This window comes from Oryx dammah, unplaced genomic scaffold (genome assembly GCF_014754425.2).
Source record: "Oryx dammah isolate SB20612 unplaced genomic scaffold, SCBI_Odam_1.1 HiC_scaffold_27, whole genome shotgun sequence".
In the NCBI taxonomy this organism is placed as follows: domain Eukaryota; kingdom Metazoa; phylum Chordata; class Mammalia; order Artiodactyla; family Bovidae; genus Oryx; species Oryx dammah.
This window is the reverse complement of record NW_024070211.1, coordinates 3,720,693-3,862,684: the sequence shown is the minus strand read 5'-3', so window position 1 is coordinate 3,862,684 and position 141,992 is coordinate 3,720,693. Positions and strand designations below refer to the sequence as shown.

At 51.9% G+C, this 141,992-nt stretch overlaps 1 protein-coding gene across 1 annotated transcript; it reads right to left on the bottom strand.

The window, feature by feature from the left end:
- Positions 1-69,202: 69,202 nt before the first annotated feature.
- Positions 69,203-119,228, bottom strand: VWA5B1 (von Willebrand factor A domain containing 5B1). Its single transcript, XM_040229465.1, has 21 exons — positions 119,090-119,228; positions 116,755-116,929; positions 115,258-115,506; positions 111,083-111,228; positions 110,069-110,200; positions 109,380-109,504; positions 104,973-105,149; positions 100,089-100,199; positions 97,758-97,960; positions 96,709-96,823; positions 95,084-95,269; positions 92,678-92,861; positions 91,501-91,691; positions 86,858-87,059; positions 86,111-86,425; positions 83,643-83,780; positions 78,424-78,552; positions 76,250-76,318; positions 75,355-75,424; positions 74,359-74,476; positions 69,203-72,845 (listed from the first exon to the last, which is right to left on the bottom strand). Exons 1-21 carry the CDS (start codon positions 119,226-119,228, stop codon positions 72,351-72,353), a joined length of 3,669 nt encoding a protein of 1,222 aa, XP_040085399.1. The 3' UTR covers positions 69,203-72,350.
- Between the last annotated feature and the right edge of the window lie 22,764 nt (positions 119,229-141,992).

The window sequence follows — 141,992 nt, the reverse complement described above, 5'->3', positions numbered from 1 at the left end:
GGGATTGGGGAGGGGAATGGTTCCGGGTGGGGAGGCCAGATGGAGGGAGTGGAGGGAGTCAGTGAGGGCTGGGGCGGGATTGGGGCGCGTGTCCTTCCTTGCGATGGTGTGGGGGTCTTCTGCCTAGGCCCCTCCTCAGCCTCCATCTCTGATGGGGGAGGGGATAGGAGGGGCAGAGAGGGAAGGAGGTCCTTTTCTGCCTTACTTGGGGGAGGCCTTTGGCAGCTTCATCCCAGAAGACAGACGGATGACCCAGTCTGGAGGGAGAGAAGCTTTCAGTGATTCTCTGGGGGCAGGGCAGTCCTTCTGAGGCCCCCAGGGTCAGGGCTGAGCCCGAGGGCAGAAACCCAAAGAGGCGGCTAGCCGAGGGCGCCCTGGACAGGGAGAAGGCGCGACCCTGGAGCCAAGGACAAAATGCCCAGTGGGTCTCCTCTGGCTCTTTCTACCGCCTTCCTCTGCTCCAACCCTCGCCCTTCTCCCTGCCCCCTTCTCCCCGCCCCTTTCCCCAATCCCCCTCCTCCTCCCTCGCACCGCCCCTCCTCCCCTCCCCCCCACCCCTCCTCCCCTTCCCCCACCCCTCCTCCCCTTTTTGTCTCTCCCTAGAGACGCTCTTTCCTGCCACCACTAGAGGGCGCCGAGGCGCCACGGTCGCCCCCGGTCCATGAGCCTTAGGACTGGTTGGGGGGCGCCTTGATGGGGTGGGTGGCGGGGGCAGGGGTCGGAGGCCCCGCAGCAACTGGGTTCTCAGTAGAACTGGGCTGATTCTGGCTTGTTAGCATCCTGGGGCAGGTCTGGGCTGGCCCTCCAGGGCAAAGGATGTTACAAAAGCCAATCCCCTAATAGCTGTTAAAGGAAGGGGTTTGGAGGGGAAGCCATGCGCCCTTGGCACATGGAAGGAAGGCGCCTGGGTTTCCCTCCCCGCCCTCTCCGCTCTTGGCCTGCGGTGTGAGCTGGGCAAGTCTCATCATCTCTCCGAGTTCTGGGAAATGGGGGCACCCAGCCCACTTCAGTCGGGGAGTGGATAGAACACACAGGAGCAGAGGCGTGGCAGGCCATCGAGTGGGAGCTCAGAGTGAAGTGACTTTCCCGAGATCATGTAAGTACGGAAGATCAGATCCAGAACTAGACGCCAAATCTGTCTGAATCCAAACCTGTCCTCCTAACTGTTAATGATGCCTGTGGACCTGCTACCACTTTTCCTAGTTGTTGTTGAAGTAATGGTTTCCCAGCGGTCATGTATGGATGTGAGAGTTGGACCATAAAGAAAGCTGAGTGCTGAAGAATTGATGCCTGTGAACTGCGGTGTTGGAGAAGATCCTAGAGAGTCCCTTGGACTGCAAGGAGGTCCAACCAGTCCATCTTAAAGCAGATCAGTCCTGAGTGTTCATTGGAAGGACTGATGCTGAAGCTGAAATTCCAATCCTTTGGCCACCTGATGTGAAGAGCTGACTCATTTGAAAAGATCGTGACGCTGGGAAGGATTGAAGGCGGGAAGAGAAGGGGACGACAGAGGATGAGATGGTTGGAAGACATCACCGACTCAATGGGCGTGAGTTTGCGTAAAATCCAAGAATCGGCGATGGACAGGGAGGCCTGGCGTGCTGCAGTCCATGGGGTCACAAAGAGTTGGACACGACTGAGCAATTGAACTGAGCTGAATTGAAGTAATAACTGGGCAGCAGCTGAGTAGCATGTGACAAGAGGAGAGGGAAACGGATTCTCTGTCTCCTTTAAAACAGAAACATTGTGAGAAGTGGGTGCCTATCAGTCACTCACTCTTTAGTGAAAATTAGTAGCATCTTTCCTGGCCGTGAGCCTGAGTTAAGAGGAGACAGTGAGGAGGGTGCGTGTATGGCAGCAGCAGGAGGGCATCGGCTCCGCCAGCGGCTTAGAGAACTGGCGCTGCCACCGACCCGCTGAGCGACCTCAGCCAGCCCCCTTCTCTCTGAGGGTGTTGGCTCCCACTTGTGCAGTAAGGATACCGGACTGAATGTACCACGGTCTCTTCCAGATGAGAGAGCTGATGTAGACTTCTTTCTCCTGGGGGTCTGGTGTGGGGCAGCAGTTCTTTAGTCACTCAGCTGTGTCCAGCTCCTTGTGGCCCCATGGACTGCGGCACACCAGGCTTCCCTGTCCTTCACTATCTCCCAGAGTTTGCTCAAACTTGTGTCCATTGAGTCAATGATGCCCTCAAACCACCTCATCTTCTGTCGTCCCCTTCTCCTCCTGTCCTCAATCCTTCCCAGCATCAGGGTCTTTTCCAGTGAGTCAGCTCTTTGCATCAGGTGGCCAAAGTCTTGGAGCTTCAGCTCCAGCATCAGTCCTTCCAGTGAATATTCAGGACTGACTTCCTTTAGGATTAACTGGTTTGATCTTCTTACTGTCCAAGGGACTCTCAAGAGTCTTCCCCAGCACCACAGCAGGAAAGCATCAATTTTTCAGCGCCAGTCTTCTTTATGGTCCAACTCTCACACCCGAACATGACTTTGGGGAAAAACCATAACTTTGACTAGATGGACCTTTGTTGGCAAAGTGTGTCTCTGCTGTCTAGGTTTGTCATAACTTTTTCCCAAGGGGACTTCCCAGGTGGTGCTACTATTCTGAACATTTGTGTGCAGGTTTCTGTGTGGACATATGTTTTCATTTCTTTGGGTATACTCTACCTAGGAGTGAAATTACTGGGTGGGGTCCCGGGTGGTGTTAGTGGTAAAGAGCCTGTCTGAAAATGCAGGAGATATAAGAGGCGTGGGTTCTATCCTTGGCTTAGGAAGATCGCCTGGAGGAGGGTATGGTAACCCACTCCAGTATTCTCTGGAGAAGGGAATGGCTACCCACTCCAGTATTCTTGCTTGGAGAATTCCATGGACAGAAGAGCCTGGTGGGCTACAGTCCATGGGGTCGCAAAGAGCTGGACACAGCTGAGCGATTTTCGGGGTGACTTTATGAGGCTTCCCTTCTAGCTCATTCAGTAAAGAATCGCCTACAATGCAGGAGGCCTAGGTTTGTAACCTGTGTCAGGAAGATCTCCTGGAGAAGGGAATGGCAACCTGCTCCAGTGTTCTTGCCCGGGAGATGCCATGGACAGAGGAGCCTGGTGGGCTACAGTCCACGGTGTTGCAACAGTCAGACACGACTTGGTGAATAAACCACCACCAGGGTAACTTCATGTTTAGGCTTTTGAGGAAATGCAAGACCTTTTCCGTAGCAGGGTGTGCCATTTTACATTCCCACTGGCAGTGTATAAGGTTTCCAGTTTTCTCATATCTTTGTCAGTGTTTATTATATTCTGACGCTTTGATTACAGCCATTCTAGTGGGTTTTGTCACATCGTAGTTTCATTTTGTGTTTCCATGATTGCTAATTAAGTTGATTATATTTTGTGTGTTTTTGGATATTCGTGTGTCTTCTTGGGAGAAATGTCTATTCAGATCCTTTGGTAGTGAAAGTGAAAGTTGCTCAGTCGTGTCCAACTCTTTGGGACTCCATGGACTGTATAATCCCTGGAATTCTCCAGACCAGAATACTGGATTGGGTAGCCTTTCCCTTCTCCAGGGGATCTTCCCAGCCCAGGGATTGAACCCAGGTCTCCCCCATTGCAGGCAGATTCTTTACCAGCTGAGCCACAAGGAAAGCCCAAGAATACTGGAGTGGGTAGCCTATCCCTTCTCCAGGGGATCTTCCCAACCCAGGAATCAAACCAGGGTCTCCTGCATTGCAGGCGGGTTCTTTACCAGCTGAGCTATGAGGGAAGCTTACTCCCTTTAATTTGGATTATTTAGTCTTTTATCATTGAGTTGTAGTGGGAGACCTGGGTTCGATCCCTGGATTGGGAAGATCTCCTGGAGAGGGGAAAGGCTACCCAATCCAGAAGTGTTCTTAAATATTCTAGATATAAGTCCCTTATCAGACATGTAGTTTACAAAGATTTTCTCCCAAGGAAGTGAAGGGTTTTTTCACTTCCTTGATAGTGTCCTTTGAACACAAAAGGTTTTGATTTAGAGGAAGTCCAACTTAGTTGTTCTTTTTCTTGTTGTTGTTGCTTTTGGTGTCTCATATAAGAATCTATTGCCAAATTCAGGTCATGAAGATTTACCCCAATATTTTTTTCTAAGAGTTATATAATTTTGGGTCTTACATTTAGATCTTTGATCCACTTGGAGTGAACTTCTTTGTGTGTATGTTGTGAGGTGTGAGTCAAACTTCATTCTTTTCCTTGTGGCTATCCAGTTGTTCCAGCATCATTTGTTGATGAGACAATTCTTTCCGCACTGAATGGTCCTAGTATTCTTGTCAAAAATCAGTTGACCATATGGGACTTCTCTGATGGTCCAGTGGTTAGGACTTTGCACTTCCACGGCAGGGGGCCTGGGTTTGATCCCTGATAGGGAACTCAGGTCCCACATGCTGTGCAGTGTGGCCAAAAAGGAAAGAAAGAAAGATCAGTTGACCATAGTTGTATGGGTTTTTTCCTGGACTCTCAATGCCATTCCACTGGCATATATGTCTATCCTCTATCAATATCACACTGTTTTGATTTCTGTAGCTTTGAAGTAAGTTTTGAAATTGGAAGCTGTAATTCCTCCAACAAAGATCAGAACTTTGTTCTTCTTTTTTCAAGATGGTGTACAGTGCCTGGTGGTCTTGTGGTTAGGATTCGGTATTCTCTCTCAAGATAGTTTGCCTCTTTGAGGTCTTTTGCAAATCCTCATGAATTTTTGGATTGGATTTTCCATTTCTGCCATTTCAAGAAATGCCTTTGAAATTCTGAGTTCAGAGATCAGTTTGGGTAGTAATGCCATCTTACTAATATTTAATTTTATGGTCCATGAACGTATGACATCTCGAGATTTATGTAGGTCTCCTCTATTTTCAAACAATGCTTTATGGTTTTCAGATGGTAAATTTTGCCTTTATTTTGTTAAATTTATTCCTAAGTATTCTATTCTTTTAGATGCTAATGAACATGGAACTGTGTCTTAATTGTATTTTTGGACTTTTCACTGCAATTGTATAAAGATACAGATGATTTTGGGTGGTCATCTTGTATCCTGCAGCTGTGCTGAACTTCTTAGTTCTTTCAGTTTTTAGCAGGTTCCTTAGGCTTTTCTTTATACATGATTGTGTCATCTGTGAATAGACGTGTTTTACTCCTGCCTTCGTCCCTCCCTTCCCCCCTTCCTTCCTTCTTCCTTTCTCTCCTTCCTTCCTTCCTTTCTCTTGCCTTTTCCTGGGCTAATTATCTGGTTAGATTCTCTGGTACAATGTTGAATAGAAGTGGTGAGAGTGGATAGTCCTGTCTTGTTCCTGATATTAAGGGAAAAACATCCAGTATTTCACCATTAAGTATTATGTTAACTGTGGATTTCTCACAGATATCCTTCAGCAGGTTGAAGAAGTTCCCTTCTATTCCCAGTTTTTTGAAAATTTTTTTTGTCATAAAAGGATGTTGGATTTTGTTAAGTGCCTTTTCTGTGTTTATTGAAATGATCATGTAATTTTTTTTGCATCTTCAACATCATTGCTTTTTAAATTTGAAGCATAATTGATGTAAATATTATATAATTTACAGGTGTACAGTGCAGTGATTCACAGTTCTTAAAGGTTATACACCCTTTATGGTTATTATATATTGACTGTATTCCCTGTGTTGTACAATATGTCCTTGTAGCTTATTTTATGCATAATAGTTTGTACCTCTTAATCCCTGTGCCTTTATCACCCCTTGCCCTTCCCTTTCCCCTCTGGTAAGGGTTAGCTTATATCTGTGAGTCTGTTTCTTTTTTGGTATGTTTGCTACATTTTTTTTTAGATTATACATATCAGTGATATCATACAATATTTGTCTTTCTCTGTCTGACTTATTTCACATAGCATAATACCCTCCAAGTCCAGATAATCATGTGATTTTAAAATATTTTTATTGATATGATGTATTACATTAATTGATTTTTCAGATGTTATACCAACCTTGCATTCCCCAAATAAATTTTACTTGGTCATGGTGTATACTACTTTTTACACACTGTTGGATTTAGTTTGTTAGCATTTTATTGAGGATTTTGAATCTATGCATAAGAGATATTGGTCTGTAGTTTTCCTTTTTGTGATGTCTTTGGTTTTGGGTATCAGAGTAACATCGGGGATATCTTTCTTTTTCCTCCCTTTTTAAAAGGTAGTTTTTCTGGGTATGGGGTATGAATTTCTTGGTTGGCAGTTGTTTTTTTTTTTTTAAAGCTCATTGAATACATTATCCCAATGTCTTCTGATCCCCATTGTGTCTGATGAGAATTCACCTGTTAATCTTATTGGATTCCATTGTAGTAATGGTTAGTTTTTCTCTTGCTGTTTTGCAGATTTTCTCAATATATTTGGCTTTCAGTATTTTTGCTACTTTGCATTTGTCCAACTTAGAGTTTTTTGAGCTTCTTAAATCTGTAGATAAGGTTTTTCATCAAATTTAGGAAGTTTTCAGCCATTATTTCTTTCTACTTATTTATTCCCTTTCCTTCTGATACTCCCACTGTGGATATGTTGCACTTAATAGTGTTCCCAACATCTCTGAAATGCTTCGTTTTCATTCATTCCTTTTTCTGTTTGTTCTTCAGATTGCTTGATCCATATCAACCTGTCATCAAGTTTGCTAATTATACCTTCTGCCAGTTCATATCTACTATTGAGCTCATCTAGTGAATTTTTCAGTTTAGTTATACTTTTCACTTCCAACATTTTCATTAAAGACGTTTCTGTTTATCTTCTCTATTCAACAAGGCATTGCTGTAAACCTCTCTTTACTTCTTTAAGAATGGTTTTTAGCTCTTTGATAACATTTATAATAGCTACTTTGAGTTCTTTGTTAAATCTGACATCTGGTCATTCCGAAGCAAGTTTCTGTTGCTGGCTTTTTTTCCACGTGTGGATCAAACTTTCTAGTTTCTGTGCACGTCTTTGTTATTTGTTTTTTTGTTTTTGGAAATTGCATTTTTAAAATAGTGTAGTGATTTTGGCCTTCTTTTGGGTATAGTTTTTTAGATCATTACTTGATATTTGTTCTGACCAGGAGGACTTTTCTCATCCATCTTCCTCCTAATTCTTCCTGGTAAACTAGTCAGTTACTGGTTTAGTTTGTGTTTGAAGTGAACATACTGCTGCCCTCTTAGTTGTGTAAGGCCTCCAAGCCAGGGCTATGGAACTGGGGATGGGGACAATGGCACCTTTCCTTCATCCCTGCTTCAGCAGCTGAGCATTTGGTGGAGGGGGTGTGGCTGTAGCCTTTGGTCTTCTCAGCTTGCCTTTCCCCACAAGGAACATCTGCTTTATGAATAAGCCAGAATGAAGGTGATTGTGGTCTCAGTACTTCTCAGCATCCCACTACCAAGGTAGCTCCTCCATCCCACTGGTGAGTCTGGGGGAAAGAAGGGAGCTCTCATCTCTCAGCTGTGCTCACCCAGAACATAGCCTTTGCAACAGTAATCTGGGAAAGAAGAGAAATACTGACATCCTGCCCTTTCTGGGAAGATATTGCAGGCCTCCATTGGGAGCAAAGAGGAGAGAGTCCTGTGCTAACTGCCGAACTCATCTAGAGTGGAGTTTCCATGATGCTGAGCTGGGAGGGGAGAGGGAGGGAGAAGATCACAGTTCAAATGCCACAGGCTCTTACTGTTCTTATGAGGTTTCGTTAGGTTTTCTTGAATAAATGTTTCTTCATTTGCTGTAAGCCCTTAGGACCATTTCCAGAGACTTTAATGGTTCCAGAGACTTTAAATAGTCTTCAGCAGTTTCACTGGGGAACATGTCTGCAGAACTCACACTGCTATGCCAGAAGTATACCTCGAGCTATTTGACTTTATGCTAAGGAAGATGAGGGTTCAGCATTCTTTGCTCTCTTCCCCATCCTTACCTTACTCTTCCCACTCCCCTCTTCTCCCAATAATTCTATGAATCTTTCCTTTTCTGAGCAACTTTTTTGTTTTCCTTAACTGCATTTTTTAAAAGTGTCTTTGCTTGTCTGTAGTTATACAAAGGAAAACCTCCAACTCTTGTTAAGAGTGTGACTCTCCTCTTAAGATGTTTGGATGCATCAAGTTTCCCATCCATTTCATCTTCTTGGAGGAGGCTTCCAGGGCCTTCCACTCTGCTTCCAGTTGGATGAGTTGCTTTTCACCCCTGGCACAGACGTCACCCTGGACCCATCGCTGTCAGCCTGGAGGAGATCCCTGTCTCTCTCAGCTTCCTGGATCTCACGTCTTCCTCTCTCTTGACCTATTCCTTTGTTTCGGTGGAGCACATCCTCCAGTCATCACTGAGAAAAGATATGTGGGATGGATTTCTTGAGACTTTGCACATCTGAAAATGTCTCATCCTTGATTGGCTTATTAGTCTAGGTATAGAATTCCAGGTTGGAAATTATTTTCCTCCAGAAACTTTGAGCGTTTTTTTCTATTGTCTTCTGGCTTCCAGAATTGCTGTGAAGAGAAGGAAGCTGTTCTCATTTCTTATCCTTTCAAACTGGAAGCTGAGAGAATCTTCTTTTAGTTCTCAGAGTAGTGACATTTCTTGACAATGTGCCTTGGCAGGAGTCTATTTTTATTTATTGTGCTGGACCCTCTGTGAGTCCTGGAAATCTAGAAAGCTTTTCTTCACATCTGTGATATTTTCTAAAAGTATCCTATTGATGATCTCTTACACCCTCACATTTTCTTTTCTTTCTGGGACTATAATTACTTGAAAATGGAACTCTTAGACAAGTCCTCTGGTTTTTCTTTCTTCTTCTCTCCTATTGTCCCTATCTGTCACTTTGGAAGAATAAACGTTATCTTCCAAGTTTGCTTTTTAATTTCTGCTATTATATTTTTAGTTTTTAAAAGCTTTTTTACTTTGTGCTGAGTCTTTTTTTTAATGAGAATCCTATTTTAATTTCACCTGTGCATGCCTTGTGTTATCTTCTTGATGATATTAAGACAGTTTTTTTTTTTCTCTCTATTCTCTGTTATCTTCAAGTTGGTCCTTTTTGTTTGGTTTATTTTTATCTTTCAGGTTTGAAGCATTCTTCTGATGTGTGGTAAACCTCAGCTATCTGTGCATATTTAGAAATAGCCAAGTAGGAGCAGAGTGGATGCTCTGACTACATGGATGCGTCTTGTAGGCTGTGGGCTTCTTTGCATGGGGATCTAGCCAGGCTGTTTAGTTGGAAAATCTCGTGTTGATGTCTCTAGGATTTTTTATTTGTTCCATCATGTTCCTCAGAGAAAACTCTTCCAGTTGTCTCCCCAGAGGGTATAAGCCTGGCTGCTGGTGTCCTGAGAGCAGAGTGGTGCGAGATGATTGGGGTCTTGACATCCAGCTTACTCACACTCCCTGAATCTCCCTGTCATCAGCAGAGCACCATCCCAAGTATCAACACTATGCCTGGAGTCCCCCATCTATGAATGTCTAATCTGTGATAACCAGTTCTAGAAACTGCCTCTCAAATAATCTTCTTTGTTTGAGTTGCCCTTTACCTCAACTTCCAGAGGTACCTGATGCTGCCAATTCCTGAATCTTTCGGGATTTTTTTTTTCCCTCAATTCATTTTTCTCAATTGTCCATTTATTTTCCAACTCCCGAATTTTTCTTCCTGTGGTTTCATCTCCCATTCTCCCCATCCTTCTAGGCTCCTACCTTCAAACAGTTAAGAAATCCCTTCGCTGTTGTTTTAACATTCAAGAGGCGGGGAGAAGCAAAGTGGTCTTGCGTGTCCAACCTGTCACCTTCACATAGATGTCTTCTCTTGTGTTTCCTTTCCCATCTAAGTAAAATGGAGACTCCATGCTCTCAGTTGCCAATGCCCAAACTTCGGAGCCGTTCTTGACTCTTTCTCTTATGCGCCATAGCCAATCTCTCAGTAACTGTCTGAACTTTACCTTTGAAATTTATCCAGGGACTTCCCTGGTGGTCCAAGTGTTTAGGAGTCCATCTGCCAATGTAGGGGACATGGGTTTGATCCCTGGTTCGGGAAGATTCCACATGCCATGGAACTAAGCCCATGTGCCACAACTACTACTGAGCCTGTGCTCTGCAACAAGAGAAGCCCCCGCAATGGGAAGCCTGGACACTACCGCTAGAGAGTAGCCCCCACCACTGCAATTAGAGAAAGCCCATGCACAGCAACGAAGACCCAACACAACCAATTATATACTATATAAACCAGAATTTACCACCTGAACTGCTACTGCCCAGGGCCAAGTCACATTTCCCCTCACCTGGGCATGGCAGGAATCGCCATGCTGGCCCCTCTTTTTGTCTGTCTTTGCATCCCCTACAGTCTGCTCTCTGTACAGCAACTTTTTTATCTGTCATATCCATCACTCCTCTTTCTAAAGCTCTCCTGTGGCTCCCATTTCACTCTGAAATAAGAGCGCAAATCCCACAAGGCCAACAGGAGCCTACACGATCAAGCCCCACACACCTTCCCAATCATACCGGCCACTTGGCCGTTTCACAACATGCAAGAAGGCTGCTTCCTGCCTCTTGCTTCTGCCTGGGTCTTTCTCTAGGTATGTTCCTCCAGATTTCTGCAGGGCTCACTCCCCCACTTTCTTCAGGCCACCTGTGACTTTCCTTGACCTTTCTATTTAAAAATCAGTCCCTCTTCCTCTCTGGGCCCTCTCCATCTTTGTTATCCCATTTTATCTTTCTCTATTCACACTTCCCTGGTGGCTCAGCTGGTAAAGAATCTGCCCGCAATGCGGGAGACCTGGGCTCGATCACTGCTGGGTTGGGAAAATCCCCTGGAGAAGGGAAAGGCTACCCACTCCCTGGCCTAGAGAATTCCATGGACTGTATAGTCCATGGGGGTCTCAAAGAGTCGGACACGACTGAGAGACGTTCACTTTCATAGCGACTCTTGAGATTGCATATACTTATATTTCCTTGTTTAGTTATTTATAGTTACCTTCCCGTCTCTAGAATGGATGGTCTCTCGAAGGCAGGGATTTTGGCTAATTTTGTTCACTGCTATATCCTCACTACCTACAACAGTGCCAGGCCTGTACTATGCTAAACAAATCCGTGTTACATATGTGAATGAATGCTTGACCCCAGCCCTGACTCGGGACTGACCTTATACTAGGCAGGAGATTTGAGGAGCTCTGGGTCTATAGTCCTTCCTGTCATTCATTTATTCATTAATCCGCTGATCTATCCATGCATTATTATTGCTGTTGTATTAATATCTAACATGAGAGTTCCCTAGTGGCTCAGTGGTACAGAATCCGCCTGCCAATGCAGGAGATGCAAGTTCCATCCCTGAGTCAGTAAGGTCACCTGGAGAGGGATATGGCAAACCACTCCAGTATCCTTGCCTGGGAAATCGCATGGGCAGAAGGAGCCTGGAGGTCTAGAGTCCATGGGCTTGCAGAAGAGTTGGACATGACTTAGTGACTAAACAACAACAACAATTAATATTTAAGAGCTATAAAGTGGCAGAAGGGGAATGTGGCCCCAGCCTGTCTGACTTCAAAGCCTTGGCTCCCGAGAATGCTGCTGAGGCAGGCCCTCCACAAGGTTGAGGGAATGATTAAGACCCAGTTCCTCATCTTTGGGGAAGAAGTTAGAACAGAGCCTGGTTCCAGGCTGTCTGTGCTCATGAGCATCTCCCTGCTAGGTGGACAATCCCTTGAGAGAGGCCGGCAAGGTCCAGCTCCAACGATGCTGTCTCTCGGAAGCCCCCCAGCACTGCCCGAGGTGGATCAGCTGCCCCTGGACTGCTTCATCAGGGCTGCCATTCTCTGCCTACCCTCAACTGTGAGCTCTTCTGAGACAGAGGCTGGGTCTTGTTCAACTCAGTGTCCCAAAAGCCCAGAGTGAGGCCTGCAGCCGGGAAGGCACTAAAGGAGCAACTGGTGAATGGCAAACGATGCCGAACAGGGACGTGGTTGAAATGGGGGCCCGAGTTCAATGTCAAGCTCTACCACTCACTAACTGTGAGTGTGATCTGGGGAACTTCCTCAATGCCCTGGGCCTCAATTCCTTATGTATATGGGGGAAAAATAGTCCCCCATTCCATGAGGATTCAGAGTTAATGGATGAAATTGCTTTGCACAGTGCCTGGCTTGGAATAGGCCCGTGATTAGAAATCACTGCTCTTGGGAACCAGGCCTCTCTGGCTGCAGTCCACTGGCTCTGCACACCCCTTCTCCCACAGCAGGTGCCCCCACCTGACTTCTTTCTGGTGCCCAGGGCAGCTGCTGGGTTCTTGGTCCACTGGCTTGGCGCTCTGCCGTTGAGGGATTGGCCTTTCTGCACTTGGTGGTTGGCCTCCAAACAGCCTGGGACTGACGCATCAGGTCCTTGTTTGCTGGCCAAACTGGAGCTAGTCATACATGGAGCACCTGAGGCCACCCTTGGTGTAGCGACAGGGCAGCCGGGCACTGGGTGAGGAGCGGCGCCTGGACACCCGGGACCAGGGCTGCAGGAAGTGCAGAGGCAGGCAGGGGTGGGGGCAGGGGTGGAAGGGATGGCGGATAGGTTGATGGCAGGGCGGGGACTGCCTTGAGGGTTTAGGCAAGGCTCTATTTGTTCTGTCTTTATAAAAAGGCCAAAAAGAGTCTGATTAACTGAGGCACGCGGTTTTCTTTGGCAAATCATCAACTCCCACTGAAGTCAGGGTCCTTAAACTTTTGGGGAGGAGACCCTGTGATTCCTTCTTTGAAGCCTTGAGCTCTGGGGCTAGGGGCCCAAAGTGGGCTTTCTGAGTCCTAATAGACGTTCCGAGTAGTGCTCCTCTGTGTTGTTATTAATTGTTAAATTCCTGAACTCCCTCCAGAAACACACCAGGGTCAAGTCTATTGTACTCCGTGTCCCTTTGGTGTCTAGCGCAATGCTTGCCACGTAAGCATCATTGCTACAGCCTATCTTTTTCTCTCATTTTTGTGGAGAAATAATTGACATACCCCACTGTATATATTTAAGGCATCCAGTGTCAGGGTTTGATTTACATTTAGTTATTTTAAGAAGCACTTACCCCAATCCTGAAGTGGGTGCTCCTTTCTTCCTCATTTGGGGATGGGAAAATAAGGTTCAGAGAGGTTGAGAGGCCCAGCTAAGATCGCGTGGCTGGAGGTGGCCCAGCTGGGATCTGACCCCTCTGAGGGCTGTCTTATGAACTGTGTCAGCCTCCTGCTGTCATACTGAGCAAGTGTTTGTTGAATGACTGGCAGGGTTGACATGCGGTGATGGGTGGATGCGTTTGAACAGCTGGCCTGTGCCAGCTACAGCTGTTTATCAGGGACCCGAAGAGAGAAGGTAATCCCATCTGGGGGTTAGGGTCAGGCGTGGAGCTCTACCAGAGATTTAGATGTTCTGGTGGGGTCCAGAGCCACCCAGGGGTGTTTGCAGCCTTCAAATGACACGGCAGAATCTGGTTTCCAAGGCAGAGGGTTCTCCGAAGCCTTACCGTGATGGGAAGTACCTTTTTCAGGGATACCTGGCAAGATTATGCAGCTGACAAGTCCTCGTCTCAGTAACCTGCTTCAAGAGCCCATGTCTTAATCACTGTTCAGTGTGTCTCCCTGTCTAAGCGCTCTTACTGGCCACCTGATTCCTGCAATGCCTCTTCTTGTTGCCCCTCGGGCCTCATCTATTCCCCCACACCCCTTGGTCTCTCTGCTCCATCCAGCCGCACTAGCCTCCTTGCAGCTCCTTGAGCATGCCGAGTGCACTCCCACCCCAGGACCTCTGCATATGCTTCTCCAGTGTTCAGAATGCTCTGTGTCACCCAGGTGGTTTGCCTGACTTGCCTCCCTTCCTTCAGGCCTTTGCTGAAGGGTTGTCTTCTCAAGGAGGCTTTCCCAGATCATCTTTTTAAAAATTCAAACCCCACTTCTCAGCAGTCTGTAGCCACCCCCGTACTTAATTTTTCCATAGCACTTACCAGCATCTGTCATTCTCTTTATTTTACTTATTTATTGGTTGATTATCTGTCTCCCTCGTCTAGAATATAAATCCCATGAGGACAAGAGGTTTTGGCCTCTCTTGTTCATGGCTGTGTCTCTACGCCTAGAACAGTGCCTGGCACAGAGTTAGTGTTTTGTAAACATCTGTGTATGGATTCCCTCAAGCTTGCTTGAATCCAGGATCTCTCCATCATCGTATCTTTGATGAGCAGGTCCAAAGACAGATCCCGTGGTACACCATGAGACCTCCTGCAGGCTGACATTGATTCATTTATCAACATCCCTCAAATTGGGTCACTTGACAGATTTTGAATCTAGTTAACCATCCAGTCCCTCAGCCCTGACTCATAAGCTCCCAGAGGAAAGACGGTGGGTCCAATTTGTTTGATTTTATGAGCAAAATACATTTAATACTCTGCTTTGTACACTGTAATGTTTAATACATATTTGCTGGAAAAAAAAAAAACCAAAAACAAACATCAAAAAGAGCAGCAGGGAAAAGGTCTCCTCCAAACTCATCTACAAACTATCGATATCTTGTTTCCTTACGATGCTTGTCAATTCCCATGGGCCCCTTCCCACCCTAAGCCCCATACCACAGTCTTGGTGGGGGAATAGCATCTGTTTACATACCGATAGGATGCGACTGAGCGACTAATGCACTTTCTTAGGGGCCTGACGGCTCTGAAAGGAATGAACAGAGAGAAATCAGCTGATACTCTTTAGGGGAATCAGGGAAAATATTACGCAGTTTAATGTATTTAAACACAAATTGTTTGCTCTGACAAGAGGCCCTGGGGAAACAGGAGAGAGCCTGGCGGGTTGAGTGTGGAGAAAAACAGAGAGATTCCACCCTCTCGCTTCGTGGAGGTCACGTGGAAAAACTGGAGCTCCAAGCACCTTTAAACATGTTATTTCTTTGGTGCCCACGAAGCACACGTACTTTATACCAAAATATCTCATTGCGTCCTCATGACAGTCACTTCCGTCCCAGCAGGAGAAACAGAGGCACACAGCAGGCCGGGGACTTGCCCAGGGCTGCAGAGGGCTCTGGGGAAGGGCGGGAGGAAGCCCCAGGCTCACTGGTCCCCACAGCAGCCCAGTCCTAACCTTCACCTAAGCTGCCCAGTTCTGGGTTTGGGGTTTGCCCTTTCCTTTGTGGGGAGGCAGTCAAGCCCTGAGGCAGTGGGATGGACTTGATGACCTCCCAAACACCTGCTTCATGTCCTTCCTTCCCCAGAGTCCCTTCCGGATGCTTGGTTCCTGGGCCAGGTGGCCCACAATTCCCGCGTCGCTGTATGAGCTGTGACCCCAAGTCAGTGGGGCTACGCCAGCCATGGAAGCTGCGGGTTGGGGGAGGGAGGAGGGGGGCGGGGGGAGGGGAGAAAAGCAGGGAGAGACCCGGGCTCGCTCTGCAGTGTCAGCCTGGGCTCTGGAAATGAAATGCCTTTTAATTTCATCGTCCGCTTTTCTTTTCTCCTCTCCATCACGCTGTCTGCTGCCAGGAGGCCCTTGGCCACAGGATGCGTGTTTAACAAATCCAATAAAGCCTTTATTTGGCTGGCTGGTGCTCCCTGGAGCTGGGCTGGCCTGGGAGACATTGCTTCCCTCAGGCTTCAGTGCCCAGGATGGGGTGGGGTGGGGTCGGGGAGAGATGATGCCTGGGACACAGTCCTGAGACCCGAGTGCTGGTCCCAGCTCTGCCACCCACTCTCGTTTTGACTTCAGGCAACTCCTGGAAACGTCAGCTCTTCTGTGCAGTGTCAGGATTAGACGAGATCAGTGGCTTCATAGTTTTTAAGCAGTGAAACCCGGTTTCCCCAAGTGGGAGGCACTACGGAAGTCTCCCCATGGAAGGATCTGGCCCTTGGTTGCTCCGCCCCTGAACTCTGTGTGTGTGTGTTTGAAAGACGGCGGGCTTGTTTCTGCCTTGGGTTTTCCTTTCACATGACTAGACTACCCTTCCTCTGGCATGATCTGGGTGGCACGGCCGGCCCTTCTCCTGTCATGCATTCAGGAGTTAGCTGGGATGCTACTCCCTTAGAAAGAAGCTTCTCTAACCAGCTAATGATATCCCACACCCCAGCCACTCTGCACCTGGTTTCCATTTTACCGTGTCCTCAAGGCTCCTTGGTACTTCCTTGCGTCTTTATCTGTTAAAATGTTTATGGGCTCTTTCCCCTACTAGCTTACAAGTTCCGTGAGGGTAACTTGGTCTCTTCACTGCTCCCTTCACAGTGAAGGTGCTCGGTCTTTCCCTGATGAATGAGTAGATGAATGACGCTCTAAGACGGGTGAAGGTGACGTTGATCTGGGTGTGGAGGGCTGTGTAACCCCACTGGTTGGGCCATCCCCTCACAATCTCCATCCTCCGGCTTTGAGGTCCCCCTGCCCCCCGTTGGGGGCTTCTCTTGTGGCTCAGCTGGTAAAGAATCCACCTGCAATGCAGGAGACCTGGGTTCCATCCCTGGGTTGGGAAGATCCCCTGGAGAAGGGAAAGGCTACCCACTCCAGTGTTCTGGCCTAGAGAATTCCATGGAACTGTGTAGTTCATGGGGTCGCAAAGAGTCGGACATGATGGAGCAACTTTCAATTTCATTTGTCTCCTATTGGGGTGCCACAAAGCCCAGTTTGAAAACCATTTGGACTTCTCCTAGCAGCTCTGACAATCCATGCTGCTGCTGCTGCTGCTAAGTCGCTTCAGTTGTGTCCGACTCTGTGCAACCCCATAGACGGCAGCCCAGCAGGCTCCCCCGTCCCTGGGATTCTCCAGGCAAGAACACTGGAGTGGGTTGCCGTTGCCTTCTCCAATGCACGAAAGTGAAAAGTGAAAAGTGAAAAGTGAAAGTGAAATCGCTCAGTCGTGTTCTACTCTTCCCGACCCCGTGGACTGCAGCCTACCAGGCTCATCCGTCCATGGGATTTTCCAGGCAAGAGTACTGGAGTGGGTTGCCATTGCCTTCTCCCTGACAATCCATAGCCAACTCTAAAAATGTGGTACAGCCAGGAAACGCTGGGGCTTCAGAGAAGGGCAAGGTGAGGACTGCTTTCCTCTCCAAGAAGGTGGCCCTTAACTTGGTTTGGAAATTTAGAGCTGGTGGAGAGAGCCTTTGAGGAGGAAGAGAAGCAGGCCTGGGAGTGGGGAGGCAGCGGGCATGTGGGCCTTCTTCAGACAACTGGGAGCCAGCCGGGTTGGCAGGAGGCAGGGAGACTATGGGAAATGTGGACGTGGCCAGCTACCGGAGGGTCTTGAATGCTAAGGTGGGAGGCTTGTGCCGGATGTGTGATGTGTGGGGGGCGGCCCTGAGGTTCTGAGCAGGGTGGTGGAATCATCAGGGCCTTGCCTGTGGGCTGTTGAAAAGGGAGAGGGGGAAAATGGAGGCAGGAAGAGTGGGGAGGAGGCTGAAAGATGAGCTCTGGGGCTGGGATGGAACAGGAGTGGGGTTCAGGAGAGAACGGGAATGAAGACGGGAGCTGATTGGGCAGAGAGCTTATTATGGAGGGAAAGGAAGAGGAAAGAGGCTAAGATCGTCTGCAGTTCCCCATCAGCTTATGATGCTCCGGTTCAGAAATCGCCCAGGAGGACTCTGTTGGCAGGGATGGTGGGGGAGAGGCCAGGCTGGTGCATCCCAAGCCTAGAGGGGGGCAGTTGCTAAGGCTTACTGCCCAGCGGCTCCCACTGGCCCCCCTCCCCCACCCCTCACCTTGAGCTGCCTGGGCAAAGAGAAGCCTCTGGGGCAGCCCTCGGCTTTGGCTCCCTCCCTGCACCCTCAGGATTAGGTCACCCACGGACCTCAGGAGTGGGTGAGGATGACTCAGTGTCGACTCGCCCCCACCACAGAGGACAGGGCACACCAAGGAACACGCCAGGAGTGCCAGCCGGGGGTGGTGGTGGGGGATCTCCTTTGGCTGATGAGGGCTGCAATGTCACGGCATGTCTGCAGAGGTCTGCATTTCCCAAGCGACAAGGACAAGGTCACCTTCGCTATCCCGTGGGCCATCCCCTGAAGCCCCTTCTCCAACATGAGCCCTGAGCACCCCATAGTCCTTGCTGTTCAGACAGAAAAGGGACCAGAATTCAAGGGCACGTTCTACTCAGGGGCCCATGTTGGAGTCTCGGGGAGCTTCCTGGAGCGCGTGCCCTGACCGCCAGAAATGGGGGCTACTCTTTGATGTTGACTCAGTTCTGGATCTTGGGGAAAACTTACTCTAGAATTGGAAGACAGGATTCTAGGCTCGTTCCAAACCTCTGGGCTCTGTTTCAGAATTCTTGGGAATGCTTTGGAAGCCTGGGTGTATTCTGGAATTCTGGAATGTATTTCTGAACTCTGGGGACCTGCTAGAGTCCTGGGCTGGCTCCTCGACATTCTCCTTGCACTTGTCTTATCTGCTGTGATCTGCCTGTACAGTTGGTTACAGAGAGGCAGTTGCCATGGCAACAGTAACCGTGGGGTGTATCAACTCCTAGCATTTACTCTGAGTCTGTGACATTTTAGCTGGTGGAAAACCACAGAGAGCTCCCGAGAGCCTGATGAGCAGGGATTCCTGCTAAACCTGTCTTTGAGCTTCCCTTCCCCCCCAACCTCAAATAACCTCCCTCTGGGCCCTGGATCTGGCCGCCCCGACACTCCCTTGGGCAAATGAATATTCAAAAGCTGCCAAAAGTGTATTCAAATCTCATAAACTTCCGCCTGCCTTGCTCCATTTAAATGCAACAACATCTTCTGTTTTGCCCCATTTATCTGCCAGGAAAGGGAAGGGTAATTCCAGGAGCTGAGAATAAGTGTTTTTCCCAAGTTGCTTTAACCTCCTAAGTGGGCTAACAGAGGGGTGGGGCTGGGCTTCTGGTGCTATGGACTGGGCGAGGCAAGTCTCCCAGAATCCTAAGATGTTGGACCGCATCTGCTGAGACTGTGGTCCAGGGAGGGGGAGTGACAGCAGATGAGCAGCAGAGGCTGAAAACCAGGTTTCCAGACCCTCAGGTTAGGCAATCCCCCACGGTGGCTGTGTTCCTAACCAGTAGGCCCCCTGTTGTCAACTTCTTCCCTCCCCTCTCCCCTCCTGGGGGCACTACCCAGGTCAGCCTTCTTGCCTGAGCCTCTGCTTCTATCTACAAGATCATAGACTGTCACATGTGGAAGACCCTTGAGAATCATCTGGGTTCTGTGGACGGAGAAACTGAGGCCCAGTTCAGTTCAGTTCAGTCGCTCAGTTGTGTCTGACTCTTTGCGACGCCATGGACACATGGCCTGGCCCTTCAGGCCTCCCTGTCCCTCACCAACTCCCGGAGCTTGCTCAAACTCATGTCCATCAACCATCTCATCCTCTGCTATCCCTTTTTCCTCCTGCCTTCAATCTTCCCCAGCATCAGGGTCTTTTCTAAGGAGTCAGTACTTTGCATCGGGTGGCCAAAGTATTGCGGTTTTCAGATTCAGCATCAGTTCTTCCAATGAATATTCAGGACTGATTTCCTTCAGGATTGACTGGTTTCATCTCCTTGCTGTCCAAGGGACTCTCAAGAGTCTTCTCCAACACCACAGTTCAAAATCATCAATTCTTTGGTGCTTAGCTTTCTTTATGGTCCAGCTCTCACATCCATACATGACCACTGGAAAAACCATAGCTTTGACTAGACAGACCTTTGTTGGCAAAGTAATGTCTCTGCTTTTTAATATGCTGTTTAGGTTGGTCATAGCTTTTCTTCCAAGGAGCAAGCATCCTTTAATTTCATGGCTGCAGTCACCATCTGCAGTGATTTTGGAGCCCAGAAAATTAAGTCTGTCACTGTCTCCATTGTTTCCCCATCTATTTGCCATGAGGCCCAGAGACATCTTCAGATGGTTGATCAGTGGCAAACCAGGGACCTTCTGAATTTCAGGCTCTCAGATCCCAGCCCAGAGCCCTCGCAGTCACACTTACCTCTCCCATATTACTAGTTATTACTTCATTATTAGTATTACTTCATATTATTAGTTCAGCGTTTGCCTCTCCATCATCCATGCATCATCTATCCATCCATGCACCCATAGTCCACCCATCCATCCATCCATCATTCATCTGTCATCCATCCATCCATTCAGAAAGATTCTAGGTGCCTGCTGAATGTCCTGTACAGCCTTGGGCCTGAACAGTACAGGAAGCTCATGGCTGTCTCACCTATGTCTCTCAAGATTGGAGCCATCCAGTCTATCTCACCTCACTCTTTGCTTCTGCCAAAAAGAAATTCTCCCATTGAGACCAGCAAGTGCCCACCCCTGCCCCTGCCCCCACTGCCAACACACCAAGCTCCTTCTAGTCTCTGCCCTCTGCCTGGTGATGTCCTTCCTGCCTGGGGCCGCCGTGTATGTGTGTGTTTTCAGCGACTCAGTCATGTCTGACTCTTTGCAGTCCCCTGGACTGTAGCCTTCCAGGCTCTTCTATCCATGGGATTCTCCAGGCAAGAATACTGGAGTGGGTTACTTTGCCCTCCTCCAGAGGATCTTCCTGACCCAGGGATCAAACCCACGTCTCCTGCATTGTAGGCAGATTCTTTACCAGTAGCGCCACCTGGGAAGCCCCTCACCCTCCACAAAGTATTTCTTCACCTTCCTGAGCCACCTGAGCTTGTCTCTCTCTTACAACCCTTGGACAATGAACCCCTATTTCCTGCCATTTGGTTTTGTCCCAGTTCACTCTTTGAGATCCGGCCCCATCCTATTTTGCAACTAATGTTGCTGTTGGTATATTACATTTGGGCAATGCTGTGATGTAAAGAATGTGCCAGGAGATGAGGAATCAGACAAGGGATCAAATCTTAACATTATGGATGAAATACTGGGAGACCTTGAGCAGGTGGCTGGACCTCTCTGAACTGTGGAGGCCTGCAGTGTGGGTTCCTGAAAGGATGCCTGTGAGAATGCTGGAGTGCTGAGTGAACAGGAGGAGCCTGCCTCAGTTCAGGGTCTGTCGTCCTGTGTGCTGCCTGGTCTGAGGGTCTGGAATGACTCCTGACAGCTTAGGGCACAGGCATTCTTCCCTATTCCTCATCTCCTTTGGGGAGCAGAGCTTCAGGGCCGTTTCCCTAGAGAGGTCTTGCTAAGCAGCCTTTTCTTTCTAGTCTCTTCTCTCCAGGTGAGATCCAAGGCAGTGGAAGGGGAGTGGGAGGGATATCTCTTTTCTCCCAAGAAGACTCATTTCCTCTATTGGTCGAAGGTGAACGGAGTCCGGCCTTTGAGAGTTTCTGAGGGGCTGTGGCTTCCTCGGGGATACCTCCTGTCTGGGGAAACAGGAAAGCGCTTGGCGGCGCCTTGATTCCCACCCCGTGGGTTCCCGACTTTAATCTTCATCATGTTTTTCTTTCCTGAAGTGTGGCTTTAACGCTCTCTGGGGGCCTGTGGGAGGAGGTTTGTGCCTTAAGCTCCTTTTTACCCCCTCTCTCTAGTGATTGATCTGTGCTTTCCAGAGCTGAGATGTCTTCCGTCACTGTGGTGCCAGGAGATAAAGCAGCCCGTTCCTTCCCCACTGCAACATCGATCAAAACAGGTCTAAGTGCCATGTGTTGGCCTCAGCCATGCATGCACGTGTGCCCACGGCATGTGCAGGCCCAGGTGTGCACACAGGAAGGCATGTGTTCACGCGGGGATGGGCGTGCCCAGGCTGGTACCTGTGCTCACCTCCCTACAGGCACACAGGAAATGTTCGTGCCCCAAGCCTGTGGGCTTTAGCTGCATCTCCCTTTCCCACTCAGGGGGTGTCCACTCGACTGGGTAGATTCACACATGTGGGCCTTCTCCATGTGCACGGGCTTGCACACCCACAGGCCCCTACCTGTGTAAAAATGCAGACTCGTGTGCCCCTACGTGCCACAGAGGTAATCACGGTAGCTGATGGTCACACACACCTTTGCGCCAGGCACTGTGAACTCAAGAGTATGAACAGTTGAGCCCTTGCAGTGACACTATGAACCGTATACATGTGGCTGTGTTATTAGCCCCATTTCCCTGGAAGTGGAAACTGAGGCTCAGGTTACCTAACTTGCCCAGGTTCCCACAGCTAGGGCGTGGGAGGGCTGGGGTTTGAACCCAGGCAAACGGTTGCACAGTCCACACTCATAACCGCTCTGCAGACAGGCACTGCCAGGATTAAGCCAGGCCCTGGCCTGGTCCTTCCCTCTCACAGGAGGGGAAGCTCGGGGGAGTATGTGCAGGGTGTAAGTGTCGGCACGTGGTGGGAAGCCGCCCTCTTGGGAACCACTGGGAGCATTTCAGCTTTCTCAGGGGGCCAGTGCCACGAGGCTCCTGAGCTAGCCTCTCTAAAACTTTACGTGCATTTTCTTTTCTCAAATCATGTGCCCCAAGGCCCAGCTGAGCCCCGTCAGGCAGGAAGTGGAGAACCAGACCTCGCCCCCCAGTACTGGGTCTTTGCCAGCAGTCTGGCAGCTCTTAGGGCCCCTGGCCCGTCTTGTTCCCGTCCCCCGGCTCATCTCCTCCCGTTGAGATCACCTTTAGGGGCCCCTTTCTCCCACGTTGTAGGGTGCAGCTGAGGATCTCCCTTGGGTCCTACTTCCGGCTCTGCTGCGTTTCAGCTGTGTGACCTTGGGCAAGCTTCTTAACCTCTCTGAGCCTCAGCTTTCTCATCTGTAACATGAAGATTGCATCGACACCTTCCCCAAGAGGTGACGGGAAGATTACAGGGGTTAATCTGTGGAAAGGGCTTAGAACTGCCCCAAGCACGCAGCCACTCTCATCACGGTCCCGGTTGATCTAGCTCTCACTGTGCTTGTGCTGGGTGATCGTCAGCCTTCCCTGGCAGGTGGTGTGCTCCAGAAGGGCAAGACCACGGCTTCTGTCTCCTGTCCCAGGGCCTGGCTGGGTCCCTGGGCCATTGGTTCTGCTTGTCGTTGATTACACGTCTGAATGAGAAAGCCTGTTCTTCTCCCCGGTGGGACCAGTTCTCTCCATGAGTGAGATAAAGCCCATCTCTCTGTCTTAGGGGGTGGGGTGAGGCTGCCGGCTCTATGCTAGGGATGCAAAGTAGGCCAGGCCTCCCCAGGGGGGTTGCCGTGGCAACAGGGAAAGTTGTGCTCAGAGACAGACACACACACACACACACACACACACACACATGCGGGTTGGGCTGGGAGGCATGGCAGTGTGGCCTGCCTGGAGTGGGGAGACAGGCTGTTGAAATGGCTTTGGAGCCTCAGTGACTCGTCTGTACCATCTGTAAAATGGGGACTAAGCTGCCAGCTCACGACTGGGGTCATGTTTAAGGGAGTCGTGGTGGGGAAGCCTGTTGAGAGCTGCAGCAGGCCGGGCTGGTCTGCTGTGGCTCTGTTCCCCACAGCACAGGTCACTCCGGGAGAAGGGACGCTGCTTTATTCACTGCTATCCCCTCAACGCCTAGAAATGTCGCTGACGCACCATCGCTGCTAATAGGTATTCACTAAATGAGGAATGAGCCAACTAAGTTTGGGGCATCTCAAGTTTCTGCCCCAACCTGACTTCTAGAATTCTCCCAGGCCATGATTCTAAGCTGTGGTCCACAGTGGAGACCCCTCGATACAAGCCCTGACCTACCTCGGATGCCGGTGGACCTCTGAGTACCAGCTCCCACCCTAAAGGAGGCCTCTGGGAGGGCAGGCAGGGGCCTGGGGCCCACCCAGCCTTAGGAAAATTGTCCTAGACTGGGATTCTTCGTCTTGGCTGATGATGGAAGCTTGGGGTGGGGGTGGGGAAGTGGTCCTGGTGGATTTAGTGAATTCTGATCCCCAGGCCCCTTCCCTGTACTATGAAATTAACTCTTTGGGGTGTGGCTCGGCATTTGGGGGTTGTACCACACTCCCAGGGGATTCTAGGGACTTCGGCTCGGGACACAGCCTCCTGCAGTTGTGGGGGTTTTCAGGGGTCTCCCTGACAAAACCAGGGTCTGGCACGTCTTGGACACCTGGGGAGACTGAGGTCCAGAGAGGGATACGACTTGGCCAGGAGCTAACTCCAGTGCTCCTTTGCCCTGTGGCTTGGGCAAGCTGCTTCCCCTTCAACCCGTGTGGGGTCCACCCAGCCTGGTTTCTCCTGTGGGCTGCCTGGTATAGCTCCCACCTGGGTATCATCCCTGAGTGACAGGGAAGGAGCAAGGCGGCCCTGAGTGTGCAGCCTAGGTCTTCTGTGGGGCATCTTGGGCAACTGCTTTAACCCTCTTGAGCATCTTCCTCTGCAAAATGGGTACAACATGACCCATTTCATGGAGAAGTGGGTTAGCGAGGCGTTCAGAGTGTGGGCTTTGCAGCCATGCAGTACTGTTTGTGAATCCTGGCTCCACTGGGTTGACAGCTGTGTGACCTCAGGCTAATGACTACCTCTCTGAGCTTTAGCTTCCTTATCTGTAAAATGGGCGAGATGGATCCCAGCTTCCTGGAGGTCATTGTGAAGATTGTGAAGGTACCCGTGAAGCACATAGTTGGGGGCTCAGCTGAAATGAAGGCTTTTTTTTTAAAAAAAGGGCAAAAGGTGGTGACTCAGATGTCTAGCCTGATCCATTTCAGCCCTATGGAGAAGCTGGAGAGACCGGAAGCTTTCCAAAGGGCACCCCAGAGCAGGGGCGGTGGAGAGGAGAGGTGTTTGTTTGAATAGCCAGGAATGCTTAGAGGCCCCTGGTGTGTGTCTATTAGCTGTTCCTGCTGAATCGGAGGGAGTTGGAGGCTGGGGGAGTGATGAGCCGTCACAGCTGTGCAGGACTTTTCTCTGCTGAAAAGCAGTTTCCAACTCGTTACCTTAATGCGTCCTCACAATAATTGTTAACCTAGGGATCAGGCTTCCTGTGTCAGATGGGGAGATGAGAGCCCAAGAGGTCAACTGGCTCCGCCAAGGTCACATAGCACAGCAGCAGCTGGAGACGGGGAGAGGGGAGGGCGACTGTTGGTTTAAAGGGCGGTGACGGGCACAGGGGTGTCCCTCCTGACTTGGGGCCAGCTTGACTGCTCCTGGCCGCAGCGCTCTGAAGCCAGATGTCTGAGTTCACGTCCTGGCCCCGCCCCTTCCTATAGGCATGCCTTGAGGATGTCACTTAACCCCTGTTAGCCTGAGTTCTTCATCTGTCAACATGGACTGCAGCATGTCAGGGTTCCCTGTCCTTCACTATCTCCCAGAGTTTGCTCAAACTCACGTCCATTGAGTCAATGATGCCGTCCAACCATTTCATCCTCTGCTCCCAGATATATGCCGCAAAAGTCACATCCCTAGCCTGGACCTCAGTGTTTCACCTGCCAAATGGGCACTTACCTGGGAACAGGCATTGCACTAGGCCCCTTCGAGTCAGGATTTTAAGTAATGTTAGCAGCAGTCAGAGGCTGGTCCGTTTAGTCATCACATTCTCCAGATAAGAAAACCAAGATGCGGAGTAGAGTGATGTGTCTGTACTCACTTGATTAGTGGCCAGCATTAGCCAACTCAAACTCAGAACTGAGATTCCAGGCTCCACGGCCTCTCGGTGGGCCTGCCCCTAGGTTTCCCTCTGGGGAATCATTTAGGACTGCTGAACTTGGCTGGGACTTTGGAGGCTGGGGGCTGGTGTCCGCCTGGATGCTGGGGCAGTAGATTCCAGTCTCACCCCTGCAGGCAGTGACCTCTGTCTGCACCCTGCCCTGGCACGGGGCTCCAGTCCTAACCAGATCTTTCTGCTTCCCTGGGGCCTGGGGGTGGGTTGGCAGGCACCCAGCCCCTGCGGGAAGGCCGTTAGCCGGTGCTAGAGTCCAGGAGCTGGTAATGACCCTGTTTTCATACGGACGCAGCTTGTGGTCTCTCCCCATGCTCGAAGCTGCTCCCGGAGCTCCCATTCTGGGAAGAGGCAGCAGCAGGTTATGTAACCGGATGTGGGTTATGTAAGGGTGTTGCAGGCCCTGGTGGGATTGAGGTACGGGAGCCATGCCCCCGCTCCCTAGCCCCCGCTTCCAGCCCCCAGCAGAAGCTTCGGGAGCGGGGGCCGGGCTCAGCCACCCGTCCCGCCAAATGAGGCGGCGCCAGGGAGTCGAAATCCTCGATTCAGTCCTGCATCCTGCTCTCCCACAAATGGGACGGATCCCTTCCCCGTCCTGGGCTCAGCTTTCTTCTGGAAAGCCAAGGAGGGCTGCCTCGGGTCATCTCTAGGGGTCCTCTCAGCTCTCGGGGTGCTGTCCCTCACACCTGAGAGAGCGAGTTCCGCTTTCTGGGCTCTGACTCTTGCTTGAGCCGGGCACATGCTCTCTCTGGGCCCCCGTCTGCCTGTTTGTCCAACAGGAGGATGGGCTCCACTTCCAGTTGCACTGGTACCCGATGTGCCTGGACCTTGGCGGTTTCAGAGGTGGGCAGCAGGGTGACGCCAGGACATCGCATCCCTGACTCTCTCCTGTGCCCCCTGATAGATCCCAGCGGCCCTCCACGTAATAACAACAGTGGCAAGGAAGACAGCCACCGTTGATGGGTCAGGCTCTGTGATAAAGAGCCCTAGGAAATGTGTACTTCTATTATCCTTACTTTACACGTAGTGGCTGAGGCTCAGAGAGGGCCAGTGACCTGCGCTGACTCACACAGCCAATTCAGTGACCAAACCAAGATCTGATTCCAGGCTTGTCCACCTCCAAGGCCCCTGACTCTGTGAGTTTGTACAGAGCTGGCCTAGTTCTCTGCAGAGTCCAGAGAACCAGCTATAGCCAGATGGCGTAAACAGCCCTGCTCTTCAGTCTAGAATCCAAGGAATGTCCGCCCCCCTCACCAGCCACCCCCGGGCCTCTCTGGACTCCCCACCCCCTGGTGTTCCCTTGGTACCACCCACGGTGGCCACAACGGCATCTGTGTGGTGGGCAGCACCGCCTGCAGGCTGAATGGGCAGTTGGCAATGGGGGGTTCATGGGCACTTGTATTTTTAAGCCCCAGCTCAGACCAACCTCTGAAGTCAGCTCAGGGGTTTTCTTTAGGCACCGCTGGCCCTGAGTAGGAAGGCAGGGTGGCTTTCTTGGCGCTGGGAGACACCCTGCCAATACGTGGGGCTCTTTCCATCCAGGGAGATGCTCAGCTCCGGCTGGGGGCTGTGTCCCTTGGACCCTGGGAGCCCCAGAGAGGCTGAGCACAGATCGTGGGAGCAGGGGGCAGGGTGGAAGCTTGGAAAGAGAAAACCAGGGTGAGCAGCAGAGAAAGGATGGTGGGATGCCGCCAGAAGGAGTTCCAGGAGGTAGGTGGGCAGGCACTTTGAAAGCTTAGAGTCCAACTCACTCACTCTGAGATGGGGAAGCTGAGGTCCCAAGAAGGGAAATATCCAGGTCACACTGAGTTAGAGGTAGAGCCAGGACTCAAACCCAGAGCTCTTGCTCACCAAGCAAGAGCAGTCATAGACCAAATTTTCAGCTTGGCTCCTGGGGATGTCTTGCTCCCCATGAGCAGGAGAGTTTTATCTGCCCTGGAGGAAGGTGAGGGCGGAGGAGGCCTCTCCTGTGCCCACCGAACGCCGCCGTGTTGAAGGAGCCCAGGCAGGGTTTCAGGATCTAGGCCCGATGGCATCGGAGGATGTGACGGGCTGTGGAGGAGGGTTTGGGAGCACCCCTGCTCCATCAACTCCGGGAGCTGGTGATGGACAGGGAGGCCTGGCGTGCTGCGATTCATGGGGTCGCAGAGTCGGACACGACTGAGCCACTGAACTGGCTGATCTGCCCCATCCCTTCTGACGCTTGGGGCGTTGGTCTGTTTTCTTGCCGCTGAGCCCTGGTACCAGGAGGCTCCCTCGTGCCCTCAGGTGGACACTGAGGGCACTGGGAGCGGCAGAAACACGGTGAAAGGCGGGCAGAGAGTGGGAAGAGCCCGTCTGCGTCCCGGCTTGGAGCCTCTCGAGCTGCATAATGCTGCCACAGCGTCTCTCTGGGCTTCAGTTTCTTCATTTATCCAGTGGGCACACTCATTGGCATTTCCCATGTACAGAGTCCCCTACCTACCAACGAGTTCCGTTCTGAGAGTCTGTTCGTATGTTCAGTTTGTACGTGAGCCCAACAAAGCTAGCCTGGTCAGCCAACAAACACAGTCGGCTGTATGCGCTGTGCTGTGCTAAGCTGCTTCAGTCCTGTCCGACCCTCTGTGACCCTGTGGGCCGGAGCCCGCTAGGCTCCTCTGTCCATGGGATTCTCTGGGCAAGAATACTGGGGTGGGTTTTCGTCCCCTCCTCCAGGGGATCTTCCCGACCCAGGGATCGAACCTGTGACTGTTCTGCCTCCTGCACTGGCAGGCAGGTTCTTTCCCACTAGGGCCACCTGGGAAACCCCAGTTGGCTGTATAGTACTATAGTATTTTCACACAGATAATGCATAAAACAAACAACCCCCCCGAAAAAAGAACATTTTAAATCTTAGAGTACAGTAATCTTACAAACACGTGAACTAATGTACTGGACATGTAAACGCATGCTCACACCTTTGAAAGTTTGCAACTTGAAGGTTTATACGTAGGGGCCTAAACACTTTGATATGTTATTTTACTCAACTTAATTTTTTAAAATGTATTTATTTTTAATTGAAGGATAATTGCTTTACAATGTTGTGTTGCTTTCCGCCGTACATCAACATGAATCAGCCACAGGTGCACACATGTGCCCTCCTTCTTGACCCCCCCTCCCACTTCCCACTCCATCTCACCCCTCTAGGTTGTCCCAGAGCTCCAGCTTGAGTTCCCCGAGTCACAGTTTCCTCAGCTTTGTGATGATCCGTCTTTCCGACGAGGAAACCGAGGCTCTGAGAAGTTAAGTGACCTGTCCAGGGTCACTCAGTCGCTAAGTGGCAGAACCTGTGTCTGCCTTTAGAACCCAGGCACCTAACCAGCATCCAGGGCCTCCACCTGGTTGCTCAAATGCAAGAGAAGAGCCCGGGAACACGCAGCTTGTACGTCTCCAGCCGTCCTCTCCCGCTCACTTTCTCTTGCCTCCCCCCAGGGAAAGGAGGCCCAGACCCATTCCAGGCCTCTCTCCAGACTTCCTCTTGCCCACCCTGCCTAATCCATTCTCCATACCGTTGCCACCAGGGCTGGCCTTCTGAAAACACAAGCCTGATCATCTCATTCTCCAGCTTGACATGCTTCCATGGCTCTCTTCTGTCTCTGCGGAAAGTCTAAATGGCCCGGTTGGCATTCAGGGCCCTTTTAAATCCAGCCCCTTCCCACCTCTCTGGGGACCCTCTGCTCTGGCCGCATCCTTTCCTGGACTGATTTTCTTCTCCTCCCTTATGCCTTTGCTCTGACAGCTCTCTCTGCCATCTTTGCCGTATCCTCAAACTCCTACTCATCCCTTGAAACCAGTCCAGAGTCACTTGTCCTGTGAAGCTCTCTGTGCCCGCCCCTGGCGGAATGCCTCTCTCTCTCGGTGCTCCCATCACCCTGAGACTGATTCTCAGCACCGAGTTCTGTCGTAAATTGTTTATGTGGCCCTCTCCCCAGCTCACCTGACGGCACCTGAGGGCCCCTGGCGGGAAGGGACTTTGTGAGCCACTCCAGTGTGCCAACCCCACAGCTGGGCACAGTGAACGTTTGTTGCTGAGTGAGTGAGTCAAGGGCGTGGATCAGGAAGCTGCAGAGGGTGGCAGACCAGAAGTAGTTCTTTCTGGGTAGAAGCCACGTCTTGGGTTCTGGCACAGCTCCGTCTGCATCCCACTCCCCAAGGATGGTTCCGGTTGAGAGCTAAGGACCCAACGTCGGACAGATGTGGAACTGAGCCGTGTGTTGTTGGGTAGGTCACTTAACCTATTTGAGTCTCTGGTTTCTTATCTGTGAACTGGGCTGACAATATGGTTGATACGAGGATTCAGATCAACAGTGCCTGGGAAATGGCCAGGTCAGAGTTTAATCTTCAGTGGGGTAGGTGCTCAGTACGGGCTTTTTCTCTTCTCCACCTTCCCCTTCGTCATCATGTCACTGCCATCATCATCATCGTCTCCAGCCTTATGACCATCACGGTCACATCACCTTCACCCCAACATCACTGTAACCCTTGTCATCGTGACCACTCCCAGCACCACCGTCATCCACAAACCAACATTATGAGAGTGTTGTGTGCATGAACTCATGTGGTCTGTGACCTTTGGAGAGTGCCTTTTTCCCCCACTCAGCATAATGCCCTTGAGGTTCATCCAAATTTCTGTATATGTCAATAGTTTTTTTCTTTTTTTAACTGCTAGTTGTATTTCATCGCATGGATAATTGGGATTCCCTGATACTTCAGTTGGTAAAGAATCCTCCTGCAATGCAGGAAACCTCGGTTCGTTTCCTAGGCCAGGAAGATCCGCTGGAGAAGGGATAGGCTACCCACTCCAGTGTTCTTGGGCTTCCCTGGTGGCTCAGCTGGTAAAGAATCTGCCTGCAATGTGGGAGACCTGGGCTTGATCCCTGGCTTGGGAAGATCCCCTGGAGAGGGAAAGGCTCCCCACTCCAGTATTCTGGCCTGGAGAATTCCTTGGATTGTACAGTTACGAGCGTGTTGTGTAAATGAAATCATATAGTATGTGACCTTTGGAGACTGGCTTTATTTTCCCACTCAGCATAATGCCCTCGAGGTTCATCCAAGTCGCTGCATATATCAATCATTGGTTTCTTTTTACTGCTGACTTGTATTTCATTGTATGGATATACCAGTTTGCTTAACCATCTGCCTATGGAAAGACATTTGGGTTTTTCCCCCCTGTTTTTGGCTATTACAAATAAAGCTAGTATGCTACCATGACATTAAGGTAGCCACTCTTTTTTTTTTTTTTTAAATCATTGTTTGCACGGTATATTCTTTTCCACTCTTTTTTTCAAACTGTCTATATCATTATATTTGAAGTTGATTTCTTACGGATTGTATATGGTTGGATCATGTTTGCTTTTGAAAAAATCCATGATGCTCATCTCTGTCTTTTAATTGTTCTATCAATGTTAAAAACTTGAACACTTTTTAGAATTCTATTTTGATTGACCTAGAGTGTATTTGAATGTATCTCTTTTTATAGATGGATTTTTAGTGGTTTTTCTAGATGTTACATTATACATACATAACTTATCACAGTCTACTGGTATTTATATTTTGGTTTGCGCAGAATCTTCCCTCCTTTAAAGTTCCTTTCCCTCCTTGTTTTAAATATAATTTTCTTAAATATATTCTCAGCATACGTCGAGAACCACAGAAAAAGTGGTGTGGGTCTTCTGTCCCTTCCACTGAACTTGGTCATGTTCCTGAAGCCGATAAGTGGCTGGCTTATCACTCTGTCCCACAGGGTACCTGGCACATAGTGAAAGTCACTCATTCGTGCCAAGCTCTGCGATCCTGTGGATGGCAGCCCGCCAGGCTCCTCTGTCCATGGGATCCTCCAGGCAAGAATACTGGAGTGGGCTGCCATTCCCTTCTCCAGGGGATCTTCCTGACCCAGGGAAGAACCCAGGTCCCCTGCACTGCAGGCGGATTCTTTACCATCTGAGCCACCAGGGAAGGAAGCCTCAGTAAATATTTGTTGACAGAATGAGTGGATGAATGAATGGGGAGCGAGTGAGTGAATGTTTATCTGCATTGCCTCACTTATCTCACCAGGCGCTGTTGCTGACCAGAGATTCCCTACTGATGCAGAAAAGCTGGAGCCCTGCCCCGCAGGTGGCCAGTGGGGAGCCCTTGGGACATAAGCTTTCACTCTTAGGGGGCAGGCCAACTGAGAGGGAAGAGGAGACCAAGGAGTCAGCAGTTCATACAGTCGCTGACCCATCAATTCACCTACTTATCCACAGTTGGGGCCAGATGTAGGTTTTCATGCCCAGAGGAGTGGGCCCGTGAGAAGGGAGAGATGGGCAGCAGGCTGTCAGTTTACCCATCCATCCATTTATCTACCTGTCCATCTATCTACCTATCTGTTCATGTATCTATTTATGTATCTATGTATCTATCCATTCCCGATGACTCAGCAGGTACAGAATCTGCCGTCTATGTAGAAGACACAAGAAACGTGAGTTGGATCCCTGCGTCGGGAAGATCCCCTGGAGAAGGGGATGGCAAGCCACTCCAGCATTCTTGCCTGAAGAATACCATGGACAGAGAAGCCTGGTGCGCTACAGTCCATGGGGGTCACAAAGAGTTGGACATGACTGAATGACTAACAATTTCCCTTTCATCCATCCATCTATCCATCCATGCATGGATTCACATATCATCCATCCATCCAGGATTGGGACAAGACTGTTCATGGTCCTTAAATGCCAGTTTAGGGCTTTAGATTTAAAGCTTTTTTTTTTTTTTGGTGACAGCTGTCAAAGAGAGGAAGTTAATTTGCTTGAACAGCCCAAGTGCATGCTGGAAGCTAATTGGGGCTTAAGCAGGGATAGTCTGCGGATCTTGGAGCAAGTGGAATATTGGCGTTTCAGAAAGGGACCTCTTCACTCCTCATGACAGCTTTAGAGAGAGATGAGGACCAGATGGGACACAGCTACTCTCATGAACCAAACACCTGGATTATGTCCTCATTAACCATTTTATACTGACTGTAGAATACAGGGCAACAGATGGAGCAGTCTGGTTGTTCTCAAAAAAGGTCTTGAAAAGAAGAGCACCCGCTTAGGCTTTCTGGCATCATTGTTGGGTTCAAAATAAAGTTTGAATGGTAAATAATCTGGGAGGGGGTGACTTTCAAATGCCCCTGCCTTTCAGTAGAGACCACAGGTATCTTCCCAAGGTCAAAGCTGAGACTGAGGCTGTGAGAGGGACCAGGTCTCTTGGAGGAACCAACTTTCACTTTATCTTTGCCCTTGTGCACCCCCCTCCACAGGCCACACTTGGTTTCTCCCTGTGATCAGTGTTTGAAACGTGTGTGCTAAGTCTCTTCAAGCGGGTCCAACTCTTTGTGACCCTGTGGACTGTAGCCTTCCAAGCTCGTCTGTCCATGGGGCTTTTCCAGGCAAGAATGCTGGAGTGGGTTGCCATCCCCTCATCCAGGGATCAAACCCGTGTCTCTCACGTCTCCGGCATTGGCAGGCGGGTTCTTTACCACCAGTTCTGCCTGGGAAGCCCCCGTCTGAAGCACAGTCAGTACCAATAATTTAAGAATGAGTGAGTGGATGAATACATCCATTAGTCAACACATATTTGTTGTGTGCCTACTAAGTGCCAGGTATTGTCTTAGGAGCTGAAGGTATAACAGTAGGTTAAAAAAATGTTTAGAGTCAGTGTATTTAAAAAGCACAAGTGAGTCCAACGACTTATGGGGCATAAGCCACTGCTGCTGTTTCCTGAGAGCCTGTGCCCAGTGGTGTCTGCAGGTGCCAGTGGGTGGTGGTGTCTTGGCGCCAAGGCCCAGGTGTTGCTTCTGGGAGGAAAAAGGTGAAGAGAGGGCAGTACCTACCAAGGAGTCAAAATTGGTGGAAAGTTTTAAGGGCTGTTTACTGAACATGTTCCATGCCAATATATGGGTTATTTCTCTGAGGTCTCCACCCCAGGAAGTAGGCTTTTTTTATTTGCTCTGCTTTACAGAAAAGGAATCGAGGCCCCAGCAATTGCTATGACTCACTCAAGGCCACTGGGGGAGAGGGTAGTGGAGCCAGGATTGAATTCAGGTTTGTTTGGCTCCAAAGGCCATGTTCCTAACCACTTGGCTCCACTTCCAGAAGGAAGTGGAAGCGGGTGGTAAGAGGGATCACAGGAGCTGGGGCCTGGCCATGGAGAACTCTGGAGACCTACCTTGGATGCTGTCTTGACCCTAACACCCTGTTATGCTTGAGCATAAAATGATCATGGGTGACTTCGGGCAGACCGTCAGGCCAGCTTCCCTGTTGCTGGCCCACTGAGAAAGCCATTCTACAGTGCAAACCATGTCTGCCTGTGCCCAATACAGACCCTACATGTTTACACAAATCACTGAATAAAAGTTACGTATTGCTGCAATTTCTGAACACCACTCATTCACCGCTTGTAGCTGCGGGAGATGGGAGTGCTTGGCGAAAGCTGACGATGGCTCTCGGCCCTGCTGGGTGTACCGCAGCTCTGGTAGGGAGACTAGCTTAGAACTCAGCCACAAGTGGCAGGAGGGAGAACCTGGTCCTGCTCTGGCTTCGAAGGTTATTCCAGTCCTGGCTATTTGTCTAGATCTGCATTGATTCCCCCCACCCCCCATGTCTGGAGAAACTAGAGATGAGTTGGGGGCAATGCTCAAATGCCTGACCCCTAGTGTAGCCCCTCTTCCTGGCTGCCCTGTCCCAACAAGGTGACTCCCAGTGTTGCCTCCCAGCCCTCAGTGGTCGGACCTGGAGAGCAGTGGAAGGCTGGCCCTTAAAGTTGCCATAGTGTTACCAAGTGCAGGCCCGTGGGTTCAATGCACAGTGAGGCCAAACTGTACAGAAACCTCGGAGTCTGGGTCAGAGAAAGGTTTATTGCAGGGCCATGAAGAAGACAGGTGGCTCATGCCATGAGTCCCCCAACTCCTCAAAGGCTTTCAGCAAAGCCCTTTTATAGGAAAGGTGAGACAGGAGTATGGTTAGTTGTGGTAACCTTCTTGGTATTGAATCCTTTGTTCTTGTAGCTGTCTACTAGGTCAGATTAGGGTCAGGTCACAATGTTGCTGTAAACTTTCATCAAAACAAATGTTATCGTATATTCTGCAACTTTTTTTTATCTAAAGGTATGATACTCTAATGGAGAAGGCAATGGCACCCCACTCCAGCACTCTTGCCTGGAAAATCCCGTGTACAGAGGAGCCTGGTAGGCTGCAGTCCATGGGGTCACTAAGAGTCGGACACGACTGAGCGACTTCACTTTCCCTTTCCCTTTCATGCATTGGAGAAGGAAATGGCAACCCACTCCAGTGTTCTTGCCTGGAGAATCCCAGGGATGGGAGAGCCTGATGGGCTGCCGTCTATGGAGTTGCACAGAGTCGGACACGACTGAAGCGACTTAGCAGCAGCAGCAGCATGATACTCTAAAAGGTCGTAGCCTTGAGAATTGTACAAAAAATGGAAGGGAAGGCACTGAATTCTGTCTCCTCGCAGCTTTTAACACTTAACAAATCCTGTACGTAAAGCAACATTTCACTTGTTCAAGGTCCAAATGATTGATTTTCTCCCTCCAGGTCCAGGCCCTGGCTGAGAGGAGGGGTTCTTGCTTGGGCTGGTCACCCCTCCCAGGAGTGTCCATGTAACACCTAGTCTGGGGCATCCCACCAGTGCCCAGACCCTGGTGAAGAGGCAAATCTCAGCTGGTGGCACCCACAGCGTCAGGCCCCCAGACCCTGCCCAGCCATCATCGCTGAGGGAGCCAGGCGCCCAGGACCCAGTCAGCCCCCAGGCTCCTTGGGTTGTGCAGATGGGGGCCAGGTCCCACAGACTGGGACCCAGGTGACCGCTGCTTCTGGGACAGGACTCCTGTGCTGCCGACTGTTGGCGGAGTGGGACCCTGAGGGTCTTGCTCCCGCCCCTCTCCTGTTACAGTTGTGGCTCCCAGCATGGGGGCCCAGCGGTAAGCCTTTCTCTGCTCCAAACTCAGACGTGTCTGTCTTGTTTGGCCTCACTGTGCATCCGGCACGTGGACCTGCGTTTGGTAACAGCCGTATTTCTCTGCCGGGCATCACTGTTGAGAGGGGCGGCGCACTTCCCGAGATGGGGTGACACGCTGATCTGTAACTCCCCACCACGGGCTCGGGCACTTTAGTCACGTGGGGGCTTTCTGATGAGGCTCCTTGGCCTTTCTAAGTCAAGCAGAGCTTCCTTCTGCCAGGCCCCCTCTACAGCTGCTGCTGGGCCTCCTCGTTAGCGACGCTGGGACCCTTGGGCTGGAGACGGGCTGAGGTCAGAGGCCGAGGATGGGCAGTGGCCCTGTCCATCTCCTTCCTTCCTTGTTCGAGGGGTGGGGCGGGCCAGAGGCCATTTTCTTCAGCCGCAGCTTCCCCACCAGCGAGCCTCTGCTTCCTGCTTCCGGCCCAGCCTGACCAGCTTCTCTCTGCCGTCTGTGGTCAGCCCCATGGTTATCCCTTGACCTTGCCCACACCCCTCCACTCTCAGCCTTCCCGTATCTCCTAGTTCAAAGCCTCACCCTCCGCATTGCCCCAGATCCAGTCGCTCTGTCTCCTGACCTCAGGTTCATCACATCTCCCCAGTCTCCTCCAGCTGACTCTCGCTGTGTCTCCCGGCCACCCCAGCTCACACCTGCTTGCCCCCGGGTTCCCGTGATTGCAGGCTTTCCCCTCTTCCCCGGGCTCTCCTGATTCCTCTGTCCTCTCTGAATCTCCCTCCTTCCATCATCTCCCTGCCTCAGGCAGCAGCTTCACACCTGTCTCTCCCTCCTCCCTCTCTTTCCTCCAGGTGGCCCATTGCCAGTCGGGTACCAGTTGGGTTGCCATGGTAACCGCTGAGCTGCTTAGGAAGCTGTCATAGATCTAATCATGGCTGTGAGGTTTCAAGGAACAGCTCAGTTTCTGGGCAAAAGAAGGTGCTGACAGCCTGTTAGGCTGATGCCGGGGCCGGGGGGAGGGTGAACAGGAGCCACGGAAAACCTCAGCTGAGGCAGGGCCAGGCCCCGGGGCACCTGGAGGCGGGAGGCCAGATACCCCTAGCCCACGCTGCCCCGTTGGCTGCCTCACTGGCTCTCTCAGACCTTCTGGGATTTTCCTTAAGAGATCATTGATGCTCCATTTATTCTTTCCTTCCCCATCACTCTCACTCACTCATTCACTCACCAAGCCTCTCCCATCTCTGATCATGTGTTCCCAAGGCCTTTCGAGAGCAGTGGGAGAGACTGATCACTACACAGGAACATTCCCCAAGGGGCCAGGCGCTGCTGGAGGGCTTCCGGGGGCTAAGGGCGGGGGCAGGTCCATGCCAAGGGGGAAAAGTGAGAAGACGAAGGAGTAATCTTCGCAGCGGATCCTTGAGTTGAGTCTCAAGGCAGAACAGGAGTGTGTTCAGCTCAGCAAAATGTGAGGACTCTTCCGGACCCGCAAGTTCTCTCTCTGAGGTTGGGCCATGGAACCTCTTTTTGAGGATGCTTGAGTGAAGCCGTGAGGACCCACTACCTACTGACTGAGCCACTTCCAGCAGGGTTCTGGGCGTGGTCCCTCCAGAGCAGACTCTGCTTATAGCTGTGCCAAGGATGAGTGGGCAGGGGGCATGACTTTACTCCTGGAAAAAGAGCCCAAAGTTCACCGTACCCAGCTCCCCTGGGGTCGATGGTCTGTGTTTAGGGAGGGCAGGAGGATGGGGGTTACTGGGGAGAGATGTTCCCATCTGCAAATCCCCCCTCCATCTCTTTCAACTGTGTAGCCAACAGGGTTGCGTCAGAGCTTTGCGGCCGGAAGGGCCTGCCAGCTCGGGCTAGCCTCAGATGGCCCCCCCTGCACCAGGCCTTCGGTTTCTTTCATCAGCCAGAGGCTGTGTGTGTGCATAATTTGCATGTATTTGCATGCGCTGAAAGTAGGGCCTGGAATGACATGGACACACTCTTTTGGTCTCTAGGGTGCCTGCATTCTGAGCAAATAGAGCTCAGGAGCACAGAGACCAGGGCTATAAAAGTCTTTTCTCCTCTGGCCCTCAGGCCTCCTCTAGGGAATCTCTTCCTGCATTCCTGCCTACCCCCCCACTGCCCCATGTGGCACTTGGGGAGCCTGGGCTCTCCTGGGCGCAGCTGCATACTGGCTGTGTGGCCTCGCATTTCCTCTCCATGTCTCCATCTGTCTTCGGTTTACAGAAGTTCAAGAAGTGGAGGGTGTGTCCTTGAAGAAGCATCACTTCATTCATTCACTGGGTTCAAGTCATCATGTGCTTACAAGGCACCAACGCCATCTGTTCTGAAATGAACAAAAGCAGCCGTGATCCCTACCTCTGGGGAGTTCCAGGGAGACCGACAGTAATCAAATTAATGGTCAATGTTCAGTTGCAACCGTGATAAGTGCTATATGTTATAGAGACATGCGGTGCTTTATGGGAGCCCAGAATTAGTCTGGAAAGTCACAGAAGATTTCCTGGGTGAGGTATCCTTCGGCTGAGCTGTTAAGTGTTATTTATGTAAAGGTGTTAGAAGAACCTTCCAGGGAGAAGAAAAAGCATATGCCAAGGCCCTGTGGTGGGAAGAAAGAGTGGCTACAGAAGGGAGAGGAAGGCGCTGTGTCTCAGTGAGGGGGGTGTGGAATGAAAACCGACGGGAGGGTGAGGCCAACCCCACAGGGCCTTTCTAATCTTTTAGGGAAGGTTCCTCTTTTTTTTTTTTTTTTTTGCCTTTTAAACTTTTTATTTTGTATTGAGGTATAGCTGATACTTCCCTGGTGGCTCAGATGGTGAAGAGTCTGCCTGCAATGCAGGGGACCCAGGTTTAGTCTCTGGGTCAGAAAGATCTCCTGGAGAAGGGAATGGCTAACCATTCCAGTATTCTGGCCTGGAGACTTCCTGGACAGAGGAGCCTACAGTCCATGGGGTTGCAGAGAATCAGACACAACTGAGTGACTAACACTTTAGCTTTCATAGCCAATTAACTAGACAATGTTGTGACAGTTTCAGGCGAACAGCAGAGGGACTCAGCCATACATATCCATGTATCCATTCTCCATCAAACTCCTCTCCATCCAGGCTTCCACATACCATTGAACAGAGTTCCCTGAGCTATACAGGAAGTCTTTGTTGGTTATCCATTTTAAATATAGCAGTGTCTGTATGTCCATCCCAAACTCCCTAATTATCAGTTCCCCTCATCCCTGGTGGCTCAGACGGTAGCGTGTCTTGCTTACAATGAGGGAGACCTGGGTTCGATTCCTGGGTCGGGAAGATCCTCTGGAGAAGGAAATGGCAGCCCACTCCAGTACTCTTGCCTGGAAAATCCCATGGATGGAGAAGCATGGTGGGCTACAGTCCATGGGGTCGCAAAGAGTCGGACATGACTGAGTGATTTCACTTCACTTCTCATCTAGAAATGGTTGTTTTTAAAGCAATGAAGAGCAGTACCATGAAGCCATTAAGCAATGCAGTGGCACAGCCAGGCTTGCATTTTACAAAGGCGGCCTGGACTGTGAAGAATGGGTGGTGTGAGAGCAGGAACGCTGGTCAGGAGGCTGTGGGACTGTCCAGGTAAGAGGAACTGGAGTTGGGTCATGAAGGTGGGGATGGAAGGAAGGGGGTGAAGCTGTGAGAACCGCAGGTGGTGCCTGGACAAGGCGTGGCGATGGCTGGTGTACGGGGGACCGGGTGAGAAGGGGTGTTGACAGCAACCTCTAGAGTGCTAAACAGCCTTTGAGCCATTGACTAAAGAGGTAGACATGGGGCTGGCAGAAGCCCAGGTCTGGGGATGAAGGGCAGCACTGAGTCATGATCACGGCAAGTTTGCATTGCCTTTGAGGCCTCCTAGTGGTGGATGGGCAGAGGGTCTAGAGCTCAGGGAAGAGGTGGACAGGGGGCGCTGTGTCCTCCCAGCCCCCAGCCCCAGGAGGACAGACCCTCAGGACCCACTCTGCATCTAGCACCTTCCAGAAGCAACCAGCCTCATCTGTCTTTTCTAAGTCCTGTCTGACTCTTTTGTGACACCCTGGACTGTAGCCAGCCAGGCTTCTCTGTCCATGGGATTTCTCAGGCAAGAATACTGGAGTGGGTTGCCATTTTCTTCTCTAGGGGATCTTCTCAACCCAGAGATGGAACCTGAGTCTCTGGCATTGCACGTGGGTTTTTTACCAATGAGCCACTTGGGAAACCCCTTTAGATCAGTTGTTGCTGTTCAATTGTTAAGTCCCGTCCGACTCTTTGCGACCCCGTGGAGCATGCCAGCCTCCTCTGTCCTCCACGATCTCCAGGAGTCTGTTCAAATTCATGTACATTAAGTCAGTGATGTTATCTAACCACCTCATTCTCTGCCACCCCCTTCGCCTTCAGTCTTTCCTCGCATCAGGATCTTTTCCACTGAGAGCATTTCTTTGGGCTAATTTCTAATCCTAGGGTGGGCAGAGCATTGGGGAATGTGGTAAGCACCTCCCCCATCGTGTGTATTAAACGTGTGTCTTCCCTATGTAGGGATGGGATCTTCTGAATCCCAAGTCAGCACCTGCAAAGGAATTCCAGGCTGGCTCCAGGACCAGTGCACATTCTGAAGGACATGATGTAGATGGAGAAGCTTTACAATTTGGAGGATCTTCTGATGGCTTGTGGGGGTGAGGAGACAGTATATTTGAAATAAGGACAGTCTCAGAAAACTCAGGTTGTGTGGTTTCCGCCAGAAAGCAAGGAAGAGGAAAGGAAGGGAAAGGAACTGTCGTATAGGAACATCTGCTGCATGCCAGACTTTATGTTAGTTTTTTTTTCCCTTTTAGTAGTATCATATTATTCTCATAAAAGTGAGGTAGGTATTAATGAGCCCATTTTACAGGTGAGGAAACTGAGGCTCAGCGAGGTTAGACAACTTGCCCCAAATTGCTCAGAGAGTATGGATTGGAGCTGGAATTCTAACCCAGGCTCGTGTTCTTTCTGCCACATCGGTATCTGAAAGTGGAAGCTTAATCCAGAGCCCAGGAGAGGTCTGGACCAGGTGCCAGGAGTGCAAGGAGTCACCCTTTACTCATGGGCTGCCTGGCAGGAGCCTAGAGCTTCATTGCTGGCAGCTTCAGTTTCCTGATAGGTCTGCTCTCAGCCCAGTAGTCTGTTTGGGGCTCCCCTCCATTAGTGGTCTCGCTCCCCCTTCACCTGCAGGAACTTTCCACTCAGGCACCCCTGCTCTGCTCACTGTCCCCAGGGAGTGCCCGTGCTTTCTCATCTCCAGTCATGGTCCAGCTGTGACCCCTTTTAGAATGCCCGGTTCTGCCCACGCCCTGCCCACCACATCAGCTCCTGGCACTCTTCCTCCTGCTTTGTGACCCAGCTCAGGGGTCTCCTCTGAACCCTCCCTGATCCTCCCAGCAGAGTTGAGATCCTCCTCCTGTGTCAGGGGGGTGCCTAAAAGCACACACACATACAAAAGAAGTCGCTCAGTCGTGTCCGACTCTTTGCGACCCCTTGGACCGCGGCCCACCAGGCTCCTCTGTCCATGGGATTTTCCAGGCAAGTGCTGGAGCGGGTTGCCACTGTCCTTCTTGTGCCTAAAAGCACAAGTCAGGTTCAAACCCTGACTCTTCCACTTAGGAGCTCTGTGACTTAAGCTCTTGGGGGTCCCAGTCTACTCCTGTATAAAATGGGCATCATAATGGGCCTGACTTCATAGACTCATGGTAAGATAATTGAGATGAAAATAAGACCTTTATCCCAGTGGGAGGCCGGGTGTGAGCTTGTATGAGCCCCAGTGAGTGATGGTTATTGAATGGCTCAGGGTCCACTTTTTGTATTTATTTACTTATCTGTCTTCTCCACCAGGCTAGGAACTTCCTGAAGGACAGAGCCCTTCACCCCCCACCCCACCCTAGTATTCCCAGGATCTATGTTGGCCCTGATACATGATAGGTGTTCAGTGGACATTTGTTGAATGAATGGACATATGCTAATGTCTTTTTTCTATATGTCTTGCCTCCCTTCCCTGCAGCTGGCTTTTTAAGGTAACGGTTGGATTTCATGCTCAGTTGTACCCTTCACAGAGCCCAGCCTACACACAGGAGGAGCTCAGCAAAGGTCTGGGCTTGATTTTGTAGTCAGCCTTTTCCCAGACAAATGGAACCCAGCCCCTGATCCCCACATGCAGCGGCCGTCCTCTGGGTGTAATGGATACAGATTTCTCATTGCCCACGTGTCTCACCTTCCCTGCCGAGCACTGTATTAAGTGGATGTTCAGCCACTCAAGTGCACAAATATCCTTTTCAAAATTATTACATTCACCTTTTGTTGGCAGAACATGCCATATGAAACATCACAACTTCCTATTGACTGTGGGTGGATGCTTTCTGCTTCCGCCTCAGTGCAGCGCTTGAGGCCAAAAGGCCTTGTCACTGCTCCAAGTGCCTGCTTGCCAAGTACTGGCTGGACTCGGGGGCCGGTGGGGGAGCTGGCTCTGGGCTCACCTGAGCTGACCTAGGCGAGGCCGGCATCACCATCGTATCGTCTTCATCACTGCCACCACCATCACTACCGTCGCCGCGATTTTTTCCATCATGATCACATTGCCATCCACCCGGCCACTGCCGACGCCAGCACGACCACTATCGCCACCATCATCATCGCTACCGATCAGTATCGACGTTTTCTGAGATCTTTATCTGTGATAGATGTAGAGCTAAGCACCTTGTGTGCATAATTTTATTTAATCCTCAAAAGGACCCTGCAGGCAGATATATTGTTTTATTCTCATCTCACAGATGAGAAAACTGAATTCAGAGAGGTTAAGAAACTTGCCTGACATCACACAGCCAGAAACTGCAAAATAAAAAAAAAAAAAAAAAAAAATCTCAAGCCAGCAAACATTTAATGAGTGTCCATTGGCACACAGGATACAGTATCTCTTATTACCAAGGACACACATATAAGTGTATTCCTGGCTACAGGGGATATTTAGAGCTCTCCAAGGGGGCTGGACACGTCATTAATACGATGCAGCCTAAAGGTGCGTCTCAGAGAACATAGGCAAACTTACCCACAGGAAAGAAAGATCCTACGTGGCTAAGATTCATATCTAGAGGCACCACTCCACTACGTGTGTTTTGATAAAAACCGTCTTAGGCTTTCTGGTCACTAAGAGCCTGGTGGTCTTTATGACTGCCCCAGGAGGATGCCCAACTTGACGGGAGCCTTAGCTGTCTGACTCCCCGTGCCGAAGCCCTGGACCGACTTCTCTCGCTGCTCTCAGATGACTGGACCACCTTGGATTCCAGTAAGGGGGTTTAGTCGCCCCCGTGTAGGTGGACAAAGCAAACTCTGAGAAGGGAAGGGACTTGCTGAACTTGTGTTAGTCGCTCAGCTGTGTCTGACTCTTTGTAACCCATGGACTGTAGCCCGCCAGGCTCTTCTGTCCATGGGATTCTCCAGGCAAGAATACTGGAGTGGGTAGCCTTTCCCTTCTCCAGGGGATCTTCCTGACCCAGGGGTTGAACCCAGGTCTCCCGCGTTGCAGGCCAATTCTTTACAGTCTGAACCCCGCCAGGACTTACTGAAGGTTCAGAGGGAATGTTTTTTTCTGTCAAGGTCCCTCCTAGCTCCAGTATTCCGTGCGGGACTGTATGGACTCCAAGTTTGTCAAGAATGAAAGCGGAAGCACCCACGTGAAGACTGTCTTCCGTCAGCTGCTGGTTTACGAAGTCAGTGCGGGGCGGGGAAGAGGGGGCCCCTCTCCCAGTTCCTTCGCGGGGACCTCGAGACAAGCTGGCTGGGCCTGGCAAAGGGGGCTGAGGGCTCTTTGTTCACCAGTCCTTCAAGTGTTCATAATCCCCAAGCCGGTCATCGAATTCTTCCCTCCCTTGGGGAAGGAAGGTTCCAGAAATTACGGTGTGGTCTCCATCGGAAGAACTATGTGCTTCCTTCCCAGAGTAGCGGCCTGGCACCTTCTCCTGAGGGACTGAGCTGGCCAGAGCGGGAGCTGAAGGGGTTTAAAGATGTTGGGTCTGGCTGATTACTGTATTTCCACCCTTTTGTCATTCTCTCAAGAGACATTAAAAAAAAAAAAAAGAAATTAAAAGCCGCTTGCTCCTTAGAAGAAAAGGTGTGACAAACCTAGACAGCACATTAAAAACAGAGACGTCACTTTGCTGACAAATGTCCGTCTAGTCAAGGCTATGGGTTTTTTTTTTCCCAGTAGTCATGTATGGATGTGAGAGCTGGACCATAAAGAAGGCTGAGCACTGAAGAACTGATGCTTTTGAACTGTGGTGTTGGAGAAGACTCTTGAGAGTCCCTTGGAGAGCAAAGAGATCCAACCAGTCCATCCTAAAGGAAATGAGTCCTGAATGTTCATTGGAACGACTGACATTGAAGCTGAAACTCCAATACTTTGGCCACCTGATGCGAAGAACTGACTCATTTGAAAAGATCCTGATGCTGGGAAAGATTGAAGGCAGGAGGAGAAGGGGACGACAGAGGATGAGATGGTTGGATGGCATCACTGATGCAATGACATGAGTTTGAGCAAGCTCTGGGACATGAAGGCTGTGAAGGACAGGGAGGCTGGAGTGCTGCAGTCCATGGGGTCACAAAGAATCAGATATGGTTTAGCGACTGAACAATAAGAGATTGCAGTAAAGCCTCCAAGTGGCCTTGGGGTGATTTCTGGGTCTAAGACTGATGTTGCTTTGACTGGTAACTCATGCTGAGATTGACTCAGAGGAGGCGGGATGGCCTGGCTTGGAGAGAGTTACACTTGATTCCTTCATTTGCTCAGACAACAAATATCGTTTAAACTCCCAGGAAGCATCAGAGCTTGTGCTGGGAATGGGATTCAGAGGTGAGGACAGAATAGAAGCAGTCCTTGCCCTCCTGGGGAGAATAGACACGACTCCAATAGTTATGAATGGAAGGAAATGACAGATTGAAGCGCTACTCCGCCAAGTAGGGACTGCTAAGAAAACACAAAACACGGAATGAGGAGAGGTTTTGGGAGCTGGAGCTCTTTGAGGGTGATTATCATTATTTTACACATGGGGAAACTGAGGCACAGAAAGTAAATTGTCCAATGTATACAGTTAGTAAGTAGCAGGGTAGAGATTCGAAACCAGGCTCCCTGGCTTTGGAATCCAGTGTCTTAGTCACTTTTCTCCATTTGTTTTTGGTGGACCAGGGGGTTTAAGGAGGCAATGATGAGGCGGGCAGATGGAACAGAGCTACGTGGAAAGTGCCTTCCAGCAGCTGGCTGAGGTCACGTGCAGCTGGCATGAGGGACGATGGCAGGGGAGACACGGGCAGGACCGGATTGCTCAGGGCTCGGTAGGAATGCTAGGGTTTAGGTCAGGATCCTGGTAGAATGAGCCCCACCCCAGGGCAGGCGCTGTCTGTTTTCTTCACCCATGAACACCCAGCTCTGAGCACACTGCCTGGCACGGAGTGGGAGGTGGTGAACGAGTGAACAGCCCCACCCTGCTTGGCTTCCTCCAGTCTCACTGTCCATCAGAATCCCCAGGGATCTTGTTAAAAACATAAATGCTGTGGCTCCAGCCTGAAAAACGCAGTTCAGCAATTCTTGCTTGGGCCTTTGGATCTGTAGTTTCAACAAGTTCCCTGGGTGATTCTGACCTCGCTTGGCAGTCCCCTGGGTACCCGCGGAAGCCAACAGTTCGGCTTGTAATGGGCGGCGTGCAGGGCGCTGCTGACCTGCAGAGACTCGCTGGGGCGCCTGCCTGGAAGTCACTGCCTCGCACCGCAGTCTTCATCCACAACACTGTGGAGAGGAACCCTCTTGGGGGAGGGTCTTCCAAGGGCCAGCAGTCCTCTCCTTTGAAGATCTTAGTTCCCAGATAGAGCCTGGCCAGCGGACTCCCCCGAGAACATTGACTTGATCCTTGTTGTATTTCTGGTTTATATATTCCTACAAACCCCCTGGAAGTCTGCTGGAAATTGGGAGAGTGCACGCGTGCGTGCGCAAGAGAACAATCAATCAACTAACCAACAGATGTTTAACTCGGAAAAGAGGAACGAGAGAGAAGTGTGGAGACAAGGGGGTGTGTGTGTGTTAGTTGCTCAGTTGTGTCCAGTTCGTTGTGACCCCGTGGACTGTAGCCCACCAGGCTCCTCTGTCCATGGGATTCTCCAGGCAGGAATACAGGAGTGGGTTGCAATTTCCTTCTCCAGGGGATCTCCCTGACCCAGGGATTGCACCCTGGTCTCCTGCACTGCAGGCAGACTCTTTACCCTCTGAGCCAGAGGAAGGTGCAGTAGGAGAAGAGCTGGAGACAGACTGAGGGTGGAGATGAGAGTGAGGGGAGAGAGGAGAGAGGGGGAGGGTCCAGAGGATGGAGGAAGAGAGCACAGCGGACGAGGCTGGGGGTCCTGGGAGGACTGTCCGAGCAGCAGCAGCTCTGGGCCCCTGACAGCCAGGCCGTTATCGGCGGGACTCTGCAGAGGTCGCCAGAAACTGTGAGCACAGCTCACAGGCATTGAGAGCAGTGGTGGGAAACCACCTCACCCCAGCTCAGCCCGCCGCATGCCTCCTGGGGTTCAGGGCTTCAGCTGCTGCGGAAGGGCCCCTCCCTTCAGCTTCACAGGCCTCAGTCAGTTCGGGGTGAATTCTCTGCCCATTTGAGCAGGCTTGGCTGGCCCCAAGGGCTCACCTGGACGCACGGGCCACCACTTCCTGGTGCCCCTCACTCTTTGGCTTCCCCGGTGGCTCAGACGGTAAAGCGTGTGCCTGCAATGCTGGAGACCTGGGTTTGATCCCTGGGTCGGGAAGATCCCCTGGAGGAGGGAATGGCGCCCCACTCTAATATTCTGGCCTGGAGAATTTCAGGGACAGAGGAGCCTGGCAGGCTGCCATCCCTGGGGTTGCAAAGAGTCGGACACGATTGAGCAACCAACAGTGTTAAAAGTGCGTGAAACAGGTGAGGCTGGAGGTGACTGGGAAGGGTGCTCACCCCAGGGCCCCCCTTTATTTTATTCAGAACTCAAGACCTGATGTTTGGTGGCCCAGAGGCCCTCTGCGTCAGGACAGACCACCAGGCTATGAGCAGATGGACTGGCAGTCACTGAGGCCAGAGAGAGCCCCCCCAGGCGAATGGTGAGGCCTGTCTCCCCAGTTGCTAAATGAGGGCGTGGGACCGGAGATCTCACAGCTACCGACATGGAGCGCCCGCCGTGTGTCCAGCTCCTTTTGTACACGTTCTAGGGCCCCATCCTGACCTGGCTATACTCACCACCTCCACCTCCCCCCTGCACTCTCCACACCAATCCTTGTCTTCGCCCTCACCAGCCTCACGGACACCAAGCCTGTGGCTTCCTCGGGGCCTTCGCTCATGCTGTCCCCTCTGCAGGATGTCTCTCCAGGTCTCGGCGTGACCGGCTCCTTCTTGTCGTTAATCCCTTCAGGGAAGCCTTGCATGTCACCCTGCCTCAGGCAGCTTCCCAGTCACATGCCGCCGTGTCAGCCAGCTTCATTTGTTGCCACTCTGTTCTCCCCACCCCCCAGCATGCGCTGACCATTAAGGAGGGGACCTTGTTCTTTTTGGACTCCGGGGTATTCCAACCCCATCCCATGTCTACCTCAGTGCCTGGAGCACATGGACCCTGTGTATCTATCTTCTGAATAAAATGAAGGAATGCATGCAGCTCGAGTAGTTGGTATTTAACTTGTGAGATTTCATGTAGGTATCAGGAATACTGCAGGCATGCTAAGTGGACTCACTTGTGTCTTACTTTGTGTGACCCCATGGACTGTTGCCTGCCAGGCTCCTCTGTCCATGAAATTCTCCAGGCAAGAATACTGGAGTGGGTTGCCATGCCCTCCTCCAGGGGATCTTCCCAGCCCAGGGATTGGACCCACATCTCTTATGTCTTTTGCACTGGTAGGCGGGTTCTTTACTGAAGTGGGATGTTATTGTCAGCAGTCTACACCTGAGGACACTGAGGTTCTGAGTGGTGAGGTCCCACAGCTGAGGCCCAGACCCAGGATTCTGCCTCTAAAGCTCTTAGCCTTTCCTCATCCAAGGCCACTCTTTTGCTGAGCCAGAAGGAGACACCAGCAGTGGGACATGGGGGTTATGATTTGCGTTGAGAAGTGGGGAGGTTGGCTCAGGGTTAAGTTGGGCCTCCTGGCCGGTGGCAGTCAGCACCTCCACCTACAGGCCTTTGGTGGAGTGACCTTCCACCTGTTCCCTGTTGTTCAGTCTCGAAGTTGTGTCCAACTCTTTGCAACCCCATGAACTGCAGCACACCAGACTTCCTATCTTTCATTCTCTCCTGGAGTTGGTTCAAACTCATGTCCATTAAATTGATGATGTCATCCAACCATCTCATCCTCTGTCGTCCCCTTCTTCTGCCTTCAATCTTTCCCAGCATCAGAGTCTTTTCCAATGAGTCAGCTCTTCACATCTGGTGGCCAAAGTGTTGGAGCTTCAGCTTCATCATATTCAGGGTTGAATTCCTTTAGGATGGACTGCTTTGACTCTCAAGAGTCTTCTCCAACACCGAGAGCGTCAGTTCTTCAGTGCTCAGCCTTCTTTATGGCCTGTTCCTGGTTCTCACCTTTGGCAACTCTGTGATTCTGGGAGGCTCAGGGCAGGGCTGGGGGGAAGCAGCTGCTGCCTCCTCCTGCCCCTCATTCCTGGAGGTGCCAGGGAGGATGCCCAGCCTGAAGGGGGTGCGGGGATTAGGATAGGGCACTGCCCTTCAAAGCCATTTGGGCTTACCTTCTAGCCAGACCCTGCTCCATGTTCCAAATGGGGAGATCTGCTTTCTCCCCAGTGGCTCAAGGTGGCAGGAGGGCTCCTGCCTGCAGGGCACAGCCTCCTTACCTCTGTGGACAGCAGAAAAGTACCCTGTGTGCCCTGAGGCTGCAGGAGCGGGCTTCACCAGTCACCCGATGGCTGTGGCTGGCACCTTCGAGAACTACTGAGCTAAGGTTTATCATGATCAAGAGGCACGGTCATGGCCTTCTGAACAACCCAGGTCTGAATTCAAGTCCCAGCTCTAGCACTCACTGGCTGTGTGATGTTAAGCAAGTCCCATGACTCTCTGAGCCTCAGTTTCCCCATTGCACAAGGTACAGTGCTTACCGACATGCCCAGCCTGCAGGAAGTCACGTGAGTGGCATCATTTCCTTGCCATGAGGCCACACTCTCACGTCTGGCCACGCCTGGGCAGTTCCTCCTCTGTGCCTTTGTACACGCTGTTCTCTGCCCGGATGCCTTGCCCTGCCTTGCCCGCTGGCAGAGGCCTCATGGTTCTCCACAGTGGGCACCTCCTCGGGGAAGCCTTCCCAGATACATTGGTCCGGGCTTTTCTGCCGCCGCCCTCCCTGGTGCTCTGGAGTGATGGGGTTGTTGGAGTCCGTGTCCTTCAGGACCTGGGTTCTGTTTGGTTGATCTGTGTCCCCAGCACCCAACAACAGGACTCAGCACGGAGCAGGAGCCGAAGGAATATCCTTTTAACAGACAGAGGGAAGAGGAATGAAAGTAGGGATAAATCCCGGGAGCTCTGCTCACTGTACTGTGGCAGCCTGGATGGGAAGGGAGTTTAGGGGAGAGTGGATACATGTGTATGTACGGCTGAGTCCCTTTGCTGTCCACCTGAAACCATCACAACATAATCGGCTATACTCCAGTAAAAAATAAAAAGTTTTTAAAACATAAAAATAGGAATGAGTGAATGAGCAGAAGAAGGGATGAAGGAAAGAAAGAAGGAGGAAAAGAGGGAAGGGGGAGGGAAAGAAAAGAAGGAAAGAAGGGAGGGAAGGAAACAGGAGGAAAAAAAGAAGAAATGAAAGGGGGAAAAGGCAGGCGGGGAGGATGGGTTTCAGCTCGTGTCCCGCGGGGACCCCTTCTTCCCCACCCCGCAGCGCTGACACGTCTCCCCAGCCCGCTCCTGTCTGTGTGTCATCAGCAGAGATCTTCAGTCGCCTCCGGCTCCCACAAAATATTCACTGTTCTCTTGCCTGCTCTGCTCCATCTCTCCCTGCCTCGTAGGTGCCAAAAAGCGGTGGAATTATCAGAGGTAAAACACATCTGTCACCAGGCATGGTGGGTGGGGTGTTGTTCCCGGCTGGTTCATCGGAAGATGCTTATCTGCCCCGGGCTGGGGTGTAGAGGCGGACTCAGGCCCGACTGCGTCTTCCCCAGAGGCCCCGGAGAAAGGGGCAAAGGCTATGAGAAGAGTCTCCAGGGCTGGAGAATTTCTTTAGAGCAGCTGGATCAGAGAATCCTTGGCCAGGCGGCAGACCCCAGCCCACCAGGCTGGAGAGGGCTGGGGAGTGGTCCAGCCGGCAGCAGGGGGCTGGGGGAGTGTCGGACTCAGCTGGGCATCCTGGGAAAACCCTTAGAGCAGCTCTTTGAGCAGGATCTGGGGTGGCTGGCATCTTGGAACGGGCTTGAGCCGGGGGGCAGGGGACAGACTCTCCAAATGGGGCAGAGATGGAGCCAGGAGAGCATGAGCGAATCCAGACTGCAGCCTGAGCGGCAGAGGCCGAGATTCAGAAAGGCCGCGAGGCCTCAGCCAGCCTGGGTCTGAGGCGACGGCCACACAGCATCCAGCCGGTTTCCTGTGCACCCACTACGTGTCCAGTCCCGCGCTAGGTGCCCTAGGGGTGCTGTCTCATCCCAGCTTCACGTTGGGTGTCATCCCCGTGCATAGAGGTCAAGGAAGTCACAGCTGGAGGGTGTCGGAGTTAGGGTGTGAACCAAGAGCTGTCAAACCCTGTTGTCTCTCTGTCAAGGCCCATTTAAAAATGACTTATGAATCTTTCCAGAACATAATAATGCATGCTAGCTGTAGAGGTTTGGAAAGTAGAGTTCAAGAAATAAAATTTACCCTAAACCAATTTTTTTTCTATGCCCTTAAAAAAAATCATACAGCACACTCCACTGGCATCTTATTTTTTCTGCTTAACATTAGAGATAAAGCAATTTCCTGTGAGTAAAGACTCGCAGTGAGGGTAATTGCTAATGATAGTCACAATATTCCGGCTAGGGATGCGTACCCTAATTTTCTTCACCATCCCCTTGTGCTGTTGTGTGCTAGCTGCTCAGTCGTGTCTGACTCTTTGCAACCCTATGGACTGTAGCCCGCCAGGCTCCTCTGTCCACTGAATTCTCCAGGCAAGAATACGGGAGTGGGTTGCCATGCCCTCCTCCAGGGGATCTTCCCGACTCAGAGATTGAACCCATGTCTCCTGCATTGCAGGCAGATTCTTTACCATCTAAGCCTCCAGGGAAGCCATTCTCTTACATTTGGACATTTGAATAGACTCTAAGTTTTCTCTGTAGCAAGCATCAGAGTGATGCATTTATTTGTGTTCAAGCTTTTTTCCTGTACTTTAAGTGATTTTCTGAGCATAGATTTCTGGAAGAGGGGTTACTGACTCAAAGGAAGGACTGCTTTTAGGGCTGGGTTGATGGGAAGAGGACCAAAGCTCCCTAGCAACAGGAGGGAGGTAGTTGTTTTCTAAGAGAGACCAACTCGTGAGGGACGTTGCCTTCCTTTGGACTAATACTATCCTGATCTCTGGTTGAGGGAATTCGAATAGAAACAGAGCTTTAAAATTATTATTATTTTTTGGCCATACTTTGGGTCAGTTGGGACCATAGTTCACCCACCAGGGATGAAAGCTGTGCCCCCTGCATTGAAAGGCAGAATATTAACCCCTGGGTCACGTGGGAATCTCCAAATCAGAGCTTTTGATAATATACTTTGGACTGTTTTTTCACCCTCTCCTGGGACTTGGTTGTGCAGTCACCTAGCTAGAGAAGGCAGCCACCAATTTTGTCCAGCTTGGGGACCATCTCACACAACCCTCCCCACATTCACACAGACAGGCATCTGACAGGCGGGGCATCCGAGTCCCAGCCAGGACAGGGAACTTGTCAGAGCCACTTTGCTTGATGCTGACTTTGCTCCTGCTGGAATTGGGCTTCCTGACTCCCAGTCCGTGGCTCTTTCCACAATGTTAGCTGCTTCTCGTCTTAAATTCCAGGTCATATAATTCTATAAGCTGAGCATAGTGAGTACCAATTGCTGGTACCATGGTTACCATGGCAACATTGGCCCTGAATTTCCTCCCAGAGGTGCCCTGGGCTGTGAGAGGCCTAAGACTGGGGTGAGGGCTGACCTGGATGGGGCTGGAGTCCACCCGTGTCTCAGGCCATGGAGATGACATCACCCTCATGCCCTCAAGGATGCTCCAGGGCTGGGCCCTGAGCAGGGACTGTCACTAATAATGCTCCAATTTGGTGCTGATGCTCCTGCTGAGAAGAGAAACAGGAGCCGTGTTTTTTTTTTTTAAAGATCGGAAAATGAGCAGCACAGCTGAGTCCTGGAGCCAGCTGAGCCACCTTAGCAGGGAAGAGCTGCCGGAGAGGAAGGGTGTTGGGCCCTTTTGAATTTCCAGGGAGACAGCAAGGGAGCTGCGGTTCCTGGTGGTGGCGGGTGACAGGCAGGATGGTTTGCTCTGGGGAAACTGTGCAGAAAGTGCCTGGAGAGAGGATTGGGCCCAGAATTGGGCTGTGGGAGTGGAGGGGTTCCCAAGACATAGTGCTGAGGTCCACAGGCTGGGCTAGCCGCATATCCTGCTTCCCAGGTGTCCTCAGAGCACCGCCTGGAAAGAGGGGTCACCTGGGCTGTGGAGAAGGGAGGTGCTCCCACAGGGAGTATGGAGGAGAGTGACGGCCTTGGAGGGGGTGGTGGGGGGACCCCGGCACTGGAGCCGAGGGGAGGGAGTCCTCTCCTGCTCCCTTCTTTCGCCCTTCCATCTGCCTCTAGTCCTCCTCCTTGGCCTGCTTTCTTTTCTTCCTTCTCACTCACCCCAGTCCTATCTCTTCTGTCCCCCTCTTTCCTTCTCCTTCACCTCCTCTCTTTCTTTCCCCTGCAGCCACTCTCCCCATCTCTCCTTTCCCCTGCCACTGTTTGCTCAGGCAATCAAAACGTCAGCCCAAAGCCAGCAAAACTGAAAACGAAACTCTATGGCTAAAACTTTCCAAACTAACAGACATGCGTTTCCCAAACTGTGGCCTGTGAACTCTGGGTCCTCAAGATGGGCGATGCCATTGAGAGATGTGGCTAAAGTACCAGCATTGGGGCCTGTCTGCCTCGGTGCCAACCCCTGCTCGGCAGCACACGAGCCATGACCTTGGATAAGTATCTGATCCCTTTGTGCCTGGGTTTCCCTTTCTGGAAAATGGTAACAACAATAATGCCTGCTCAATAGGTTGTTGTGAAGAATAAATGCCTTAGAATGGAAAGATTTTAGAGCAGTGCCTAGCACGTAATAAGTGCTGAATGACTCTTAGCTATTCCTATAGGCATTCCATGAGAGAAAGTCTGAGAAACACTGAGCTCTTCTATAATAACCCATCATCTTGGAAGTCATCAACACACAATGGCACAGGAGAGGCCCCAGGAGCCCTACAGCGAAAAGATCTGTTGGCCTTTGCTTCCCTTTGGGCTTCTCAGAGTACTCCCTCTTCCTTTTTTTGTAAGCACAGAACACCTGTCTCTTAGAACACACCCACTTTTGAAGGTCACAGTCTGAGACATACTAATTGGAGATTAGTCACTGTTTTGAGACCATGGTGACTGAGGTAGAGGGAGAAAGCACTCTCTGAGTCATCTGAGAGATCTGAAGTCACCCCCAGCTTTACCCTACCAGCCACAGGGCTCAATAAATGTCATGATGAGGCTCAGAGAGGACAAGTGGGCTGCCCAAGGCCGTACAATTGGCTGGAGGGAGACCTGAGGCTCATACGCAGGGCTCCCAGCCCAGGACTCCTCCACTTCTCCCCTCCCTTCTTTCCCACCGTCAAGTAGAAGCGTGAGATCCTTTCTAGGGGAAAGAGTGAGTGTCCCTCATCTCTGAGACTGATGTGGTCCCCTCTGCCCCACTTCATTCGTTTTTCATGCTCTGCAAGTGGCTATAAAGAATATATGCTTTCCTCCCCCCACCAAGAGAGAGGGAGGAGGTGAGAAATTCCCACTCTTCTCTCTGCTACCAAAGACGGTAAAAGAGCTAAACTTACCCCCACCCCGCCCACCCCCAACAGGCAGAGTGACCAGGAACTTCTGAGAGAGCCGGTGCGAATGTCACTGTCCCTGGTGCTGAAATACGGCTGGCCTCAGCTCCAGACCTGGCTGGAGAATGCTGTTGCAAAATCTCCCGGGGAGAATCCATCATTATTGTGGTTCCCAGGCCTTGCCTCTCGCTCACTGAATCAGAATCTCCCAGAGTCAGTGCTCAGCTTCTGTACATTTGAGAATCTTCCATGAGTGTGGTTTCATACCCCACTTCTTTGGGGAATGTTTGCCTATCCCAACCCTAGCCCACCTCTCCCGTGGATCATTGCTTTTCAGTTATATTATTTTCTGATTTTTTCTTAATAAATTTATAATTTTAATGCTCTCAGAGAAAAGCAAATCGTTTTTATATGTTTCATATTAATAGAGCAGATTTTATGGGTGGTTGGCCGTTCAATTACTTTTATAGCAGTGGCAACCATTTTTCTACTCTGGGAGTTTGAGGGTGCACACTTCTTCCAGATCCAATACTTGCGGTCCTCCGAACTCCACTCCACTCTTTCCGTCTGCCTCCAGGCCTGGAGATTCAAGGAGCTGGAGTGGTTTTAATTATGTTCATGTGCTCTCCATCCCCACACTGAACTGCTCCAGGCAGAGATGAGATGCTTTTATTGTGGTATTTACTCTTCTAGATACTTCTCTTTCCCTATGAGACCCCAAAGAGAAAATTGTCTGTGGAGGAATAGTCACAACGGACATTCTACCAAAACAGATGCCAGCAGGATGGGGCCACAGAGCTTCACTAGCCTCTGACAGCCCCCTTGGGGAGGAGGGTGAGTTGGACGCTTGTAAGCTGCATTACCCTCTTATGTGATTTCCAGATTCCAGAGCGGCTGGCTTTGAGGTTGTCAGGAGGTACAGAATAGTGATCGCAAGCACAGGCTTTGGTGTCATGTCCGGATTCAAAAGTTGGTTCTGCTTTTTGCTAGCTGTGCCATCTTGGACAAGCTGCTCCTACTTCCTGACCCTCAGTTGCCTGGTGTGTGAAATATGGACAGCACTATCCATGCCTCGACAGGGCTGATGGAGAGATCGCATGAGAAAATGGACATCAAAGTGTCATCCTATAAGTCTCCATGGGAAAGTCAGAGTTTCAGTCACAGTCATGTCCAGCTTTTTGTGACCCTACGGACTGTAGCCCGCCAGGCTCCTCTTTCCATGAATTTCTCCAGGCAAGAATACTGGAGTGAGTTGCCATTCCCTTCTTCACAGGGTCTTCCTGACCCAAGAATCGAACCTGTATCTCCTGCATTGCAGGCAGATTCTTTACCATCTGAGCCCCCAGGGAAGCCCCTCCTATAAGTTATTATAATCATACAGAGGAATCTGAACCCAGATGATGGCTGCAGACTTAAGGGGGGCATTTATTTGCATTTTATTATGATATTCTTCATGTCTTGCTAGCTTCCATTTCTCTCCCTTTTCTCTGGAGACCAAAGTCTGAAAATGAAGTTGAAGGTAGATGTTTGGGGTAATGGAAGGGCACGGTTGTGTGGCCATTGTCCCTTCTCAGGCATCTTCTTGAGGTGCCTCCACAGGGCAATTCAACCCAGAGGAAGAAAGGGAACCGTCCCAGGTGTTGGAAGAAGTCGCTGAGTCTTCCCAGGCCCCTGGTGTGGAAGCCTGGTGCCAGTGGGGGCCTGGAGCTGCTCAGGTCTTAGGGTTGACCTGGAGGAGAAGAATCAAATCAGCAGCGGGGGGCCCCTCCCCACTTTGTGCAGGTGGCAAAATGACCTGACCCACACAGGCCAGCTGACCTGTCCCAAGGCTCACTTAGTTGGCAGCAGAACCAATGGAAAGAATCAAGTTTCCTTTCATTGTGCTACACGGCCTCCTGGGCACAGTGCAAGGAGTCCAGCCGCTGCTTCAGTCCAGAGTGAAAAAAGGAAAGACTTGAAGGGCTGTGGGTTAGCTTCTGGGAAGACGGGTTGGTTCTGTGTTTTTCCCAGGGGAAGCAGTAAAACTTAGGTGTTAGGAACATAGATTTTGGCATCAGACAGGCTGAAATATGAGTTCTGACTGCTTTTCACCATTGCTAAGAGCTTGGCCTCCAAGAGGCTGGATTTCTTCACCTGTGCAGTGGGGCTAATAGGGAACGCTGCCTCAGTGATGTCGTGAGTCAATAAGATAGCTAGGAGCAATATGGACTCCTCTCCTTCTACAATTAATTCTTCTGTTCTTTGTCTCTGCACATGCTAAGATGTTGAATGAGAAAGTGAAGAGACAGAAATAGCCAAAACTGTATGCAAAATGGAAGGTGCAGGCATCCAGTGATGAAACTACCTGTGTGATAGTGAGCTCCCCATCACCAGAGGGGAGCAAGCTCCTGGTGTGGGTGCCCCCAGGAGGATTCAGGCATCTGCTGGAGAAATGGACCAGTGCCTCTGTGGTTCCATGATGCCTACCCTCCCTCTTCTCACGTCTCTGGCTCCAGCTCACCGGGGGCCTCTGTTTTCCAAAGCAGCAAGCAGCCTGCATGGTAATTACTTTTGGACTTATTAAGCATAATTATCCCCTAATCGCATACAACCAGTAATTACTATGGCTGTTACCAGGGGCCTACCCATGCAGTACCGCCCGAAACCCTGGGGTCCAACACCCAGCTGGGGCCTGCGGTGAGGCTGGTGCTCCCTGCCACGGGGCTGGGGGCTCAGCAGAGATGGGGCCGCCGCATCCCCCACCGGTGCTTCTCCAGCCGAGGATCAGGCTGCTGAGGAAGCCGTTCAGACATAGCAGCCCCAGGGCTTTCTGTCCAAGTGTTTCCCCAGGCTGCTGTGCCTGCCCAGGCCACCCTGCCTTCACCAGCGCTGCTCCCTCCTCCCGGGACTGTCTCTCCTCTTTTATTCCCCTTCCTTCCCTCCCACCAGCTCCACACCATTCTTGCTTTCCTTCAAATATTTTCGAGTCTCTTTTTGCCAAGGCACCTGGCCCTTTGCAAGATACTGGAGACACAGCCATGGGGGAGGGGAAAGGACCGAATCCACGCTTTCGTGGAGCTGACTTTCTACCTGGGAGAGAGTGAGAGGCCAAGAACAAGATAGTTCAGTTACATAGCACATTAGGAGGGGCTGAGTGCTCTGGAGGGATCAAGCAAAGTGCTGAGGATGGGGTAGCTGTTCTTTGTGGTGGGGGAGAGAGAAATTCACCGTTTTAATGGAATGGTTGGCCTCATGGAGAATGGGAGATTTGAACAAAGACTTGAAGGCTAAAGCCTTGAAGACTGGCAGGTGATGGCTAACCCCTGATGGTGTGTGGGGAAAGAATTTTCCAGGAGGAGGGAAGAGGTAGTGCAAAGATCCTAAGGCAGGAACAAGTTTGGCGTGTCCCAGACACAGAGAGGAGGCTGGGCTGGCTGGCGAAGAGGGAGTGAATGGAGAGAAGTCAGGGAGGAGGTCAGGGCCAGGACGGGGAGTTGGAGGGCTCTAGATGCTTAGGGCCTGGTGCACCGTGTTAGGGATGTTGACTTTTCCTCCTAACGAAACATTCCAGCAGAGGAGTGGCTTAATTTGACACACACACTCATATATACATATTTTTATTTAAAAATATACATATTTTAAATTTTTTATTTATTTTTTGATAGCAGCCCTTCTGACCGGCGTGAGATGATACCTCATTGTGGTTTTGATTTGCATTTCTCTGATAATGAGTGATGTTGAGCATCTTTTCATGTGTTTGTTAGCCATCTGTATGTCTTCTTTGGAGAAATGTCTATTTAGTTCTTTGGAGGGTGAGGTGATTTGAGAGAATAGCATTGAAACATGTACCATATGTGAAATAGATCACCAGTCCAAGTTTGATGCATGAAACAGGGCACTCAAAGCCGGTACCTTGGGATGACCCTGAGGGGTGGGATGGGGAGGGAGGTGGGAGGGGCGTTCAGGATGGGGGACACATGTACACCCATGGCTGATTCATGTCAGTGTATGGCAAAAACCACCACAATATTATAAAGTAGTTAGCCTCCAATTAAAATAAATTAATAAAAATTTATTTATTTGGCCGTGCTGGGTCTTCGCTGTGGCACGTGAGATCTTTAATTGTGGCATGCAGACTCTCAGTTGCAGCTTGTGGAATCTAGCTGCCTGACCAGAGATCCAACCCGGACCCCTGCACCGGGAGCATGGAATCTTAGCCATTGGACCACTGAGTAAATCCTGTATGTTTATTCTAAAATCTCCATTCTGTCTGCAGAGAGGCTGCTGGGGTTGAGGGAGCCTCATAAGGAGAGGTCGTTACAACAACTAGGTGAGAAACAATGGGAGTTTGGGCTAACAGGGCACTGAGCTGGGGGGTGTGGAAAGGCTTCAGAACCCTTTTCAAGGTAGAGAGGACAGGATTCCCTGATGGGCTAGATGGGAGGTGGTAGGGAGAGGCAGCCAGAGTGACTGCAAGGTTTTTGTCTCAACAACATGGAAAGACAGAGCTGCCCCCAACCCACCTGGGGAGAATTTGAGGGCAAAGGGGAGGGAGGGCTGTTTGTGGTCTGGCCATGTGAAGGTCTGGACATCCAAGAGGCAGGTGAGCCAGAGGCGCTGGGAGGAGACAGGTCTGACCCACGATGGCAGTTAGAGCCTCCAGATCAGATGTGCTCAACTAGTGAGCAAGTGAGGAAGGGTAAGAGGCCCTGGGCTTGAGCGCTGGGGGACCCCAAGGTTGAGCCATTTGAGGCCAGCAGAGGACTGGGGAGGAGCCATCAGAGGGAGGAGGAGAATCCAAAGGGAGAAGGCGCTCACCTCTCTCTCCCGGGGCACTCGATCCTGCCTGTGACTTCTGTCCTCACTGCCCTTTGCCTGGTTTATGTCCTTTCCTTCTCCCCGCCCTGCTCAGCCCCTGGGGCGCGGGGGTCCCCCCGCCGCCAGCACGTGCCAATCTCCCCGCGTCTCGTCTGGGAACCGCTCGCTCGTGGGCCCCTGCGCCGCTCCTCCTGCCCGCGTAATGCGCTCTAATATTTATTTACATGCCTTTCAGACTATTATTTATTAAGGTATCGCTGCCAACTGTGCGCGGGCTAATTGCTCTTAATGTGCCCCCTCCCGGTTCCCACGGCGACGCCTTTGTGGCGGCGGCGGAGTCAACGCCGCAGGCGGGGAAACCGAGGACCGGCGCGCGGAGGGGGCGGCGGGTGGGGGTGCCCGCCCGGGCGAGGCGCCGAGGTGCTTAGGATGTGCGCGTTTGAAGGGCTGGGGACCTGGGGAGCTCAGGGTGGGGGTCCCTGAGCCAGAGCGTGAGAGGCCTGCCTGAGCGCACTTTGGAATCTTGGGAGTGGGGTGGGGGATGCAGGGGCCCCAGCTGGGGGTTCTCGGAGCAGGTGGCGGATCATGGGATGGAGGCGCGGTGCAGAGGGCCCCAGCTGGGGGGTCTTGGAGCGGGTGGGTACTCTGAGCACGAGGCTGGATGGGACTAAGGTTCCTACGGGCTGCGCTTGGGCCTTGGAGGTTCACCTGGCTGTGGGCGGACTGACGGACGGCGGGGGCCGCGGGGGCGGCCATCGCCTCTCCGCACCCCCCACTACCCTCCCCGCGTAGGCGGCCGCCTCGCCTCGCCTGGTTCTCCCGACGTCAGCAGCAGCCGCTGAAGCCGGAGGGAGCGGTCTAATTGGCAGGATTTTGGGTTAAGGACAGACGTGGCTTCGCTGGGTCTGGAGGCTGGGCGCGCGGGGGCGGGGCGGGCACTGGTAGGAGTGCGGAAGGGGAGCGGGCGGAACCGACTGGGGTAGACCCCGGCTGGGCGCCCCTGGAGAGAGGAGATAAGACAAGGGGAGGCGACGGCTGGGAGACAGAGGCAGAGGAAGGGGACAGAAGATACAGCTGGGCCCAAACTGGCGAGTTGGAGGCTGCAGAGGCGGCCAGGAGAGGGGGCTGCTGGGCCGGCTTCTGCCCGGGACCACCCTCTCCCTGATCAGCCCAGACCCATCCCAGGCAGCAGACGTAATGCGGAGGCCAGCTACTTTGAGGACCTTTATTCATTTAATTTTATTACCGGTACTGTGGGTACTGTGCTTAATCGGGCTTCCCTGGTAGCTCAGCTGGTGAAGAATCCACTTGCAATGTCAGAGACCTGGGTTCCATCCCTGGGTTGGGAAGATCCCCTGAAGGAGGGATAGGCTACCCACTCCAGTATGCGTGCCTGGAGAACTCCCTGGACAGAGGAGCCTGGCAGGCTCAGTCCATGGGGGTCACAATATAGTGTTTGCCAACTCTCAGGCCTGGTTGGTGTCACCCTGAAACTGTGTCTGCTGGAAGGGAGCTGCAGTTTAATAAAGCCCGGGGTAATGTGCCCCACCCCTACCCCACCCCAAAGATGAATTTAAAGGGGCGGTGCAGGGATCTCAGGTCCCTCTTCTGAGCTGCAGTGAGCCAACTGCATTTCCCTCTGTGAACACTGCCCAGATAGGCCTGATGGTTTTCCAGAAACACACACAGCATCTCTGAGGGGTGATGTGACTCCCACAGCTAGTGACAGGCAGAGGCTGGATGGAGTGGCCAGCCCAGAAGCTCACGTTTTTTTCCACTACCCAGGGCCAAACCTCTGATTGATGGTGGCTGTAATTTCATCAGGCTTCTGGCCCTGAGGGATGTTGGGGTGGCCGCAGAGCCTTCTGGAACCGAAGCTGGTCGATCTGCCTGGTTGGTGGTTGCGGGAGGCTCCGGGCGTGCTGTGTACACTGGACATTCCCCGGGTCCCCAGAGCACATTTCTCCATGCCTGGTCCAGACGCGGCCATGCCGGGTGCTGCCGCCTGAATGCTGGGGGCCTTGTGGTCCACGGGGAGGAATCCTCATGCCCAGGAGAGCTGACCCTGAGAGTCCAGGGCGGAGGGCGGGGGGAATATCCCTACCACGCTTTCATCCTGGAAAGTTCTGGAGTCTGGGATCAGGACGTTGAACTCACAGGCCTCAGAGGTGAAGGGAGCCTGGGAACGTATCCAGTCCTCTGTCACTGCTGTCCTGAGTGATTGCTGGGAGGTGCAGATGACCCTGGGGCTTCCCCGGTGACTCAGCGGTTAAAGAATCCACCTGCAGTGCAGGAGATGTTAGAGATGGGAGTTTGGTCCCTGGGTTAGGAAGATCCCCTGGAGGAGGGCATGGCAAACTACTCTGGTATTCTTGCCTGTGGAGCCTGGCGGGCTATAGCCCGTGGGGTCACAGAGAGTCGAACAGGACCGAGCTCACACGTGGGTGGCCCCTCCCCCATCTTATCTCAGCCTCGGGGACCTGGGTTTCACTGCAGAACGTGGCAGCCTGCAGGACTTCTTCCCTGTATTGCCCCGTCTTCTCTCCAGCCCCTGCTCCCTTCGCCCAGTCCTTTCGGTGGCCTGGGACCCGTCTTCACTGGCCTAGGTTCCTAGCTTGCGTGAATTGCCCCTCTGAAATCACCCGTCTCTAGCTCTGACCTGCACATACGTGTTCCCCACACCCAACAGGGGCAGATTTTGCAGGACCTGAGTGACTTTGGTCCAGGCTCTGTCCTTCTCTGGGCCTCAGTGTGTCCATCTGTAAAGTGGGGGTGCTGTGGACATTTGGAGGTTCGTAAGCACCCTTTGCAGCTCTTCCTTCTCAGGACTGACCGTGGGAGGAGCAGCTGGGATCTGGGTCCCAGGCCCGGGCTCACCTGCTGCTTCCCGTCCTGGGCTGTAAACAGTGGAGAAAAGACAAGGGCTCCTGAGCCCCAGGAAGCAGCGTGAAGAGCAGGGAGCTGTTACCCATTCTGCTCCTGTGTCTTGAGCTTCCTGGCTCCTGGCTCCCTCCTGGTAACAGACAGCAAGAGCTGGGCTATGGTGGCCTTCTCGGGATGGTGTGGGCAAGAGAGGACTCAGTGGGCAAAGGGGTAGTGAGCCTGTAGTCTTGGGACCTGAACTCGGAAGGGCAGTTCTTCATCTAATGCGGAAGAAGTGAAGCGCTCTCAAACAAATACTTCCCTCTCCTGCTTTGCCGGGTTAGCCTAGCCTTGGGGTACTGGCACTCAGTAGGCATGGCAGAGTGAATGAATGAATGAATGTCTTAAAGAGACCTGGCCCTAGAGTTGGGCACACTTGGGTTTGGGTCCTGACCCACCAGTTTCCGGTGGGTGACCTTGAGCAGATTCCTTCGTGTCTCTGAGCCTTGGTTTCCTCATCTATAACATGGAAATGGTACTTCCTAGGGTTGTGAGGCGGAGAAGGTAATGGCAACCCACTCCAGTACTCTTGCCTAGAAAGTCCCATGGACGGAGGAGCCTGGTGGGCTGCAGTCCATGGGGTTTCAAAGAGTCGGACACGACTGAGCGACTTCACTTTCACTTTTCACTTTCATGCATTGGAGAAGGAAATGGCAACCCACTCCAGTGTTCTTGCCTGGAGAATCCCAGGGATGGGGGAGCCTGGTGGGCTGCCGTCTCTGGGGTCGCACAGAGTCAGACATGACTGAAGCAACTTAGCAGCAGCAGCAGCAGCAGCAGCAGGGTTGTGAGGAGCAAACAAGATGAGTCAATGGGAAGGTCTTAGAATCAGGTCTTAGAATCCCTCTGACATTTAGGATTCCCCAAATCAGAGCTTCTATTTATTTTCACTAAAGAGAGAATGGCTGGGTCACCCTCTAACCTTGCACTTCAATCTGCAGTTACTGAGCCTGTATGATGCTCCGGGCACTGCAGAGGATCTAGGCGTAGCTGAGGCCCAATCTCTGCTCTCAGATTGCTTATAGTCTGAGAAGGGAGACATCTGAACACACAGTCTTGAAATATCCCCTGAGAAGTGCCCATAAACAACTGTTACCTGGAGTCCAGAGGGCTGTGCGGGAGGCTGAGTCTGCCCTGGGGTGGGGGAGTGCAGGTCAGGGAAGGCTTCCTGGAGGAGGTGTGCTCTGCACTGAGCTCAGAAGGACTTTGCTTTTGGCAAACCTCCATCATAGGCAGAGAAAACGTGGCAGACATGAATGGCTTGCTTGGGGAACACTCAGAATCCAGTCTTTGCTCTTACGTCACTTTCCCAGGAAGTCTTCCCTAATTTTGCTTGAATACACAGCACCCTCCCTTCCCTGTTATCCCCTTCCCCTGTACGCTTCATTTTTCTGCCTTACCTTTTGCTCCAGTCTATATTTATTTGATTTTGTGTTTCTCGTATCTCTTGGCACTAGGATGTCAACCCCATGAGCACAGTGCTATGGATTTAATTGAGTCTCCTCCCACCAAAAACATTTTCAGATATTGAATTCCTAACCCCCACTACCTAAAAATGTGACCATATTTGGAGATGGGCTCTTTACAGAGGTAATCAAGTTAACATGAGGTCATCGTGTTACTGGCCCTGATCCAGTGTAATGGGTGTCCTTATTCAAAGAGGAAATTTGGAGGCAGGCACGTACACAGGGAGGATGCCGTTTGAGGATGGGGGTCATGCTACCCCAAGCCGAGGAACCTCCAGATGCCAGGAGAGGGGCCTGGAACAGATCCTTCCCTTGGCCCTGAGAAGGAGTCAGCGCTGCAGACACCTTGATGTTGGACTTATAGCCTGCAGAGCTGTGGGACAACACTTTTCTGTTATTTAAGCTCCTGGTCTGTGCTTCTTCCCCGACTGTACCCGCAGTCTAGAGCACTGCTGTTCAGGCTCTCAGTCATGTCCGACTCTTTGCGACCCCATGGACTGCAGCTCACCAGGCCTCCCTGTCCATCACCATCTCCCGCTCACCCAAACCCATGTCCATTGAGTCTTTGATGCCATCCAACTATCTCATTCTCTGTCGTCCCGTTCTCCTCCTGCCCTCAATCTTTCCCAGCATCAGGGTCTTTTCCAATGAGTCAGCTCTCCACACTGGGGGCTTCCCTAGTGGCTCAGATGGTAGAGAGTCTGCCTGAAGTGCGGGAGACCTGGGTTCGATCCCTGGGTCGGAAAGATCCCCTGGAGAAGGAAATGGCAACTCATTCCAGTATTCTTGCCTGGAAAATCCCATAGATGGTGGAGCCTGGCTGCCTACAGTCCATGGGGTTGCAAAGAGTCTGACACGACTGAGCAACTTCACTTTCTTCACATCAGGTGGCCAAAGTATTGGTTCTTCAGCTTCAGCCTCAGTCCTTCCAGTGAAATTTGGGATTGATTTCCTTTAGGATTGACTGGTTTGATCTCTTTGCAGTCCAAGTGACTCTCAAGAGTCTTCTCCAGCACCACAGTTCAAAAGCATCAATTCTAGCCTAGAATGGGCTCAGCATTTAGTAACACATAGTTGCTCATGGTTCTCGAATGAATGAACCTTGCTTGTGACATGCAGTGAGGAAGACCAGGTCCAGGATGACCATGTAGCTGGAGGAGAGGACCTGCGGGGCAGGACAGAGGCGTGGGGCAGACCAGGGGCTGGCGGCTCCATCCCTTACAAAGCCCGTCTGCCCGCTTTCTGTTCTGCTTTCCAAAGAGGCGAGCTCTTACTGATCAGATTCCATCTGTCTCTTGCCCAGTGTGCCAAGCTCATGGGACTTGGGGGCAGCTCAGATGCCCCCACCTTGGGGGTGTGGGGGAAGAGAACTGGCCCCATCTGTGAAGAGAGTCCTGAAACAGGGGCCATGGGTTACACAGGAGTTGCCTCAGAGAGTGCAGCATCCGAGGGTGGAGACAGAGCCCTGTTTGGGAATCGCCCTGGTCTGAAGGAGGAGATGAGATCTGTGCCCTTGGAGAGCCTCACAGCCCCTGCCCTGGAGGAAGAGATTCTCAAGAACGATGGGGGAGACATACACGCATAATAAGCATGCACTAAGAAGAAACTGCTCCCGGGAGGCCTGGAAGGGCATCCTGAAGGAAATGGGTTTGCACAGAGTTGGGATGGGCAGGAGGGGGTTCTCCGTGGTGGGGAGGGGGAGGCGTGGGCAGGGCAGGGAGGGACCAGGTTGTCGCCTCTCCTTTGCAGTCCCAGGTGAGCTGGTCTGGTGTCTGGACACATGGGTGAATACACGGCCGGCACAGCCTTTCAGTGGGCTTCTTGGCCATCACGAATCACCCATTTTTAGGAGAGAAAAAAAGACTGTTGGCAGGGGACAGGAATAGCTTCTAAAGCCTGCCTTCATCCCTGCTGCTCCTCTTTTCCCAGATGTCTCCGCAGGCCCGGGGTCTGGAAGGCAGTGCATGCCCACAGCACCCTCTGCTGGACAGCCAGCCCCCTGGTTTCCAGCTCTGGGGGAGAAATTCTGAAGTCAGGTAGGAAGGAGAGACAAGCCCTGGGTCCATGTCTGGGAGGATCTTGGGGCCTTGAGAGTAGAGAAAGGAGAGGCTAGTTTGGCTTGGGATGGCTGTGGGAGCCATCGGGGTACCTTGTCCCCCAGATCTCAGGGCAGGGGTTCAGGAGCTGGGGTGGCCACCACCCTGGGTATCCAGGACTCCTTCTCCACCCCAGATCATGAGAGAGGATCCCCTCCCAGCAAACCCCCTATGTCTCTTTACATCCTGGGGGACATGTGTCCCTTTCTTCCTCCAGCCTGGCATGTGGGGTGGCTGGACTTTGGGTGGGTGGTCAGGATGCTCCCAGGAGGGCCTGACGGTAGGGAGACTCAGACGGGAATGAGAGCAAGTGTGCTGGATGGAAGAACAAGAGAGCTTGGCAGATCCAGGCTGGAACTCAGTGTTTCCTCTCCGTTTCAGGAGAATGGAGCCTAAAGGAGCTCAGGTGGCATCTTGGGGTTTCCCAGGTGGCGCTAGTGGTAAAGACCCCCCCTGCCAATGCAGGAGGCATCAGAGACGTGGATTCGGTGCTGGGTCAGGAAGACCCCCTGGAGGAGGGCATGGCATCCCACTGCAGTGTTCTTGCCTGGAGAATCCCATGGACAGAGGAGGCTGGGGGGCTACAGTCCACGGGGGCGCAGAGTTGGACGTGACTGAAGCGACTTAGTGCACAGCACAAGGGAGCTCAGTGCCTTGGAGTGGGACAGCGGACTTCAGAGGCTCAGAGACCACAGCGTTCACTTCATCCTCTCCTTCTTCAGAGCTCCTGGGGAGACCCTGAGTCCCTGCTTCCCTGCGCATGTTTTTCCCTGTACGAGGGACCAGGCGACCCGTACAGCCATCCCAGCAGGATGCGCGTGTTCACACACACACCTGGCTTTTGCAGGATGAAGAGGACCAAGCAGGCAACTGCAAGTTTCCTACAAAGGTGGCTGGTGCCTGGCTCATGTTAAGTCAGTGAGGTCTGAAAGGACTCTGTCCTCCAGCAGCGTGGAGCTGTGGTGGTGATCAGAGAAAAGGGCTGGCCTGTCTTAGTGAAAGCCATTAACCTGGTTGAGAAATCACCCATGGGGGCTGCCCATGAACAGTGTTTCAGCTGACCGTTTAATCTCAGCCTCTTGGCTCCTGGAATTGTTTCCACGAGGGGCTGTTGGCATGCTGCTTCTGGCCCATTGGGAGTTCCTGTTTTAATCAACTGTTCTCCCTGGACTCTGCCAAGTGATGACTGATTTTGAAGAAAGGAGGCCAGCTGCTAGAGGACTTCTGAAGGAGCCTTAGTGTCCTGACTCTGGGGTCAGTGTGGGTGGCTTCCCAGGCAGCACGGTGGCTCTCTAAGGGACATATTTTGTGGGATCACTGGTGAGTGCTGCGAAAAAGCAGAGATGAAAGCAGTGCAGCAGAGAGGCCGCAGCCGGCGCTGCCCGCGCCTCACGGGGTCAGCTCCCTCTCAGCTCCGTTCAGCTCGGCGCACTGCGGCTGAAGACCTGCCGGCACCTGCCCTTTGCCAGGCGGCTTTCTCCAGCTGCATAAGTCAGCTCGGCCAGTGCACCCGTGGCTGGCCACGGATGCCGAGAGGTGAAGGCCCCTGGGAGGGACACTCAAGCGGTGGCTGAGTGGAGCTGGTGCGCCGGCCCCCATTCCTTCCCTGTGAGCGCTGAGATGGGCATCCACTCTCCTTCCTAGAGAGTTTGAAACTCAAAGTCCCACATCCTGGGAGGACCCCAACCCACCCCCAAGTTCCAGGCAACCTGGGGGACCGTTGGTCATCAGAGAGAGAACCCAGGTCAAGACAAATATAACCGTCCTAAGTGAGGCAGAAAGGTCACTGAACCTAGGTTGAAAGCCAAGCATGAGCTCTGAGAACAAAAGAGGGTCCACACCCAGAGTCATAAGCTGGTTAGTAACGCTCCCTCTATGGGTGTCCTCTGCGCTATTATTTTAATTCTTCACGTGCCAAGGGTGTTTCCTGGAAGCACACGAATAACACTATTTGCACTGAATCCTCGTCTCAGGCTCTGCGTCTGGGGGAACTACAGTGACCAACTTGTCCTGATTTTCCTGGGATTGTCCCAGTTCTGAAACTCAAAGTCCCACATCCTGGGAGCACCCCCCACCCCAACTCCTAAGTTGCAGGCAACCTGGGGGGACAGTTGGTCACCCAAGAGAGAACCCACATCAAGAGTGAAGCAACCACACCAAGTGAGGCGGAAAGATCGCTTGAACCCAGTTTGAAAGCCAAGCGTGAGCTTGGAGAACAAAAGAGCACACTCGAGTATAATTTTTGCCACATCGTCAACAGTTTTTATGAGCTAAAAGCCTTTAAGAGAACAGTAGCCACCGTGTAATATACAAAGAGGCCATTCTGCTGGGAACAGGGACAGGCATACAGCTCCAGGGTGGGACGCACTAACGGTTGGTGGACCCTAGACGCTGGTGTCCAGGATTCCACCATGTCTACAGAACTGGCTACCGGGCAGAAAGGTGAGACGCGGTCCGAGAACGAGAAGTGTGGGGACGTTACAGGTGAGCAGGCAGGGGGTGGGGAGGCGCGTTGTAGGCACTTGAGGCTCTGGGGTGGGGGGGGGACAAGCACCGGCCATGCCACTTGAGCTAAAGCCGTCTGGGCGATTAGTGAGACTGTACTGCAGGTGCGCCTGCGTTCGGCCACAGTGAGACGAGGCGCTTTGCCTTGGGAAGCGGCTGTAGGCTCAAGACAGCTGGCTCCTAGCCAAGGAGCTGTGCAGCATGAGCAGGAGAAATCCCGCTGTGTCAGGCCACCTGGAAGGCGGCGCTGTGGAGAGGCTGGGGGCTGGGTGAGCACGTGGGTCAGGGAGCCCTATCGTGGGGGCTGGGGGCCCGGCCGGGACATGCTGCCAAGTTCCCGACCTTGGGATGGATCTCTGGATCAGACTATCCAGCTGCAAAGTGCCGCACCCGCCCCTGCCCTGGTTATTTTTACACTGGCTCCGCAGAGCGTGCCACAGCTGAGCCGCGTGCCCATTTTTGTTGTTTTCTCTAGTCCCTGCTAGATTGGTGGGGGGGTGGGGGGTAAAAAAAGATCTTCCAAATGCCATGGCAGTGAACACACAACCTACTTCCTGGGGTAGCAGCGCCCTTCTCTTTCCCTCCCCAGGGCACCATAAGGATGCAGAATGCATTTGTGTCTGGGGACCACCTACATTCCAATATGCAAACAGCTTGAGGCAGTATTTTGACCCCACAGTGGAAGTTGCCAGAGTGTCACAAAGGTTCCAGCTAGGCAGGTGAGCTGGGTGGCCGGTCCCCTGGAGTAGGCTGCACTCAGATCTCAGGAGACCCCTCCAAATAAGGGTAGAGACAAAACCCGGGGCAAGTCAGGATTTAGAGGAAACTTCCAGAGGCCTTCCGAAAGCAGGAAGAGAGGAGGAGGAGGAACCTGGCTTTCTCAAACATTTGAGAAGCGGAAGAAAACCCACCAGCAGCTAGTTTGGGAATCAACTACTCTTTTCATCAGTCACAGCAGTGGAGGACAGTTGGTGACATTGGTTTGGTCCACAGGCAAGGGACAGGTTGGGAAACCATGAATGCTGGCTGCAAACGGATGCTACTTACTTCCAAGTCCAGTGTAAGTCTGCCTACGTAAGGGGCCCAGTTTTCCTGGGATCTGGAGTTGGTCTCTTCAGATGAGGGGGTCTCAAAGAGAAGGCTCTGCCTCTGTGTGTAGCAGCAGGTTGGACCTTTGAGGCAAGGACAAGGAGGCCCCCAGCTGTTACAGTCAGCTTTACTCACACACACACCAATGAGAAAGCAAGCTTAGGGCCGTCTTCAGGGCCAATGGGGCCTGAGGCCACGCTCACAGGTGGCAGGACCACAGGGAGGGGGCGTGGCCCGTCAAGACACACCCACCTGGATTGGCAGGAATTGAGGAAATGTTCACAGAGGAGACACCCTTCAAATGCTTCTCCCCAACCTCCAAAAAGAACAGGAACACCACACTGCCCCAGTGTATCTGGCAAACAGTAGGCTCTCAATAAAGGCTTTTTATGGTGACGGCAGCCATGAAATTAAAAGACGCTTGCTCCTCGGAAAAAAAGTTATGACCAACTTAGACAGAATATTAAAAAGCAGAGACATTACTTTTCCAACAAAGGTTCATCTAGTCAAAGCTATGGGTTTTCCAGTAGTCATGTATGGATGTGAGACTTGGACTATAAAGAAAGCTGAGTGCTGAAGAATTGAGGCTTTTGAACTGTGGTGTTGGAGAAGACTCTTGAGAGTCCCATGGACTGCAAGGAGATCCAACCAGTCCATCCTAAAGGAAATCAGTCCTGAATATTCATTGGAAACTCCAATACTTTGGCCACCTGATGCGAAGAACTGACTCATTTGAAAAGATCCTGATGCTGGGAAAAATTGAAGGCAGGAGAAGAAGGGGACGACAGAGGATGAGATGGTTGGATGGCATCACTGACTTGATGGACATGAGTTTGAGCAAGCTCTGGGAGCTGGTGATGGACAGGAAGGCCTGGCGTGCTGCAATCCATGGGGTGGCAAAGAGTCAGACAAGACTGAGTGACTGAACTGAACTGAAAGGCTTTTTGAATGTCAGTGCCTGAAGACCCTGAAGGGAGATCTAGCAGCATGTTCCCAACTGAATAACCGGGGGAAAGAGACCTGAATCACCTCCTGGAGGCTGACAGTGCGTATCTATATATTCATGGGACTGAGTTGTCCTGACTTCAAGAAATCTGTTTTCTTAGTGTTTCCCTAACATATTTGCCTGCTGGACAGTTTCTCACAAATGGCTAACTCACCTGTCCACCAAGAAATAGTGCTGGAAATGCTGAGCTAGCGTCACCTCCTCCTGCAAAAGATGAAAGGGGGCCCAGAGGAGGCGGGCGACTTGCCAGAAGTCACACGGCACGCTACCGGCAGAGTTTAGAATGGCACTTAAGTTCCCCAGCTTCAGCTCTGCATTCCTTTGAGCGGTGCCATTAAGCATTTGTATCCTGATTCTTGAGCCAGACAGGACATAAACGACCTTCTGCATGACCTAGAAAGCAGGAGCCAGGTTAACAAAGAATCCAGATTAATCCACATCAATCCTGATTACAGGGGCAATGGTTCGTCTACACAAGAACTTTTGTACTATTTACCTAAGGTTCTTCCCTCTTCCTTAGAACTAGTCCTTTTGGTCCTTTGCTTGGCAATCCTGGGGGCAGATTTCTGAGACCCGTGTCCTGTCAATACCACGGGAGTTCTTTTAAACAAAGTCTCTTATCCAGATGTCCCCCAAAGCCTTGGGTTATCTGAAGTCAAGGAGGATCTGTTCCTCTGCACCTTTGGGTGTTGGGTAGGGGAACCGGGAAGTGCAGAGGTCAGTAAGTTGCTTGTGGATCAGAGCTGTCCAGGGCTCCAGCAGCTGCTACTGGGGCAGGGTCTGCTGTGGCTCCCTGGAGAAGGAGGTGGTGTGCCCACCATCCTGCTGGGCTTCTCAGTTCCTCCTTCTGGGGGTCTTACAGCACTGGTTTTATACTGGGCAGGCACTGGACCACCTGAGCCCAGGTCATTTTCCACACTGAGCTTAGAGACCCAGAAGCAGGTGAACACAGGAAGCTGGACAGCCCAGTCCCAAGCTGGTCATGGTAGAGGGGGAAAGAGGCCCAGAAAGCACGTGGGACTTGTTCAGGCTCACACTGACAAGCCTGCCATGGTCACCATCTCAGAGGTGGAGAACCTGGGGCTGTCGGAGCAGGAGAAAGCCCCCGCTTCCTGGCTCCGGGGCACCCCGAGAGGGGAAGCCACTTGCTCAAACTAGTGCCAGGCGTTTCAGCTCTCAGCCCGACAGTAGTTCCATTCATGGGGGATGGCACGCCCCGTCCTCCTTCCCCTGAAGCTGGGGCTGCTGGCTGCATTGGGGACGAGGTCCAGAGCTAGCTCCCAGCCCTCATCCCTCTTCGGGTGGGTGAGTGCCTGGCTGGCTTCCTCCCCCGCGGGTGGGTCTGAAGCACAACGGCCAGCCAAGCAGCAGATGGGACCTGATATGAAACCTCCAGCCCCTTCCCCGCCCTGGGACATGCGTCACCGGTTACTAGGGGAGAGCCTCGAGGGGCGGGTGAGGTGAGAGTCCTCCCAGGAGACGTGGCAGCTCCGCAGGAGGACAGGGCGGGCTCTGCAATGGGACGGGGCTAGGCGGGGTGGGGAGCCACGTCCTGAGGGGACTGCCTTTTCTCCACGTGCAATGGGCATCCTGCTGACCCCGCCCTCTCTCTCACCCCTTGAAGACCGGGCACTGAGTCTTCTTGGGGCTTCATGAAGGTGTTTGACCCATGGGGTCCCCCTGAAGGGGACATCTGGCAGGGGCAAGCTTCACACCAGGGACCTGGGCCAGAAGGGACCACTTGGTGAGGAGAGATTAAGGCCTTGGAGAGGAGAGTGGGCAAGCATGTGGACTCAGCCTGGGGTCCCAAGCTGGTGGGCTTCCCAGGTGAGGTCCAGACCCACCCCCAAGGAGTCTGCAGGGCAGAGATGACCGGGCACCGCCCTGAGGGAATCCTAGGCTGGGACACACCTGTCCCCGACACGGCGGGCCTAAGAGAGGGAAGTCCCCAGGGGCTCTCTGCTTTAAAGTTTCAAGAGTCTTTCACTTCATGGACTAAATCACAGCCCCCAGCTGAAGCCACCATCCCCAAATGCACTGCAGCCAAGCATGGGGCTCTGTTGCAAAGAAGGCCCCTCTCTCTCTCACCGTGTGCTATGGCAAGAGAAGGCCTCCACTATCCCAGAGTGCAGCTGACACCGGGAGCCTCTCTAGCCCCTCAAGACAAGTGGATAGAGCTTGCATTATGGAATTTCGGAAGGTGTATATCAAGTACTTAAGGAGTCCTCTGGTTTCTCCACTGACTTCTGTGACCACGGCTCTTCTTTGGGGACTGGTTTTGCACAGAACGTGGCTTTATGCTAAACCTCACCTTGCAGGGAAACTTCCCTTGTCCTCTGTTTGAATAGGAAACCACAATCTGCAAACCAACACTGAAATACAGGAAGGGCTTCCAAGCCAAAATAAAAGTTCCCCATGTGACTGTCGTAAAGTGCTGGGGAGGATGGTTCTCCAGGCAGTTTGTCGGTGGGATTTAGGGTCCTGGACTATCACCGTGGAGTCAAGGGCCTGTCCCAGAATGCAACTGGCGGAGGTGGTCTCCCCCTGCCTAGATGCAAGCTTGCAGGTCTGGTTACTTGCAGGTCTGGTTACTTTCAGGTTTGGGGTCTGTTCATCCACCCTTTATCTGGGTCGGGGGTGGGGGGTGGTCTGCCCATGTGCTCCTCCTCCAGAGAGAACTGAGATTTAAACTGTATATAGTCTTTCTCCAACCCCCAGTGGCAGTCAATTCTGTGGCTCCCCAGAAGTCCAGGCAGAAAGGAATCTGCACATTCTCCAGACCTAGTCAAACTCCCTCACCTCGCCCATTTCTTTTACGGGTGGGGACACTGAGGCCCAGAAAGGAGGCAAGGGCTGGCCTAAAGTCGCACAGGTAGGTGGTAGCAAAATTGGCGTTGAATTCAGGCCTCCCAATCGCCTGTCTAGGACTCTTTCTAGCAACAGTATATTGGCTATAGTTTTCAAGAGTGCCACTTACCAGGCCCATGGGGTTCCCCTTGCTCTCCCACGCCACCCCAGCCTCCCCACCACCCCCTACACGTAATTCGGGTTATAGCAGAGCATATTGAATTCCAGGTTCTCGTCCCAGTGCCGCAGGAGTACGAACAGCTGGCGGGCGGCAGCCTTGAGTGTGCCCTGCGTGCGGCCCTCGGGCACCTCCTGCTGTTCCAGCCATGAGCTGGCCTTGGCGGCCACTAGCTCCCACTCAACAAAGTAGGAGGCGGAGCTGTGCTCCAGCCATGCCAGCGCCACCACGGTGGCCCACAGCTTCCCCATGTGCTCCACCACGGCCCTGGGCTCCTGGCCTGGCCTGCCCTTGGCCGGGGGCTCCTGGGAGAGGCCGTCCCGGGAAGGGTGCAGGGGCGCGGGGCTGGCGCACGGCTGGGGACTCGGGGGCTGGCGGGCGGTGAGTGACACTCGGTGGCAGGTGAAGGGCGAGGTCCACTTGAGCTTCTCCATGGGGACGCGGATGGCCTCGCAGAAGGCTTGGTTGAGCAGGAAGGCCCCGGAAGCCAGCTGCAGACACACCTGTGTGTGGGGGGGGGAAAGCCTCTCAGTGGGCCTCACACTTTTCAGCCCACAGAGCCCCAGACCACGGCCGAGCCTGGGCGCACAAAGTGTACCCATTCGCCTCCCCCAACCAGCTGGCCCTGCCCACCCGTGGGATTTGCGGGACCCCCAGACCAGCTGAGCATCGCTGCACCTTATCCCACTGGTGCTCACACTGATGGTTCTTCCAAGTGCAGCTCAACTTCTTCACTCCAAACCTGCTTCTTGTCCTGGGCAGCTGGACCCACCTCAGCCCCTGAGACCATCCACTGTGGTCCAGGCAGCTCACCACCTGCTTCCTCCCTCCGCCTCCATTGGTTTCTGAGTCCCAGTGAGCCCACTCTAGACAGCTCTGCAGTCTGCCATCTGCCACTTCACGTTATCCCTAACTCTCCTTACCTTTCCTGCCCCCCACCCTCACCCCATCCATTCCGTGTCCTGAGGGGTCTCTGCAAGGCATAGGGCATGTCACTCTTTGGAGGCCATCCACTCAGTAGTTTCAATTTTCTTCTGGGATAAATCCAAGCTATAATCCCAGAGCTCTGGTTTGTGCTTGACTCTTTTCCCTCCCCGCTGTTCTCCAGCCCCTAGGCGCCCTCTCTCCTCTGTAAACTGTAAGCCACAACCCCTTGCCCTTCAGGTCTTGGCTTAACCATTTGCATCCTTCCAGAAGTCATGCCTCATGTCTCCCCATCCTCAAGCCTGGAGTCGGTGCCTCCTCCTTCCCTCATTCTCCCCCACCAAACCCGGTGTCTCCTATCACAGCACCCAGTGATCAGAGCCACCTGGTTCCTTTGTGGTGTCCCCACTAGACACTGAGTGGATGGAGCTCAGGGACAACACTCACCTGCTTCAAGGTTATTTCCCAGGGTCTAGCATGGTGCCTGACTCAACAGATCCTCATGACTACACGCCTCCTGCTCTGTTGTCTGGGATGTTTGGAGACTCCAAGCGACCATAAGCACTTGGGTGTGCAGGGGCTGAGACAGGGCAAGGAAGCTCCCGCCCTGTCCATCCTTCCAGCACCTTCTTTCCCCAACTTTGCTGAGCCCCAGATGTGGCAAGACCAGGCCCCCTTGCTCTTCAGTTCAGAGACACTCACTCCTGGCTGGGGCTCCTCACCCTGCCCCGCAGGCTGGTGTGTCTGCAGAGCCACTTGCTAAACACGGTACACGTCCCCAGGGTGTTCTTTTTCAAGGCTTTTTTTTTTTTTTTTAAATGTATTGAAAAACAGACACACACAGATGGTGGAGTAGGACGCAAGATCCCCGGGAATTTTTAAAGCCAAGATAGCAGATTGCGGAGAGTGGCTGTGGTGCTAATACTGGTTTTTAGCAACCCTCCTTGACCCCCGGCGGGGGACCTGGGCACACCCTCCGCTCTGCTGCTACGTGGGTAGGAAGGTCTAGCTCTTCCTCCCCTTGCAGAGGCGGAGGGGTGGGTGGCCCCTCTGCTGCGTGTGGGGCTGAGGTCTGGGGTCTAGGGCACTCACCAGCGGGATGTAGTCAGAGCTCTGATTCCCCTGGGCTGAGTCTGGAGTCTTGCTCAGCGGTTTGCCCAGGAAGCCCTTGGCCGCTCGTGTCAACAGCCTAGACTTGTTGAGACTCAGCCTGTGTGGGCGAAACCGAGGAGGAGTGACCGCCACCATCCCGGGGGTGTCCCTGGTCCTCCCCCCACCCCCTTCCCAGAGGCCCCTCAACAGCCTCTGAAAGTCCCAGCCAGAAGGGGTCTCACAGATGATCTCTTCCTTTGACAGCGGCGGAAACTGAGGCTCAGGGAGTGTGTCTCCCCAAGGCACTCACTCAAGCAGCAGTGAGGGGCGAGGCAGTACTCTTTGTAGGACCCTCTTTATTTAAAAAAAATGTTTTTAATTGGAGGATAATTGCTCTACAAAGCTGTGCTGGTTTCTGCCACACGTCAACATGAATTAGCCACAGATATCCATCTGTCCCCTCCCACTCGAGGGCTTCCCAGGTAGCACAAGTGGTAGAGAACCCGCCTGCCAATGCAGGATCGTAAAACGCGGGTTCGATCCCTGGGTGGGGAAGATCCTTTACTGGAGGAAATGGCAACCCCCTCCAGTGCTCCTGCCTGGAGAATCATGGACAGGGGCGCTGGGTGGGCTTCAGCCCGTGCACATGCACACCTCTCTCTGGACTCTCCATCCCATCCCGGGACCCTCTTTTGACAGCATGTTCTTGGTCAGCCCAGTGGTCAGACAGTCACATGCCAGCCCTCCCGGGGGGACCTGCATTTGCAAAGAGACCATGGAGGTATGGGAAGGGGACCTGGGGCGGGAGGGAGATTTCAGCAGTGTGACACCTGGAGACGGTGCTGTCTCTGGGCAAGGGTCCTTCCTGCCACCCTTCAAAGTGTTCACATTTGTGCAGCTGTCAGGCTGGGCCTACCTCTGGCCCCCCAAACCAGGGGCAGTCCCTTGAAAATGGATGGCAGTAGAGGGATTCCCCCAGTGGAAATCCCCACGTACCTGGATCCAAACAGAGTGTCTGAGGCCTTCAAGGAAGAAAGGGTGTTGGTGGCCAAACCTCGCAGGGGACCTGGAGAGCCACAGAAGGCAAGTTAGGACCTGAGAGATGACCTTGTCCCACTGCTCACCGCCCTGCTGGGGAAACAGTCCCAGAGAGGGGCAGGGGGCTTGCCTGTATGCCTAGGGATCCAAGCTAATGAGGAGGCTGTTTCTGACCCCGTGGGTGTGGGGAGGGGTGAAAGATGTGGGTTCCTGGGCAAAGAAGCAGCCCTCCAAGTCCCCTTGGCTGGCAGCCCTTGCATTTTCTGGAAGTTTACCTGTGGGGACAGTGACAGCTGCAGGCCAACCCCCCTCAGCCCCAAGCAGGGACACTGACTTTCTCCTATGGGCACACTGCTAGAAGATTCTGGGCAAAGGGAGGTGGGAGACTGGTCCTTCAGCTGGGAATTGGGACGCCTGATTCCTGGCCTAGCTCTGTCACCAACTTGCTGTGTGACCTTGGGCAATTCATTTCACCTGCTCTGAGTCTCAGTCCCCTTCCTTTAAAGCTTTAATACTATCGAGCATGCATGGAGCTGTTTGGAGACTGAAAGAACACCAAGGACTTTGTTGGGTTAAGACACTCTCTCGGGCCAAAGATCAATTACTATTTTAACTCAAGGGAGAGCTGGCAGGGACTTTTCTGGTGGTCCAGTGGCTAAGACTCTGCACTCCCAATGCGAGGGGCCCCGGGTTCCATCCTTGGTTGGGGAACTAGATCCCATGGGCCACAACTAAGCGTTCACATGCTGCGACGGTTGAGGATTCCAGGTACTGCAGCTAAGACTTGGCACAGGCAAATAAGTAAATAAATATCAAAATGAAAAACAGGAGCACTGGTGGACTGCGCGCTCACCTTCAGGAGTAGCGTACTTCTCACGGGCCATGTTCTCACTGAAGGGCGTCAGGGCACTTTCCTCCACGTCTACAACAGAGGGAGCCAGTGATGAGCCAGCCTGAGTTACCTGGCCCCCCGCTTCACACCTCCCAGACCCCCCCAGGAGGATGCTGGTACGATAGCGGGGCACTGGGAGAGCAGGTTCCCGTCCCTGCTTGGATGGGTCTTCACCTCCCAGAGACACCGCCACGGCTCCACCACAAGAGTCGGACACGTCTGGGTTCAAATCCCAGCCGTCCCAGTGGATAGCTGTGTGACCCCAGGGAAAGTTACTTCCTTTATAAGCTTCGATTGCAAACCGGGGCTAATAGTACTGCTTGGTGGTGTTGTAAGGATTAGATGAGATAATACACAGATAGTGCTCAGCGCCTGGCCTGTGGTATGTAATCTGCAAAGCTCTGAGCTATAGACTCAGCAGGTTAGTGGGAGCAGGTTAGAGGCCCGCACGTGGTGGTTGGAGGTGGCTGGGGGGAGAGGTGGGTTCATGTCAGTTCTCCAGGAGGCACCAGAATGTGGCACTGACTTGTCAGAGGGCTCTGAGCCTCAGCTTCCCCATCTGTAAAATGGGGATAATAATTACACATATTGTTTATCCAAAATGTGTACTGGGGTGATTATTCTCATGATTATTATTTAACAGCTGGAGAGTGATGGGCAATGTACTATTCAGGAATGATCCAAATTATGGGAAAAACTTCACATGCAGATACGTTCTGCTGAGCCTCTGTCTCCCCTCTGAGACTGTTAGCAGCTCTTTGAGGGCAAGAAGCTCTGTCGACTGCTGGGTGCCTGTGCGGGGTGGGGCAAGGTGAGGACAAAAGTGAACCAGTGGCTGAGTGCCTGACGCAACCAGCAGGCAAAGAATATGGTGGTTAATTAGCTTCATGGACTCTGGAGACAGACAGGGCTCGTCCGCGTCTTGGCTCTACTGTGCCTCCGCTGCGAGCCCTTGTGTAAGTCACTTACCCACTCTGAGCCTCAAGTTCCTCATCCCTTAATGTGGAAAATGAAAGAAACTCTCACAGATGGGGGTGAAGAGTCATGGATAATGAAAGCAGTGCTGAGCACCTAGAAAACCCTCCGTGAGTGTTAGGCATTCCCTCCTTGGGGAGGGAAAAGGAGGGAAGGGCGTGGGTTAGACTAAGAGTTTCACAATCACGCACACCAGGTATGAATTAGAAGACAATTAGAAATGGAGGGATCTGTGATTTTGATGGAAGTCGTGGGCCACCAAGAGCTGAGCTACAGAGGATGGAAAGGGTAGACCAGAAGTTTCTTCTAGACTGGGAGCCCAGCTTGACTCAGGGGTAGAGCAGGTTCCCCTTGGAGGCTCTGAGGGACCAAGGGGTGGGCAAAACTCCTTAATCCCTGAGGAAATCCTCGGATTTTCACCCCCTCACACTATTCCTTTTTGAACCCACCAATGTCCGTGAGCACTTTCTAATCCCTCAGGGGGGATTAGAAAGTGTTGGGGCTGGCGGCCAGGTGGGACCTCTGATGCCCCTCCCATGTGCAGAGGAAGGCAGGAGATGCTCAGGGCACACGTGAGGACACGGAGGAGGGGGCTGGGACGGGTGTGGCGGTTGGGCTGTCTACAGCGGGACAGAAAGACGCACAGGCCTCCAGGACAGGCTGTCCTGTGAATGTGTGCAAGGTCGCCAAATGACCAGATCATGCATCTTCAGGGACCCAAGCTTCGGGCACAATGAAATTCGGTGACGGTCGAAAGGAAGCTTTGTGGAATCCTAGAGTAAGCGGACGGTGGGACCCGAACAGATGGAGCTGCCCTTTCCCTTGCCTTTTAGGTTTCCTGGCTTTCAGTGCCTGGGAGGACTCAGAGGTTGGAAGCAGGGAATAGCCACTGGGGGCGCTGGGCCTTGAAAGGGGAGAGCTGGGGTGTGGTGTGGGCACGTGGGCAGGGAGGCCAGTCTGCTCTCTGGTTCTGGCGGCATACCTGGGCCATGCTCAGCCCCTCTGCCCATCTCAGGCCTCAGAGAATTCAGGGAGCCTGGCCTTGCTCTGGCCCCATAAGGCCCGGAGTGGAGACTCAGAGAGAGTCCGTCATGGCTTCGGACACGAGGGTGCAGGGACCTGGAGGCCCAGACTTCAGAACACATCGAGGCAGTTCTTACTTGGGTTCTGATATTTGCTGTCCCCTGCAGCTGAGTCTTCGCCAAGCATGGTCTGGGACCGCCCGAATCCAGACGTGCCCTTCCACTGTCGAGTCAGGACCCGAGAGCTGACCATCCGCAGTGCAGCACCTTCACGGGGACGAGGAGAAGGTGGTCAGGTGGGTACAACTGTGCTACGCTTTTGCCTTGTCCCTAGTGTCTCCCTGGTGGGCCAGATGGTAAAGAATCTGCCTGCAATGTAGGAGACCCAGGCTTGGCCCCGGGGTCGGGAAGATCCCCTGGAGGAGGAAATGGCAACCCTTTCCAGTATTCTTGCCTGGAAAATTCCATGGACGGAGGAGCCTGGCGGGCTACAGCCCATGGGGGTCACAAAAAGTCAGACATGACTGAGCGACTGACACGTTCAAGGCTGGCAGGAATGGTTCTAGCTTCAGCCTGTCAATTATCTAAAAGGAGGAAGCCACTGCAGAAGGCAAGACCATGAGCTTTGGAGCCAGAATGACCTCGGTTTGAACCCCAGCCCCATCTCTTACTAGCTGGATGGAGTGCTGACCACTCTGAGCCTCAGCGTCTTTACCTGGAAAATGGGGCTAATAATATTCACCTTGCCAGGTAAGTACTATTGCTGAGATAATGTTCAGAAAGCATCAGTGTTAGTTAGAAAAGGTTGGTTTTCTCAGAAGCACCCCGCTTCCCTCCCTCCCAGTCTGCCACCTCAGAAACTGAGGTCCCGGTTTCCCCCTCCCCAGAGCATCACCATCAGGGATGAAGCTGCAACACCCAACAGTGAGTTTTGGGGAACTCCATCCTTGGAGAACACGAATTTGTAAGTTGTTCCTAAAAGTGAAGAGGTCTACTGAAGAATACAGTTTGAAGACGTTTCATACTGTTAGTTGCTCAGTTGTGTCTGACTCTTTGCAACCCCATGGATTGCAGCCCGCCACGCTTCTCTGTCCATAGGATTTTCCAGGCAAGAGTACCGGAGTGGGTTGCCTTTCCCTTCTGCAGGGGATCTTCCCAACCCAGGGATCAAACTCAGGTCTCCCACATTGGAGGCAGACTCTTCTCCATCAGAGCCACTAGGGAAGCTTTATTGACTATGTCAAAGCCTTTGACTGCGTGGATCACAACAAGCTGTGGAAAATTCTTAATGAGATGGGAATACCAGACCACCTGACCTGCCTCCTGAGAAATCTGTATGCAGGTCAATAAGCAACAGAGTATTGGACATGGAACAATGGACTGGTTCCAAATTGGGAAAGGAGTACGACAAGGCTGCATATTATTACTCTGCTATTTAACTTCTATGCAGAGTACATCATGCAAAATGCCAGGCTGGATGAAGCACAAGCTGGAATCAAGACTGAGGGGAGAAATATCGATAACCTCAGATATGCAGATGACACCACCCTTATGGCAGAAAGTGAAGAGGAATGAAAGAGCCTTTTGATGAAAGTGAAAGAGGAGTGAAAAAGCTGGCTTAAAACTCAGCATTCAAAAAATGAAGATCATGACATCCAGTTCCATCACCTCATGGCAAACAGAAAGGGAAACAGTGGAAACAGTGAGAGACTTAATCTCCTTGGGCTCCAAAATCACTGCAGATGGGGATTGCAGCCATGAAATTAAAGGCCGCTTGCTCCTTGGAAGAAAAGCTATGACCAACCTAGACAGCATATTAAAAATTAGAGACGTTACTTTGCCAACAAAGGTCCATCTAGTCAAAATTATGGTTTTTCCAGTAGTCATGTATGGATGTGAGAGTTGGATTATAAAGAAAGCTGGATACCAAAGAATTGATGCTTTTAAAGTGTGGTGTTAGAGAAGACTCTTGAGAGTCCCTTGGACTGCAAGGAGATCCAATCAGTCCATCCTAAAGGAAATCAGTCCTGAATATTCGTTGGAAGGACTGATGCTGAAGCTGAAGCTCCAATCCTTTGGCCACCTGATGTGAAGAACTGATTCCTTAGAAAAGACCCTGATGCTGGGAAAGATTGAAGGCAGGAGGAGAAGGGGACGCCAGAGGATGAGATGGTTGGATGGCATCACCGACTCAATGGACATGAGTTTGAGCAAGCTCTGGGAGTTGGTGATGGACAGGGAAGCCTGGCATGCTGTAGTCCATGGGAAAGAGTTGGACGTGACTGAGTGACTGAACTGAACTCATCCTGTAGTCCATTCTCTGGGCCTCTTGATGTATACTAACTAGCACCCTAAAGGCTCTGAGAAGTCCTGCAGTAAAGAAAACTTTTGAGCTTTATTTAATCCAGTGGTTGGGAAATATTTCCCCCCAATCTGGTATTTCCTGTTTTTTGTGCTGAATGGCCATTAACAAGACATGAAATTGGGGTTCCAGTCTCCTGGAACACACTTTGGGAAGTGCTGATCCAGACCTCAGGGGGCTGTGAGACTTGGGTTAAGACACAGGAAAGTGAAAGTGAAGTCGCTCAGTCCTGTCTGACTCTTTGCGACCCCAGGAACGGTAGCTTACCAGGCTCTGCCATCCATGGGATTTTCCAGGCAAGAATACTGGAGTGGGCTGCCATTTCCTTCTCCAGCGGACCTTCCCAACCCAGGGATCGAACCCAGGTCTCCTGCATTGCAGACAGACACTTTACCGTCTGAGCCACTAAGACACAGGCCTGGTCCCTAAAACTCCCAGACTGTTTTTTTTAGCTATGGAGGCTAAAAAATGGCCAGAGGTGAGTGGGAGGGGGTGAACATCATTCAGGGTGACAATGCCCAGTGGGTGAGAAGGCCAGTGGAGTGACAGCTTGGGTGGCTGGTCAGAATCTGAAATCAGAGGAAGTGAGGCAGAGAGAGAGGGAGGGAGGGAATGGAATATTGAATATTTTGGCGCCATAGATTTTTAAAAAGCAGGGAAGAGGGGCAAGAGGAATTAGAAAAGGCATATTTTATTTCCAAATACAATTCTGTCAAGAGGTCTGCTTTGAAAGAAAAAGCTGCTGCAAAGGACAGAAAATGAAATTTAGGAAAGAAAAAGTACATAGAGTTTATAAACCTATGAAAAGTTTTCAACAAAGAAGCTAAAAAATTCCCCAAAGATACTTTTTTCCCCTCTCAGACTGTAGGTTTAGAAAAATAAACAATTTTCAGTGTTGGTGAGAGTGGATAACACAGGATAACCTCTGAAGGCAGGGCTAGTTTGATAGCTTATGTTACAATAATTTAAGGTGGGTCAGGACTTCCCTGGTGGTTCAGTGGTTAAGAATCCATGCTTCCACTGTAGGGGGCATGGGTTTGATCCCTGGTTGGGGAACTAAGATCCCACAGGCCCATGCAGAGTCCCAGAAGATTTTGTTTCTTTTTTTAAAGGGCCAATCCTTTGATATGCAGTCTTAGTTCTGAATGTCAGTTAACCCCGAGGAATAACCAGACTATGTACAAAGAGGTCCTCTGCAGCACAATCTACAATAATCAAAAGGGGGAACAAACAGAAGGTTTAAAAATAATAGCGTTAGTCGCTCAGTCATGTCTGACTCTTTGTGACCCCCTGGACGGTAGCCCGCCAGGCTCCTCTGTCCAGGGAATTCTCCAGGCCAGAATACTGGAGTGGGTTGCCATTCCCTTCTCCAGGGGATCTTCCTGACCCAGGGATCAAACCTGGGGCTGGTTAAATAGGTTGAGATACACCTGAAGAGGCAGTGGAGCGGGATAGCCGAAGGCGCAGACTCTGAAGCCGGGTCACTGTGAATTAAAGCCTGACTGCCCTTTGTGCTGTGTGACTGTGGAAGTGACTCACCCCCTTTGCCTCTGCTTCCGCATCTGTAAAATGAGGGTAATGGTATCCTCTCTGCAGAGCCATTTGAGGACGAAATGATTTAATATATATAAAGTGCTTTGGAACACTGTCTAATTGGCTGTTATGATGATTGCTCCCTGCCATGTACTTAGTCATGTCTGACTCTTTGTGACCCCATGGACTATAGCCCACTAGGCTCCTCTGTCCATGGAATTTTCCAGGCAAGAATACTGGAGTCGGTGGATCTTCCTGACCCAGGGATTGAACCCACGTCTCCCGCATCTCCTGCATTAGCCAACAGCTTCTTTACCACTGGAACTGTTACTACTAAAATGAAAAGTGGAAACATATTTCCCATACCCAGAGTTTGTAAGATATAGCACATATTGGTATGATTCAATTCACCCAAAATGATCTATCTTTTGATTGCTCTACATATAGATACTCATAGAAGCCTGGAAGGATGATCACACCAAGGGGGTGATTAGTACTCATTTCGGGATGATTGTCAGTTCCAGTCACCTTCATGTGCTTAATGTCTTTCTATATTTTATTTTTGTTTATTTTCCATTGAAGTGTAGTTGATTTACAATGTTGTGCTAGTTTCGGATATACAGCAAAGTGATTCAGCTATACATATTCTACCTACTGCATTTAGGTTATTATGCAATATTGAGTATAGTTCCCTATGGCTTCCCCGGCAGCTCAGAGGTTAAAGTGTCTGCCTGGAATGCGGGAGACCCTGGTTCAATCCCTGGGTCGGGAAGTTCCCCTGGAGAAGGAAATGGCAACCCACTCCAGTACTCTCGGCAGGAGAATCCCATGGAGGGAGGAGCCTGGTAGGCTACAGTCCATGGGGTCGCAAAGAGTCGGACACGACTGTGCGACCTCACTTTCACTTTCTCTATGCTATACAGTAGGTCCTTACTGCTCACCTATTTTATATACAGTAGTGTGTATCTGTTCATCCCCAACTCCTAATTTATCCTTCCCCCACTTCCCTCTTTGATAAGCATAAGTTTGTTTTCTCTGTCTGTGGGTCTGTTTCTGTTTTGAAAATAAGTTCATATGTATCATTTTTTGTAGGTTCTACATATAAGTGATAGCGTATGATATTTGCCTTTGTCTGGCTTACTTCACATAGTACTATCACCTCGAGGTCCATCCACATTTTTCAATATTTTAGAATTTTCTACAGTGACACATACCAAATGGAAAAAGGACAATAAAGTCAAATTCATTTAGTAGGAAAAAAGAGAGCAGGATAGTTTTGCAGCCCTCTGCAGAGCAGTAGGCTGAGGGCTCGTGAGCCCCCTACGCCTTGGTGGTCAGACCCTCTCTGCCTGGGGCTTTTTCACTTCTAGGCCTTTCCCTGCACCCCTTCCCACTGGTCTAGGCTCCTTTGCACCCCAGCCCCTGCCTCCGGCCCACTGGGAGGACCCTGCATCTGCCTTACCGGCGTTGGGGTATCCCACCACGGTGGGCAGGTAGCGGCTCTTGTTTATGTCCACGGGCACAAAGGCTGTGTACTTGCTGATGACGTTGCAGGCCTTGCTGGTGTGCATGGCATTCACCTGGTAGCGGCGGCTGGACCCTGCAGGGGGAGGGGCCGAGGTCACTGTGCGGACTTGGAAAGCCCTACCTCACAGGGGGCTAAAAGGAGGGCTAGGCCGGTGGTCCCATCTTTGGAGTTCAATCAGGCCTTACAATTAAGGGGTTACCTACCGACTTGCCATTAAGGCCATTAAAAAAATAAACTCTCAAAATTATTAAAACCTCCACCATCATTTCATAAAATATGGCTATTTTAATGTAAAAGAGGTAAGATAGCTAATAAAAATGACAGTTACTTTCCTTAAATAACTTTAGTGTTATTAAAAAAACCCAAATCTCTGTGTTGGCAGTATTTTCTATTTTGCAGCTGTGTGCTGAGAATCTTTCCCCAGGTCCCCTGGCTGCATGAGGACCATAGATCCGCCTCAGAGACAAACCAGAAAGGGGGAGTGGGGCACACAGGGTCACACAGCAACTTAGGAATGGACCTGAGATCAGGACACAGGATGGCCTGACCCAAAGTCCAGACTCTTCCTACTGAATAGGTGAGGAGTCTTCTTGGCATGAATGATGGACAAATGTCCTGTAAACTATAAGGAAAAGTGCTCATGGGAAGAAAAAAAAATAACGTATACAAAACTACAAATAATATAAAACAAAAACCATGTAGCATTATTATATAAATAAGGCATAAATGATAACAAACAATAGAAATATTCTCTATGTATATCCATGTCTGTTCTCCAAATATGCTTCATCAAGAGCTCAGCAATCACTTTCTTGAAAGTTTGCCCCAGTTCCTGGAGTAAATGAGCCTCCCCACCATCCTTGTTATACAATTGCTTGGATTCCTGTTTCTTCTTAATAGCATTAGGACAAAGGCACTCAATTAATGGTGTGTATAATTATTTGATTCATGTCGGCCGGCCTCCCAGCTAGTCTGTGTCAAGCACTCATAAGTAAGGATAGGGATGACGGTGGTCACTATGCTGTTCAGCCTGACCCCCAGCTGATCCATACTCAATGAATGGCCTCGAAGGGTGATGGGCAGACCGATTAGGCCTAGAGGGTTCTGTGGGAGGAGAGGTGTGGTCCCAGAGGAGCTAGGGAGGTGGAATAGGGTGGCCCTCATGGTAGTGTCTCCAGAGTCCTACTGTCCAGTTCAGTTCAGTCACTCAGTCGTGTCTGACTCTTTGTGACCCCATGGACCGCAGCCCGCCAGGCCTCCCTGTCCATCACCCACTCCTGGAGTTTGCTCAAACTCATGTCCATAGAGTCAGTGGTGCCATTCAACCATCTCATCCTCTGTTGTCCCCTTCTCTTCCTGCCTTCAATCTTTCCCAGCATCAGGGTCTTTTCAAATGAGTCAGTTCTTCACATCAGGTGGCCAAAGGATTGGCGTTTCAGCTTCAGCATCAGTCCTTCCAATGAATATTCAGGACTGATTTCCCTTAGGATGGACTGGTTGGATCTCCTTGCAGTCCAAGGGACTCTCAAGAGTCTTCTCCAACACCACAGTTCAAAAGCATCCATTCTTCGGTGCTCAGTTATCTTTATGGTCCAAGTCTCACATCCATACATGACTACCCAAAAACCATACCTTTTGACTGCTGCTGCTGCTGCTGCTAAGTCGCTTCAGTCATGTCTGACTCTGTGTGACCCCATAGACGGCAGCCCACCAGGCTCCTCCATCCCTGGGATTCTCCAGGCAAGAATACTGGAGTGAGTTGCCATTTCCTTCTCCATAGCTTTGACTAGACGGACCTTTGTTGGCAAAGTAATGTCTCTGCTTTTCAATATGCTGTCTAGGTTGGTCATAACTTTTCTTTCAGGGAGCAAGTGTCTTTTAATTTCATGGCTGCAGTCACCATCTGCAGTGATTTTGGAGCCCAAGAAAATAAAGTCTGCTACTGTTTCCACTGTTTCCCCATCTATTTGCCATGAAGTGATGGGACCAGATGCCATGATCTTCGTTTTCTGAATGTTGAGTTTTAAGCCAACTTTTCACTCTCCTCTTTCACGTTCATCAAGAGGCTCTTTAGTTCTTCACTTTCTGCCATAAGGGTGGTGTCATCTGCCTATCTGAGGTTATTGAGGGACCCATAGCAGGGGGGCAGGAGGGAGGAGAGTACAGGTCACCGGGCAGATCAAGCACGAGGTGAAGGGCGGGGCCGCGAGGATGGGCGGGAGAGAGGCAAGGGGCAGGGCCCCTCCGTGATGAGGGGCGGAGCTGAGCGGAAGGGGCGGGGCCTCTGTGAGGGGCAGGGCCGCGCGGGGGGCAGGGCTGTGATGAGGGGGCGGGGCCGCGCGGAGGGGCGGGGCCGCGCGGAGGGGCGGGGCCGCGCGGAGGGGCGGGCCCGCGGCGCTCACCTTGCTCAATCTCACCCTCTCGCTCCGCCAGCTGCTCGAAATCCCGGATGATGGCGCGCGCCGCCAGGTGGTGGAAGGTCTCGCTCCACAGGTCGGGCTCTTGCGCGCCGCCCCTCTCGGGGCCGGGAGGCCCCAGCTCGAAGCTCACTTCCCACTGCAAATGCTGGCTGTCCCGCAGGCCCTTGACCACGGCCTTACCCAGCACGGGGCCTGGGGTGGCGGGCCTGCTGGGGCTGGCCCGCTCCTCAGACTCGGCCAGGGGCTCCCAGTCGGAGGACGTCTCCGTCGCGAAGGCAGAGGGGTGATGGGACGGCTCTGCGGGCGGAGGAACCAGAGGGCTGAGATCTGAGCTGCAGGACTGAGGGTCCACTCCCAGGGGACGTTACATACCTCCCCGGATGCCGACACTAAGCAAGGACAGTCCCGCCTCGCTCCTCCCGCCCCAGGGAACCCACAACGCTCCTTAGGAGAACAGGAGTAGCAGGGACTTGTCCCCAATAGTAGGGCGGACCCCCCCTCCCAGGAAGTCAGTACCTGAGGGAGCCAGAGAGTGGGGAGCTCTCTGCAGGGAGGACGTCTGGGAGCCTCGCAGGTAGCCCAAAGCCCAGGTTGATTGGGAAGGAGGGGTTGGTGAGGTCCCTGGCAGGGATGGGCCATAGCAGACACCGCCCTGCCTCCCCCAGGATGGGCTCCAGCCTAGGATTCCTCCCTGTCCCCAGTCAGGTCTTGGACTCTGTGGACACTTACCCAGGTCCCCAGGGCTGCGACTCTCTGAGGCAGGCTTCAAATTGGACCCAAGATCCAACTCTTTCACGGGGCTCCAGGGCTGGGTCTCCTGGTTGGAGGGTAGGAAGGGCTGGCAGCCTTGGGGCAGCAGAGAGGGCCTGCGGGCCCCTGGACCCCGGAGTTTGGGACCCTGGCTCAGGTCCGGACCACCGTTCAGCAAGGGCTAAGAATGCAAGAGGAAGAGGAGAAGGCTGAGCTCCTGGCGGTGGGCCCCTCCCCTCCCCTCTGCCCCCAGCCACAGCTCTTTCCCTGGCACATCACAGCTCCTCCCTGGGGACTGCCCCCATAGCGCCCAAGAACACGTGACCTGCTCTCCACTACCCATGAGAAACATCGGCACAAATAATCCCAAGTCGTGGATAAAGTCCAAACCACAGAAAGCCATGGGAAAATCATGTACCATGGATAATATTCTAAACTCACTTTTTTTTTTTGGTTTTGTTTTTGGCCGTAAAGTTTAAAACTTTGTGTGTGTGGCTATAATTATCAACCTTTCCCCTTATCTCTTCCCATTTGTCATGCTAAAAAGTCTTTCCGAATAGGAAAAAAAAATTCTAGAATTTTTGTGATTCTGTTTTTGTTTAAATCTTTGATTCACACAAAAATTATTTTGGTGTAAGGAAATAGAAAACAGCCTTTTCTTTCACTTTCTGAATAGTACAAATGTCATCACCATTTACTGACGACAGTTCATTCATCCCTGCAGTTTATCAGTTCTCCGCCTCTATCCTGACAAAGCTGTCATGAACATTTGGTTTTATTTCTGGACTTCTGTTTTGTGGATTTAATCCGTTCCAATGCTAGTACAAAACACTTCAAAAGGCAAGAAGTCAACTGGGAAATATATTTGCAGCATGCATAACAAAGATCATTTTCAACAAAATGCTTTTATGAGAAAAGCATTATATAAGCCTGTGAAAACACGCTCAGCCTCAGGAGCATTGCTCTAAATTGAAATAAGTTATGATTTTTCCATTTATGGATTAGCAAATATTTAAATGTTTGATGACACCCTTGTTGCCAAGGAGGAGACAGGAATTCTCATGGACTGTTGATGGGCCACTGCGCTGAAGCACTCCTGTGGGAGAACGATTTAGCAATGTGCCATCTGTCAGCATTGAAAATGCACAAGCTCCTCTGACCCAGCGATTCCACTTTTAGGAATTTAATTCTGTGGCAACACACAAGGATGAAAATATCCATGTGCATGTACTGCATATTTATTGTGGGACTGTTTGAGAAAGTGAGAATCTGGAAACTTTCTAAAGGCCATTGATAGGGCATGGTGTATGCATCATGGCTGTTGTGGTTTAGTCGCTAAGTCACGCTGGACTCTTTTGCGACCCCGTGGACTGTGGCCCACCAGGCTCCTCTGTCCGTGAGATTTCCCAGGCAAGAACACTGGAGTGGGTTGCCGTTTCCTCCTCCAGGAAATCTCTCTGACCCAGGGACGGCACCTGAGCCTCCTGCACTGCAGGCATTCTTCACCGCTGAGTCGCCTAGCAAGCCACAATGTGTTCCGGTGCATCTGCGCAGTGGGGCGTCATACAACACTGAAATGGAAGTGGTGGGCTTTTCCACACCTGTATCCAGACAGGAAGACACCCAAGATAAAATTTATATTTTAAAGAATTTCAGCTGGTCCATATTTTGATTGTGGAGGGAGTTACATGACTACGTGTATTTGTCAAAACTCATAGAGATGTTCACAAAACAGAGTAATTTTTACTGCATATAAGAAGTGAATTAAAAAGACGTTTAAAAAGTAAATTGGAGACCAGTTTGTATATGTGATTATTCAAAACATAAATGTGTGTTACATTTGTGTGTTTTTGAGTGTGTGTAGTATTTCTGGAAGGAAATGCCCCAAACCAAGTGGGCACAAGGCACAAGAGAGGGGTACTTTGACTTTATATTCAACCGAACTGTTTGAGGTTTTTTTTTTTAATTGAGAACCCTAAGTATGTATTACTTTTGTAATTAAAGAATGTTAAAAATAAAAGTTGTACCTCTGGGAACATGTACACCTGCCTGGAAGGAGGAGGGTGTAGGGGAACAAAGACACTTGGGTATAACAGAGAGAAACACTGCCCCTTAGTTTTTAGACTAATGGTTAACCACAGAGTCTTTCTCATCTCTATCAAATATTTATTGGAAAGAGGACTGTGCTTTCCCAGTAGAGGGGGCTTCTTGGGGGCAGGGGTCAGAGATGGCTTTCCTGTTTCCTCTGGGCCTGAGGTCCTGGAGACGATACAAGGGTGTGGGAGACGAAAGAGACTGTCCCCTCTTAGGATGGCCTCAGTGGGAACTGGTACCCGGACAAGGCTACTGAGTCCCAGGATGTCCTGAACCCCTTTATCCCCATCAGAGACTGGGATCCCCCTCACTCCTGCTCCATGATCACCACCACACTGAAAAATAGAGACCGCTACAGGTTCCACAGCAACAACTTAGTCTAGGACTCAGTGCCCTTCAGCCATCCATAGGCTGCAGGGAGGGTGTGTGTGTGCATACATATGCATTCACATAAGTATACTGGGGATTATCACGTTGTGGAAGAAATCAAGAAGGGGATAAGGAGCAATAAACAAAGATGGGTCAGAAGTGAGCAGGAGAGAAGCCAAACTGTCCAGAGCTCTCACCAAACAGAACTGTGCGTAAAGGATACCATTTCACCCAACAATCCCACTATGGGGCATATACCCTGAGAAAACCATAACTTAAAAAGATGCATGTACCCCAACCTTCACTGCAACACTATTTACAATAGCTAGGACATGGGAACAACCTAGGTGTCCGTTGACAGATGAATGGATAAAGAACTGTGTTACATATACACAATGGAATATTACTCAGCTGTACAAAGGGAATACATTTGAGTCAGTTCTAATGAGGTGGATGAACCTAGAGCCTATTACACACAGTGAAGTAAGTCAGAAAGAGAAACACAAATGTTACATATTAACAAGTGTATATCTATGGAGTCTAGAAAGATGGTACTGATGAACTTATTTGCAGGGCAGCAATGGAAACGCAGATGTAGAGAACAGACTTGTTGACCCAGGCAGGGAAGGAGACGGGAGGACGAATGGAGAGAGTAGCCTGGAAACGTACTCACTACCGCATGTAAAATAGACAGCCAGGGGGAATTTGCTGTGTGAGTCAGGGAGCTCAAACCAGTGCTCTATGACAAACTAGAGGGCTGGGCTGGGCTGAGAAGTGGGAGAGAGATTCAGCAGGGAGGGGACATACGTTTACTTATGGCTGATTCATGTTGATGCATGGGGGAAACAAACACAATATTGCAAATAATTACCCTTCAATTAAAAATAAATGCATTAAAAAAAGAAACTAAAAAAAAAATAAAGGACACCTACTGTGTGCCAGGTGCAGCGCCAGCTACTTTATCTCTTATCAGCAGATGCTGCGAGAGTCTTCCACCTACGGTTGGCTCCCAGTAAACATCTGTTCTGACTCTTGGTCCAAGAGTCTGACAAGCTAGTCTCTCCTTTGCAGAGATGAAAAGTTGGGGCTCAGAGAGGTTAAGCAACGTGCTTAAGGAGCAGAGGCTGTCTGACTCCAAAGTCAGTGTCTTCTAACCTCATCGAACGGTTTCTGGCTAAGCACAGAGAAGCACCTTCAGGGACAAGGTGGCAGTGTTTCCATCGCTGGGGAGCGCAGAGGGCTTATGTATATGTGCAGATGGGGAGGGATGGGGTTATTGGGGGGAATGGGAGGATGAAAGTCTACTTTTATGGAACCACAGACTCACAATGACAATGCTATGCAAAGCCCATTTGTAAGAAAATGGGCTAAGGCATACAGATCATAGCAAACATCCATTCGGGTTACCACGGTGTTTCTCAAACCTGGTGATTTTGCTGCCCTGCCCTGGGGACAGTTGGCACTGTCTGCAGACATGTTTGGTTGTCCCAACTGGGGATGGTAGTGTTACTGGCAACCAGTGGATAGAGGCCAAGGAAGCTGCCTGACATTCTACAGTACATAGGACAGCCCCACAACCGAGAGTTACCGCTTCAATAGTGTGGGGTCTGAGAAACCCTAGTCGAGCTGGACACTGGATAACTGGTCCTGCTGTGCCTCTGACTCTGAGATGCTCTCCGCCCTGGATGAATGCATAACCCTTGAGGTTTTCAGAAGGTGCAGAAAGGCACGAAGAGGGGAAAGCAAGGGCTTTGCAGGCAAAAGGTCCTGGGTTGCAATCCCCTGACTGGCTGAGTGACCCTGGGTGAGTGACTTTACTTCTGTGACCCTCACTTTCCACACCTGTACAGAGTGGGGGTGGCTAGCTCCTACACTCCCTCCTTTCCAAGGGGTACTGTAAAATCAAATGAGGGTGCAAATGCGGTGCTGTTTGACAACTGGAAGTTCTATGAGAAGAGAATATGTGATGTCATTGACCAGTGGGTATCATTATTAGGAAGGTGTCAGTTGGAGGTCAGGTAGGCAAAGATTTGGAAACAGGAGGAACTGACTCATGTCAGTGTAAATTGCAGTCAAGCTCCATCCTTCCGACTGAAGCAGGAGACACAGCTCCTCCCATCTATGGCGACCCCTAACTCCAAAATTCCCTGCGAGGGTACCTGCAAGTCAATCTGCCACCATGGAGCATCCAGGCTGGTCTGGTTGGTGAGGTCCTGCAGCTTGGTTTTCCGCAGTGGGTATCTCCTGGTAGCCGTTGTGGGGTCACTGGCTGTGAGGGTCCTTGGGGTGGGCTTATGGTTGGTGATCTGGTTGGTGCTATATGCCCGCCGTCGCTGGGAGAGGTCTAGACCTGGGCAGGAGTGGTGACAGAGCAGCAAGCCATCAGGGTGGAGAAAGAGAGAGGGGCTTATAGACCCCTTGTCTGCTTGGATACTTCTTGAGGTTTCCACTGCTTACCTTTTGGGTTGGCAAGATCTCCTGGAGAAGGGAAAGGCTACCCCTCCAGTATTCTGGCCTAGAGAATTCTACAGACTGTATAGTCAATGGGGTCGCAGAGTGGGACACGTCTGAGTGACTTTCATGTTCACTTACCTACTGAAACGTGTGCGGGTGTCTCAGTTCACCTGGCATCCAAAGCCTTGCCCAACCTAGCTCTAATCTATCTGCCCAGCCACTCTCTCTACTCCTTTTCCAGGCATCTGAGCTCCAAACATACCGGCCGTGTGTGTGGTCTCTAGGTACTACACCTGGACGTCTTAGCTCAGGCAGGGCCTGCTGCCTGGAATCTCCTCTCCCCACTTCTAAGAACTGGTGCCCTTCTTATGTCCTTGCTAATATCCTCTGCCGGATGTTCCTTTCCCTGGGATTCCTACTGTTTGTTAAACTTTCCTATGGTCCTTGTCACTCTGCTTTCTAACAGAATTAAGGACAATTGTGTCTTTCTCAAAGTCGGAAGGCTTCTGAGGGACAGGTGCCACGTTTGAGCCATCTTTGCTTCCCATTCTGTGCTCAGGACCTAGCCTTAGTAGGTGATCAGTAAATACCCTATGAATGGAAACTAATGCCATAAAGAAGTTTTGGAGGAAGATGGATATAGACTATCTGTACTCTACCTCTTTTGAGTTCCATGGGCTTAGTTAGCTGAGTTGCTAAAATTCTCCAAGTCTCAGTTTCCTCATTTGTAAAGCTGATCTAATAGTAACCCACCTCTGCAGCTGCTAACCCATTCACTGAGATTGTTAATAAGTACTTAGCACATAGTAGGTACTCAGTAAAAATGTAGCAATCATGGCTTCCCTGGAGAAGGGCGTGAAGTACAAACAGTAGCCAACTAACCAGGATTGGGGGCGGCGTCTCCGCTGGACGGCTGGGTGTCTTTGGCCTGTCTCAGGTTGAACGGCGCCCCCATGCTCCTGACACAGTCCCTGCTGTCTGGGTTGGGCTCCTCATCCTGTGAGTGGTAGAAGACAGAGCTGCCGGACTCCTGGGAGTGCAGCATGCTGTATCGTCTTCTCTTGTCCTGGAGGCAGGGAGAGAAGAGAGGACTTAGAGTGAGGCTAGGTGTCAAGAAGGACATCCAAGGGCAGCACGCGGTGTGAGAGGAGACGGTGGAGGCTCCAATTTGAAGAACCAAACTAATAGGCAATGGTTTTGCTTGCTCGGGGAATTTAGGCAGACTGCTGTTTAAGGGGTGATGAATGGAAATGGCTTTTCATATCACTTATGCTGTTAATATTTACAATTATATTCTTTGTTAAGTTAAAAATGTAATTCTAGATGCTACTGCTGTCTCCAAATAGATAAACAAAAACAATAGCATGAACTACCTGTTGCCCTCATTCCATTCCCCGTGATATAAACTATAAAAAATATAAAGGATTTTGTGGCCACCTTGTATTACAAAATCTGGACCATATTACTTACATTTTGTCAGTACCTTGAATTTCATGCTTAAAACATTTTGGAAATCTTTCATATCAACTACTCACATTTGACTGTACGATACTGTACCACCCCTTATTATGAAGTATTTGCTTTGTGGCCATGTATTTTTTTGCCACCATAAAAAATACTACAATAAATTCTTGGCCATAAATCTATTATATCACTGTTGTTTCTATGTATTTGACTCTTAGGAGGCTTTGCTGGGTTGAATAGTTATATATGTCTAATTTTATTCGTTATTTCTAGATTGCCTTTCAGGAGGGGAAGTCATGATCACACTGTACCAACAACTCTTCTAGTAGGAGGAGAAAGCATTGCTAGTCTCTTGCGTAAGGATAAAAGAATGGATTTGATAATCCCTGCTAGTAGTGGTAGTCTGTGGATGACCTACTACCTCCCAGACCTCCAAGAAGGGCCTAGTCTGTGCAAAGTCTTGACCAGCGTTTGGTTCAGTGTGTTTTCTCTGCAGTTGAAGACCCCACTTTCCAGAATACACTTACCATTACTGACCATGGTTCTTAAGAGATTCCATATCTTTATAACATCTGAAAATGTCAAATAAAATCCTAACTTTGCTTGAAAGATTAGAAATGCATTTAACACAAAGCCTACATTCTTCCATGGCAACCCTTTGTTAGACCTGAGTAGGGGCTGACAATTTAGACAGGATGTGTGAATTGATGCTTTTGAGCTGTGGTGTTGGAGAAGACTCTTGAGAGTCCCTTGGACTGCAAGGAGATCCAACCAGTCCATCCTAAAGGAGATCAGTTCTGGGTGTTCATTGCTAAGACTGATTTTGAAGATGCAACTCCAATACTTTGTCCACCTAATGTGAAGAGCTGACTCATTTGAAAAGACCCTGATGCTGGGAAAGATTGAGGGCAGGAGGAGAAGGGGACGACAGAGGATGAGATGGTTGGATGGCATCACTGACTCGATGGACATGGGTTTTGGTGGACTCCAGGAGTTGGTGATGGACAGGGAAGTCTGGTGTGCTGCAGTCCATGGGGTTTGCTATATTCCTCCCCACCACTCATTTCCTCTCTGTCAGGAATGTCTGCTATCCTTCATGATATTTTCCCCTTCAATTTTTATAACAAGTTCATTACATTCATTTTATACCTTCCCAGTCCCTCTGGGCATTGAGTTTGTGACTCTGGTTTAAAAAGAAAATAAGATGACAAATCCTTTACAAGGGGAGTTGAGAGACTTACTAAAGAGTAAAGAGGGAAGCTAAGTGAGAAAATAGCTTCTCGGGCAATCTTCTACATTTTAGCATTTAGGATTTCACTTCCCTTTGAGAAGCTCCTCACATTTATCCCACTTCTGCCACCACATTCAACAGAATTACCCATGTTAAGAAATAAAACACAAATTCTTCTAAGGACATATGGCTGGATTAGAGTATTTAGGGGAAGGAAACAGGAGTGCTGTTATGAACTGAATTGTTCATCAAATATACCCATAGCCTACTTTGGGTCAATTATGTAAAATGCATGTTCTTGGGCCTTAGCTGCTAAGTGTTATTCAATAGACCTGGGTTGGAGCAAGGGCTCTACATTTTAAACATGTTGCCCAAGTTCTTCAGCTGCAGGGGGCCTAGAGAACCGCAGACTGAAATCGTAGCATCTATCCAAGCAGTGTCACCACTTGACTGAATGCCTATGGCCTAACAACTATACCCCACAGCAGTCTGCCCCCCTGGCTGCCACAAATAAACAGTCTTTCCAGCCAAGGATGGCCTTGTGGGCAGGGTTCTGGACCCCCACCGACTCTTGGAATTTCTAAAATACTTACAGTTCTAGGATTGGAGATGTATAAAGAGGCATCACAGACAATGCCATACCCCACCAGCCGTTCTCCGGGGAAGAGGGAGCTGGTGCTGACAGGTGAGATCAGGACCTCGGTGGTCTCAGGGAAGACCCACTCCACGGTCACATCACTCAGGACCGGGGCCATAGCCTTCTTCAGGGATTTGACCATCTGTTGGGCAAGGTCAGAACACAGGTTGGGGGGGATGTGTGAGTGGGGATATGCACCCATGAGGAGCATGAAGACCATGTGAGTGTGAGCATGAGGAGGAGTAGCAGAGAGGAATTGACAAGACACCTTGGGGCGGCCTGTTCAGCAGTGAACGTGCATCTGAGCTTCTTAGGCTCCTAGAATGTCAGAGCTGGAGCAGATCTTTGCTGTCACCTCTAAGCTTAGCATTTTATAAGTGAGAAAAACCCAAGACTCAAAGTAGGATTACGATGAGCCAGGGGCATACAGCAAGTTGTGTCAAAACACAGACCGAACAGTGATTTTGAGCAAGTCAATTTGTCTTCCTGGGCCACAGACCTTCCTCGGTCCCTTTCTGTTAAAGGGAGCTGGTAATTCTCCACTCTCAGTGTAGTTGAGACGACTACCTGGGATACTGCATTCCAAGTATGTGCCACAAGACAGGTGTTCAATAAATGACAGCTAGTTTAGCACTTAGTGGCTTAGCATCCCCTAGAGTGATTTCCTCAAATGTACTACAAAGGTAGAGAAAAAAATGATCTGGGGAGTATGGCAGCCATAGAGATGCACTTTCAATTTTCCCTTTGAGACAGACTGTGCTCTTTTGCTGCAAGGAATGCAGTTAGATGGCAGTCTCCATGTGCAATGCCTCAGATTTCAAACCAAGACCACACCACTCCCTGGAAGCTGCCAGGCAGCAAATGAGCAGTGCCTGGCCTTTCCATCAACACAGATGATCTAATGGGCAACTCTTGCTCCAGAGATCCCTGGTGGGTTGGTTAAGACCTTGCCAGACCTGCACTGACATCTGAGGCTCTCCCTGCTCAATTCTGTTTCCCTCCTTCCCTTTCACAAGCACCGCATCTGCATGGACTAAAGAGTTTTCCTCCCTGTTTCCTCTTCCCTTCCACAGATTTTAATCCCTCAAGAAACCTCTTGCTCTTCAGCTTTCTTGTTTCTTGTCCCTGGAGGATATGGACCAACACAGAGACTCTCTAAGGGCTGGATTACTTGTGCCAATTATACAGGACATGGAGAGAAGACTAATTGCCTTGATTTCTTCTGGGCCCTTTAGATTCTTCTTAGTCATCATTTATCATCATCAGGAACATGTCCAGAAAGGACCCCAGACACAACTCATATCCAAGAGGCAGTGATTCCTTTGGCAGCCCCAATCCTACCCACCCAGGATGAATGAAACATATGACCCAGAGGATGGAGACAGGGCATCCAGTGTCCTGCACTAACTCCAGAAATTGCCCACTCTGTGCCTCCACCTGTGATTCTCCCTGAGGTGCAATGTGGCCTAGTGGAGAGCTCAGATTTGGGGTGAAATCCCAGTTCCACCACTGAGTTTCTGTGTGGCCCGTCTGGGCTTCTGAGGTTCCAACACCAGAAAAGACTGAGGTCCTTCTGCCTACCTTGGGTTGCAGCCGCTCCCCCTCCTCCAGGAACTCAGCACTGCCTTTGGACACAGTTGCCAACCCTTTCACCAGTCTGTGGCAGACGTTGGGTCCAATTCCAAAGCTATAGCACCTGGGAGATGGGGAGGAAAGAGACTGGTACTTCCCACCTTCTCTGCCATTTTGTCCCCTGATAGGAAAGGGGCAGATCATGAGCTATCTCTGAGCTGGCCCTGGCTTCAGGCAGAGGGTGAGGGAGAAGGAAGAAGGGCATCCATGGACACTCATTCACACATGGGCAACCCATCACCTCCCACTCCAGTGCAGAGCCAAAGCAGGAAAGGCTTCCTCTGCTGAGGCTGCTCTTCGAGACCTGGATGCAAGGTCGTGAGCATCTTATCCTTCCTGAACTGTTGTGGGGAAAAGGCAAACTTTGAAGTTAGCCACACCACCAACAAAGGTCCATCTAGTCAAGGCTGAGGTTTTTCCAGTGGTCATGTATGGATGTGAGAGCTGGACCATAAAGAAAGCTGAGCACTGAAGAATTGATGCTTTTGAGCTGTGGTGTTGCAGAAGACTCTTGAGAGTTCCTTGGACTGCAAGGAGATCCAACCAGTCCATCCTAAATGAAATCAGTCCTGAATAGTCATTGGAAGGACTGATGTTGAAGCTGAAACTCCAGTACTTTGGTCACCTGATGTGAACAGCTGATTCATTTGAAAAGACCCTGATGCTGGGAAAGATTGAAGGTGGGAGGAGAAGGGGATGACACAGGATGAGATGGTTGGATGGCGTCACAGACTCAGTGAACATGAGTTTGAATAAAGTCTGGGAGATGGTGATGGACAGGGAGGCCTGGCGTGCTGCAGTCCATGGGGTCACAAAGAGTTGGACACGACTGAGCGACTGAACTGAACTGGACTGGACACAACCCTGGAAGCAAAGCACTGGAGGAATTGTGGGTCCTTGCCTTTCCTTCTGGCATTTTCCACATTACCCCAGGTCTGGCATCCCCAGCCCAGGGCAGCCCAGAAAACCTGAGCCCTAGACCTTCAGCCTGTGCCCACCTGGTGGAGAAGGCGTGGTTTCGCACCAGCTCCAGCACCTTCCCGGTGTTGTTGACGGCGCCGTCTGTGATCAGGAAGAGAAGCCTCGGGCAGCCTCGGAGCACTGGCTGCCGGATGACCCACTTGAGTGGGGAGAGGATGTTGGTGCCACCCATGTCAGCTCGCATTTTCTGGATGCTATCACAGGCCATGGCCAAGTTCTCCTACAGAGAAAGGTCAAGGGCAGGGAGGTCGTCCCCAGGGCTGTCATATGGCATGGAGACGCCCAGCACTTGGAAGATGAGTCCTTTGTTGCCCTGAATTTTAGTTCAGCCTCACTGGAGTTGACGCCTCTTCCCGGTTTCATCTCTGCCCCACATGCAGGAAGAACAGGTGGTCGTTTTCTGGTGTGAGCTGCCTAATAACACCATCTACCAGTGTCCCAGATGCCACCACTCACGATGTATTAACTCGCTGTTGCCCTTTCTTTTTTCCTCTTTAAAAATGTAAACATCCCTGGAAAAGGTAGCACATCAGATCCTGATTGCTCAGCACAGAGGAGGTTTTCTTTTCTGATGAGTAGGCAGGAGGTATGGTGGAAAGACCAGTAGTCTAGAAATCTTAAGACTCAAGTCCTGGCTTGACTGGTGGCACTAAATTCCTAGGATCCTTTGAGGAAACCATTTCTGTCATCTGGGCTTCAGATCTCCACCCTTGTGGACCAGTACTGTGAGACCCAGTTGGCCAAGGGTTCCTGGCATTGGATGGATGCCACTGAGCAAGGACACATTCCTGCTGGATGTCATATGCCCTCCTGATCCTGACTCAGGAAGAAGCTCTTCTAACATGCACACTTGGAGTGATGGAATATATCAAAAGTCCTCGAATGTATATGTACCCTTTGAACCAGCAAGACTAGAAATTTATTCCAAGGGAATCATTAAGGATGGATGCAAGGCCTTTGCTGCAAAGATAACTAAATAGAAAAAAATGGGGACAACTTAAATGCTCAGCTGTAGGGGTTTAGTTAAATAAGTCACAGTCTATCTGTGTAGTGAGATACTAGGCAACTACTGAAATTATGTTGCAGATTAATACTTACTGGCCTGGACATAGGCTCAGGATAGGCTGTTCTGTTAGAAAAATAGGTTATACAGACAGTGTGGAAGGGCTAATCCTATCTTTATTGAAAATGTGTGCAAATGCTTAGAACAAGAAGGGATTTATACTAAGCTCTTAATAGTGTTTTTTTTTTCTTCTCTTTTTTTCTGACTAATGATGGGAGATTTAAAAATCTTTCTTTTCAACTATCTAGATTTAAAAATCATGGGACAATCAATGTATATTATTTCTGTATTGAAGAAACCCATAAAGAAGTTATTTTTAATTGAAAAGGGGTTCCTATGTCCCTCTTTTCTCGTTTCCTACACCTTCTCCCCTCTTTCTCTCTCCCTCCTTCCCTTCATTTCTTCCTTCCTTTTCCCCTTCTTCCATCCATCCCTCCATCCTTCCGTTCCCTCTTCCCTGTGTCTAGCCCTATATAGGGATGCAACCCCCCCTTTCTTTTTGGCCTTGCTGCACAGCTTGTGGGATCTCAGTTCTCCAACCAGGGATGGGACCTGGGCCACAGCACTGAAAACCCAGAATCCTAACCACTAGGCCACGAGGGAATCCCCTAGGATGTTCCCGTTCTGAACATCCTGCTGGGGCCAAGGTCTTCTTGTTCTAAACTGTGCCTTGTGGTTTGGAAATCTTGAGATATCGTAAGATTTCTAGACTACTGGTCTTTCCGCCACATCTCCTGCCTCACTCATCAGAAAAGGAAAGCTCCTCTGTGCTGAGCAATCAGGATCTGATGTGCTACCTTTTCCAGGGATGTTTACATTTTTAAAGAGGAACAAAGAAAGGGCAGCTGTAAGTTAGCACGTCGTGAGTGGTGGGTGTGTAGAACCACGTGGAGCGCCATTCTCAGCCCCCTTGCCCACCTATTCACTCCTCTGCCCCTTGCCATTGATGCCTTCACTCAACCTTGCGTGAGTCCATCATTCTTATGAGAGGGAGGCTTCAGCGGGTGGGAGGCCTAAGGTACCCTCTTCCCTGTGCTCCCTCCCTGAGCACACCCATACTTTGCCCCACATGTTCCTTATTTCTGGGAGGGGGAGGTCAGCAGATGGCCTGCAAGGGGAGAGCCTCCCCTATGGTTCTTTGCTCCTGGCCTCACCAGCTAGGTTCTACACGGGGTTAGGGTCCTCTGAATGCAGGCCTTAAGGTTACCTCCTCTTTCCTTTCCCTCCCTTGCCTCTGCTCCTCACCACCCAACCCTTCTTGGTCCCAACCATGCCCCCTCCTTACCTCACTGTAGGTCTGACTGGAAGGGAAGAGGGTTTTAAACGTGGATCCAAACCCAATGATGTTGAAGAGGCAGGTTGGCATGAGGCTCTTAAGAGCCACCAGCATGGCATCCTAATAGGGAAAGAAGGAACTTTTAGGGTTCCAGAAGGGGTTCTTCCCTTGGCCATCACACAGCAGTGTTCTCACACCAGCACAGAGGCAGTCTCCAAGGGAACCTTTCGCCCTCTGCCTGCACCCAACATTGCTTCCTCCCCCAGAGCAAGAAATTCACTGATGCTGACCAGAGGCTGGGCCAAAGCCATCATCATAAAACTCCTCATCCGTGTAGCAAGTCTCAAAGCCATTCTATTAGAGTTTGCCGGTTCCATTTCACCTCCTACGACCCTGGGGGGTAAGGAAAGCCGGAAGTACGCATTCCCTTCCGCCAAAACAAAATTGACATCTACGGGAGACACAGGGCCTGGTCTCGCTGGCCATGGAGCAGGCTTCTGTCTGGCTGTCATCCAGGGCCTTTTGGATCAGAACCGCCCCCCCCCCCACTGTCATGAACTAGGGATACATTTCTTAGGAAGAGTCTCTTTAGTGCATCTGTTGAATGCCCAGAATGTACTTTACATGCATTATCTCACATAACCTTCACAATAACTCTCTGAGGCAGGCACAGTATCACCCTCATTTTATTCAAGAGAAACTGAGCACAGAGAGGGAGAGTGACTTGTTTGTGAGCAATTGGATTGTAAATCAGTGGAGCCAGGACTCAGATGTGTCACTCTGACCCCAAGCCTGTGAACGTGAAAGGGTCCGAACCTGTTTGACCGGGCAACACCGGGAGACCTTCAGCAAGGTGTATTCTAAAAATAATGACGTGGAGAGAAGGTGGGGGTGACAAGTGGGAAGATGATGGTATTGATCACGACGATGATACGGTGCAGTGATCAATGTCAAGCAATCACTATGTGCTAAGCACTGTATATTGTCTCTTTTCCTCTCTATAATATATATTATAGCATAGTGGTTAAGAAGATACACTGAAGTTAAACATATCTGGGTTTCAATCTCACCTTTACTAACTTGACCTTGGGTTAGTTATGTTATTTTTCTGAACTTCAGCATGGCACACAGTAAAACATTCAGTAAGCGGTTACTATTACCTACCCTATCAAATACATATTAATAAAAATACCTCTATTTTACAGATAAGGAAACTGAGGAATTGCACTGGATCATAAAACCTAAGAACAGGGCTGAGGCTTTCAAAGCACAGCACTGAGATATTCAGTCATGTTGGCTCTGCCTTGGCACAGAGCTCGGGAATGAGGGGCTTTCCCCCACCCTCACAGAGTTTATTGATGGCATCCCAGGGATCTCGGCATAGCTTCACAGAAACAAACTGTTATACTCCAAAGTCTAGATGGAAACAGTTGCAAGTAGATCCTGGCAACTTTCACACCATATGGTCTTTCAGGCTCCATAGTCCTGTAGCCCCTCTCCCACCCTGCTTTGTAAATATTAACATCAATGTTCTGTCCATCTCCTTTTATTACTTGTGTCAATACATTTTGTTTTTCTGCAAAAGAAGTCAATATCTGTTTATTTTTTCATTAGCTGCTAATGTGTATTGCTGCTAGCAGGAGACTCTGCTGATCCCTACAGATTGTCTCTGCTCACACCTATTACAATTTTTAAAGCAATGTTTTTGGCAGCAATTGGTAGCTGAAGAAGGAGACCAGCTGCAGGAAATTAAATTGGCTGAACTTTGCCTTTTGGCGTGACTGTTTAGATTTCTATTCTCTCTTATATCCCGAAGCCTAGCTTTTCCAAAAACTTCAAGCTAATGGGCCACCGAAAGACTTAAGCAATCCCAAAATGACTTCATTGTCAATGGGGAAAGGGACATGTGGCTTGAGTAATTTCTGTGACTTTTTCTAACAGGGGCACATTTAGCAGAATGGGTTGTGCCAACACAAAGCCATTTGTGAAAGGATGACCTTGAGCTCCCCGAGCTGACCTGGAAAAGAAAGCATGAGTGACTCCAAGGGGAAAGGGACTGACACACGAATCAGAGCTAGAGAAAGCTATTGTCAGGGAATTCTAACAGTAGGTCTTTAATTCAGGAACTGGATTTCCACTCATTAACAAACTCCATTGAACTGGTAGTAACTGCCTGGAACACCAAGCTGAGAAGGATATACAGATTGAGACCAGGCTCAGCATTGAAAAAAAATGTCTTGGCCAATTATATTTTTATCTTTAAATGAAACAGAGATGAGTATTTTTTAATGATAAAAGGTACAATTCACAAAGAAGATGGACATCATAAACCATTGGAGATCATGGTCAATTACTGATGTCTGTCTGGGCTTGGGAGAAGGGAAACGGAATGAGGTGTGACATACGCTTGCCCTCCCTAAGTGAATCCTCCCTTCTCATCAAGAATAAATGAAGCCCAGAGTTGAGAATCAACTTGTCCAAAGCCACATAGCAAGTCTGTGGCAGAAGTGACCCTGCAACCCAGGCATTGCTTTTCCCACAGAGCTATGAAGCAAGAATAACAATCAGAGAAGAGAGCTTTTCTTAGTGGAAGAGTCTGTATAATCCCCTGCCAGCAATGTAAGGAAAATGAGCACCAAGTCAAGACACAGAAGGCTCAGGTTCTTGCACCAGCTCTGTGATGTTGGAAGAACACTTAGCCTTCTGTGAACTCAGTTTCTTTACTTGGAAAATGGCAGGGAAAGAGGATTAAATGCTCTCTAAGAGATGTTTTAGGTATATGATCCCATGATACTCTAAGGTAACTGAAGGGATGTCTTACAAATTGGTACAGTTGTGGAATGGAATACACATGGCCCCACAGGCCTGATGCATGCTTCAGCACTCTAGCACTGTGGACAGCTCCCCATCTTGCTGCTGCCTTTGATGGTGGGCGGTGGCTGCTCCTGCTAAGTTGCTTCAGTCGTGTCCAACTCTGTGCGACCCCAGAGATGGCAGCCCACCAGCCTCCCCCGTCCCTGGGATTCTCCAGGCAAGAAGACTGGAGGTGGGCAGGGGTGGGGAAAAGGTACCAGTCCTGCACCTGAGTGTCAAGAGGCCTCAAACAGGAGCTTGGATCTGACATATGACTGCTCTGTCATACTTCAAGAGCAAACCCAGTCATGGCAAGGCTGAGGAGACCTCATGGATCCCACGTAACCCTACCCCTCCCTGCTGATCCTGTTGCCTGGAAGCAAGAGGCTGCTCCAAGGACAAGCTAGGGGGAGGGATAAAACTTCACGCGACAGCAGAGCCCTCTCCTTGGTCCCTCACTCCTTGCTCCCTTGAACTGTAATCCTTTGCCTAGTTCAGTAAACAGCGACCAAGTGCTCCTTTTGCACGAACACAGAGCTAGAGCCCATGGGGAGAGACGAGGAAGATCTGCTCTTTCCCCTCAATAAGGGAATAATTCCAGAGAAGGAGGCAGACATCTGTGCAACTGAAAATACAAGGAAGAGTTGGATAATGCCATAATTGAGGTGAATGATCTTCTGAAGGAGACGGCTGCTTCTGGATGTGTGTGTGTGTGGGGGGGTCATTCTTCTTTCACCTGCACTCCTTCAGAACTCTCCAAAGCATCAGAACCACACTCCCAGGAGCGCTTGGTTAGCAGGGCTATGAGCCTCACTGGACTGTGAGCCTCTGGTGTTTCTGTTTGGTTTGGCCATGCCAAATGGGGTGGAGGGGCTTTGTGCTCCAACCAGGGATTGAAGCCCATATGAAAGCGCGGAGTCCCAGCCACTGGACCACCAGGGAGTTCCCCACCGTGAGCTCCTCGAGGGCAGAACTGTATTTACAACCTGCCCTCCCTGGTGGCTCAGACAGTAGAGCGTCTGCCTACAATGTGGGAGACCCAGGTTCTATCCCTGGGTTGGGAAGACCCCCTGGAGAAGGAAATGGCAACCCACTCCAGTACTCTTGCCTGGAAAATCCCATGGACTGAGGAGCCCGGTGGGCTACAGTCCACGGGGTCACAAAGAGTCGGACACGACTGAGCAACTTCACTTCACTTCACTCTTTCCAGACAGTAAAGAATCTGCCTGCAGTGCAGGAGACCTGGGTTCCATCCCTGGGTCAGGAAGGGAATGGCTATCCACTCTGGCATTCTTGCCTGGAGAATTCCATGGACAGAGGAGCCTGGTGGGCTGCAGTCTGTGAGGTTGCAAAGAGCTGGACATGACTGAGCAATTAACACTTTCACTCTTTCCGGATTTCCAAGCATTGGGGCTTTGCACATATTAGGCATTAGAAAAAAAAAAAGATGAATCAAATCATTTCACTGGATTTGACACATTCCTTGATGGCAGGGGTCATATCTAATGAACCTCTGATGTCACATGGTAGAAACAGACAGACAGATAGGGGTTTAATTTTAGACCATGACCTTGGGTACATTACTGAAACTCTCAGGATGGGTTTTCCCATTTGGAAAACGGTGACAACTGGACCAACCTCACAGGATTACTGTCTGGATTAAACACCAAGCTGTGCATTAAGTGGCTGCACAGAGCCTGACTCAGAGCAGGTCCTCAGCAAATGCTAATTTCCTTCCTCTCTTCTCTATATCCCTCTCCACTGAGTACTTAGGCGTTTTAGCCAGAGCAGGCACTCAACAGAGCTGTGGAGAATTCCAAGGGGAGTTACTGATGACTTCATCCTTTGAAAATGGACAGCAGTTAACCTCTGCTCATATCACTGAGCAGAGAGATCTCTGTCTAAACTGATAAAAAAAAAATTGCTCGTCATGTCTCTTAGCCAGAGATAGTCACTTAAGGAAGTGGCTCAGGTGTGGAAGGAAACAGTGCTGAGAAGCTGGTTACCCTGGAATCCTAGATCCTGGGGGTGGGGTCCTACCTTGACGCATTGGATGTTGGTCCCATTCATACTGCCACTCCTGTCAACAAGGAAGATAAACTCCCCACGGGTCTTCCTCAGGTTTGGCTGGACTGATTGGAGGTCGGGGCAGAAATTCAGCATGATGACGGAATGGTGGGGGATGTCCTTGTGAAGGCGTTTCCGGATGATTTCTGTCTGGAGGAGAAAGGAGAACTCTCACGTGAGCATTCAAGGGGCCTAGAGCTACTCCTGGGGGCTCACCCTGGTGGCCCCCATCACTCTCCAAGTTTGATCAGAATCCCACTCATGCTCTGCGTATAAGACTTCCAGGTGGACCCTACCTGGCTCTTCTGCTAGAAGCTCACAGGTTGCAATAGCAGCAGGGACTTTGGAGGCAGGAAGACCCCGGGTTTGAATCTCAGCTACCACGGTCCAGTCGTGTGATGTTGGGATAGTCCCTCCTCAGGGTTTATTGTGTCTTTGGAAAATGGGACAAATAAGGCCCATTTCTCAGGGTGGTCCTGAGGATGAACTGGGCTGGCCTGCAGATGGGAAGGCCCTGGCACACATGTAGGCCCTCGGCTGAACAGCGGTTTCTCTCCCTTTCACATCCAGGGATAAGCCCCTCTAGGGCCCACCTTGGCTTTCCTGGTTTGCCGATTCTCTCCACTGATAGACTTCCTACTCACGCTTCACGTTTCACCTCTTTGGAAATCCTGCCCCCATCTTCAGTTCAGTCGCTCAGTCGTGTCCAACTCTTTGCGACCCCATGAATCGCAGCACGCCAGGCCTCCCTGTCCATCACCAACTCCCGGAGTTCACTCAGACTCATGTCCATCGAGTCAGTGATGCCATCCAGCCCCCATCTTACATGGACTTAATTACCTAGTTTCCTTGCCCATGAAATGAGGACAGGAGTACATACCTCACTGAGTTGCATGGACGAAATGCAACACTTGTAGGGCACCGCTCAGCAGAGTAACCGTTGCCGGACAGCAACCATTGCCACTCTTGCTATTTGCCGTGGGGACCCAGGCATTTCTCACACTGGGAGGTTTTTGCTCATCTCTCTGTCTCTCCTCTAACTTGGGGGCTACTTGAAGGCAGACCATGCTTGAGTCTCTTGCATCTCCAGGGCTCCACGTAGAGCTTGGTATAAAGATGGGCTCAGGAAACGTTAAAGGAAGAATACCACCACGATTCGGTATCTTTTCATGGATTCTCTTAGCTGGCCTTGTCCTGCTGCTGCTGAACTGTCTTTGACTCTTGCAGTCAGCTCTGCGCCAAATCTCGTTTTCTCCATCCTCACTGCCACCCTCTCTCACCACCCCATCTTTCTCCGTCTCTGCCTGTCTCTGTGTGTACAGGTCTCTCTTTGTCTATTTCTCAGTCTGTCTGGGCCCCTTCCTCAGTTCAGCAGATGACATCATCGCCTGCCCAGTGGTTTAAAGCAAAGGCCCAGGAGTCGTCCTTGACCCCGCCCTCTTCCTCATTCTGTGTATCTGCTCCCTCAATAGACGACCGCCAGTTGTGTAGCTCACACACCTTCTGAACGTGCCCTCTTCCCTGTCCCCACTGTAAACACCCAACTTGGGCTTCCCCGGTGGCTCAGATGGTAAAGAATCCACCTGCGATGCAGGAGACTTGGGTCTGATTCCTGAGGCCCCTGAGATCCTTGGGTCCTGATTCCTGAGATCCCCTGGAGAAGGGAATGGTAACCCACTCCAGTATCCTTGCCTGGAAAATCCCATGGACAGTGGAACCTGGCGGCTACAGTCCACAAGCCTGCATAGAGTCGGACATGACTGAGTGACTAATACTTTCACGTCACTTTCTTTTTTCAGGACCTTTGCCTGGGCCTGTGCAATAGCCCCTTCCTGGCCTCCTTCCTCTCCTTTTTTCTCCCTGTGATCTGTTCCATACAGAGCAGGCAGTGTGATCACTGTTACTCTCTTGCTTAAGCAACAGTGTCCTCTCATTCCCGTACCAGGGCTCATGAAGCCCCTTATGGATTGACCCCTGCCTGCCTGTCTACCTCGTGTTTGCCCCACATTTCAGGCCACAGGGGGCACATTTCTGTCTTCCAAGTGCATCACCATTATTCTGCCTCCAGTTCTTTGTACATTCTCCGAGGGTTTCACAATCCACCAGGTCTCATTTTGAGATAAGCTTCCTCTAAACACTTGGCGAAACAGCACCCGGGACTCATCACTCATTATCCCATCATCCTGTTTTAGGTCTTTTAGGACAGTCCCTGGTCCTTGCTTAACTGATCTTGCTCATTTGTTGCTTCTTGTCTGTTTCCCTGGGCTAGAGTGTAAGCACCAGGAGGAAAGGATGAGACATTCTCGGTCTTCCCAGGGCCTAAACAGAGCCTGATGCCTAACAGGACACGTACTGTTTGTTGAATGAGTAAATGAGAAGATGAATCTCTGGGCTTTTCTGTCTGCTACTGACCTGTGTATCATTTTTTTATTTTTCAGCCTGTCTCTCTTTTGACTCTGTTTCTCTCTCCATCTCCATCTGTGTCTCCCTCTGTGTCATTTGCCCCCACTTTGTTAAATCACAGTTTTTGACAGCTCAGCCCACCCAGCTCTCCCTGATTGATGCTTCTGGGTGCTCACCTCCCTCCCTGGTGAGGGATCAGGTCCTCCCCTCCCACAGGGAGGTCCTTAGCCAAAAGCTACTGCCCAACAAGGCTCTCTAGACGACAGAGCCCGAGGCAGCAACGGGCACATCAGTGACAGGAGCCTGATTTTTGCCTCTCGGAGGGTTGGGGGTGGGGGCCTCGGGCTCAGGATTCTCTGATGTCTCCTTGAGCTGCCATTATCCAATTACAATAAACTCATCACTTCTTAGCAGCTGCAGGTTGATGGCTGTCATCCCTGAAGCTCATGAGAATACAGGGTATTTGCATAACCAACCCAAGGTGGCAAATTAATTCTCATTTGCTCCGGCGGTCCCAGAGCTAATTGATTTAAGGCTTGGCAGGCAGGCAGGCAGGGAGGCTCACTGCTGACTCCCCCTGCTGCACGCTGCAGTTCTTGGAGCCCAGTGGCACCCCGACATTGCCACCCCTCCTCTGAGAACCCTGCTCCAGCCTCTTCTCCCAACTGACTCATCTGGGGGCACCTCTGGGAGGGCAGATGTTTCTAGCAGGGTCTCCAAGGTGGGGGTGGGCACTGAGCCATCTGTACCTTCCCTGTGCCATCCCCCATCTCCCTCCAAGCCAGGGCCTTCGGGTGGGATCTCTACCAAAGGGAAGGATATCAACTGTAGGTTTTCTCTGCATTCCTGTCTGTCCCTCTCCACCGTCCTCTGCCCGTCAGACCAGCAGGGGCCGGAGGGGCCCTTACATTCAGCACAATCACCCCACATGAGTAGCCTCAGTGTCACGAAAGCCAACTCTCTTTTCCCAGCTCACCAGTTATTGTGGGTGCTAAGCTGCAGTTTTCTCACCTAAAAAGGGAGATGATAAAAAGCAGTGTGCCCTTATTCTTGAGCCTACCTTGGCACTCAGGACCCAGGGCGGTGTGCGGTGACACCAGCAGGAGGGAGACTGCGGGGGTGGCTTATGGCTGAGGCTCAGCATCTTCTTACCCCTCTTCCCCACCCCCAGCCCCTGCTGAGGACCCCTTTATCCTTTAACTTCATGGGGGAGGGGTGGGCTGAGGGAGAGGGATTCTCTGGCTTCCCCGGCTCTGCCTTTATTCTTTACCTAAGAGCAAGCAACGATCCCAGAGGAAGGCAAATCAAGAGACCCATTCAGCAGGTGGGTAAAGGGAGACCCAGAAGTAGAGATGGAGCCGCGAGGGCACCCAGCCGTAGGGCCCTTGGTGCCTTTTGGGGGCAGACTATCCTGAAGAAGACCAAGGTCATTTCTGCCTCCAGCCTAAAGTTTTTCTAGCTTAGGCATCTTGATGGGCTTCCCTGATAGCTCATTGGTAAAGAATCCGCCTGCAGTGCAGGAGACCCCGGTTCAATTCCTGGATTGGGACGATCCCCTGGAGAAGGGATAGGCTGCCCACTCCAGTACTCTTGGGCTTCCCTGGTGGCTCCACTGGTAAAGAATCCACCTGCCATGCGGGAGACCTGGGTTCAACCCCTGGATTGGGAAGATCCCCTGGAGAAGGGAAAGGCTACCCAGCCAGTATTCTGGCCTGGAGAATCCCATGGACTGTACAGTCCAAGGGGTCACAAAGGGTTGGACACGCCTGAGCGACTTTCACTTTCATGCTTTCAGGCACCTGGATGGCACCAGGAGCAGGTGGCTTGGCAGGAGGTGGGATCGTCAGCTCGCTGTGCGACCTCGGGCGAGTCACCCCACCCCACCCTGGGGCCCAGGCTTCTCACTGGCCCAGCGCAGACCCGGGGCCCAGAACCACCCCGGTTCTGCCACTGCTGACGCTGCTCAGCCACTCTCACCTTTCTCTCTGCGCTGCTGTCCTTCTTCATCCCTTTGATGAAATCTGCTCTTCCCTTCAGGTGCTGGTCAAACTCCCCCAGGGTCATGTCCCCTTTCTCCATCAGGACATGTGGCACATGGGGCTCTGCAGAGATGAGACGGCTTTGTCCAAGCGTGAGGGCAACGCGGGGGACCTTGGTTGAGGGGTGGATCTTCACTGTGGGGAGGACTCCCAGTTGGAGGAGGGGGATGGGATCCCTGGCCGCTTGAGGTGTGTGAAGACTCCTTAGCTGGGAGTCAGGAGAGTGCGTGACTCGACTTTACCCATCTGTAAAATGGGAGTGATCCTGGGCTCCAATCTTTTTGCATCCTGACATTCTATGAATTCTTAAAGAGATAAAAGAGTTGCTCCCTGGGGGTTCAGAACTGTTGGGGTCTCACCAAGCTTAGGTGTTCAGCTGGCCTGAGAGCAAAGTGCACCAATGTGTGGATGAGACAGTGGGGCTTCAGGAGCTGAAATGGGGCAGGAGACACTCAACTCTGCCAACTAGAGCCACGTTGACATGGAAGCGAGTAATTGGTCTCCTCTCCTCTGCCACATAGCCTACCCTCTCCCTGGCCACGGGGCGGGGGTGGGGTGGGGGTCTGTGTGCCCTGGGATCATCCCTCCCACCGGCAGCCCCAGGGGTCCCCGCTGGGTGCACTGTACCGCTGGGGTGGATGAGGATCTCCACGGGCCGGTCAAAGGTGTGCCTATTGGCCAGGGTGACGATGATGCTCTCGGCGGAGCTTGCGGAAGGGGCGGCGTCAGCTCGGATCTCGTGGGTGGGACTCTCTACCCCTGAGTGGCGCAGAAAAGTGGGATAGGTTCAGGGGTCCCCAGAGAGAGAGGGGCTTGGTGGGGGGACCGGGAGGCCCAGGCCGGAGGTGACTGCCACTCCAGCCCCATCAGGGGCTCCTGGCCTGCCGGTGTGCAAAACTGTGGACAGCCCTTCTCAGTCTCCCCATCTGCAAATTGGGAGCTTAGCTATACAAGGTTGGATAACCTCTCCTGCCCTGACTCCGGGACCCAGTGCGGGTTAAAGGGGTGGCTTCCTCGCAGGCCACAGAGACAAAAGGAGCTTCACGCTCCATCAGAGGGCACTCCATAAACGCCTCTCGTGTTGGGATGTCGGCTTGCTCTGGGAGAACACTCATGGACCGACACCACATTCTTTTAAAACCTTGACTGGGAGGGGGAGGGGAACCATCAGAAGATTGGTGCCTGACTCTGGCTCCCAGTTAGAATCCCCTGGGAGCTTGTCAATGTTTCCGGTGCCCAAGGCTCTCACCCCAGACCAGCGTCATCATCAGAAGCTCTAGGGTGGGATCTAGGTGGCTGGATTTGGAAAGTTACCCCACTGAGAGGACCCCCACCTCCACCCCAGGGGAGGACCCGAGAAGCATCTCTGTGGCTGTGGCCTCCTGGAGAGGACCTTGGACCTCTGACCTCGGACTTTGGACTGCTAGGCCCTTGTGGACATTTCCCCAGGGAAGCCATTGTGGGGGGTAGTGGGGCCAGTCTTGAAATCTGTCCTTGGGAAAGTGTCCTGTCGGGCAGTAGGTTGGCCGCAGGCTGTCATCCACCTGGGCCGGCCAGCTTTCCCTCCTTCCCTTCCTCTCCCCACCCCAGGACCTGGAATCTTCTTTCCAGCCCCATTGGGGTCTAGGCAGCTCCGCTCACCTGCGAGCAGGCAGGGCCCACGAATCTCCAGCTGGAAGTTGAACTCGTATTCCATGGGGTTGGACACGTCAGTGTCCAGGAGAGTCGACAGGCATAGTCTGTTCCAGGAGTCCAGGGCCCGGCTGCCAAAGCAGTGCTTGTCTCTGCTGGGAAGGAGGCCGGGAGGAGGGGAGGGGGGAGGAGACTCAGCAAGATGGGAGCACTGGCCTCAGTTCCCACACTCGCACTTGGCAGAGTGTACGTCCTCACCCGGGTCTCTCGGACTTGGCCGTGGGACAGTTTACATGGCGTCACATCACATCTGGAATCCCTGCTCTGTCTCTGGCAGCTGGGGACCCCTGCCTGAGCCACTCCTCCTCTGAGTCTTGGTTTTCTCATTGAATAGGGATCGTGATGACGCAGCTGTCTCTCATGAGTGCTCAGCAAAGTCATCTGCTGCTCGATCGTCTCTGGCCCTCTGTCTGTTGTCCCTCACCCGGGCTCTCATCCTGCTCTGTTTCCCTCCCCTCCAAGGCCTTGCCCTCTGAGGTTTTTGTTCTGAATATGCACAGAGCATTGTAAGAGACACCATGACATTTGGTTGAAAAGATGGCATTGTGCTAGGAATCTCATTCAGCGGCTTCCCTTTTTTTTCACCCAATGCTGTGTTTTAAAGGTCTGAAAACCAAAGTCTTTGCTGCTGCTGTGATTCAGCTTGTTTCTCTGCTGGCTCATTGGTAAAGAATTTGACTGCCGATTCAGGAGACTCGGTTCGATCCCTGGGTGGGGAAGATCCCCTGGAGGAGGAAACGGCAACCTGCTCTAGTATTCTTGCCTGGGAAAGCCCATGGACACAGGAGTCTGGCAGGCTACAGTCCACGGGGTCGCAAAAAGTCGGACATGACTTAACGACTAAACAACGACAATGGTGCGACCTGAGGGCCTCTGTTATGTTGCCCTGGTTTCTTCCTGCCTCCACCTCCCTGCGTCCACAGGCCACCCCCAGGGAGATCCTTGTCTGTGTGCCCTTTCTGGATGTATGGAAGGATTTCTCTGGGATCCCTGGGTCAAAGCGCACACATCAAATACCGCCAGATTGCTTTGCAAGGTGGCTGGGCCAGTGTTTACTTCCACCGGCAGTGAACGAGAGTTTCCCTCCTCATCCTCACTAACATTTGGTATGGTCTATTTTTCTTACTTTTTCTCATGTCACTCTATCTAAGCCACTTTTTCATCGGAATTTAATGCAGGCAGGTGTCTGCAGCCCCTGCAGTCCCAAGGGTGCCTCTGTTAACTCTTTCCTGCTGGAGTGGGCAGGAATCAAAAATTTATCAGGCCCACCTCAGGGGAGCTGTGCACTCCCACGCCTCTTGTTCCTTGACCCACCGAGGTCTGAATGTCCCCAGCTCTGCTAGGTCCTGCCTCTCAAATGTACCAGGCTTGCATTTACAAATGCACTATGGCAGTGTTTGCACAGCTGACCCACGAGCTGTGTTCCCTGGCCTGGCACTGGCTGGTGCCAGCAGCTTCTCTGTTGTGCCAGCAAGTGTCCTCACCCTAGACTTCGAGGCCCTCCGTGATCTGACTCCAGCACGTCTCTCCCATTTGCTATGTTCATACGCGCCTTCCTGCTGCTCTTCAAACACACCAAGCCTGGCGCTGCCTCAGGGCCTCTGCCCTTCCTGCCTGCTCTACTCCCGGCTCAGTATGTTCTTCCTCCAAATGATTTCCATGGCGTGCTCCCTTCATTCAGATCAGGCCTCAGATGTTGCCTCAGTTCAGCTCAGTTGCTCAGTTGTGTCCGACTCTTTGTGACCCCGTGGACTGCAGCACGCCAAGCCTCCCTGTCCATCACTAATCCCTGGAGCTTACTCAAACTCATGTCCGTCAAGTCAGTGATGCCATCCAACCATGTTCACTTCAGTCGCCCCCTTCTCCTCCTGCCCTCAATCTTTACAGCATCAGTCTTTTCAATTAGTCAACGCTTCCCTTCAGGTGGCCAAAGTATTGGAGTTTCAGCTTCAACATCAGTCCTTCCAGTGAATTTTCAGGACTGATCTCCTTTAGGATGGACTGGTTGGATCTCCTTGCAGTCCAAGGGCCTCTCAGGAGTCTTCAACACCACAGTTCAGAAGCATCAGTTCTTCGGCGCTCAGCCTTCTTTCTGGTCCAGCTCTCAGCTGGTGCCTAAACCCTCTCTTCTAACGAGCACCCGCCCCATCCTGTGCCTCTCCAGCCTCAGTAGCGTTTGTCTCCATAGAACTCATCACCTAACATATGACATATGTATGAGCTTATTTCTTTATTGTCTGTCTCCTCCATTAGCATGCTAGCTCCTTAAGGGCAGGGACCTTGCCTCTCTGGTTTACTGCCGTATTCCCAGCACCCGAAACAGTGCCTGGCCCATGTGTGTGCTCAGTCCTGCCCCACGGTAAATGTTTAATTGCTATGTGTGGAATGACTGAGGACTGCCCTCCAGGCTGGCCCCTTATGGGAGGCTGCAGTAACCTCTCCCCGCCAGCCTGGCCATCAGTTCAGATGAGTCGCTCTGTCGTGTCTGACTCTTTGCAGCCCCATGGACTGCAGCACGCCAGGCCTCCCTGTCCATCACCAACTCCTGGAGTTTACCCAAACTCATGTCCATTGAGTTTGTGATGCCACTGACCGTCTCCTCCTCTGTCATCCCCTTCTCCTCCTCCCCTTTCCCAGCCTAGTCATAGATCATCCCTTTAACCTGTGGTGTCCAGGAGTCTGTTGACATTGTCCTCTGTGACCCAGTGGGTACGTGCTCCCAGCTGTCCCCAGAGCCCTGCAGAGTAAGTGTATGAAACTCCTGGATTTGTACAGTGTTTATATCTTCCCAGATTTCAACTTGACTCAAAGATTCAGGACAAGAGTAGGGGAGGGGGAGTTAAGGAGTTTGTTGTTTAGTCACCAAATCATGTCTGACTCTTTGCGACCCCATGGACTGTAGCCCGCCAGGCTCCCCTGTCCGTGGGATTTCCCAGGCAAGAACACTGGAGTGGGTTGCCATGTCCTCCTCCAGGGCATCTTCCTGACCCAGGGATTGAGCCCGCGTCTCCTGCGTTGGCAGGCGGGTTCTTTACCGCTGAGCCACCAGGGAGACCACATGATAAGCTGCATCAAAAGATATCTCCCAGACGCAGCAGGCCTCTTAAACCGGGCTTCCTCTCTCCCTGTGGAGGAGACGCTGGTCCCCCGGGTCCACAGGTGGGGAAATAGGAGGATCCCTGATCTCAGCTGCAGGTGCCTCAGGCTGTGACCCCCTTTGCCCTCCTCCCCACCGCTGGGGAGACTGCAGAGAAACTGCTGCAATGTCCTACCTGACCCTGTTGAAAACCCTTGTTAGTGGCTCCTTATTACTCTGGGGAGCAATCCAGAGCTGGCCAGGGCCACAGCGTGTCCTGTATCTCTGCAGCCTCACCTCATGTCACCTGTGCCTCCGTTCCTCTCTGGGGCCCCGTCCTCAGGGCCTTAGCCCCTGCCATTCCCACCTATAGGAACGTTTCTCCCTGTGCCTTATCTGTCTGCCTCCTGGCTCAGCCCTCAGCTGACGTATCACTCTTCAGAGAAAACTGACCTGGCCCCTGGACCGCCAGGGGTTGGGTCCCTCTTTTATATTCTTAGCCAATGAACGTCTCTTCCATTGCACTTTCATATAATTAATTATGCATGCAAGTTCACAAACAGTTCACATTAGTTGTGTTATCCGCTGGATAATGATCTCTCTCACCAAGTTCCGGAAAGGTCAGGAACCGTGTGCGTTTGTGCCCTCTGTGCTCCTAACACCCCCCAGTGTCCAGCACATCGTGCGTGCTAAGCCGTGTCAGTCGTGTCTGACACTTTGGGACCCCATGGACTGTAGCCCGCCAGTCTCCTCTGTCCCTGGCTCTCCAAGCGAGAATACTGGAATGGGTTGCCATTTCCTTCTCCGCTAGCACATAGTAGGTGCTCCAAAAATGCCTCTTGAGTGCATTAAAGTATAAAGCCTGGATATTCTGATCCCAATTCCAACACTTCTGATCAGTACCAACATCAGGCATTTCAGGGAGATTCTTCGACAGTCTTCGAGAGGCGGCAGCTACAGAGCTTAGCATCACTGCATATCCTTTATCTTCCCCCACACCTTGACCCCCCACTCCACGACCCTGGCCCTATCTGGCAGGGCTCCTCACCCGTGGACCTGCTGGCTGGGGGAGCCGGTGCTCTCCGTGCAGAACTGGGGCACAGTCGGGGCACAGACAGCAGGCAGCTGGACCCGCACAGCCCCGCTGGGCAGTGTCGAGAGCTCTGAGGAGGTGCTGACGAACACGGTGACATTCTCCATCGGGGCGATGGTCCCCAGGTTGACCACAAAGAGGATCCGCTCCAAATCCTCATCCAGAGCCACCTTTCCTGGTTGGCAGGAAGGAGGGATAATGGAACGTTTGCAGAGTGGTTCCTACGTGCCAGGCCTGGAGTCAGGGGCCATGAGCCCCTTCTCTCTCATCCCCTCTAAGCTTGCTGTGTGTTGGGTTAGAGGAGCTTGTGCGCTGATGGGAAAACTGAGGCTCAGCGTGGGGGCATAATGAGTTCAAGTTATGCAACAAAGAACTAATTTCTTGAACCAGGATCTGAACCTATGTGGATCTGATCCCAGGCCTGTGAACTTTGCACTGTGCCCTGCTGGAAGTGGGAGGCTGGGACCCACTCACCCCCGAAGGAGGGTCACATCTCCATCTTCAGACTCTATGTCCCCCTAGGATTGACACTGGAACGTCTCACCTCCCTCAGAATCTGTGCTGTTTCTTTTCATCTGAAAGGCCCATCCCTCATCATTTCTTAGCCCATCTTATCCACCCATCCAACCCCTCCATGAAAACCTCCCTGGTCCCAATGTGGCCCCTTCTTTTCCTCCTCTGACATGACCTGGACCGTTTTTGGCATGGCCATGTTCAACTTCCTATCGTAGTCACTCCCTGGCATGCCCTAGCTATTCTCCCAGGCTGCGAAAAGTCCTAAACTCTTGGGGGGCAACTTTGCATCTTACACAGCATGGGTGTTCAGAGATTCTTGAACATCGAGGATCAGGTGAAGAAACTTCATTTCCATCACAGATCCAATAGTGAGAATCTTTTATATCGTATGATCCTTGGTCTGGACGCAAGCCTTGGCTCTGCCACTAACATGCTCTGTGACCTTGGGCTGGGCACTCCCCCTCTGAGCCTCAGTATCCTCCATAGCAGGAGCCCATGGCCGTTGTGTGAGTACCGACTCTGCATCAGTGACAGTGATGAGCGTTCTGCACGCTCTTTGTTGAGATTTCAATGGATTATTAGTTACATTTTACAAAACAAGTCCTCATTTCTTATCTAAGCTTGCAAGCAACAGGACTGGCAGTCAAATCCCGGTATGACTCATTCTACAACCTCTGAGCTTAAATGATAATATGCTTTTCTGGTTGTTAGAGATGTCTTAAATATGCTCTGCTTGCCTCTTTGACCCTTACCACTCTTTCCAAGTGAGAGGAGAAACAGTTGCCTGTTTTACAGACAGTTAGGTGACGTTCAGAGAGGTTAATTACTGGGCCACGGTCACACAGGATTCCCGACTCTTAGTACAGTGCTCTCTCTACCCGATCCCACTGCTTCCCTTTTGGTCTGCCGAGACTCCAGCCACGCCCAGGCCCTGCCACAGCCCCTCCAGCCCTCTTACCTGTGACAGTCGCAGCTCGAATGCCAGTAGCCTCAAAGTGGCCACCCTCTATTTTGGCTTTGTCCTTGATCTGTACCGTCACAACGCGGTCCCCAATGACAGCCTCAAAGCCGATCACCGTGGTGTACTCGTCCAGGGGGTACACGAAGAGACCTGGCAGACAGGGCCCGGGGTCATGGGGTGACCCAGCGCCGCTCGGCATGCCCGCCCCCCTGGCATGGAACCAGAGCCCCTGGGCTGCCGTGTGAGGGCACCATGGCATTCGCTGCCCCCTTAGAGGGCTCCCGAGGGGACTCGGGCTGGGCGCCCCCGGCTCTAGGGCTGGACAGGACGTGTAGAGTGGCAGGCTCCACGTCAGTGGCGGGGTAGTGCTCCCCCGTCCCAGCCATCTCTCACTCTGCGCCGAGCTGCAAGCTCGCCACGGCCACCCAGTACTCTGCCTACCTGCCCCACCCTCGCGGCCCCAGGGAGTAGAAGAGAGAATGAAGAGACCGAACCTCTAAAACAGGCAGCCTCATCCACCCGCTTTAGGAACTGCACGCACCGCGGGGCGGGCGCCAAGATTCGCCCCCGGTGGCCCTGGCCTGGGGCTGGTCTCTGCTGAGACTTTGGGAGAAGGGGGCGCTCATGCGGATGCTGATGTGGACCCTGGGCCTCTGAGAAATGTCCTGACCACCTCCTCCCCAGAGCGTCTACCTCCACCTTCATCCCAGGTTTTAGATCCCCCATCCTTCTGGCTCCACTGGTGTGGCCAGGGTTTCTGATTTTTCAAGAGAGAGCAGCAATCTGGATTTCTATGTGACCTGTTGTGTGGGTCTAACAAGACACTTCTGTGTGGTGGATTACCACCCGTGGTGCCCAGGAGCTGGTCTTCGGAGGAAGAGGACTAGGGTTCTAATCTGAGCCCTGCCCCCTGCCCCAGTCTGGTGACATTCAGCCTCCCGAAACCTCAGAGCCCCGTCTGAAAATGGGGATGATAGAGTCAAACTCAGGGTCATTATGAAAGTGGGGGGAATGGCCACCGTTTACTAAGCTCCACCCCCCACAGTGTGCGTCCTACGTTTTTATGCCTCAGTGCAGCGCTTCTTATACTTTAAGAAAACATGAGTCACCTGGGGGAGGGGGCAGGTCTGGTTAAAACGCAGATTCTGATTTAGTAGTTCTGGGGCAGGGCCCAAGATTCTGTGTTTCCAACCAGCTCTGGGTGATGCTGATGGCTGGGGGAGCACGCTTGGAGGACCGAGGTCTTATCTCATTTAATCAGCCCGCTAACCCGGGGGCAGCACAATGCCAGGACCATGACGAGCTCTCCATAAATCCCAGTTTCCCATCCCTCTGAGCCTCAGTCTCCTCATCTGTAAAATGGGGGCACTGGTTTTTCCACACATGGAAAGCTAAAGGACTGTCTTACAGCTGTTCAAGTAATATAGTCTCTTCGGTTCCCTGTCAGTCTCACGTTAAGCTATCTTCTGTAGGTTTCCTGAAACAGAGGGACCGGATCTTTGTTCTGCCTGGAAGATTTCTGTGGGGAGAAAAGTTTCCTTTGTAGGTTTCTTTTGGGAACTCAAAGGATTTCAGACACTCAAGTCAGGTTGGAGGGTTGGTGCCCCAAGAGGTGAAGTTTGGGAGTCAGGAGGCCTCCATCACTTCGGATGAGAAGGGATGCGAAGCATAACTATCCTTTATACAGGACTTTCCTGGCCAGGCTTCCGGTAACTCCCTTCCTTACACACAAAGACAAGAGCACAATTTACAAACAGCTCTCGCAGGGGAACATCGGTACACACTCCTGACTGCCGAACACTGATGACTCACATTCGCAGACTGTTTTCCATTCCACGCTGCCCTTCCTCACGCATTACCTCATCTGTTTCTCCCTCAAACCCTGGCATCCAGACAAACATGGGAGCATCCTGACGTCGAGAAGGACTGTGGCTTCCCCAAGGTCACGGGGACGAGAGCCACGCTTAGCACTGGGACCTCCTGGCTTCCAGTGAGTCCAGATACCTCTCCTCCTGTGAGACTCCCTGGGGGACGTGGAGGATTGACTATCTGACTGGTGGGCGTGATTTGTGGACATCGATAGGGCTGAGACAGGGCTGGGGTGGAGCCCAAACTTGGGTTCAAATCCTGACATGACTTGCCCCCAGCTTTAAGACCTGTTGGGCAGAAATGGTATTCCTACTTTGCAGGTGGGTAAACCGAGGCTCAGAAAGGTGACGTGACTTGTCTGATGTCAGTTGGCTGATGAGTGTCAGGACGGGGGATTCAGCATGCCTGTGGCCCTGGGGAAGCCCTTGCAGGGACCCTTACCCTGGAAAGGCTGGGCTTCCAGGTTGCCATAGGTGAGGGAGGCAGTGAGCCCCAGAGCGTAACCGCTGACGAAGGAGGTGATGTCGGAAGAGGTGAGGGGCAGGGCCGCCCCTGTGATCTGGTTCAGCAGACCCGGCATCTCGCGGGCTACTAGGCCTTCAGGACCTGCAAGAGGTGGCAAGGCAAGAAGTGAGGAGAGGCCCCCTGATGCTGCCCGGCTCAGTTCTCCCCCTTCAGCCTCCACGGACAAGCAGAGTGTCATTCTCTCCATTTCCCCCCAACCACTTCCCGCAATGATGCTCGACCACCCTCAGAAGAGAAGGCGTGATTATGCCCTCTGTTTTCACCTCACAGTAGAGGAACTGAGGCCTGCAGACATGAGGCCTGGCTGGATGCACGTTGTGGGTCCACCAGCTCCCACCTCATCCCTCAGATGTGACCTGTGTGCTCTCAAACCTCTGTCCTTGCCACACTCTACCTGCAAGGCTCGGCCCGTGAGCCAAAATAAACGAGCCACCGCCCACTGCCCTTAGGTGTCAACTCAGGGCCCCCTTTGCAGGGAAGCCATTCCACCCAAGCCTTCTCACAGAGCCTAGCTTCTCTCCTTCCATCTGTCGGGATTCAACCTGTCTCCATGAGATTACGTTATCCACGTCTATCATCCCCTTTAGGAGAAGGAAATGGCAAGCCACTCCAGGATTCTTGCCTGGAGAATCCCATCGACAGAGGAGCCTGGCGGGCCACAGTCCACAGGGCCACAAAGAGTCGGCCACGACTGAGGGACTAAGTAGAAGTATCACCCCCTTTGGAGAGCACGCTCCTGGTTTATTGGTGCTTTGCATGGCATCCTAAGTGCTGACTGAATAAGTAAAAGCATGGTTGGGAACTTCCCTGGCAGTCCAGTGATTAAGAATCTGCCTGCCAACACTGGGGACACAGGTTCGATCTCTGGGCCAGGAAGATCCCACGTGCTGGGGAACAACCAAGCCCATGGGCCACAACTACTGATGCCCCCCTGCTCGACCACTAGAGAAGCCGCCGCAGTGAGAAGCCTGCAAACTGCACCGAAGAGGAAGCCCGCCCTCGCTGCAGCTACAGAAAGTCCGTGTGCAGCAAAGAAGACCCAGCACAGCCAGGAACAGCAAAAAGATGCCTGTCATCACGCCAGCACCAGCGACTTCAGAGCGCGTTTCAGGGCGGGGTGCCGATTCTCTAGGAGTTTCCTGAGACCCTCCCAAGCAATCACCTGCCTTCGGGAGGTGGGGGCAGGAGCAGGAAGAGAAGCCGACCAAAGGGTGCAGAATACGAACTTGAGGTCCTTTTTGGGTCTTCTTCTGGGTGATGGATGTGCCAGGTGAAGCCGCAGCGGGCTGGTAGCCTGTTGCCGTTTATTTGCAAGGCTGTTCTGTGACTGCTGGTGACCCTGTCTTTTCTCTGAGAAGGGAACTGTGTGCCTTTACATCCTCCATGAGTTCCCAAGCAAGGATCCTCGGGTGCTCCCACCCTCTCTGCCAGCCCAGGAGTATCGTTTTAATTATGTTCTCTCTGTGGCTCCAGCCCAGACAGCTCTCAGCCCCCTGGCATATCTGCAGCAGGCTGACTGACAGCAGGAGGCAGATAAGGAGCCAGGAGAGAGGGCTGGATTCCCAGCCGCCTTCTCCCGGGAGTTGCTGTCTCAAAGCCCAGGGCGAAGCCGGGGGCAGAACCAGATGGTGGGGCTCCTTTCCTGAGAGTCATGTCCCTGGCCCTCCACACTCCTTCCCTCCACCTCCTCTTCCTGGTTCCCTCCTGTCCAGAAGGCTGATGGCAGGCCAGCCCCCAGATGTGTGGGGAACTTGGACTTCAGCTTGGGTTCATCCTGTCAGGGGGCGGCGCCTCCCCGATGGCTCCGTGAGTAAAGAATCAGCCGGCAATGCAGGAGACACAGGAGACCTGGGTTCAGTCCCTGGGTCGGGAAGGTCCCCTGGAGGAGCAAAAGGCAACCCACTCCGGGATTCTTGCCTGGAGAATCCCATGCACAGAGGAGCCTGGCGGCCTACAGCCCATGAGCTCACACAGCGCTGGACGTGACTGGGCGACGGAGCACGCAGGCGCGGGGTGGAGTTTTGCTAAGGGCGCCTCAACCAGCCCAGTCATGCCTCACTGCCCCGTGCCCACCCAGTTCCCTGGGGCCACTCTCCCCAGGGAGTGGGGCTTCGGTGAGGGACGTCACTAGCACGGGCAGACTCACTGAGCGCTGACTCTCCCCCGTGTGCCCTCTTGGAAAGTGTGCACTTGAAATTCCGCGGGGTCTGCTTCATGCATCATCTTTATCAATTCCCCCAGCACTGATAGAAATCTACTGTATTCTGGGTCCTCAATTAGCCACTGGGGATGCAAAGATAAGACACGGCTCCATCCTCCATGAACTTAAAATCCTCAGGTAGAGGGGACGAGGAGTGGAGGAAGTAATAGTAACAGCGGCTGGAATTTGTTGAAAATTGAAACTGTGCCAGGCACACCTATTATCTCATCTAATTCTCACAACCTTATAAAGCGCATTGCTTTGCAAGTGAGGATGTCAAGGTCTCAAAGAGGTGTGTTTGTTTTTTGCACAAGAGTTTGGGGTCCCCCAAGGACATATGGGTGCCAGGGGTGCGTGGGCGGAACTTTCTCCTGGAGGACCCCAGGGGTATCCCTGCAAGAGATGGGGACCAGCGCCAGGAAGGCTGAGCATCATCCCTCCAACCATCCCAGCCTGGGGCTCTGGTCAGCATCACCCAGGAGACACCTCTTGGGGAGGAAGCCATCAGTGTCCCCTGGACAGTGTGAGAAGCCAGGCTCGACTTCAGGAACAGAGCGGTGTGAATTGGTCCAGAGAGTGACAGGGGCTGATCTCAGTGGGTCAGTATGTAGCCAGGCCTTTACCCTCCTCGTCTTCTTCCTGATTGGCCAGAGCACCTTTCCCCAAACTGCTGGGATGCAAGATCTGGAAGATGGGCTGGTGAGGTGAGAGGGAAGGGAATAGGGAATGAATGGACTGGCAGAAGGAATGGGAAGGGCCCCTTGACCTTGGAGGAGGCATGAGGAGAGTAGCAGGTGGAGAGAGGGTAACAAAGAGGATTTCTAAGAGAGGGAGCCACTTTAATCCCTGGTTATTCATTCCCTCCTTTATAAAGCCAGGTGAGAGGGCTGGTGCACTGGGATGACCCAGAGGGATGGTATGGGGAGGGAGATGGGGGGGTTCAGGATGGGGAACACGTGTGTACCTGTGGCAGATTCATGTTGATGTATGGCAAAACCAATACAATATTGTAATTAGCCTCCAATTAAAATAAATAAATTTCTATTTAAAAGAAAAAAACAGGTGAGGACTTCCCTGGTGATCCTGTGGTTAAGACTCTGTGTTTCCAATGCAGGGGGCATGGGTTCGATTCCTGGTTGGAGAAGTTCCATATGCTGTGCAGCACAGCCAAAAAAAAAAAAAAAAAAAAGGAAAAACAACCACAACAAAACCCCAAAAAATCCCAGATGAGTGGAAGGGCCAGTAGGTCCTATTTCCCTGGCACTGAAGATTAAACTGAGTAAGCATAAAGTACCCAGCACAGTGCCTGGCACGCAGCAGGTACTCAATAAATGTTTGTAAAGTGAAATGAACGGATGAATGCGGGCAGTCTCCCAGGGACACTAACCTTTAGTGCTCACCTATGTGCTGGGCAGACGGGGGAGAACAAGGCAGATGAGGGATATGAACTAGCAGAGGCCGCAGATCCCAAACACAGCTGCAAGCCAGCAGGTTCAAAACCCGACTCCCTGTCTCTGCCACAGCTGCCTCCCGCTTGCCCCGCAGTGACATCCACTCCCAGTAAGGCAGCCGGAGCGGTCCTCAGAAGTCACGGATCCAGTCGTGCGGCCCCAGAGTTCGCCGCGCTGCCAGCTCTCTGCGCCCCTGGAGACCCCCCGCTCCGGGCCCCGTGCCGGTTTCCTCTCTGGTTTCCCCACTGGTGCCTCTGCTTGGCTGTTCTCCCACTGGAGAGCCTTCCAGCTGGGTGTTTCCACTTCTAGGGATGCTTTTCCCCTAGCTCCCTCCCTCCTTCAAGTCTTCGCTCAAAGGACGCCTTCTTAATCCTGGGTTTAAACTTGTAACCTGTTCCCCCAGCTTTACTTCCAAACCCTCATCCTGCTGTTTTATTTTCCCCAAAGCACGTATTACTGACATACCCCATATGAAGCATTTATTGTGTTTATCGTCCGTCTCTCCTGCACGAGGGCAAACATTTGGGGTCTGTGTCTCTCACTGATGTATCCCGAGTGCCTTGAGGAGTGCTTGCTCTGTTAGTAGGTGGTGAATAAATGTTGTTGGATGAATCAATCGATACGTATAGTCACAGGGCAAAGCTGGCCGGTTCCGAGTTTCCCATTTTTCCAGGGGAGGGAGAGATGTCCCCTGACCACCAGGTCCAGGGCAGCTCCTCAGGGAAGATGTTGGAATTAAATCCATTGTTTAGGCTTCTCTCCCAGAGCTTATCAGTCAGGGGCTCAGACACACCCTCGCAGCCAGCATGGCGGTCCTGCCCATCTTTGAACGGACCATCCGCCTGTCCACAGAGGGTGCTCTGTGGTCCTGCCCTTGAACCAACCCCTGGCCAGCTTCTCCCTCTGCTAACCGCCCACCACTTGGCAGCCGGCAGGCTCCTTGAGAGGCTGTCTGTGTCCTTGTCCGAGGACCTGCTTCCCCCTTCCAGCAGGGGGTGCTTATTTCTTGCACCCCCCCAGTTTGGGAGGCTGACATCTCTCGGCTACATCCCACCCACTCTGTGTTGCTTGCCATCTTCAAGGCTCCAACCACGCCCTCCTTTTAGCAAACACTTGGCCCCAGGCTCCTGGTTTCCCTGCTCCCCAAGCCCTGCCATCACCCAGGGGGCCTTCAGCATCTGTGGGAACCGTGCATGCAGCGTCTCGGGCTTTTATCCTCCAAACCCCACATCTCAGGAGCCTCTGCTGCCGCTCCAGCTCAGCCTCCCATTGCCACGCAGTCCTTGAACTTGAGGCACAGCCTGTGGTCACTCCATCTCCAGAACCTGAGTCACTTGGCACTTTTAAGAGCAGCTTCTCAGCACTTTCCAGCTCTCTCTTCTTATTTGTTTTTTTCCTTTGCAGTCATCACCCTCGGATAGACTGTATCTTCTGCTTCTGTATTTGTTTAATGCATCTCCCCAACTCTCTAGATGCTGTATTACCTCCAGTGAGGGCAAGAATTTTTAGCTTGTTTCTTGGCTCTATCTGCCACCCAAAGACTATTACGGGGTATAGTAGATGTTCAATAAATATTTGTCAAGTAGCTGAAACATCATTGCAAGTGCTTTACATATACTGCTTGGCAGAAAAATTCATTCAAGTTTTTCTGTATGAAAAACTTGAATGAACTTTCTGGTCAACCCAATACAATGCAGGCAGCACCCCACAGAGAGATGGGCCTGGCGGGCTATAGTCCATGGGGGTCGCCAAGAGCTGGTTGGACATAACTGGGAGGCTAAAACACCACCATCAGCTCAGAAGCAGGTACTTTCAGCATCCGTGAGCTACAGATTGAAAACACCAAAGCTCAGAGAGGTGAGGTAGCTTCCTTAAGTCCACCCAGCCTTGGGCTGGGAGTTAACCAAAGCAGGACCACGGAGCCCAGGTCCTTAACCGTGAGGCAACCCTGCCTCCTGCGGGAAGCGTCTCCCTGATTCTTGCCACTTCTGCCCACACCCTCCTGACATCCTCTGCTCTCCACCCCCATGGGGGCAGCTTCAGTGCTCTCTCCTGGACCATCTCTACCAGCTCCTACCTGCTCCTTCAACCTCCAGGCTGATTTCCTCCTAGTCCCCTCTGTCATCTCATAGGTACACATGCAAGTGTGAAAACACACACAGGCACACACGTGCCTTCCCTTTCCCCTGAGCTTCGTGGCTCCCCGTTGGGTCTGTCCTGCAGGTTAAACTCCTGAGCAGCACTCAAGGCTCCTCACCACCAGCTCCCCGTTGCCACCCCGAGTCAGCTCCTATTATGTCCCGCCTGTTCCCTTTACTCCAAACACACTGACCTTCTCACTGTGCCCTTCCCCCACTGCAGCCTTTTCCGGCAATGACTGTAATGTTCTTCTCTGCCTTTCAAAGTCCTCTTCACCACTCAAGGCCCACTTCCGTTGTCATCTCCTCCCCGAAGCCTTCCCTGACACACCAGCCCATCAGACATGCCCTCCTCGGGGTCTCCACAGTCGCTGGGCATTGTCTGCCACCTTGCACATCTTGAAGCTCTGTAACTACCCTTCTGCGATGGCTTGTCTCCCCCTGAGGGTCGTGGGCACAGGAAGAACAGGGGTGCCCCTCCCCTTTCCTGCGCCCCAGCCCCCTGCAGAGGAGGGGTCTGAAATGGAGTCATCTCCTAGGGTCACCAAGTGCTTTGCAATCATCACTAATGCACACACGCACCCTCATGTTATAGGCAGGGAAGCTGAGGGTTAGGGATCTGGAAGCCAGGACCACATGGCTAGTGAGGGGTCAGGATGGCTGAGGCAGGAAGCAGCCTTCCTCGAAAGCCTGTGCTTCAGGACTTCCCCAGTGGTCCAGTGGCTAAAACACCATGCTCCCAATGCAGGGGGCCCGGGTGTGACCCTCGGTCAGGGAACTAGACTCCACATGCCTCAACTAAGAGTTCAAAAGCCAAAGTCAATACGTTAGTTGCTCAGTTGTGTCCAAATCGTTGTGACCCTGTGGACTGTGGCCCTCCTCTGTCCATGCGATTCTCCCGGCAAGAACACTACGGTGGGTAGCCGTTCGCTTCTCCAGGGGGTCTTCCTGATCCAGGGATCAAACCCGGGGCTCCTGCCTTGCAGGCAGATTCTTTAATCTGAGCCACCTGGGAAGCCCCGAGTTCGCATACTGCAACGAAAGGTCCTGAATGCCGCAACGAAGATTAAAAATCCTGCCTGCCGCAAGTAAGACCCCTCACAGCTAAATAATTCAATAAATATTTTTAAAAAATACACCTGTGCTTTCCCTTCCCCAGCTGCTTCACAGTCCATGCTGAGCACAGGGAAGCGGAAAGGAAGGAGGGAGGTAGGGGGAGAAGGAGTGATGTCCAGGACTCTGGTCAGCTAGGGTTGTGAGTGCTGGGGACCCTGGGCTTCCTCTGCTCTGATGCCTCTCAAGATGCGGCCAGGACCCCAGTTGGACCGTGAGCGCCCCCAGCGGCCCCATCACCACCCTCCAGGTTGTCCTGGAACAGCCTGGGGTGCAGGGTTCCAGGCAGAGCGCAGAGGCTGGCTGACAGATGACTGCAGCAGTGTGACTTGATTCAGATGCGATGTGGGAAGGCTGTGTGGGGAAGGAGCCAGGAAAAGAGTGCTGGGCCCTGCTTGGCCTCAATCGTGATGATGGCCTGCACTGGGGTCCTGGGTCAAGAAGTGTGGCTGCATGCCTTCCCTGCCAGGGGACATTTACTTTTTTCAGTTTCAGAAAGAAATTGGAAAGCAAGACGCTTGTGGGGCCGCAGCAAGTTCCCAGGAGCTAGCCTACTGCCTGGGGATAGAGTTCCTGGACAGCTACTTCTGGGTGACCTTGGACCAGTTACTCAGCTGTGCCCTGCCAAGTACCTCCTGTGTAACCTCAAGCAAGTGACTTAACAGTTTTGTGCCTTAGTTTCTACATCTGTAAAATGGGACCATGCCGGTTCTCCCGCCCCACTCCTAGGAAACTGGGACGATAAAGGAGAGAATGTCTGTCAAGTGAGTGGGTGGGAGCAGGCAGGTCCTGGTGGGGCTGGGGGCTTCTCCTGTCTCCCCTCCTCCATCATCCCTCCCGAGGGGCCGCTTCCTGACCCCTGGGCAGACCGCTCCACTGGAAATGTCCTTGGGTCTCTGCCCGAGTGCTCATCTCAGTAACTCCTCTGATTCTGCCCTTGGAGCTGTTCAGTTCAGTTCAGTTCAGTCGCTCAGTCGTGTCCGACTCTTTGCGACCCCATGGACTGCAGCACTCCAGGCCTCCCTGTCCATCACCAACTCCTGGAGTTACTCAAACTCATGTCCATTGAGTCGGTGATGCCATCCAACCGTCTCAACCTCTGTCATCCCCTTCTCCTCCCACCTTCAATCTTTCCCAGGATCAGGGTCTTTTCAAATGAGTCAGTTCTTCCCATCAGGTGGCCAAAGTATTGGAGCTTCAGCTTCAGCATCAGTCCTTCCAACGAAGCTGACATTTCCCCATCTCCTTTCATCCCGGGCCATTAAAGGGAGGCCTCCTCCCTCCACCTGGAAAGTCATTCTGGAGGCCTCTCACCCCTCACCTCAGTCAGATTGCCCCCGGATTATGTCCACAGAGTCAGAGGCCCTCAGCCAAGGGGGCTCAGCCAGACCTGGGAGAGGTGCAGACGGCGAGCTGGCCCACTCACCTCGGGCTCGGGGGTCCGCCTTCTCTGCCCTGCTTTCGATGCCTCTCGGAAGTCCACGCCATAATGCCCTCACTCAGGGTCTGCCCCCAAGGACCACCCCACCCACTGACCAACACTGATACTCCCACAAAGTGGGGGCAGAATTGATGGGTTCCTAGGATCCGATCTGATTGTTCTAAGCTTCTAGAATTCGGGGGTCCACTCCATCTAAACCTCCCCCCTTGGGCTCATAGCGCCCCGATGTAGGTAAACAAATTGGTGTTTCTGGCGTCCCCTCTCCCTACCTTATTCACCCCATGCTCCAACCAGTTAAGACCCCTTGAATTCCTCCAAAAGAGCCTGACTTTTCCAGCTTCCATATCTCTTCTGAGGCTGCCAGTTTCTGCCAGGAATGCCATCCCCACGCCAACCCCCTCCTCCAGAGGAGATCTGACTCATCCTTGAAGACCCAGCTCAAATACCACCACCTCCGTGAAGCCTTCTCGGGGGTCCTGTGCTGAACAGAACTACCCCACTCCCGCCCCCAGCACAGCCAGCCCTTGCTGCATTAGCCGTCTCATTATCGGTGTGTTGCGTGTCCTTTCAGCCAATGCGTGTGCGACACGGTGCGGGCCTGGGCAGGCAAGGGCTGCAACCCCAGGCAGAGACACCATCCTCCTGAGCAGGGAGGCAGTCAGCTCCTAGAACTCAGGGCAGGCACTCTCTCTCCCCAGCGTGCTTCTGGCACATAGACTGCTCGACGAGGACTCAGGGAAGCGAACAGCAAGGCGCTTGTTTGTGGACTCAGTGAGTGAGTGGGTGAGTGAATGGCTAGGGGGATGAGGAGGGGTGGGAAGAGGCCTTGGTGATGGGAGGAATTCCTCTATCTCAGCCCAGTGCCGGGAGGATTCCATCCCAGACATAGCTGCAGTCCCATTGTGGGAGAGGGCCCGGGGGACGGTTGGGTCGGAGCAGCGCTCAGCATGCGGCCCCAGGGACCTGGAGCGCTGCCAGGACGGACATCCAGGGTGGCCAGCCCTGCGTGTGGCTGAGGCCCGAGCTGCCCACACCTTGGGAGACTTCCAGCTAAGAGGCTGCGTCCAGACCTGCTGGAGGAGGGAGAAAGGGGCACATTTGGATTTGAAGCCTCCAGGTTCGTGAGCGCCGGTGGGTAGAGTTACTGATGAGAATCTTTGCTGTGTGACATTCAGGAGAAGTGAAAGTGGAAGTATAAGTCACTCGGTCCTGTCTGACACTCTGTGACCCCGTGGACTGCAGCCCGCCAGGCTCCTCTGTCCATGGGATTTTGCAGACAAGGATACCTGAGTGGGTTGCCATTTCCTTCTCCAGGGGATCTTCCCAACCCAGGAATTGAACCCAGGTCTCCCGCACTGCAGGCAGATGCTTTACCCTCTGAGCCTCCGGAGAAGCCCACAAGGATCCCGAGCAGGTCGCTATTTTCTCCTGCATGGGATCATCCTGACCTGGGGATGAAACCCGCGTCTCCTGTGTCTGCTGCACTGGCAGGTGGGTTCTTTACCACTGAGCCACCAGCCAGGGATGCCCGCTGTGAGGGTTACAAGTGAGTTCTTGCGCACACACTGCACACCCCAGTGTCTTGTTTTCCATCAATGCTGATGACTGCTTTCATGTCCTTTTTCCACTGGGATTTCCTCCTAGTCTTACTTTCCTGCCAACTCAGACTGCATCTGGGCACCTATGTTTTTTGGCATTTCCCATTTAAAGGAGTCCGTCAAGGCTGTCTATTGTCACCCTGCTTATTTAACATATGCAGAGTACATCATGAGAAACGCTGGGCTGTAGGAAGCACAAGCTGGAATCAAGATTGCCGGGAGAAATATCAATTACCTCAGATATGCAGATGACACCACCCTTATGGCAGAAAGTGAAGAGGAGCTAAAAAGCCTCTTGATGAAAGTGAAAGAGGAGAGCGAAAAAGTTGGCTTAAAGCTCAACATTCAGAAAACAAAGATCATGGCATCTGGTCCCATCACTTCATGGCAAATAGATGGGGAAACAGTGGAAACAGTGGCTGACTTTATTTTTCTGGGCTCCAAAATTACTGCAGATGGTGATTGCAACCATGAAATTAAAAGATGCTTACTCCTTGGAAGGAAATTAAAAGATGACCAACCTAGACAGCAAATTGAAAAGCAGAGACATTACTTTGTCAACAAAGGTGCCTCTAGTCAAGGCTATGGTTTTTCCAGTAGTCATGTATGGATGTGAGAGTTGGACTATAAAGAAAGCTGAGTGCCGAAGAAATGATGCTTCTGAACTGTGGTGTTGGAGAAGACTCTTGAGAGTCCCTTGGACTGCAAGGAGATCCAACCAGTCCATTCTGAAGGAAATCAGCCCTGGGTGTTCACTGGTAGGACTGATGCTGAAGCTGAAACTCCAACCCTTTGGCCACCTGATGTGAAGAGCTGACTCATTTGAAAAGACCCTGATGCTGGGAAAGATTGAGGGCAGGAGGAGAAGGGGATGACAGAGAATGAGATGGTTGGACTGCATCACCGACTCAGTGGACATGGGTTTGGGTGGACTCCGGGAGTTGGTGATGGACAGGGAGGCCTGGCGAGCTGCGGTTCATGGGTTTGCAGAGAGTCCTGAACAACTGTGGCCACCCCTGGCCCCCATCCCTGCCACTCAGCCACCATGAGGACCCCCTTCCCAAGGCACCCAGTCAAGGTGTGGACTGAAGAATATGTTCATTGCCTCAGTTTCCCTTTGAGGTCCAAGGCCGGTTGATGCCATGCTGTGAGGCTGAAACCTCACACATGAGAGAGGCTGTGTAGACTGAGGCCACTGGACAGGTCGAGGCCCCCAGGCCTGAGTGCCAGCTCTGCCAACCACTCCATGTGGGTCCTGGATTGGGACCCTGCTGTCCCACATACAGCCTGTGCCCTTGTCTCAGCTCTGGCACCATGAGTGGCTGCTGGCTTAGTGTCTGTCTTTGTTCAGCACCCCTGAGGGTGGATGCCCTGAGGGTAAGGACAAAAGCTGTCTGGTTCCTTGTTCTATCTCCTAGCATGCACAGCAGTGGCTGCAACAGTTATTCAAAAAAGAATAAAGATACTAAAGATACTGAGCAATGAAGACCTACCAGGCATTGTTCTAAATACTTCTCATGACTTAGCTTAGGTAACCCTCCGGACAACCCTGTGAAGTAAGGCATGGATATTATCCCCATTTTGCAGATGAGAAAACTGAGGCCCAGAGTGGTTGCATCCCTTGTCCAAAGTGATATATTCATAAGTGGAGCTGGAATTGGGACTCTAGCTTCAGAGATCGATGTCTTAACCATAAGGCTGCATCAGTCCCTCAATATTTTGCAGAAGTAAATAAGAAGTCACTTCTCAACTCCACCCAAGTCTTAGCATCTTCATTTAACAGCACGAAGAGATGGGCCTGGAGAATGAATCCCATACCCCTTTCTCAAATTGACAGTCCACGGTTCTCTCTAGAAAGAAGAGAGTTCTCTGCTCTTTTAAGGCAGCTGAAGCCTGGGCATTGGTCCCTCACTTGAAGATTCCTATTTTAAGGGGGCTGCACTTCTGACTTCCCTGGTGGCTCAGACGGTAAAGCATCTGCCTACAATATAGGAGACCCAGGTTCAATCCCTGGGTCAGGAAGATCTCCTGGAGAAGGAAATGGCAACCCTCTCCAGTATTCTTGCCTGGAAAATCCCATGGATGGAGGAGCCTGATGGACTACAGTCCATGGGGTTGCAGAATCGGACACGAGTGAGCGACTTCACTTTCACTTTCATGTCTGACTGTTGAGTCCCTGCCCAGAGGCAGTCCTGAGTGTTTCTGCTCAACCTGGGGGCGTATCTCATTTAATCCCCATAAAGACCCTATGGGGACTTCCCAGTGGTCCAGTGGTTAAGAATTGGGCTTCCAGTGCAGGGGACACAGAGTCGATCCCTTTTCAGGAAACTGAGATCCCAAGTGCGGCAGAGCTACTAAGCCTGGGCACTGCAAATAGAGAAAGCCTGCACACCGCTGCAACAAGCACCCAGCTCAGCCAAAGCAACAATAATAAAAAAAAGATCCTATGCGGCAGATCAGTTTCACTTTACAGCAGAGGAAACCAAACTCAGAGAGGTGAGGTAGCTCTCAAGGTCACACTGCAAGTCATAGTAGAGTCAGGGTTTGAATCCAAGCAGTCTGGTCCCCAAACCTGGGTTGCCCATGGAGTCTCCCTGCGGCCTACTGGTTAGGTCCACCTGCCAAGGCCCAGTCAGTGCCCCCCGGGGACCCTGCTTGCTCTGACTCGGTGGCTGCGATCCTTTGGCTCAGACTGGGGCAAAACCCGTAGGTTCCACGACCAACTGGCTCCTGCCCCTCTGACATTCCTTCCAGGAGTAGGGGCCAGGGATGGGAGCGGGGATGGGCACATCCTTCCCCGCGCTTCAGGCACAGATGCTGGATCTGCCCTGCGGCTCTCTTCCTGCAGCATCAGCACCATTGAGGCGACTCCCACAGGAAGTCATCTGAACCAAGAGGTAAATGGACCATAGAGGATGCAGGCAGCGGCCTCGAAATGGATCTCAAGGGGCAGCTTACTTGCAGGAGAACCTCGGAAGAGGTCTGCGGTGTCTCTTTTCGTGTTAGGATTCCATGTGGTAAAGTGCCAGCTGACAGTTGGTGGGGAGTGGGGAGCCAGTTGGACGTTCCTGGCCCTTGTAACAAGCTGTCCCTGGGTCAAGCACTATGCTACGCAATTCATGCCGATTACCACACTCATTCCTCCTAACCCTATATTATTGTTTTTATTTTTTTAACAGATGATCTGAGTGAAGCTGAAACTCAATACTTTGGCCACCTGATGCGAACAACTGACTCATTTGAAAAGACCCTGATGCTGAGAAAGATTGAAGGCTAGAGGAGAAGGGGACGGCAGAGGATGAGATGGTTAGATGGCATCACTGAGTCAAAGGACATGAGTTTGAGTAGACTCCGGGAGTTGGTGATGGACAGGGAGGCCTAGCATGCCGCAGTCCATGGGGTCACAAAGAGTCGGACACGACTTAGCGACTGAACTGAACTGAACTGAGTGAACCTAAGAAACTTGCCCAAAGTCACAGAGCTGTTAAGTGATACGCCTGGGACTTGAACTGGCAGTCTCATTCCAGTGCCTCTGCATTTGCTATGCTGCTGGAGCTAAATCCACAGAAACAAGAGAAAAGCCTTCCTGATGTACAGTGGGGCTGTCAGCAACAGAGATGAAACCAACCAGAGGCAAGTGAGTAGGAGTTCCCCAGCCTGAGGGTCAAGAGCTCAGGCTCTGCAGTCCCAACAGAGTTGGGTTGGAAAGCCTGCCTCTGACTTGTATCTCTGAGTCACATGGACAAGTGACCTCTCTAAGCCTTAGGTTTCTGATCTGTAAAATGGGTACATTAGAGGACTACCTCCTGGCATCATTATGACAAAACGAAGTGATGTGTTAAGCACAGTCCCTGGCCTGGAGTAAGGAATCCTCAAGTCTGGACAGGGTGTCTGATTCAGCAACAGGGTGTCAGGGGCCAAGCTAAAGCTGTGTGAACAAAACAGGGCTGAGTGTTAAAGGTGAGTGGGCAGCTTTGGCCTGTGTTGGGGAAGATGGGATGAGGAACAAAGTTGGGGGATATATTGAAAGGGGATATATTAGGAAAGGCTTCAAGGTCCAAAGAATTGAAAGGACAGAAGTGAAAGTAGTGAGCGGTTCCGATCCCTGACCAGCTCATCCTCTCAACTCCACCACTGAGCCTTAGAATGATTAAGAGTATCCACACCTCATAGGAAGCAATGCATAATCAAAGCGTGTTCACATCCATAAATTAATTGGAGCTTTCTAAATAGGGGCAAAATAAATTATTATCCCCATTTTAAGGATCAGGAGCCTGATGCTGGGAAAGATTGAGGGCAGGAGGAGAAGGGGACGACAGAGGATGAGATGGTTGGATGGCATCACTGACTCGACGGACATAAGTTTGAGCAAGCTCCAGGAGTTGGTGGTGGACAGGGAGGCCTGGCGTGCTGCAGTCCATGGGGTCACAAAGAGTTGGACAGGACGGAGCGACTGAGCTGAACTGAACTGAAGGATCAGGAGACTGAGGTTCAAAGGGAAAGTAACACAACAGAATTGGAGTTCCCGTAGCACAGCCTCCTCTATGCTGTGGACTGAATGTATCCCCTTTAAGTTCATATGTTGAGGCCTTGATACCCTGTGGGATGGTGTTTGGAGGTGGGGCCTCCCAGGGATAACTAGATTTCAATGAGGTCATGATTATAGAGCCCCCATGATGGGCTTATACAAAAAGAGGAAGAAACCAGAGCTGTCTTTCTCCACCTTGCGAGCAAACAGCAAGAAGGCACCCAGCTGTCTGTAAAGCAGTAAGTATTTCTCCCCCAAGAACTTGACCTTGCTGGCCCCCGATCTCAGACTTCTAGGCTCCAAAACTACGTGAAGTAAATCGTTTAAGCCACTCAGTTGACGGTATTTTTGTTACAGTGGCACAGGCTGACTAAGACACTGTTAAAACCAACCTACTGCTTGATTGCCAGGCAATCAACCTACCTCTCAAGCTGGGGCTTGAGGGTTGCAGAAGCCAGCTCCATCGGCCACAGGTATTCAGATCTGCTGATCAGAGTTAGTGACCAGGGCTGGGGGCGAAGATGCTCAAAGGGATCCAGCCCAAGATCACCTTTCTCTTCCCCCAACTTGCTGTTAACATCCTCCCAAAGGCTCTGCTGCCCGTCTCGGGGAAACCAGAGTGTGTCCTTCGTGTGGCTGGGCAGATCTTTCTCATCCCCTCCTCTGGACACAGGGCACATCACACTTCTCCGCCCCTCTGAAGGTGTGGTTGTGTGTCTAGTTTGGCCAATGAAGAGAGTGGAAGGGAAGTGGGTCACTTCCAGGTGGAAGCTGTAATAGCCAGTGTGCAATTGGCCATATTTTTATTCCCTGCTATGGTGCTCACAGAGACACGTGTCCGCAAGGAGCCTCTGTTATCCTAGACCTAAAAGTGAGAGCGTGCATGACCCCCAGATGTGTGGCTCAAGCCAGAATGGAAACATTGCTGCTCATTACTGCATCATCACCTCATCTACTAGCGAGTCAGTCCGCGGATGGGTCTCTGAGTAATTATGGTCCCAAAGACAGAAGCCACACTCCTGAGAAGAGAGTAAGAGGCGGGGAAAGGGGAGATTGGCCAGTGAGTCCACTAGAATACAAGCTCCATGAAGGCAGAGTCTTGCATATTTTGTAGACAGTTGTATGCCCAGTGCCTGGCAATCAACAGATACTCATTAAATGTTGAATAAATGAAAGAATGCCCTAAGGTGAGGCAGGCAATGCAGAAGCAAAAGACTTGAAGAGCAAAGTGCTTGGCCCTTGCAGGGATAGTCATTCACTCATTCATTCGTAAACTTTACAAATATTAAACACTGACCACATAAGATCTCTAAATTTCCCCAATAATTTGACCAGAAAGAGGCCAAGTGAATCAACTTAAGACAGGGTAGAAAAGGTCATAGGAAATGGTGGGAAAAAGTTTTCAACATGGATTTCGTTTTAAGAAATGAAACTAAAAATATAAAAATAAAATCTTGCATTATTAAAATAAGATTGCAAATGTAACCACATGCTAAATTTTTCAATGATCATGGGAATTTCCTGGCGGTCCAGTTCTTAAGACTCTACCCTTACACTGTAAGGACACAAGTCTGATCCCTGGTCAGGGACCTAAGATCTCACACACCATGTGCCCCCCCCACAAAAAATTCACAATGAATAAAACTAATGTGGTTGGGGCAGTAACATTTTTGAACGTTATATGCTAGAATGATGTGACTTTTTTCATTTCATATTTCACTGTCTCAGCAGAGTGCTTGAAGTTTCCTATCATAAACTCAGTGTGACCAGTTTTCTCTTGTGTTATTAACTGGCCTACCTCTGCCAACTTCTCATTTGTCTATGAATTTGGGTGGGGTTAAAAGAGTCCTACAAGGGGCTTCCCTTGTAGCTCAGTCGGTAAAGAATCTGCTTGCAGTGCAGGAGACCTGGGTTCAATCTTGGGGTCAGGAACATCCCCTGGAGAAGGAAATGGCAACCCACTCCAGTACTCGTGGACAGAGGAACCTGGCGGGCTGCAGTCCATGGGGTCACAAAGAGTTGGGCATGACTGAGTGACTAACACTTACTTACTTAAAAGAGTCCACCATCTTCCCCTTTGATTGGTGTCATTAAAACCCACAACTTTCACAGGATGGCAGTTTTACCATGCAATCTGTGGCATCGTATGGTCAGCTGCTGACCCCACCCAGCAACCAAAGAGGGCCTGGTGGACATCGATGTTACGTGATGGGTAGGGATGACGCTGGCGAGGAGAGACGGTCACGCAGGGACTACAGTTCAAGTGGCTGTTTCATTATCGTTCTTCTGTTATAACTTTTTGGGTAACTTACAGCCTCACATTTGTGGGGTCTCAGATGGTGACTACTCAGATCCCTGCAAAGGGTCTGCACACATGGATCAGGAAGACCCCTCCTCCAGGCTCCTTTTGTGTCTGTGCGGGAGAATCCCTGCAGCTGCCATCCTGACTGCGTCTCACTGTCTCCAGAGGGGCATCCATGGAAGGAACTGCTTGGCCGATGCCCTGCGTCCCGCAGTTTGACCCCTAGTATGGTTAGAGGAGGAGGGAGAAGAATCCAGCGAAGGGTTTTCAAACTGGGGACTGGAATCCCCCTCCCCTCCACACCCAGATCCTGGTGAGGATTAGAGCTGTGAAATTTCAACTCCTCAGGGCACAGTCCGAGGCGACTGAGCAACTGAGCCTGAACGCACTCTCGGAGGTCCAGACCTGATCACCACGCTCTCTGCTCCTCGACTGTCAAGTCTGAACTGCATGTTGGATCCAGCCTCCTTGATGGTCACCCCCAAGCTGCCTCTGAAGCCTGGTCTGGTGTCATTCCTCCAGGCTTGCCCTCTGTCCCTGAGAAGATAGAATATTTGCCCCCTGGAACCTCATGTCCTCACCATGTTCTTCCCTCAACCCAGAGTACGCTTGAGCTGTCTACATGTTTCTGAACCTGCTGATCCTTCTGACCCTCCTCCCTGAAGCCTCCTCCTCCCTGAAGCCTCTCCTGATGCTGTATCTGGGGGTGATTGCTCCCCGCTCTGAGCCCCCTGGGACGCAGGCTGGCTCAGCCACATCCTGCTGCGATCATTGCCATCGGCAGAGTGGTCCTAACATCTCTTCTGAAGGAAGCAAGAGGGCCTGCGCCTGTCACTCCCTCTCCGGGCACCCAGCACCTACTCAGGAACTGTCTGCGGGATCTGCCCACCTCCTCATTTCATTCCTGCTGAAACGTCTCTGCCATTTGCTACGTGACCTCCAACCAAGCTCTTCGACCTCTCCAAGGCTCAGTTTCATCATCTGTAAAATGAGGATGAAATAAAACCCCACGGGGAAGATACCCGGTAAGGAGACATCACACAGCGGGGAGGACCCTCCGTACTGGCCCCCTTCCTCCAGCTGCTTCTCTGTTTCTTTGGGAGGCTCATCGCTCAGGGCCAGGACTAAAGTGAGGCAAGGGACTGGTCGGTGGAGGCAAAAATTCCTCAGGGTCCAGCCTCTGGCCTTCTCCTCTCTTCTCTCCCAAAGTGGCTGACTCCTGCCCTGCTCCAAGCTGTGAGCAGATGGCTCCCACTGGCCTGTCTCCACTCAGCCTTAAGCTCTGGGCTTCAGGTTCTTACAAGCCTCCTTGGAGTCTCCTTGTGGCTAGCTCGAAGAGAGCTCAGATTGAAGAGTTCATGGGCACTGCTTTGTCTCATCCCGGATAACTGGTGCACCTTGCTTTCCACAATTGAGACCGCAGTGCCTAGCAAAGAGCCTGGTGAAAGCGGCCCCCGTGGTGAAGGGGTCTCATTCCTTCCCTCTTTCCACCCTAGGTGGTTCTCTTCACGCCGACTGATTTACTTAAAACAAGCCCTCCCAAGACTCCTGCTCCTCCCAGCTCTGCCTGTCCCCGCACCTCGCGCCACGTGTGAATGCTCCCCTGTCCCCTCCACTCACCCATGCATCCACATCCCCCACCACTTCCTTCAGGCCCCCACCCGAATGTCACCTCCTCCAGGAAGCCTTCTCAGCTCCACAGGGAACACCCCGAGTCCCAGCCCCCTCTCTTGGAGGGTTTCATGGACCAGCCATTCTGCTGGCTAAGTAACCCCAGAGAACACAGGTTAGGGAAAGGTTCTAGCTGGATTTTCATCAGGCAGTGCCCCATGGACACATGCTTTTCAAGGAGTTTGAAAGTGAAAGTGAGTCGCTCAGTCATGTCCGACTCTTTGAGACCCCACGGACTGTCATGGAATTCTCCAGGCCAGAATACTGGAGTGGGTAGCCTTTCCCTTCTCCAGGGGATCTTCCCAACCCAGGAATCGACCTGGGTCTCCTGCCTTGCAGGCAGATGGTTTACCAACTGAGCTATCAGGGAAGCCCTTGAGGGGTTTAACATGGGGTGAAAAGATTTGCGAATCTCTGGTGACTTGGAGCCACATTTTGTCCACTGATCCCACTGGACTGTTCCCCAGGCCCTGAGGGAAGTCTGTGGACTCATGTCTGGTGACCCTCTGCTTGGCCTAGCCTGAGCCACCCTCCCAGTGTGGCTGAACTGGGAACGTCCAGGAGACCACAAGCAACCCAAGTCAGCTTGGCCATGGGTTACTCGGGTCATGTAGTTGGAGGGGTTTGGCCAGGGGGTGCTAAGACAGACCTGCTCACCCAGGAGAGAGGACAGTTTGAACCTGAGCAGGAGCCCGAGGCCAGGATCCTGGAGGGGCAGGGTGCCTCTTCCGCTGTCCCCATTCCCTTAGTGGTGCCCTTTCCCCCAGAATGGCATCAGCATCTATCAGGGGAGGGGAGGCCAGCGAGCAAGTGAGCCCTGCTCAGTGAGGGAGACGCTGCTCTTGCCTCCAGGCCGGGACCACCAGCACCACCCATCCACCAGGCAACAAACCCATGGCCAATGGCTGGAGTTCCTTAGGCGGTTATCTGGCTGGGATTTGGGGCTGGTTTCCTAGACCTGGAGTTACCTAAGGCTGGGGAGGGAGCATCCTTGTCCCCCTAAGCCCAGGACCCTTGGCCTGTCTCACGTCAGAAGAGCAGTGGGGTATGCAGGCCAGCCATCAGGGCACAGTGCCCACCTCCCTGGTGCCCTGGATCACCACCTGTGGGGGGCAGTGGGGAGGGTTTAGTTGGAATCAGCAGAAGCTCTGTCCCTGGGGAGGGATGCTGACGGAGGCTGGGTGACAAGTACTGCCTGCAGCCAACCCGTCAGGTCTTGGGAATCCTGGAAGACAACCTCTGGGTCAAGTTCAGTCCACAGCTGCCTGCACGTGTGCATGCGCGGGCACGCAGCGCACACACACACACACACACACACACAAATACACCCCACACTATCTCTGCACACCAGCAGACACAGGGATCCCACACACGTGCCCCTAACACGTCAGCACGTTTATCCATGCACCATGCCCCTCCTTACCAACCCCTGAGGCTCCCTCCCTACCTTCACACCTTCTAGGGACAGACGCACAGCGGCCCGCCCCTCTGCAGGTCAGTAGAGCAGATATCCTGCGGGCACCACGCCCCCTCCCTCCCCTCGCCCTCCTCCCCCGCCCTGAGCTCAGGTCCCCTCCCCTCCAGCCAGGCTCCCTCCCCCAATTCCAGCTAAGCGAGGGAGCCTCGGGTGCCCTCTGCCCTCCACCCTCGGGCAGGGCAGGATGTCAGGATTCATCCAGCGCCCCTGAGCCTCTGCCCAGATCCCAGGGGCCGGGGAATCCAGGGAGGAGGAGAGGAAGGGCGCTTAGCCTGCTCTTAAATCTTCAAAAAAAAAAAAAAAAGGAAAACACAGGAAGGAAGGGGAGCAGGGAGAGAGACAGGAAGGTGCCTGAGGATCTGGGAGGAGAGGTGGGGGAGGGTCTAGCATCCCCCCTCCCCCGCCCCCGCTCCGGTGCCCACCGAGCCTGGGTCTGCGCCGCGGGGCGGGCGGGGCGGAGGGAGCCTCCGGCTCCGGCTGTTGGCGACGCCGCCGGAGATGTTATGACGGGACTTCCAGCCCCGGCTTGACATGTTGGCAGACGCCACTGCTGCGCGAGGGTGCCAGGGTCCCCTCCCCTCCCCCAGCCTGTCGCAGACCCCTGCTCCCTCCCAGAGCCCCACTTACCTGGCAGGAGCCCGGGGGTTCGGGGCGCTGAGAAGGGCTCGCGGATCAGCTAGCGGCTGGCTTTGGGGACAGTCACACGCCCAGCCCTCCGGGCACCGGGCACGAGCCCAGCAGCCAGGGGAGGACAGCCGGCAGAGCTCCTGATGGCCCCAGGGCCCTGGAGACTGGGAGCGGGGCAGGAGACGATGGAACAGGTGTCAGGGCCGGTTGAGGGGGGGCGGGGAAGAGGGCGCAGAAACACCTAGGGAGCAGGAGATGGTGAGATTCATCCACACGATAAGAAAAAGAGAACTAGACACACACACATCCCAAGCGCTCCAGAAAGAGGGGGGGAGTGGAGAGAAGGGGAGGAAAGGGGGGGGGGACCCGGCAGCAACATGTGGTCCTGTGAGCTCTCACTTCTATCCGGGGAGCACCCTGAGCCCTGTGTCCGGCGGGTCCATCCCACTAGTGCCCGAGCACAACGTAGACGCGCTGATGTGTGCACACGCTCACACACACACACACACACACACTGGGGACAGCCCAGCGGCCCCGTCCTCATCCTCACACACACCGGGCCAGCCCTTACCTCAGCCCCGGAGCAACAGGTGTCTGGGTAAATGCTCCCTGTTGTCCACAACCCCAGCCGCTGCCTCTCGGAGCCCAGAGCTGCTGGAGGGGGCACCCAGGGCAGGGCTCCGGTGCCAAGCCCAGCGCCGGGGGCCAGGCGGCCGGCTTGATGGAGCCCACATTGCAGTGGCTGTTAGGTGGCCTGCAGGAAGCGAGCCATTTGTTTTGTCAGAGCGTAACCATGGCAATCACCCCAGGCGCACCCCGCTGGGGCAGCTCCCCCTCGCCCTTTCCCTCCCCCTTCTCCGGAGCTCAGGAGAAGGCTGAGGCCACTTAGCAGCCTCTGCTAATTCCTGCTGGGGCTGATGGAAAGGGCCTGGCCAGCAGTCACGGGCCTGCGGGCAGCCCCTCCCTGGGGAGCAGGACTGCCTCGGGTCAGCACTTTGACAGGGCCTGTCTGGGCCCTGGGGGCGCCCTCTGCCCGAGATCAGAGCCAGGATGGCCTCGTCTGTATCTCCTTGACCCCCAGCAAGTGTCCCCCAGCATTCCAGGACCGAGTGATGGACCCTGACCGTCTGTTTCCCCCTCTGCCCCTGCCCTGCTGTGGCCACGATCAGCCAAGCAGATGGCTCTGGTCATCCTGCTGATCACAGGCATGTTATCGCCGAGACCTTTGGCCACGCCCATCCAGCCTTAGAGTCCTGAGATGTTACCTCCTACGTCTGGTCATGCCAAAGCCACAAAGGAAGTATCCAGGCTTTTAGGTGAATTCTAGAAGGCATCAGACTGGAGACCTGAGCTCTGAGTACAAAGTTGGACGGCCCAGTGAGTCAGAGGCTTATGATCAAGGACAGCAGATCTGGAAGCCAAGAGGTCTGCTGGCTGGGACCGTGAAACCTAGCCTTGGAGTCTGGAGTTAAGCACAGGATGAAGCTAAACAATCAAAAAACCGTGTTGGTGTTGTTCAGTCGCTCAGTCGTGTCTGCCTGTTTGTGACCCCATGGACTGTAACACGTCAGGCTTCTCCGTCCTTCACCATCTCCTGGAGTTGGCTCAAACTCATGACCATTGAGTCGATGATGCCATCCCACCATCTCATCCTCTGTCGTCCCCTTCTCCTTCTGTTCTCACACCCACGAACAGAGGCTTTACCCCAGCTTTATAGAGAAACAGTGGATCAGAGAGGTCTGGAGTGATTTAACCCAAGGCTGCACAGCTAGGAGGTGATGGAGTAGGAATTCAAATTTCTGCCTGTCAGATTCCAATGCCTGGGAGCTCCCCATCACACCCCAGCAGCCTTTTATAGCTCTCACTGTGTGCCAGGGCCTGGCAAGCCAGGCCTGGAAGAGGTGAGTGCTGTTGTTCTACACGAAACCCTGGGAGAAAGATGCTGTGATCTTCATTTCAGATTGATTGACATAATTACATTACTATATTTAAAATAGATAACCGACAACAGCCTACTGTATAGCCACAGAACTCTGCTCAATATCCTGTAATCATCTACATGGAAAAAGAATTTTTTAAAAGAATAGATGTATGTATGTGTATAACAGTCACTTTTCTGTACATCTGAAACTAACACAACTTTGTATATCAACCACAGTCCAATATAAAACAAAGATGTTTAAAAATGAGCTCAGAGAGGTGAAGCAATTTGCCCAAGGCCACAGAACAAGCAGAAGAGATGAAATTCAAGGCCAGGTCTGTCTGATTCCATC

Bases quoted from the DNA above. Each gene is read 5' to 3' on its own strand.
- VWA5B1 (XM_040229465.1), bottom strand. From the start codon at position 119,228: ATGCCGGGTCTGCTGAACCAGATCACAGGGGCGGCCCTGCCCCTCACC. The intron at 109,505-110,068 runs GTACAGTGCACC...TCATCTCTGCAG, and splicing joins GATCCTCATCCACCCCAGCG to AGCCCCATGTGCCACATGTC. The intron at 74,477-75,354 runs GTACGTGGGGAT...TCGCCCACACAG, and splicing joins GACACTCTGTTTGGATCCAG to GCTGAGTCTCAACAAGTCTA.